This window comes from Oenanthe melanoleuca, chromosome 3, assembly GCF_029582105.1.
Source record: "Oenanthe melanoleuca isolate GR-GAL-2019-014 chromosome 3, OMel1.0, whole genome shotgun sequence".
Taxonomy (NCBI): Eukaryota; Metazoa; Chordata; class Aves; order Passeriformes; family Muscicapidae; genus Oenanthe; species Oenanthe melanoleuca.
Genome location: NC_079336.1, coordinates 101,225,292 through 101,369,162, shown reverse-complemented (window position 1 = coordinate 101,369,162; position 143,871 = coordinate 101,225,292). Strand labels below are relative to the sequence as shown.

General features: G+C 45.2%; 1 protein-coding gene and 1 long non-coding RNA gene across 8 annotated transcripts; one reads left to right on the top strand and one right to left on the bottom strand.

Annotated features, from left to right (window-relative positions):
• Positions 1 to 42,946: 42,946 nt before the first annotated feature.
• Positions 42,947 to 126,281, bottom strand: BMP2 (bone morphogenetic protein 2). Of its 2 annotated transcripts, XM_056488147.1 has the most exons (5): positions 126,193 to 126,281; positions 125,050 to 125,408; positions 122,564 to 122,801; positions 62,551 to 62,664; positions 42,947 to 43,438 (listed from the first exon to the last, which is right to left on the bottom strand). In XM_056488147.1, exons 2-5 carry the CDS (start codon positions 125,399 to 125,401, stop codon positions 43,378 to 43,380), a joined length of 765 nt encoding a protein of 254 aa, XP_056344122.1. In that variant the 5' UTR covers positions 125,402 to 125,408; positions 126,193 to 126,281; the 3' UTR covers positions 42,947 to 43,377. The 2 variants fall into 2 exon arrangements, with proteins under 2 accessions (XP_056344122.1, XP_056344121.1); XM_056488146.1 differs by lacking the exons at positions 42,947 to 43,438; positions 62,551 to 62,664 and having other exon boundaries at positions 120,802 to 122,801.
• LOC130251491 (uncharacterized) lies at positions 62,677 to 92,824 on the top strand. 6 transcript variants are annotated; one of them, XR_008840167.1, is made up of 10 exons: positions 62,677 to 67,214; positions 67,347 to 67,444; positions 68,322 to 68,591; positions 69,019 to 69,124; positions 69,502 to 69,589; positions 71,274 to 71,466; positions 71,813 to 71,880; positions 81,027 to 81,118; positions 83,318 to 83,480; positions 88,495 to 92,824. It is a non-coding gene; the product is annotated as an uncharacterized LOC130251491 (long non-coding RNA). The 6 variants fall into 6 exon arrangements; XR_008840165.1 differs by having other exon boundaries at positions 62,677 to 67,444; positions 81,027 to 81,107; XR_008840162.1 differs by having other exon boundaries at positions 62,677 to 67,444.
• Positions 126,282 to 143,871: the final 17,590 nt, after the last annotated feature.

Here is a 143,871-nt window from a genome sequence, read left to right as displayed (position 1 = left end):
TTTAAGTTATGAGAGCATAAAATAATAATATCTGACACCACTAACCACTATTCTTTTTTGCACTCTTTAAAACTTCAGCTGCGCTTTGCCAAACCAATTGTTTCCAGATTCTGTCAAAAATATTGTCCTTGGGCAGAGAGCTTGGATGGTAAATTTCAATCCAGAATGATTTTTATGGCGAAGTGACAGAAACCTTGAAAAGGGGATTTATAACGAATACAACCTTAACTACTGTGGCATGAACAGTGCTGCAATTCTCATTAGCTGAGCTTTTTTTTCCCTTTTTTCTGAGAATTTCAGAGGGTGGGGCTGGCCATAGGAAGTAGTCGACTTGTGTGTACACTTCTGTCATGGCAGGGAAGGAACTCGGCAGCTTCATGTCCCCTTTCATCCCTGAACATCTGTCAGGGTTCAAAGATTCTGAAGCAATAGGATTTTGAGATGGTTTTTCATGTTGTGGCTGTGAGCATGGGCAGCTGGTGAGACTGTGGTGTGTGAGCCAAGGGGTTTCAGCATCAGGAGTTGACTCTTCTCCTGCTCTTTAATGAGGTTTATTAACTGGGGCACTGTGGAAAGGCTTTGAACCTGAAAAGAAGCCTCAGCAAATAACAAGGAGGGAGAGGGACCAGCAAGTAGAGGATGTGCCAGGTTTGTGTCCTGCTCAGCTTTACTGCTCAAGTCCAGACTTTGGGTTGTGGGAGAAGGTGAGAGAGTCCTCTGGGTATGTTAAACACCAGGTGTGCAGGGTTGGGAAAGGGGAGTGGAGAGCTGGCTGGAGGATTTGTCTGTATGTTTGGACTTCTGTTTCCTATGAGCAGAGAGTTCCAGTCACCAAGCTCTTGCAAAAGTGATGTTAGGTGCACCTTTGTTTTAAAGTATTTCCTCAGCACAGTGCAACATTCAAGGCAAAAAGCAAATAAAAATAAACCCTTTAAAACCAGTTTGTTAATAGAAACAGGGAATTTCTGACTGCATGTAGCCCTGAAGCAGCATTGTGACCCTTCTTTGAAATTTCAATGTAAATATCATCTCAAGTATGCAACTTCTAAACGCTCAGGGTGGGATCTCGATTGTGGTGGTGATGGAAACCACAGGGAAACCAAAAGCCCTAAAATAAGAAGTGATGTCTGTAGCCCACTGGGTCTCCCCAGGATGGTCTCCTGGGGCTGGAAGATGATACATGTGGTGAGTAATGTCATCATCATCCCAGAGTAGAAAACAAACCCAAGTTAAAGGTCTTGGAATTCTTTCATCTCCACTTTCCCAAGCCACAAATGGCGAAATCTCCACATGGCTTGCTCAGATTGCTTTTGAAAGATGAGAACTTCTGTCCTCCATGGGAGAGGCAGAATGTGAATGAAGTTGCTCTGTTAATGAAGAAACCATTAATGATAATTGACCCTGCTAGAAGCTGTTCTTGTGGTGCATTCTCCTGGTGTCTTTGATAGGGAGAGGGAAGATTCTGCTGAGCTACAAGATCTCTCCTGTCTGTCTTTGAAGCTACTGAAATTCACTCAAGAGAAGGAAAGGGGGTTCTTCCAAAATGAATATCCCAGTTGGCAGCTGCATTGGGCATGTGCTTTGCAGCAGAGGGTGTGAAACACTTTCCGTGGTTGCTGGCACAGTGGCTTTTAGGAACCATCTTATTTTCTGAATAGCTTTTTTTGAAAAAGAATGTAATTGATTAAATATGCACACCTATATATACATGTGGATGGATGGATGGATGGATGTGGATTGTGTTTGATTGTGTGAGTTGAGTGTCATCCCCCAGCTCTGGGTACCTAAATTCATTAGAAAAACGCAGGACACCGAGGCTGGGGTGTACTCTGGCAGCCCACTGGAGGTTGTGCATACTCTGCTGCCATCTGGCTAGTGTGGAATCCTTCCTCCCTTGGCAGTCCAACCAGGAAGCATTCCTTGCATCTCTTTTGTAAGTGGCTGGGATATCACTTCATGCAATTATGTGAAAATGCTTGCAAATATCACCTCTCTGCTGTAGTGAAGCATCTCCCATACAGCACTGATGTGCTCAATTCAGGAACTGTGAGTTTTGTTTTGGTTTGGGTTTTTGTTGTTGGTTTTTGGTTTTAGGGTTTTTGGTTTTTTTTTTTCCCAGCTGGAAATAATAATTAAGCAGTTTTCAGCAATTTTCTGTCTTCAGGGCCTGACCTGCCATTTGGTGGGTTTATATGTCTGCTTGGCTCTTCATAAGGGCAGATTAAGAGAAAACACCTGCCAGCCCAAAGGTACATGCACTTTGTCTGGCCTCTTTGGGATCTCCTTTTTCATCTGCTCCATGTTTGTGTAATCCAAAGCAAAGGCTGCACCAAGCCAATGCAGGGCAAGGGGAAGGGAATAAACAGTCATGTTTGTTTTCCATCCTCTTGCTGTCAGATACAAAGGACAACTTCAAAGCAATACATAACAAAGTTGGGTGATACACCAACCATAATTAAAATGCCCCTGCAGGAAGTCATGTCACTGAAACAACAACTGCTTCAGAAAGCAATAACAGTTTTGTGCCAAAGGCAGGTGAAACTACTGTGTCTGGGCTGGAACTCCAAAAAGAAAAAAACATTGCTTCTTGCTTTAATCCATCCCTATCCAGGACAGTTGAATTTAATTCTGAGACTACACTAGTTACAATGGGGCCAAGTTAAAGCTCAGCTTGGCACAGTGCCAATGAGCCATGTCTGAGCAGAGGGGCTTGTTTTGGGGAGCAAAGAGGTTGGAGGTGATCTCTGTGGGAGAGCTGTGCCTGGGCAGAGCTCAGTCTCTCCAGCTCCCTCACACTCTGAGCTTTATGAAATCTTGTGTTACTCACTGCCTGCATCCAGGTCCTGCCCTGATGGAATTAAACCAGGGCATGGCACTCCTGAGTGCTGTACCCAGCTCTGGGCTCTCCAGCAGAGCAAGGACAGGGACCTGCTGGAGCTAAGCCCAAAGGAGGAACAGCAAGTTAATCATGGGATGGAACACCCCTGCTATGAGGGAAGGCTGAGAGAATTGGGATTATTCAGCCTGGAAAAGAGAAGGCTTTGCATAACCTATTTATGGCCTTGCAGTACCTGAGGCAGCCACAAGAGAGATGGAGAGAGACTTTTGACGAAGGCCTGGAGTGAGAGGACAAGATGGGGAACAGCTTCAAACTGGAAGAGAGTATGTTCAGATTAGATATTAGGAATTCTTTATGGTGTACGTGGTGAGGCACTGGCACAGGCTGCCCAGAGAAGCTGTGGATGCCCCATCCCTGGAAGTGCCCAAGGCCAGGCTGGATGGAGCCCTGAGCAGCCTGGGGTAGGGGAAGGTGTCCCTGCCCATGGCTGGGGCTGGAACCAGGTGGTCTCCAAAGTCCAAACCATTCCATGATTCTGTGAGATGCAGGAAGAACTTGGGGTGAGCAGAAGGGGATGGTGTGACCCTGCCACAGAGGAGAAGGATGAGGTGCCCTTATGGTGCTGCTGAGAGTGTGTTACAATTCAGTGACATCCAGGTGGAAATGGTGAGAAGTTGCCCACACTAAGTGCTGTGTTGGTGATGAATTGAGCAGAGGCAAAGGTATCCCCATCTTCACCAACACTGGTCACTTCAGCACTGTGATTTATTTGTGTCTTTATTACAAAAAATCCATAATCCACTAAAGCTGGCAAAAAGACCCTGCTCTGCTCTACATCATGCTTTTGTGCATTCCTCATCACTAGAAGAAATGCTTCTTCTGTAGTTATTGTGTGTGGGTTTTTTAATATTAAGGTTGTTGTGGAGTTTTTTAGTATTAAATATCTGTGGTGCTGCTTTATGGCCTGTGCAGCTGCCATCCTCTGTGATACTATAAATGTCAGAGCTTTCCTCAGTGCTTTCTGCTTTTTCTCCTTTTCTTTTATGGTCAGAGTTGGAAAGGATAAATGCTACTGAATGATTATGAAGTTGACTTTGGAAGACTTTATTTAAAAAGTCAAGTTACACTCCTTTATTTAGAGAGTAGTAATTCTAAAGTGGAAGCAAATTGTTGAATAGATTTACCTGTAGGAAAAGGGGAAAAGCAGCTGTTGCTTACTATTTTATAAAAGTAGCTTAAAACATAGATGGTTATAAAAACCCAAAAACCCCCAAAAACTCTCAGTGCAGGTCACTTTGAAGAGAGAAGTTATTCAGTGCTTGAGCAGTAAGCCCCAACAATGAATTTAAGTTACAGACAAAACCCATGTTTTATCAATCAACTGCTACTTTCAAGTTTGACAACTTTTGTAAGCAGGAAAATGTCAATTACAGAAGATATTTGAACCTGTGGAAATAACCCATGGAAACACAAAATGTCTGTTCACACATCAAAATGATCCAGACTCGAAGGAAGTTAAAAACCAGAATGCACTAAGGAATTATCTGACGGAAAAATGGAAACTTTGTTATGAATTTTCAAGAAATATTGGCTAATTAATTTCTTTGGTGAGTTTATAAGGTTATTTAGGATTGGAGAAAATGAGGTAACTTCTGTATTTTTCCTGATGTGTAACAGCTATGGAAACACTTCGAAATGAGTGTCCCATCATTATGAATTCATTTGGTTGTCCTTTTAATAACAATGATTGTACTCAAGCATTTTATATGGATCTTACAACCCATCTCCTTCAGGTGCTGCTCGGTCACTTCACTGAGCACTTGTCAGCTGGGTCTTATTAAATTCCCATTAAGGAAGGAAGAGCTAAATACCCAGTAAAGAAGCTGAAAGGGGAAAAAATCTAAAAAACACGTAGGCTCAGGCCTGGAAAATTAGTTTGTGCAGAGCAGAAAATGTTCTATTTAAGCAAACAAAACACTGAAATTGACTGTTTTACATCCATTGCCATGATAAAAAAAATTTGTCAGGAGCCTGGTTCTACAAAGAAAAATTAAATCAGTGCTCACTTTCTGCAGCAAGATGTGCTCTTTGATGATGTGTTTTGTGAAATGCATCGGTATAGCTGGAAAAAAAATAGACACAAACTTCCAGGCTTATGAGCTTCTTGGGTCTGAAGTGTGTGATTTAATGTAATGAGCTCTAGAGAACCTCTTAAACCAAATGCCAGCCTTTCCTAGGGCCAAGTAAGACATTCCATGTGTAGGTCTGATAACAAGTAGCAAGTTTGCTTGGACTTGAGTTCAAATGTCCCTTCATGTTGCCTTTAATTTACAAGTTCAGCTGAACAAATTAGGATGATTTTATGTCTGCACAAATGCCTGTATTGAGTTTTGATGCTGTTTTACTGGTCTGATGAAACTAAACAATCTCCCACTAAAACTCCTGGTATATGAATGCTAAATTAGAGCCCAAAATTATATGGTCAGAGGAACGTGTTTCCAGCAGTGAGGAACACAGCTTGCTTCATAGATATGTTAATAAGCAACACTTTTTTTTTTTTTTTTTTCCCATGGAATATTTAACACTTATTAAAGACTAAACATTTTTAGTCTAACCTGGAATACTTTCAGTGTGGGGTTAAAATGGGAAAGTTTTCAGTTAAAACCTTTTGTGCTGTAAACGTTTCCTTTTTGCCTTTTCTGTGAAAGGTTTCATTTAGTTAAACCAGACATTTTCTGTCTAAACCCAGAAATATTTGATAGCCTAATTAGGATTATTCAGTTTATGGAGGCAATAAGCAAGGTGGGCTAAGGAACCTCATGTTGCATGGGGGCCAAGCATCACTGCTCACCCAAATCCAGCATTCTTGCCTTTTAAAATTTTTTAATTTTTTTTTTTTTTTTTGCCTTAAATTCCCCTCCTGCCAAGGGAGCAGTATTACATAGCCAAAATCCTTGGAAAGCCCCAACAGCCCAATGCTGTGTAAGTGAGCATTAAACAATTAAAATACCACGTTGTTAACACCAAATACCATTTCTCAATGAAATTAAGACATTCCTGGAGTCCAACCCTGACTGCCCAAGACATTCTTTCCTGCATGCAGAGCTGGGTGTTGCCTGGGGCATGATCAGTGCCCTTCCAGCAATGTGGGCTTGGGTAGGTGTTCCAGAGGGTAACACAGTGGCACCAGTGCTGTGCCCACTGTTCCTTGGGCTGTGGGAGATGGGGAGCTCCATCCATATCCATGTGGGATATTCCTGCAGCTCCCCATGGAGTCTATTGGAGCAGCAGCCCAGCCCTGTGCTCTGTGCCAGCCTGGCTGGAAGGGGGGCCACAGGGCCACCCTCAGGCTCTGGGTTATGTGGGTGGTAACTCAGGAATTATCCAGGGAGCCTTGGGACAGCACTGCCACTCTGGCACCTCTTATGTTCCCTCTCGAGCCCATGTGCTCTGCTCCAGGGCTGCACCACCTCCCTGGCTGGGGTCCCAGGTGTTCCAGTGGGAAGGGAACACCCAGGGCCACTTGCTGGGACACTCGGTCATATGAGCAGGGCCCTCCTATGGAGCAAACCAAGAGGTGACCTGCTTTCAGGGTTTGCAGAACTAACCCCATCAGTTCTTAAAATATTCCTGGTCCTTCCTGCTGCCCATGGTGGCATTAACCACACCTCACTGTCTCAGACTGGTTCACTTGGAGACTGTATCTCCCCAGGGAAGAGCCTTTTTATGATCCCAAAGCACCAGCTCAAATAGTTGTCTTAAATGAATTCCAAGCAAGTGGCCTGACATCACTGGATAGGATTACTGACACCTGTTTAGTAAACAGCAAAATTACATCACATCTTTTCAGCACCAGGTTGTTAAAAGTGAGCTGGAGAGCAGATGTAACCTCCAGAATGAATGAGAGAATTCATTAGGCTTCAAGGCCTTTAAACTCATCAGGGTTAAACAGTGATTTACCTCACACCATAACTGTTAGCAAATGATTTAGTGACAAGGGATTGACAAGGTACATTTCCCTGGAGGGCACAGTAAATAATTTTTTCATCCCAAAGTGTTTTTGCAGAAATGTTTATGTATTTGAGTATTCAAAGTTAATTAATTTCCAGTAGTTTGACAGAAGGCACTTTTTTTTTTTCCTCAGTGACCAACAAAATCTTGTGTGAATTCATCTTTTTTTACAGTAGTGTTTGGTGAACTTTTCCTGTATGATCTAATCTCACAGTGGAAAACCAAATAAGAAGGTGTTGGTAAGCAGGAGTGAGTTCACCAGCCTGTTCAGCTGGTGTTATAGGTGAAGACAATGCTCTCACATTCTGGAAACAGCTCTTTTCCTTCGACTAGGAAACCACAGTGCTCATTTGGACAAACCTGTGCCATGGGTGTCCTTAGGTAGACCATCAATATGATCTTAGCTGACTTTCAGACTCATTCTTTCTATTGTAAGCAGAAAAAAGATGCCTTCATCTGTTCTGGTTGTCTCATAGTATCTTTCCATTAGCATTTGAAGTTGTTCCTTGCCACCTCTTAGGGTTCTCTGGGTTTTTTTCCACTTGTTTTGGTGGGGATTTGTTCAGGTATGAGTGATAAGGAGAAGCAACTACCAGACAAGAGGCACATTCCTTCATTTATCTTCCTAACAGCTCAAGGCAGTAGGATTTTGGTGTTCTGGGTAGTGCAAGCCAAGAGCCCAGCTCATAAAAAAAAAGAGAAAAAAATAAATTCAAGGTTTTAGGATCAAAACTTAGATTTGCATCAGGCAGCATGTCATGAGAGATGAACATGCTTATGTGGGGTTTTTCCATTACTACCAAGCTGATTCAAAATGAAATATTTTGCTTTAAGGTGTTTTTCCATGATTTTTAGAGTTAACAAAGCAGAAATTTTCATGGAGAAATTTTTGGAGCTTTCCTCACTCCAAAATTTCTCCCAGTGGAGCATTTCCAGCAAGCTCTAGCTATTAATATATGTTAAAGCTAATGGCAGGTTGAAGGGTATTTTAAACAGTCATGTCAAGTTTTCAATGCTTAATTAAACAGCCCTTTACTGTGTGCCCATTAAATTCAAATAATGCCACTCCAGCACTGATCTAAGGCTTTTAAAAGGCAAAGGGTTTGGCATGGAGCTTGATTTGTGGTTTTCAGTGACTTTACATGCCCCTTTCCCTTTCAAAGCTGTTTCAAACTTCAGAATTCAAACTTTTTGGGTTTGCCTTTTCCATTTTTCTACCTGCCCATGCTCCTGGGTAATATGTTAAGTCCCTTAGGACTTAGGAGAAGGACACAAATTCTGCTTCATTTCTGTTACTTATGGCACTGATTGGGGTTTGTTATCTTTTCTGCCAGGGTGTAAGCTATGCTGATTTTTCCTAGGGTGTTGGCATAGCAGCTCTTCCCATTCCTGGTGAAGGATTTCAGCGGTTCATTTCTCTGAGTTACAATAGCAAGGAATTGGAAGACGGTAGGGGCTCAGGAAAGAGTCTCTTGTACATGGTTGGAGTTTTAGCTGTAGCAAAAGCCTTTCTGAAAACAGTTTCTTTAAAACATTGTGTGGATCCCATATCAGAACAGCAGTCTCCCAGGGCAGGTCTCAAGCTGTTGAATGGCTTACAAAAAAACCAAGGAAAGTCTGATCTTGTTGAACCAATTTTAAAGTATCTTGTTCTCTCTAGGACTGGTTGTTGAATTGAATCAATCATTTTCTTGTATTATGTGAATGTCCTACTTTTTTCTGAGTTTTGTGTGCAAGTTCAACACACAAACAGTGATTTTTTTAGTGTCTTCATGGGCAAAGAATGTGTGTTGATTATTTTGTGCACATGCAGTAAGTTACTGATCCTGACATGACCACTCCATCCCATTATCCCGATCTCATTTGAGATCTCCACATTCCTACCTTAGTAATTGTTATCAGGCTCAGCTGCTGCTGTTTCAGCCCACTCTGCCCAGGAGTGGAGGTGTAGGGGTTGTGCTGGAGGACATGGATTTCACAGGAGCTTTAACACTCCTGCAGTATCTGTGCAGCAGGAATTCCCCTCTGTGCAATTCATCACCCACTCATTTCCACGGAAAGCTGAACTTCCAAGGGCCAGCCCCTGAATGTACCAAGATACCAAAATCACTTTGCAGTGACTAAGCTCCTTTGAAAGCAGGATTTAGACTTTTTAAGCCCTGTGAGTGTTTCTGCAGATCACATGTTGGTTCATGAAGTAACGGGTGCTGGTGCTTTCTTTGGCAGCCACGCTGATGGTCGTGTTCAGAAAGCTTCAGCCGGGTGTTTTCCAGGGCTCGCTCACATTTCGGGTCAGCAGTCATGTCTGTCAAGCCTCTCCTATAGCACTTGCAAGCCTGAGATGCTTTGTACAATGTTAATGAGGATGGGAGAGGACTTTGCCTGTCCTGGGAACATAAGAGTTTTCTTGTGTCTGTGTAAGATTGTTCTGCCCACGGGGCAGAAAGGAAAAGGCCTCTGCAAAAATAGTGGTTTGATTTTGCTGCTCTCTCCACACACACCCCAGTGGCAAATGACTTCTCTCCAGGTGAAAGCTGGTGAAAGAAGAAAGCAAATAAGCACCGAGGTAATTTAGAGATGGTGAGGGAGGCATTCCTCCTTCCATGAGGAATTCCTCCCCCTGCCAGCCTGTCCAAATCCCTGCTGAAATACGGTGTATCATGTTTTAATCCCCAAAGGCTTCCTGCACTGTCTTATTTGTGTGGGGTGCATTTTTTCCCCACCCACAAGAAGGAGGCAAGAAAACACAGGCTTTAGCTCTTACAGAGTTTGGGTTTTCCCAAGAGTTTGGAGATTTTGATGGGACAAACTTCCTGCTCAGCTGACAGCTCATCTGCAGTCCAAGCTCTTGGGTGGCAGGAGAAGGAGCTGGCAAGTGAATGCAATTTCCAGCACTGCCCAGAGTGGATGCTCCTGCTCAGCTGCCTTCTGTGGATTATTTAATGCCTTGTTCCCCAAGTGGATAAAGGCACTAGCAGTGTCCACCCAGGCAGGTATTGATAAGTACCTGTCCCATGATAACTGGCCTGGTTTGTTTTCCAAGATACACAAGTCCCAGAGTGAGGACTTTTGAAAGCCTCTGAGGGGTTCAGCAACATGAGCTGATTTTCAACAAGATCTGTGGTCCTCTAAAGAGCACCTGTAAAGATAATCAGAGAGGACAAAGTGAGTGCAAATATTCTTTCCAGTCCTGGACAGCTGTTCCAGTTGGGCATCTGTGCCTTGCTTCATTACAGTTCATGGAATTCCCACTCAAATCCCAAGCCTGTGGTACTGTGAGGCTGATTCCTATGCTGGCCAGCCAAGAATTAGTAACTAATAATGAATAGCCAAAGTGAGCAGTTCACTAACATCCTATAAGGTGTAATAGGTGAAATGGCTGATAAACTTGTGAATAAAATAGGACTTATTTTATTACTTTTTCTAAGATGGGTTAGAAAAGCAAAAATTGAAATGAAACATCTAAAATACTTCACTTTACTCCTCTCTACTCTGCTTGCATTTTTGTCAAATGTTTGAACCATATATAGATTTTAGCTGGTATTTTGAATATTCTCTTAAATAAGTGGGGAGAAATCATGTCTGTTTTAAGCAAGTTGTTTCCTTTAATTGCTTGCTTTTCAAAAGTTTATATTTTGAGAAATAATATGTGAAAAAGGGGAAATTAACCTGATTTTAAAGGAAATATAGTATAGAATTGATATTATGAGTTTAGGAAATTATGTTTAGATATATTTTTGCCTTAAAAATATGAATTTCATTTCTTACTCTTTCATAATAATGTAGTTACAATATGTTTGCAGTTATCTAGGGTGGCAACCTCCAGTTCATATCCATGGAAGTTAGAACCCTATAACTGAATAACTTAATATTAGATTTGCACTTCATAGACATCATTTTGGAAAGCTGGGCCACACCTGCAGTGCAGCCAGGCTGTCACCTCCCAGTGCAGGACTTGGTGGCCCTGGCTTGGGCCATACCCACCATTTTCTGTACCCACACAGGCACAGTCTGGTCCTGGGTGACTTTAATATAACTGGGTCATTGTCATTAGAGGATTTAATGGTGGTTTTCACCTCACATGCAGTTTCCAGTTCAGCTGCAGGCAGCAGTAGCAGGATTGAACAAAGGCCAAGTAGCTCACACAAGCTAATGGATGCTGGACTTGAGATATAGTCATGCCTGTAAATGAGAAAAGAAAGGAAAAAAGCCTAAAGAAACGCCAAGCATAGAATATTTGCTGTTTCTGGAGCAATATGGCAATGGAGCACCACAAATAGCTGAAATATTTACCACAGTGTGTCCATCAGGATTGTGCCTGAGTGTTTGATTCTGGGGCTGTGCTCTGCCCTCCTTTCAGTGATCAGTCCATGAGAGAACCTGCTTTAATACAACAGAGTTTGGTTGTGCTTATTTTTATAAAACAAAAAGCCTGCCATAAACAGGTTTCAATCCTTGCTGGTTCCAGCCACAGTCAAGCATTTGCTCAGCAATTGGCTCTGCTGCCTCTCAGCTCATTTTATCCAGCACTGGTGAGGTTCAGCACTCGCCTGGGTTATACCAGGTCAGCTTTTAATTTCTTTCTTTTTCTTTCTTTCTCTCTTTCCCTCTCTCCGTTTTTTGTTTTTTTTTTAATCAAAAAGATTTTTATTGGTGCTTTGGAAAAATAAACACAACACACCGCTGTGAGTTTTGTAAGTGAACCAATAAAAAATGAAATTCACTGATGGATTCTTTAATAGCAGCGAGTGAGCCCAGGTTCCAAATGGATTTTATATTGTGCCATTATGTATAAACAACATGCAATGTGATAGCCCTGGGCTGGGGGGGCCATGCCGAGGGGGGAGCACCCCAAGGGCAGGATGCCTTCCAGGCCTCTTGTTCCCTGTGCCAGGGGGTTCAGGTGTGCTTTGGGGCTAAATGTGCTGAGGAAGGGGAGCTGCTGGGCCCAGGTGCCCTAAGCCTGCCTCCAGGCTTAGCAGCTGTGCTCAGTCCTGTTTGGAGTCGCCTTCAGCGCTTGCTTTCCAGTCACCTTGCTCAAAAACTTTTATAAAAGCAGTTTTGAACGCTTCCATTTAATGAAGCAGTCCCAGAGAAAACATTCAGAGCAAGATTTTCAATTCCACTTAGGAACCTCTAGGCAGACAAAGGTGCCAGCTTGGACTCCTAGAAGCATCATAGTTTTTTCTATTCTCCGTCATCTCTTTGAGGCCACTCCCAGAGCCCAGGGAGGATGAGGGATAGGCTCAGTCTGACTTCAGGGGGAAAATCCTTGGGACCACTGCAAAGCAACACCAGCATTTTGTACTGGGCCTTGTCTTTGGCCAGAAGGAGCCCACAGGGAGGTGGTGTGCCCAGGGGCCCTCCTGCTTTCCCTGTGCTGGAAAAGGCACTTCTGCCTCCTAGCAGGCACCAGGACATGGAGCACAACAGTAAGTTCCTGAACATGTGTTGTCTGGCTCCAAAACAGAGAGATTTTTGTAGCCTTTAAAAACCAGTGTAAGATCTTGCTCCACAAAGTGCAGTGGAAGCTGCAGAAAGCTCTGGCTGGCTGTTGGCAGGGCTGGTTTATAGGAAAATAACCAGGATAAGTGCAGCTGTGAGTCTGTCTGTCAGTCCTGTGGTCCGAGGCTTGGCAGCATCGCCCTGAAGTGCAGTGTCAGGGCTGGAGTCTGTTCCCTGGCTTGGGTTTTCTCCCCCTCCGTGTCTTGTGCTGAGAGGTGCTGACAGGGAGCTGAGGAGGCCTGGGAAGGACTGCCCATGCTCTCCAGCACACCTGGGGAGCAGGTGGGCAGGGGAGAGAGATGGGCAAAGGGCAGTGTGCTGAGAGTGGCTGTGTCAGGTGGAGGAAAAGGACTCTGAAAGACGAGAGAGGCACACTCTGCCAGCAAGAGCAGAGGGCCCTTGATTCCACAGCCCTGATCTGCCCCAAGTTTTTGCTGTTATCTGCACTGCAGGCTTGGTCTGAAGAAATCCACAGAACAGCTGTGGGTCTGTGAAAATTATTTTCATCTGTTTGGCTTTTAAAAATGAATTTGCATCAATCTTTCCGTGGCTCCCTCCCACCCACACCCTCTTCTCTTGTCTCAGCTGTTCTTTCAGAGAGGTGAAGCAGAGTTGGTTCAGGGAACATCCCCATCCTGCTCTTTTTCTGTCTCCTGTGTCACATTCAGAAAATGCCAAATGCTTTCCTGAGGTTGTTGAGGTGAGAGCTGTGCACAGGCTCTAACAGACTGCAGACTCTCCTTCCTGGTGGGATGTCACAGCTCGTTTTGGTCCTTTCCAGTTTCCTCTCTGCAGAGAGGAAAGCAGGGAATTTGTTGAAGTCTTGCTGATGCTGCAAGCGAGAAGAGGTGGGGGAAGATGGTGCTGCATCTTCCATCTTCCTTGTCAGCAAAGAGATCTAAACAATGCCCAGAGGACTTTGTCAGGTCTGCTCCTCAGGAGTTGTTTTGGGGATCCATTCTGTCCTGTTGGGGTGATGTGTGAGCTCTGCTGTGTTACACTTCTTCCTCTGCAGCACCCTGGGGCTGTCCAGTATCTTTCTAAAGGAGGGTTCCTGTGGCTTTTACTTATTTCACAGCAGTTACTTGTATTTTATTTTTAACAGTGTATTTTTCTTTGTACCCTTAACCCAGTGAGAGTAGAATTCTTCTCCTAGGCTCCTGTTAAAGCTGACTGTGTGTGCGTGTGTGTTTACATGTGTGTTGCACATAAATAATCCCAGCCTGCAGAGGTTCTGTTGGCTTCAGGCAAAGCCATGTTTTTGCTCATGGCATTGTTGAAATTCATCTCCTGTGCACTGTAATTCCTAGGGAGGGAAAAGAAAAATAGTATCAGGTGTTCTTTTTTTTTTTTTTTTTTTTTTTCCCTTGTTAGAAGACTATTTAATCTTTGTTGTAGGGTGAGAAGGTGAAGCACCAGACCTCAAAGTAGGCTGCAATAGGATGCTGGCAAGCTTCCCACGTTATAAACTCTGTCCATAGGCAACACTCGTTTTGTGCCAAGTTTGCTTTGCTAAAAATGACTGGGCCTAAGTTTCAAAAGTGGATATTTGGCAACAACTAGCACTGTATAATTTTTGTCCTAGCAAAGAAAGAATCATATTGTGAATGACAAGGGAAAAAGTGTAGGGGGTAGCTCCTTCTGGGTAAATGAAGGTGACTTCATTTTGGTAGTAGTGACCTCCCTTTTACAGAGTTTTTCTGTGCCCAAATGAGATGTGTGAGGTGACAGCCTGGTATTGCTATCACAGGGCAGTAAGAGTAGCAAGCTCTCTTCTTTATGCCACACTCATCACCCTGCTCTCTAGGATCAGTTGAAGTCCGTGGAATTGTGCCAATTTGCCTTGGCTTATCTGTCTTCCTATCTTGTTTCTCAATTAGAGGAAGTAAATGATCCTTTTGTTTTTGTCTCTCCTTTCTTTGGGAAATGTTAAAGAAGGGTTCAGATTGCAGTTGAGCTGCATCATCACAGGGAACCAGATGGTGAATGGAGGACCTGGAGGCAATTGAGGTGCTCAAAGCTGATGCCTGGCTGGAAGTGAACTGGGCTTCATAAAATCCATATTTCTTGCCTGCCCACTTCACTGCAGGGCTCCAGCTTTGCAGGCCTCCCCTGAGCCAGAGCTCTGGAAGTAGAGGAGTCAGGTTCAACTCCCTTGCTCTCCCCACAACAGCACCTGTCTGTGATGCTCAGTAGGCTCCAAGAATTGTGATCTAATTAACTTTGTGTTATCTCTAGTCTGCCTTTGCAAGTTTTTATTTATTTATTAAAACAAATGAACAAGAGAAATAAGTAAGTAGTAGGTGCTGGCCCTCACCCCACATCACCCTCGGGTTATGCCATCTTCTGAAGCATTCAGTACAAGCCTCTGTCAGGGAACCTTTGCCAGGCTTCCCTGGAGTGATAGGTGAGCTCAGGGAAGAATGGAGAAGCGGGATAAATTAGCTCCAAGTTTCTGTGGTGAGATTGCTCCCAGTATCAGAACCAGGCAGTCTGAAAGGAACTGATGGGCCCTGTCACTGCTCACATTGCTGAGCAAGGCACTTCCAGTTGTGGTTTCTCCTCATTTCTAATCATAAATGACATTCCCAGAGTGCCAGCATATTCTGGTGGATGCTGGGAGCTTTCCCACTGCCTTGAGTGGGAGTTTACTCTCAATGTATGGAAAGGGATATGAAGACTTTCCATGCCTGGAGAAGTGGGTTTTTTTAATTTTAAGGCACCAAAAATCCAGCTCTTTAAAGAGGCATGACCTGGGGGAGGGAAGGCAGTTCAAGTTTTGCTCAAACCTCATCCTGCTGTAGGGTCTCAAGTCTGGCATTCAAAATCATTAGCACTCTTTAAATTTGGCCTAAAAATCCCTATGAAAAGTTACAGCACGTGCTGAGTAACTACTTTTCACAATGTAATAACTTGGCCCTTTCAAAGAGTAGGTTTTAGAAGCACATATTACTGACTAAAGGCTTGCCAAATTTCATTTTTCCTTTCCAAACTCCACATAATGATTCATGGAGACCCATTGATTTTGTTTCTAATAAGGTGCTGTTCTCGGGTACATGAAACTGAGGGGAAACAGAGCGACATTTTGAATAAATATGTTTTGTCTAGGAGCTGAGGCATCCAAAGAAACACAAGAAAAGCATTTTGAGATTAAAAAACCCCATGTGGTGTTATGTTAAAAATGGAATTTTAATGTGAATTTAGCATTTGCTGAAGTTTAGGGCTGATTCCACTGAGGTCCAATGTGCTCTAAACGAAAGTAGATGAACCAACTGTTGCTGACGTGTGTGTGTACACAGGACACTCATCTGACACTAACAGAGGGCTGGGACCTCTGATGGGACTCAGGGAGTTCTCAGCCAGTGAGTTCATTCATGGTTTATTCATTAGTAAGAAGTTATTCATCAATAGAATCACTGCACCTTCTGATAGAGCCCAGGGCCTGCCCACTGGCAATGAGGATGGCAGCAGTGCTGCGTGGTGCCAGCTCCTGGCAGCACTTACCTGGGGGCTGTGTCTTGGAGACATCAGGTGTTGGAGCATTGCATCCAGAGGGATCAGATTTGTCTGCTCACTCCAGGCTGGATTTGGTGCTCAAAAAGAGAGTCCAGAAACACAGCAGGGCCAAAACTCAGGGAAAGGCAAAGTTCAAAAATCCCTTCTGACTTCTGAGTGACCCAGCCGCGGCTGTGGCAGAGAAAAACTCTCCTCTGTCCCAGAGCCTTTTCTGATCCTCTGAAAGTGATTACTTGATGCAACAGCTCAGCTCATTATCTCTTCCTCATTCCTTGCAAGGTTCTGGTAACAAAACCTGACCCGAAGCTGTGCAGCTCCCTCCTCTCACAGTCTGCTAAAAGGCCAAGTCTACCTCTCTAACCATATTTTTTTTGTGAAGTCTGTGACCAGCCAGGCAGTTTACTTCAGGGTATGATCAGATTCCAAGCCACAGTGTGAAAATGTCAAAGGTCCCTGGAAAATATGTAATTACATTTTGGATTTGGAGGAAACAATTAATGAAATGGAATTTCTTGGCCCTTTGCTCAGTCGGATGATATGTAGTGGCTTGCCTGTGAGCAGAAGTCTGAGTACACTTATGGCACAGAAGAGTTTTTATCATTTTAAAACTTAATTATATAGGCTGTAATTAAGCTATATACAAAATGTCTGGTTCTTTGAAGTATATTAATTTTGGGGAAGTTCTCAAGCACCCAGTAGCTGTAGAACAATCATGAAAGAAGACAAGGCTTGAATAATGATGACAGTTGCAAGCCACAAATAATAGGAACAACCTTTCCAAAACAAAGGGTTTCACATTTTCCAAAAGTATGAGCATTATTATTTGTGTGTATTTGCAATTTGTACATGCCTTGGAGGGACTAACCTCAACTATAGTGCTCAAAATAATTGTGGGATGACATAAATGGGCATTTCTCTATTGAGGCAATCGCTTTTCTTGCAGCATGCCAGTTTTTGTTTACTTTTTAAACAAAAAAACCCTGTCTAAATCTGCAATAATCAGGATGTGATATGGGGCATAAATTAATTTGGGTTTTTTTTAAAGGAGGGTTGGTTTTCAGAAGATGTTTCATTCTGGATAGTTGAGGGGCTCAGGAGGGGCTGCCTGGTGCTTGTTTTCTAAACAGTGCCTAGCAAGAGTGATGTTCCTATAAGTGAAACAAGTATCCCTAGTGAATTTAGCATTGGAAACAAAAATGCCTTTTCAGTTGTTTCAGCCTTTACTGTGTGGTCTGTATTTTAATAACAAGTTCCCCCACAAAACTTTCATGCTTAGGTCTATCTGCAGTTGGAGATGAAGGTTTTTATTTCTACATTTAAAGGGCTGCCGTGAGCTTTTAAATAAACACAACTGTCCCTGGGAATTTTAACTATTTCATATTCTCTTGGCTTGTGGCTGTGGCACATCTGGTGGGTCACCACGCCTGGCCCAGAGTCAGGATTTCAGGGTGTCAGTTTTCTCTGTCACCTGCTGCCCTTGGGTGCCCAGCAGCTCTTCCTTTTCCAGACTGGCTGACACCAGAGCTTTGCAGTGCCACAGAGCTGCTCACAGAATAAATTAGATGTGTTTTCCCTGTGCTGCTTCAGGCAAAATCCTCGAGCTTAACTTGGGTGGCAAACAAAGATGGTTTGCAGACTTGTGAATGACTCCCCCTGTGTGAAGAGACTTTCCAAGTATGCCCAGGATCATTCCAGGGATTCAGTTCCTCTCATCGACCCTCATTGTGGAGCCTCCTCTTTTCCTACTTTTCTCCAGAAAGGTTGCCTCAAAATAACTTGTTTTTATTTGACTTCCTCAGAAACTACAGGAAAAGTTTGGTTTAGCTGTGACTTTATAAATAGTTCCCACTGTAAAAGACGTTTAGTCCAATGGGAGTCTCCTTAAAACTGAAGTGAGGTGTGGAGTGGGGAGTCATTCCATTCCTTTCTATCTGTGGAAACCATCACTCTCCTGCTTGCTCACAGCAGCAAGGAAGTTAATGGACTGGCTTTCCCAGCCACATTTCCTAAAGGCAAGTTATAGCCTGGGAAATTGGCTGTCAAGCCAATAAAATCATGTGGTTGCATTTCACCTTTCTGCACTCACCAGGCTTAGAAACAGAGATAAACCCAAAGAAATGGAAAACAGAAATGGTAGGCAAAATCACCAAGACTGAACTTAGACTAGAAGGAGAAGGTGTTAGGAATGCTTATGATATCTTAGGTCATTGCCTTAATCTGCACACTTCCAAAGTGGAGGAATATTCTCAAAGCAGCAACTTTAATGATGTCTCTTCATCCAGAGGTGCCCTTTAGACATAATTCCATGTATTTTAAACCTATGCATGCTACCTTTCATGCAAGGAAGTCTGCAGAACCATGCTGGAGGTTCACTGTACATGGAGTCACATCAGGGCAGCTGTCTGCCTGTGATCCGAGTAGGAATGCACTTTGTTTCTAATTACAATGAGTAATTAATGCCTTCAAATGGGATGAAAAGGAAGGGCTTTTTGCAAAACCCCTGTTTTTTTCTCTCCCTATAACCCATAAATCACTTTTTAAAAAACTGAGGAACAATTCAGAAATTGCCCAGAAGCTGGAGGAGATTAATAATAATGAGTCTGTGTGTATTGCAACAACCCTGTTGTTTTCATGGCAGCAAGCAGGAATTCTCCAAGCTGGGTCTATGTCCACCAGTGGTGTCCTGCTGTGTGTCACTGGGGCTGCAGCAACTAATCCAGTCTTTTAGAGGAGTGCATAAAAATCCAAACCTTTTTAGTTCCCTTCCTAATTGGATTTATATAATTTTAGTTTCAGTGGGGGGAGGTTTTGAAAGGAGCAAATAGAAGCCAAGCACCCTTTTTTAAAAATATTTTTAATTGCCTCCAGTATGTTGTTACTTCCAGAGGTAAAACCCAAGCTTAAAGTCTCGCTGTGCCAGGAATGTTGAAAAGTACAGTTAAAGCAGTTGTGCTGCAGGAGCCTGGACTGTCTGTGGACATAAGGCAGACAAGGCTCTCAGGTACAGGTAATCTTCTTTGTTAGGTACAGCTGGAACAGTTTTGGGCACACAGACCCACACAGAAAAGGTTTGTGTGCCTGAAAATGGGATTATTTCTTCCAGCCATTATAGCTCATCTGATTAAGGTTTGTGGGCAGAGTTACCTTCTTGCTCTGGCAAACAGAAAGAAAGAGCAAATAATGTATTTTTAAAACATTAAGAAATACTTAGCTGGACAATCCATATTCCTGGCTGACAGAATTTGGTTAGGTGTTGTTTGACTATGGAGCCCCATCCAGAAATCACCTCCCTGGTCTTGCTTCCAGATGGGAATTTATCAGCCTGTGGCAGGGAATCCTTGGCCACTGGCTGTTTGTCCTCATCACTAAATATCCCCATCTCCAGCTCAATGTGTCTGGGCTCAACTCCAAATATTGCCTCTCCCCCATCCCACAGCCAAGGATTAGTGCAATGCCATCTTCAGCTGGGGAGGTGAGCCTGTGAAAACTTCCCACAAAATGTGTGCGCTGCTTTTTGGCGGGGAGGAAATAGGTTTCTGAAATCTTACCTGCTTTCTTAATTTTCCCATATGTTTCTTGTGATTTTTATTAAATGGCATAAACTTAACATGGCTTCAAAAACACCTGATCTGAACTTAGAGCTGATCTTGATTAAAAACAGTATCAGTGCTTAGGAAGAAGGAACTATTTCTAATGGGTCTACAGCAGATTAACTCAGGATTTTTGCAGACTTGAAGGACAGGCTGCTGACTCCACCAAGTAGGAGAATTAGAAGTGGTTCTTCTGTGAGATGGCAGCTTGTGTGTGGGACAAAGGGATACTTGGCATATGGAAACCTAGTATTGGATCCATCCCTGGTGATCTCAGAACTGGAAGGGAGCAAGCAGAGAGTACAAGTTCACAGGGACTGTCCAAGTTGGGTGAGGTTTTTTCAAAGTGTGCTGTGGTTGGAAAATGCTGATGTGTCAAATCTGAAGTATCTTACAAGAAAAAGGTCAGTTTCAGTCAATTTTTCATCCAAAGAAAAAGCAAGGTAGCAAAGCTCAAAATTGTCAAACAAAATTTTCTCGCATTTTTTTAGATAAATATTATGGCTTTCCTGTCTAAAGCAATATGATGTATAAAACATTAATTCTCACTGTAATAAAAATATTGGAAAATGGGTGTGTGTTCACATCTGAGGGAAACGTTACAGAAGTGAAACATTTCAATTATTCTGAATTCTCTCTTAAATTTCCACAGTGCACAAAATGCTGTGGTGGGGGTGGAGCTGCCACTCACAGCAGCCAATTGCCCTCCAAATAGGTGAGTGGGATTGAGGCAGAATGGACCTTCAGAGGCAATTCCTCTCTGTTGTACCTGGTGGGAACTGCCTAAATGTGCACAAAACTCACCTTTGGGGGGTTCTTTGCAGTCTCTTTTTCTCCTGTCTAGATCAGCAGTAAAGGGGTGTTTGTGTTCCACTGATAACCTGGTAAATCAACAGCTCTTGATCTAAGCCTAAAAATGTAAAGGTTAAATAAAAGCATTGGAGGGGAAGTGTTTGGATATTTGCTTGCTTTTTAAATGCCAGATTTAGTTAGGACACTTAGTGCTTGTCTTAAGGGAAAATGGTCTGTTAAAGTATCTCAGGAGCATTGTTTTGCTGTCATCATTTACACGAGTTCAATAGCTGCAAGTTGTTTCAATATTACATTTTTTATTTAAATAATAAAGCCATATGGGAGTGGGATGGCATCACGAGGAGATAATTCGGTGCAGGGAACTGTTGCTTTGTTTTGGAATGAGATTAAGCCATAAATAAACACCACTTTGTCTTTAACTTAGAAAATCATTCCCATCCAAACAGCCTCCACAGACATTTTCCACCTGTTAGAGGACATGTAGTATTGGGAGTCTTTCATAACAGTGGAAACTGGCTCAAACTTTCAACGGGTTTGTAAAAAATAAACCAGCCTTGATTTATGAGTTGAACTATGACAGGGAACATGTAAGCAAATAAAAACAATGAACTGAGAAAAAAGCAAATATACTGTTGATTTGGCACCGCGTGAATCATGCAGGCAAATCTGAGAGGAATAGGAGGAATGAGCTTCAGAGTGATGGATTGGGAAAGGGGATCTGATCCCTGGGTAATGAAATGTGAGGGGGTCTTGCCTTATGCTGTTGACCCAGAGGTAGCCTGGAGGAAAGTGATTCCTTCTGACTATACAGTGTTAGTTAAAACAATCCCCTGGGCTCAAATATCAGCTATTAAAATAAATTCAGGAGACAGAGGAAGCGATGTTTATAAGTTGGAAGTTTGAGCTGCTTTTTAAACAATTGTGGATCTACAGATTCTGAACTGGAAACGTGATACGGCGGGAAGAGGGCAAGAGGAAATGACAAGAGGGTAAACTGGGGGTGAGGTGGTGAAGAGCAAAGAATTGGGAGGGAAAGCAGGCTTTTTGGGGCTGCAGGGAACAGGAATTCTCACAGGGCCAAGCAGAGAAACCCCTACACATATTCTTGCTTCACCTCCTCTGTTCAAGGTGACATGGCTGTGTATGAAGATGCCAGAGAGACTCAGACATCCCAAAGACAGCAAGGGTTTATGATACCTCTGGGGGTGTTTGCATTTTCAACCATAATTATGAGAGTTGGTCACTATTTTTCAACAGAACATTTTTCCTCCAGGAATGGTTTGCATTGAAACGGAGGTCTCCCATGGAAAAATTGATGTGGCTTAGTTCTGGGGAGAAAAAAAAAAAGTTGAACTATTTATTTAGTCAGTAATAAGACCAAGGATGTTAATCATCATAACAGAACCCTTTCAATTTAGTTGCAGCAGCAGCATTACCACCAAAAGAAACCTAACAACAAAAGAAATTTTTTAGTTGACCACTGACCAATTTTGGGTTTGGAACAAGAGCATTTTTTATAATAGTGATATTTCCCTTAAGTAATCACTTAAGTTTCTGCATTACTCCAGAGCATTATTGGAAAACTGAAACTCTAATTTGGGTAGCAGCATGACTCAAACATTATGGCAAAGCACTTGAAATGGCTTTGCCTCTGCTTTCTCACATTGCTCTCTGTGATGCTGAAACAGGATGCTTTTCATGCTGTACCTATTTCTTTAGCCTGGAATTTGGTTAAAACAGGATTTCTTTCCTGCTGAATGAATGTTGTACAGAGCTGGTCTGGTTTTGGTTTCTAACAACCATAGTTACTTATAAGTTTGTGACATAAGTTATAAAAATGTAACTAGGAAATGTTATTGGTTGGTCTCTAACAGGTGGATTTGGTTGTTGTTCATAATAACAGAGTGAGCTTCCATGCCACAGCTTTCTGTTCCTTCTCCTCCTGATGCTGGAGGTGTCCCGTGGCTTTTCCAAGTGACCTTTCACCATTTAACTTCTTGCTCATGTCTGATAATGACACACAAGCAAATCCCCATCTGTTCCCATGCACATCCCTACTGGATCTTTTCTTGTACTTAATATTTCCACAGAGCTGCTCCAGTAGGAGAGTGTCGTGCTGAGACTGTTCCTCTGCAATTTATGAGCAGGATTGGTGCCTGGAATTTCCCGAAGTGCCGGGTGAAAGGCAGGCTCAGAGACCCCTTGTATACAATTCTGAAAAAAAAAAAAAAAAATGTGAAAGGCAATGAAATCTGAGCTCAGGCTTTCAGAGACAACTTGACAAGTCAATTGCCCTGTTAGGAGTTGACAACAGTGACCCTGATAGTAGAAATGATCCGTTTCCTCTGGTTTAATTTATCACCAGCAGGACTCTGAGTAGCTGCTCAGTAGCACAATTTTCAGATACTGATATAGCATCAATCCCAAATGGGACATTTTATGAAGGAAGAGTTTACTTACAGTCCTAAAAAAACCCCAAAACTATTAAACCAAAACCAGGGAAAAAAATGTCCCAGGAATGTTCAAGGTGTTTATTGTTAAGAGCTGAACCTGATACATGTGAAGCCTCACATTTAAAAATTCCTTATCCAATGCTGGATGCTGGTCCGTGGTGTTGCTCTCTCTTCAAGGGCATTTCAGTGTTCTCAATTTCATTCTAGAGATGTAAGGACCAGTAGTCTCAGTCATTCAGAACTAAAGGTGAACAAAAAACGTCCTTACAACTTATGTCTGGGGAAGGGCAAGAATAGAAGAATTTGAATTTACTTCAGTAGCATACACAGTCTATTTTTTTTCATTTCAAAAATGCTGACAGGAAAGATGTTTGAAAGAAAGATGAAGCTCTGAATTTTTGTGACAGTATTTTCACCAGTGTCATCAGAAGTACTTTTGCAGTGATGCTGTGTTTCTTAAGATCCCTGGGCTAACCATTGGGAGAGGAAAAAAATACTTGAAATATTTTCATTTTATAACTTTTTTTTTAATATCTGAAATTTGCTAAATTGCAGACACCAATGCAAAATTTTAAATCCAAACTTTGGTCTTGCCTGGTGCATCTCCCACATCTGTCCTGAGCTCAGGCTGGGTTTGGGTACAACTTTCTTCCTGTCATTAATCCAGAAAATATTTCTCGGGTGAGAAACTGAGCCCCAAGGACTTCAGGAGGGCAGAGGTGATTTACTGGGAGCCTCTATCCAGCTGGGGAGTGCAGCTCTCCTGGAGGTGCTCTGGATCCCCCCAGCCCATCTCACTCCTGTGGCTCTAATGGAAGCCTGAGCTCTTTAATAGAGCCATTGAAATTTGATGTTTTGAGTTAGGTGGGTGAATTCCCCCCCGGAGCAGCGCGTCCAGATTTATACAGGAAGTCTGTGGCAGAGGCAAGAATTGAACCCAGCTTTTCTATGACTATCTTTTTATTCCCAAGCTTCCAGTTAAACTGTAATCCATCTTGAACCACTTACTGGAAATAGTTCCCTAAAAATAAATTGAAAGTCTAAGTGATCAGGAAGTTTACCTAAACTTCAGAGGCAGGTTAATATGAGAGTACTTTGGACTGACTCCTTGGAATGGCTCTTCTTGGAGGGGGCAGAGCATTATGGATGCTCTCCACTCCTCCGTGGAATTGCCTCGTTAGTCTGCTCCTGGAGATCATTCCGACCACATCCATCCTTCCAAATTTCATGGAAAAACAGGCATTGGTGAGATTTGGGCAATTGATTAAAAAATGAGCATAGAGGGTTTCGGATGGGAGAGGGACACTGCATAAAGTACTGAAAAGCACCTTATCCCATGATATTGCAAATTTGGATTTAGTTACCCAGGAGCTGTAAGAAGGGACATTCCCAACTCCCTACAGCCAGCAGGAGGGTGATGTTTCTCACCAAGCCCTCGTGACCAGGAGGGAGGCTTGCAGCCTGTCCTGCCCTTCCCCTGGCAGGGCTGAGAGGGAGCCAATTTCCAAGGCAGTGCTTTGTGCCAGTGGCATTCTCCATAAGTGGCTTTGGAGCAGGTTTACTGGGAGAAATCAGCCCACGTCACAAGTCTGACAAACTTGGGAAGTAATTTGGCCTTTTATATCTGAGCTGAATTACTCCTGAGCACAATGTGTGTGCTGCTAACGAAGATGAGACTGTTAAATAAGGTGACAGGACAAAAGTTAGCTGATTTAATTAAGCTGCTACAATTTTGGCAGTTTAGGGTTTTTAAAAAAAATATCTCAGCATGCAACAGTCTTGGAGAAGATGCAGGGAGGAGGGTGGAAGCAGCAGAACAATCTGCTCTGATGTGGGACTGGCATTGCAAACGTGCTGCTTAGGTGGAAATATTATTATAACACTTACTTATTACATATATAGTATACTACATAAATACTTTTGTGCACATGTGTGGGTGCAATATATTAAGATTATTGACTGTGGAAGTATATGAAAGAGTTTAAATTCCAGTAGGGTCGCTAATTTCATTGCATTTTGTGGTTTCTGTCTGAAATACGTTTCAGAATGGGGCAAAGTGGCACTTGTGTTTCATCCAGAGACAGAGCTGTCCTTTTGGAAACAAAGATCCTTAAATCTGCTGCATCCTGTCTGAGTAAAGTAAGGCATTGCCTAGAACTGGTCAGAAAACAACTAAAGGGTTATTTTCACCCTAATGTATGCAAAATCTCCATGGGAATGTTTGCATTAGACAAGTGCCTGCCAGCTTTATGTGGGCACCTAAATCCCTCTGGGGATGTTGGATACCCCTGAGGCTCTTCATTGAGGTGAATTCTCACCAGAGCGTGGTGCAGAGCCTCCTTCTTAAGGATGGGGAGCAAAGTGGTTCTGTTTTCAGGGATGCTACATCTTGGCATGCCAGGGAAATCTCAGGCAGGTGGGTGGTTTTACAGTTTAAACACCACACGATAAACCCCATCCCAACAAAATACAAACTCCACTGAAGGTAGTGTGAAACCTGCCTAAGCTGGAAACCTCTACATCTGGCCCAATAAAAATGCCATTCCCTGTGTTTCCTCTCCAGAGGCAACATCCTTTTTCTCATCCTAGGCTGCCCTTGGAGATCCAGGTACCTGTGTGTCTGTATGCACAGGTATGTGCACAGAAAAGCTTTTTTACAAGGAAAAGCACCCCCAGCACTTCCTAACCCCTGTGCTGAGGGCAGCTCTCCTGTAGGGTTTAAACCTGCCCGTGATAAATGTGCTGTTATTCTGGCTGCAGGTTTTTATTTCTGGGGATATCAATTGGATTCTTATTATGAAAGCAGAAAATTGGAGTTACATCTGGTGGCTGACGCATGTGACAGTATCACTGCGAGGAATTCCAGTTTCCTGAAGCTTTTCAATTAACTTGGAGCACTTTTCCTCAGGTGCTGCGCGCTCGGGTTTTCAGCGTGCGCCTGCTTCCAAGTTGTAAATCAAGGAGTGGGTTATTGTACTTTCCTAGGAGCTCTTGTGCCAGTAAAATGAAACAGCAAATAATAAACCCCAAGGAGATTTATATAGCCCGAGTTGATGAAACAATTACTTTCTCATTCCTAGGCTCGCTCAGAAAGGTGGGTTAAAAATAACTGAAAATTTACAAGAGCCTAAAACTAAATCTGAAAAGTACAACCTCAGCAACTTATTGGGCTCAGCCTAGTGAGCACCAGATTTACTGTTTGCAATTTCTTCAACTTGTTCGGTCATTTTTATTATTTTTATTTTTTTTTAACTGCCCCCTCCCCAGGCCGATGACAAGCCTTGGCAAAAACATCTGTGCAAATAAAGCAGGGGAAAGAGTGGAGGGACCCAGCCAAGAGCTCCCTGTGTCTGCTATGGCAAAAATGTTTGATATAAGCATTGTTTCCCCTACAGCCTCTGGGGTGGCATCTCATGTGGCAGACGAAGATCCTGGCTGGATCTGGGTGCCAGAAGCCTCAGGGGGATCCTCAGAACAGAGCTGAGAAATCTCTACTGTGCCCTTGGAGGTGAGTGAGGAGCCTAAACCTGGGCAGGGTGGTAACATCTCCCCTGGGGTTCCAATCTCTGCACCCAGCACTGTTAATGGCTCCATCACGGTGACTTTTTCCCACTCAATGCCTGTGCAGTGGTGGGAGCAGAGACCAAACCTCTTTTTGCAGAGCTGTCACCAGCTGAGCCTGACCCATGGAGCATTTCTGCTGACAAGGACCCTGTGTGGAGAGTGTGGGTGAGGGTTTAGGAGACAGGAGGCTGCAGCAGTGAGCCCAGCAGATGCTAGGGCACCAGCAATGCACAATCAGCATGTCTGGGAGCAGAGCAGGGCAGAGAGAGACTGGCAGGGAGCTGGGAGCAATGGGAGGACTTAACTGCAGTGCTTCAGAGCACAGGCACTGTTTTTACCCAAACCTGATCCATCAGCTTGATAAGTGCTCTGCTGACAGCATTGGGATTAAGGTGACAGCACTTTCCAGTCAAGACACATGGGGAGGTCCTACATACAGCTGGAGCACTTGGGGTAAGAAAGGAGCAGGTCAGTGGCCATTTCCCTCTATCCCTGGTATGCAAATCCTTGAAATAGTGCAGTGCCCCTGCTTTTTGCTGTGCTGGTGAATATGCTCAGGAGCATCTCCTCTTGCACAGCCGAGATACCATCATGTCCTGGTTGTCCTCTTCCTCTCTTTGAGCTTCCCCAAGCCTCTTCTTTGTGAGTCATTCCTGACTCATGGTCACATCGAGGGCACGCCAGGTCTCCACACACCTGGGGACACAAACACCAGTGACTCTGTGTTTGTCTCTGTTTGACTCTCAGCCTTGGCCAGACCCTTTGGAAGCCACCTCAGTCTCTGTTTCCCCCTGCTTCCCACTGCTTCCCACCATTTCCTGAGGAAATGATGATGTGCCTCAAAGCCCTGCTTCAGGGACCAGCTTGGGGTTTCCAGCCTTTAAGTAACATTTTTGTCTTACTCTTCCTTTTCTCCTGCAATATGAGAGGGTAAATAACGTATTCCAGATTGGAGCAGAGAGTCCTGCCCTTTCAGCTGTACATCACACCATGTCCCACCTGCTGCCTCTACCCAAGCAGGACCACAGTGGCCAGCAGGGACACTGGCACCTCCCTATCAAAGGTACTGATGAAAAAGGCTTTAGCCTATATTTTTCACTACAATTTTTGTAGAGTTCATTCCAAAGGCAACATAGAATGAAGATGTTTGCTTTCCAGAGATATTTTTGTCATAAATCAGGAAGAACACAAGAACATAGAAATGGGCTGTTAGATGGGAGATTTTGTTTTCCTTTCAGTGGAAGTTCTTTCCCTCTACAAATGTTCGGGTTTTTAAAAAAACTTTTTTTTTAACTAAGGAAATCGTCAACACTGCCTTGTTAGATCCTTTTGAGTCTCCCCAGTGAAATCTGGCACTCCCCAGCCATAAGCCATTCCCCAGCCACCATCAGGCTGCATCTATCAGTATCACAAATCCTCTAATTAAAAATGGTGGCTAAAATAATTATACACATTTTAACAGATTTTAACGGGACCAGTTTCCCCTCTGAAGGCTGGCATGTGATTATTATTTTCTACATTATATAAATCTAAGGGTGGGATTTTTCAAAACCACTTGGTTCTGCCCTAAATCTTCTCCTGTTGAAGTCAGTGGGACTGTCTTACCCCTGGACTGTAATCAGAGCAGTTAAGCCAGCACTGAGAGCTTATGAAAACCACATCCTAACTATGCTCCCAGACCTCACCCAGTTTTCTGCTTTCATGGCATGAAATTTGTTTTCATCCTATTAGATGTGCTGGAATGCTGATGTCCAAGGGAAGCTCCCAGGGATTGAGCTGAATATTAATTCTGGCTAGGCTTGGCTTTGTGGGTTACGGCTGAATCGTTTCCGTGAGCGCGGCGGGGCCGCTCCTCGCACAAACAACATCAGCGGGGTCAGGACAAGTCAGAGCTGGGCATACCCTGCTCATCCCAGAGCCTCAGGATTCAGGGAAGGCACAGGAAGCACCTTGGCGTGCAGGCAGACACCTGCCTGGGCCAGGTGACTCCACCAGCCATCCCAGAACCTGTGTCCTCAGTGCTGGAGACAAGTCTGCTGGCAGTGGGTTTGGGGCAATGTGCCTAAAACAGTGCTTCCTGCCACTCTCATGGAAACCCGTGTCCCAAAATCTGCTTTCTTCAGTGAAGGATCTTGGCCATAGGTCCCCAGAGCTCTGTTGGCTCAGGGCAGATCCAGCCTTCTGAGAACAATGATGGGAAACAGCCTCTGCAGGGATTTTTCAAGTAATTGCACTTTCCACACAAAATCATTTGGTTAGATGATATCTGCTCATTCTTCAGAGAGAAGTGCCAGATTGCTGCTCCCCAGGAGCTTGGTCAGTTCTTTCTGTTTTGGTACTTTTTAGTTTTTTCCTTTTTAAAATCTTTTTTGTTGTCATTTATTTGATGTGTTGTTTGCAGTTGCTCTAAAATTTCTGCTTTGCTTCTCAGATTTTTGGTAGAAAGTTGACCTCTATTCTTTTTGAAAATAAGTTGAAAACCAATCCAACCAAAAAAGAACAAAACAGTTCCCTAATTTTACCTCTTAATGTCACAACGTACCACTTTGCCTGTCAGGCATGCTGGAAAAATCCTGTCTCTTGTACTTGAGTTAATTTGGAAGCAACCAGGGAGAGGGAAAGGTGGCTGTGCCAGGTGGTTCACTGGTGTTCAACAGCAGATAGGATGTGATGGATCCCATCCCAGTGACCTCTGCCATCTCGGGACTTTGTTGGGAACCTGGTGGAGTGGAAAACGACTCCACCAGTGAAAATCCATCATAGGGAAAAGCTTCCACCCTGTCTCCATATCCCAGAGATGAAACCAACTGGAAAAAGCTCCAATCCCTTTCCCTGTAGCCAAGAAACCCATTTGGTGTTCCCTGCACATGCTGGACTGAACTCGGCCCACAGCTGATTGCTGCTGTCGATCCAAATCTCCCAAAAGGCTGGTGTATTTTCCTGCTAATAAATGTCCCACAAATGTTTTGAATTTCTGCACTCATTAGGGCTTAGGGAGGCTATTTGTCAGGACCAAAGACGTCTTCCACAATAAACCAGCAGCTGTCTGCAAAGGGTGAGGAGACTTTTGTTGCCATGAGCTGAGTCTGCTGTCAGCAACCAGGCCCCTGACCAGCTCTAGTAAATGTTTTATTGATTTAATATTAAATTAACTGCCTGGGCATAAGGAGTGCATTATTTTTAATGGCATTCTGATATTAGGGACTGCAGTTTGCTAGAATGCACCTGTAAAATTAGTATTCCCCAGTATTCTGCAGGAGCCATAAAACGTAATGCTTGTGGTGCTCCAGAGCTCGATAGGGTTACATGGGAGCCACTTCCACCCTGATGGCTGCACCAGTTCCTGCTGCCACAGGAGGAGGAGGTCAGTCAGCTCAGAAGGCTCATTCCAAATTCATCTCCTCTTTGCTCTCACATGGGGTTAGTGGAGCTGTGAAGGCTGAGTCCTAATCCCAGAGCATCGTATCTGACAGGGCACAGTAACTCATGGTAATGGCAGGGCACCCTCTAGGGAGGCAGTGCAGGAGCAAATCATTTTCCTTCAATTAAATGAAATAAAGGAGAAAAAAATTATGGCTAAAAAGCATCACTTGTTCAGCCCTGAATGTTTGTAATTTACCATTTTAGTGAAAGAAAATGCATTTGGAAACAAACAGAATTTGAAATTGAAATAAAAAAGCACATTCTTAGTGTAAGAACAAAAATAGTTGAATATTAGCTAATTTCAGAATGTCTGTCTTGGTTTTTTTTTGTTGGTTTTTTTTTTTTTTTTTTTCAGAACTGGCTGGTGAATTTAATACAGGAAAAATTTCAGCCCAGACAACAAATAGTTCAAATACAAACTAAAGTTCAGATGAAGTCCTCCATAGTGACCTTTTTATTGTCCTTAAAGTGTGTACCTGGTAAATGCTGCCTTTGGGTTTATTAAGGTTGTAAAAATGCCACGTTTGAGCTGTTTATATTTTTTAACTCCCTCAGAAAATGTTAATTACAGAGTCATATCTTCTTAAATGGCCTTCAGTCAGGGATTCTGAGAAATCCTGGGATTTCTGGGAAGTTCCTTTCACGTGGATTTCACAGTCATGAATCACAACTCCAAAACAATTACGGATCCAGGACACACCGGCAGGCATGACACCATGATCTTAGTATGCCCAAGTTACAAAAACAAAAACCTTAAATTAGAAGTTGACAATGTCAGAAGATGAGGTAGGATACCAAATTTTGTGTATTTTGTTGCTGTCCAGTTATTTTAAAAACTGGAGAGTTGAGGGGTTCCACATGTGGTTGAGTTACCAAGTTAATTCCAAGTGGCAGCTGTGAGTAAAACAGCAATCTGAGTGGACTGGGATCAAAATGGGCACCTAGGAGCATCTGATACAATGCATTTTTCTACTGCTTTCAACAAGATCACTCTCTCTGTACATATTGATTGATGTTCTCTCTTCTGCAATTGCTTTCTTGGACTAATCAGTGAATGAAATCCATGTTTTCGTACCCCTAAGGCAAATGTTGACTAGAAAAGGGTATTTTTTCTCATGAGTTTCCAGGTGACATCTAAGTTTCCTTCAAAAATAGTTGAAAATTTCACTTAAGTTACTTTTTCCATAGAGTTTTTGGCACCAAAATTCAACTGTCTCTTTTCTGTGGGAAAAGAGGCAAGATGGGAGAGAAAATGGCAACATAATTTAGCAGGGATCTATCATTGCAAATATTTTCAGTTCAACAAACATGGTTTCTGTAGGACCAAATAATTTCTCAGGTGACAAAGTCTACCCAGGACCTCTCTCAGGCTCTGAAGCTCATGGGTGCACCAAGGGCATGGAGAAAACCACAGAGAGAGGATCTGGGCAAAGATTTCTGTGGGCTTCAGTAGGTACTAAATCATGACAACCTCCTGCTTTTTATAACATGATGTTGATGTTGTTCTTCCATTCTTTGCCTGCTTTCCCTCTTGGTGTTTGACACTGATTTGCCACCTTTCCTGTGGCGTTCAGAGGTGAACACAAGAGGTGGGGCACTGTTGGGTGATTGCTTTTTGGTTGACAAATACAGATAATTCCTTGCCCAGGCAACTTGAGCTGACAGAATGAAACCATACTTTTTTCAAAGGATGTGGTGGATTTACTTATTCCTGTTTCTGTGTTTGATTTACTACCACATGATTTCATTAAATAAGAACTTAAGATGGGGATTTCTGCCAAGCAACTTCAGGCAAGGCCCATATTCCACAAATCCCTAAATTTGAGGGTGGTGGGTGGGGGAATAATCATATTTTTCTAGCAGATGTCCATTCTGCCTGTGGACTGGAGTTTGGGGTGGTTTGTTATTACTGTTGTTGCTTTAAAAACCTTGTAAAATGATGTTTATTTTTCTTCCATAAGATAATGAACTTGAATTTTTCAGTTCCATGAAGTTGCTGATAACTGTAATGGCTATTCATTCTCTAATTAATAACAGCATTGGAGGGAATAAAGGAAAAATGTTCAAACAGGCAGCATTTCAGGCTTGAACTGGTTTCAAATTCAGACAGGGTTTCTTGGAGCTCTCCCCTGCCCTCCTTCAATCTAAGGCCACACAGCCCATGTTTGTTGGTATTTTTAAGTAGATAAAAGTATGTAAGAAAGTTCCTCCCCATAACTACTGGATAGAAAATCCATATTCTGATAGCTCAACTGTCCAGATCATGTTAAATTTCAGTGGAAGAAAATGAGTAAATGCAAAGAAGAAAATGCAAGGAGGGAAGAAAAAGTGATGTAAGTTGGCCAAGAGCTAAGTTACTCTTGCTGGCCCAGCTCTGGGGTGGAATAAATCACCACCACATGGCTTCGGCGTAGCCACTCCACTCCACCAATGGTCTCAGCTGGACCTGTTGTCAGCTTCCAGCAGAACAGATAACAAAGTTACACCACTGTCAAAGCAATTTTGCTCACTTCTGAATGCTGATCTTTGCCCTCAAAGCTGTTTTTGTCCCAGCCCTTGGCTGTAGGGTGGCTATGGATGCAAACTGAGGTGGCAAAGTGATGCTGTTGTTGAAAGTTGGGCTGGGCAGGAAGGCACACCTGGGCAGGTCTTGTGTCCATTTCTGAGCTGGGTCTCCACTCCTCTGCTCAGAAGGGTTTCTAGGTAGCACCTGGCAAGGCGAGATTCATTATGGTGGTCCTGGTCCACTGCCCACTAAACATCCTCAGCAGACTTCTCTTGTTGCTTTGAACTATTCCAGATGGGGCTCTGGAGATGTTTTGGGAAGCCACTCCTTGGAGCTTGTGCAGCTCCCCTGAGCTCGGGGTCCAGGCCAGTGCACACAGCCCTTCACCAGAGCAGGCTGGTGAGACAACCTCCTATGGTTCAGCCTCAAGGGTTCCTTTTGCTTCATTTCCCTCTTTCTTGGCCATTTTGGGTTTGGCTTTAGGGGACAAAGACCATCAGCCATGTCCCACCCAGCAGCTCATGCCACTGCTGGCCTTTCAAACAACTGAAGCATTCTGGCCAGTGGCACAAAGAATTGTGTTTACATCTTCTCTGAGAGACACCCAGAGTTGAGAGAAAAAAGTGGCCAAGACAGCTTAGTGCTTTTGGCTTATTGTTTGAATATTTAAAGACATTGCATCTGGAAAGTATTCCATTAATTTGTGGCTAGCACCCATATATCAAATTCATGAGCTTCCAAGTAAACAGCTGTCACTGGAGCTGCCACGGAGGGAAATTGGCACTGCTGGCTTGTGGTGAACAGAGAGGGAACACGCTGGTACTGCCTAATCCAAGGAGGAAACATTAACCCAGATGTGTAGAGGACAATGAATGAATTGTTCCTTAGAGCTCCTCAACTTCTCAGCTGTAGTAACATGAGACACAATTAAGGCCTCAGACTATTCTGTTCCCTCACACACATGCACAGCCCTGCACACACCATCGCAGCCAGGATGTTGGGTTTGCATCCTATGTCCATGGACCATAAAGCAGCCTCTGAGCTGTGTCTGAGGGACAGCTGCCATCCATGTCAGAGGCAAATCTATCTCCAGGCTGCTTGGATCATGCAGCTGTTGTTTGATGCTCACACAACTTGGAACACAAGTGTCCATGACTGCCTCAAGGAAAACACCAGGAGCCACCCTGGCTCGGTGTAGCAGGGGTAGCAGTGGGGTGTGTGCCACAAACCTGCAGATACTGTGGGGCTGCTGGCAGTGCCGGGGCCTCAGCTGGAGCTGGGACTTCCCCTAGGAGAAACTCAGAGTGATCAAGAAGTTGTACCTGAAAATGCTGAGGTGAGGGCTCAGCTTTGGGTCTCAGGTGCTGCTGGGGCTGGCAGAGCTGTTTGTGGTGCAGCCCAGGGCCTGGTAGTTCCAGATGCTTGTTTGATCCATCTGTTTTCCAAGAGGTGCTCAAGTAAATGAACCCATTAATGAAGAGGAATTGTGTACGTGGCAGTGGGACAGAGATGAAACAGGATTTGTGTTTTCTTGGTTGGGGCATTACAGAAGTGTTGAAAAAACCCATGGCCATTCCACGGTCTCTGGGGTAGGAGCATTGGGGCACCTGGGGAGACTCCAGCTGAAATGGAGGAAAAGGAGCAAGAAGGATTCCCCATCCCCCTTCCAGAAGGGAGGATCTGAGGCCTAGAGGGACAAGATGAGCCCTCCAAGGAGGTGGGTGCATCAATCCCAGGGGAAACATGGATGACACAGGAAAACCCTTTCCCACTCCTGCCCCAGACCTGTTCTGGCATCTACTCTGGATGCTCTGGCACTTCTCGGGGCTCGAGATTTGCCTTCTGTTTACTACCCAGCCCAAAGTGGGTTTGAACTGGTGACCTAAAGGTGAAAGGCTCTGCATCTTATTAGAATTACTGTGAGCTGCTGAACGAGTCCCCCATGGCAGTTAAGATTTGATTATGGTTTTAGAAAATGTTCAGCTTTTACAATTAGTGTCAAAGCAGTGGTAAGCCCCTCTTTGATTCCTGGGTGTAGGCTCGTGCTTTTCTTAACCTCACACATATGCTGGCATATTTACAGTAAGTGCTCAGGGGTTTGTTTTTTTAATTATTATTTTTTTATTTTTGAATTTAAAATGAAAGTTCCCCAGGGAAATTATGCAATGGGAAATAGCCACTTCAATAAACTCGACTCACACATTTTATTGATTATGGTAAATTTAATTATTCCGTTTAAACCTTGCTTACACACACACAAAAAAAACTTATCCTTTTCTTCCTACGTGTTTTTTCCTGTTTTTGTATCCCTCTTTACAGGTCAAAACTGTGCTTTATGTTATTTTAAACATTTTAGAGAAGAAATACTCAAGGCTAAGTTTCTTCCTTGTAATTATAAATTAAAAATTAGAGAACATACCATAAATCTTACTCAAAACATCTTCAAATAGAACTACTAATTGTGAAACAGCAGTAATTATGGCTTTTAATGTAGTTCTTTTGCCTCCACCTTAGATTACGTGACCGCTTTCGCTAAGGGAGACAATTATCAAGTGCAAAGGATGTTAAAAAACCCCAAAATAACAACAAACACAGAACAAAATCAGTATTTCTCTTACTCAGGACTTCATTAGGTAACACTGTTTTCTTGATGCTCAGATATTATCTAGAGGTTTTAGCCTTGTTTGGAGACCTCTGCAATGAGGTTTTTAGAGGCTACTGCCAAAAGACAGTGAAAGAGCTGCTGATCCCTGGGTCTGAAAATTTATTTCCCTTTTCCTTCTCTTTCAGGGAGCTGCTGCTACTTTTTCCAACCTGCTGAACTATGTTCAATCCAGGTAATCATCTATTTTCTTCTTAAAGTTACGAACATGGGGAAATGCATTTATTCATTATGTTGTGACTGTTCCCGTGACTGGGGAATGTTCCTGTGGATACAGGTCTGTGAGGCTGAGATCAAAGCAGTTCTCCATGGCTAGAAATTAGGGTTTGGGAAGTGGAATTGTCCCTAGAGATAAAGAATCATAAAGTAATTCCCAATCTGTGCTCCCTCTTGAATGAAGGGCCTATTCATAGCCAGCCCATCACAGCAGTGAGACAAATCATGGTTGGTCTTCTTCCCTGACTGCAAAATTGTCTGGGAAGGGGCTGTTTGGGGTTCTGGAATCTGAGCTGGCCAGTTTTGACATGTGAGTAAGGACCTAGTATTTGTTCATGGTTTTGTTCCTTCCAGATATGTCTTTCATCTGAGTTCTTTCATGACACTGTCAGAACAGGGCTTGTCTGAATCCCATGGCCAAATTCTCATCTGGTAATATCTGAAAGGGCCCTGTTTATTTCAAGGGATCTGCACCTCTTACCTCCTGGAAGGAGCCAGTGAGATTGCAGGGATGGTGAAGCTGGAGCAACAGGGTTGGGATGTGGAAGGTTCTAGAGGCTGCAGGTAAGCAGTGGTTCTTTTGCTCTGCTACAGTTTCTCTCCAGGTGGCACATTGTACTGCCACCATTCTAAGCACAGTGGCCAATCTTCTGGATATCCCTTCTTGGCATGTCTGGGGAGACTTTGGTACACCCATTTATGGGTTTCCTGCATTACAGTGTAAGTGATTCCTTAATCCTCTTTGTCCCTCCAAGAAGACAATGTTAACTGGGATGCTCTGTGTTCTGGTTTCAGATTTATTTGCTTTATTCATGAAATATAACTGGAAATAAGTACTTGCATATTTCTAAATGACCTATACTTAAATATAGCCACAATCTGATGTAAACTGGCAAAGCTCCCTTAGTTAAATGGATTCACTCCAGCTTGCACCAGTTGAGGATTAGACCCCGAGATTCAAGCAAGCCCTGTTGTGATGACCATGAAAAGAACTTTGATTAAAGATATGTTTGGAAGCAATCAAACCAGATCATAAGCCTGTCTGGTTTCATTTGTTTTTCTGGCAAGCCATGGAATTCTGAGAATACAACCTTGTTGCAATGTGTATTACACCAAATCCTTCAGCTGATGAGCCCATTGCTGCAGATGTCATTCCCTGTGCCACAACTCCCCAAAACATTTCCATTTCCTTCCCTGTAACTGTCACCACACTTGCTCTGGCCACCGTGGTGAGAGAGCTTAGCCATGTCTGATCCCAGACTCAGCTTTTGGCCTGGAAGAACTCAGAATTATTTTTCTGATGGGCCAGGCTAGGACACGTGTTCCCGCTGGGATCAGCGCTCTGCTCCCCCCTTGCTGCCTCCTTAATGAGAGTGAGAGAGCTTGGACCAACAGCCAGCTCCTCAAATGGCAACAAAAGACTCCTTGTCATTACCCAGGCTGGCTCCAAATGGAGTAGAAAAGGGGATTTTTTTGGCAGAGCTGCAGGTTGCAGTCACAATATGCAGCTCCTCACCTACTGCTGCCAGTGATGCTCTCTGCTAAGTTATAAAAGTCACCTCCTTCCTCCTTGCCTCCCTTTCCACAGCTGTGGCCATGGGCTCTGAGAAAATTGGCACACCAGATGGGTGGCTACTGTGGTGACACAGAGAGAGACATATGAGCAATACTCCAAATGGAATCCCTGACAAGAAGGAATTTTGAAGCCTGACATAAGTTCAAGAATAACCCCAGAAGAAAAATTTTTCTTCTACCTTCCCTCCTGAAAAGTGAGCTGAGGTCAGTTGTCTCCATTCCTGCTTTCCATGGTCTTGTATAAAACAATCTGCATGAAAACTTGAAGATGAAAAAGCCAAAAGCTTCATGCTGTAAATTTTGAAATGGCACAATTGCAGCGCACTTGGCATTTTTATTTTTCTTCTGGATGTTTTCCTTCCAAAGCAAAGTGCAGTCAAAAAAAGCAATCTTTTTGCTAAGTGATTCCCTTTTGGCATATTTCAAAGAGATGTGTATTCCTTATGTTTAGCCTGTTAACCACATACATATATGGTTATTCTGAAGTTTCACCAACCATTTCTATTTACTACTGCTTCAGACAAAGCAGGATCCAAGTGCCTTTTGGAATTCTTGCTATCCCAACATATACAGATTGGAAGGAAGCTTCAGTATTATTTCTTCCTCCTTTTGTTATTATCATTATTATTAGTGGCAATGTTTCCAATGTGATGCTGCACATCTTCAGCTCCCATGGGAGTCCCTGACTCCACAAAGGATACATGGCTGTGATGTACAGGCACTGTGGTCAGTCCTGGCCACCTTCCAGCCTTTCTCCAAATGCAGGAAGAAGAGAGGCATTGCTACAGAGGGACAATTCTGGGGTTAGGGTGCTCCTCATGGACAGGGGATGCTTTGGGAATGTTTTCTGCAGTGCTTTCACCCTGGTTAGTGCTGAAGATGCCCAGACACATTGTGCTGGCCACCTGCTTCACTTCACAGCAGCACTGTTGCATTTCATGGGGAATAAATATTTCCTTTCCTTGTCTTCCAGGAATCCCTTGATTTCATGGGTGTAAAAAAGTCTTCATTTTTTCTTGTCTTTCTTATTCCTTTAGCCTGTTTGATTCACTGATTCATTCCATACACTGGAAGTTGCATTCCATTTTTAAGCTCGATTTGTTTCCCTTTTTCTGTTTCTTTTTGTTGTTGTTGGTTATTTCCAGAAGGAGCAGCCTGGATGCCCAAAGGCACAGGCCTGTGGGTTTCTTCCTTTGCCATCGCTCCCCAGGATTTTGTTAAATGCCCCTAGAATTTATCTGTAACATTCACTGCAGAGCTGCTCCCCAGGAGAAAAGGCTGAGTCCTACATCAGTAGCTGAGCTAAAGCAAAGCTGGTGAGGACAACCCTGCACCCTCAGAGCCCTCACCCAGCCTCTTGGCCACGGGGATGTCATGGCTGATTTTCCTGCTGGCCAGAGCCCCATGTGTGTCACTGCAGAGCCCAGGCGTGCCCAAGACAAGAGCAGCTGGTCATGCCCCATCTCCCCTACTGCTCTTTTCTCCTTCCAGACTTTACTACATTTATCCTCTTAGCACCTCTGTAATTATCTGTCTGTAACAGATGAGAAACAGAAGAACATGCAGGTTTTGCAATTTGAGCTGGGCCACGCAGGAGCTCTTTGGCAGAGGAGGCAGACTCCCAAGGGGTGAGTAATGTCCTTTTGTCAATCTCATTAGACTCCTGGTTGTATCCTCACACACCTAGAGACAAGCCCACATCACTGAGCCTGACCCTTCTGGGACTGATGGCAGCTTTTCACCCCAGTCCCCAGCACAACTCCCAGAGAACTGCACAGCAGTTCCACTCTGATTCACTTCAAAAGCTCAGGTCTTATTTATGTCACCAGTGTAAAAATATCATTTTAGTTTGACAAATACATAGGAAATTCACAACAACTGCAGTTGTTGTTGTTGTGGGCAGTGTCCTGCTGAATAATTTTGCCCTCACAGCTATATTTTAACCAGTGTGACTGGAAAAAGGAATCAGAAATGTGCTTGGTTTCAAATGCATGTGTATGGCCAGCTCAACTGAGCAGTTAAACCCAGAACTTTACCAGGAACCGGATTATGGCTTTAGACCCTGAGTCAGCAGCAGGAGTCAAATAGAGGAGCCAGGGCAGCTTCAGGGAGGCTGAGCTGAGCTGAGACTCTGTAAAACAGGAGTGAGACCAGGTCTGCTGAACATCCTTCCTGCTGAGTGAGTCAGCAGCAGTTTAATTAGGCATAGCTGGGCAGGGAGAGGCAGTTATGACAGAAGAGGCTTCAGCTGATGGGATCATTTTCAGCACAATAATATTAATTAGCAATTGCGATAGGGAGCATGAGGCAGGTGGAGCACTTTCTGTCAAGGTATTTTTGTAAGGAATTAGCCTGTATAAACACCCATTGTAAGTACATTGTCCTTGTCAGGTGTAATAACTGCCTGGGCACATGGCATCCTTGCTCACAATGGAAAGATAATTAAAGATGCAATTCCACACTCCAGTGCTTCTCCCAGCTGCTAATTGTGTCACCGGAGAGATCCAAACAATTATAGCAGGAAAGCACTGGGGGACTGTTAACAGTAATTTCCAAAATGTGGACAATAAATAGATTGAGAAAATGATGTGAATGTTTGAGCCAGCCTTGGAAAAAGCTAGAGGAAAAACTGTATTTCTGACGCAAACATGGAAATTTGAAATGGGACTGAGGTGCCTAAGTATCTTGGAGGAACTTAGACCCTGAGCTTTCTGAAGCCAAATCCCACCCTAGCCTAGAAATAATTTCATATTTCACAGCTTTGACATTTTCCTCAGATGAACGTTGTTCTTAGAAGCTCATACAAGGAGGGCGAATCCTGAAGACATTACTTAAAGGAAATTTCTATTCATGTCGCTGAATATTCACTACTGATAATCCTGGTAATAATTCTCATGAAAAACTGTGTTACATTGCATGTTGTAATTTATGGTGTACAGCAAGTATAATATATTGTATAACTCAATATTACAGGTCTGCATTACATACCTGCAATATTATGCTCTGGTAATTAACCAATTAAAGTGCAGTTATGAGCTCATTAAACCCAAGAAATATGAGATGTCAATCAATTCTGTGTTCATCAAGATAAAATCTTATCAAAGTCAAATGGTTCAGGCCTTCAAACCAAGTGCTCATCTATGTCTTCATTTAACACAACATGATCCAGAAAGTGCCTGCATAGATAGATGTGACTTGCACAGTCCTACTGCACAGGGAACTGCTGCTGGATATTTTACCTCTTTGGTTCCCATGATTCATCCAAGTGGGATATTCTGTTGCAATCACAATGTTTTAAATATTTAACACCATCACATGATTCTTTACAGATCTGATAGAAACAAAGCACAGCTCCCAGTCAGGTACATGAGTTTTGCACATTGCCCCTCAGAGAATGCCAGAATGATTTAGGCTGAGTTCTCCTGCTGTGGTCAGATGCCTTTTCCCAGGTGCTGCAGTTCCTAAACTGGTCCTTGCAGAGTTGGCAGGTCCAGCTCTCCCTCTGGGCTCAGAGGTGATCCTGAATTAGTTCTTTTGAAGTCACCTGGGACTGGTGCCTGCCTGCCTGGAGCACAGCATTATACTCTGGAATAAACATACTTGGGGCAGAAATCTCCTTCCCACTCAAGTTCTCCCATGGCTTTTATGGTGGGGACAAGATTTTGAGCAAAACCTCACTGCCATCCATCCCAGTCATTTGCTGGGAGTGTTTGATGGAGCTGAGTGATGGCAGTTCTGGGCTTTTGCTGTGTGTTGAGAGGAGAAATTTTGTACAGCCATGCTGGTGATCACAGGGGCTGCAGAAGGAAAAATTTAGATCATACAAAGAGGCAGCAAAGGAATGGCAGTGACAGGGGGTTTAATTGAGCTGGGTGCTGAGATTATCAGAGATATTTCAGGCTGTGGAGGGCATGAACTGCCCTCATGTTGTGTTTGTACAGCATCTGAACACTCATCAGGCCTTGGTCTTGACTGTCAGCCCTAAGGGGGGCTCTAACATAGGCAATAATAACATTGATGATGATGATGATGATGATGATGATGATGATGATGATGATGATGCTAAAGAGAGTCTGATAACAGTGATTTTTTTCATATGGTCCAGAAAAGGCCCATGCCTCAGGTTCAGCTCATCCAGAGCAGAGGAGCTGTTTGCTTATACTGATTTCTGGTGGGAAAAGAGTATTCGTGCCCAGAGAGCAAGTCCTCAGAGAGAAAAGAGAGTTGAGGAATGAATTTTCTATTGTGAGTAACAAGATTATAGTCAGAAAAAAGACGAGGGAGAGAGGAAAATGTGAGTGATGTTGTTATTACCAAAATGAAAGAATTTGGATATAATTACAGAACTTAGATAAAACGTGTTTTTAAAGACCTTGAGAGAGGTTATAATGAGAGTTTACTTTGTAGATTAATCACAATTTACAAGACCATAGGCCAGTTCCCAGTGGTGTCCATAGCAAACAGCAGGACATCAGTAATTTTCCAGATATGGCTTCCCCCCTAGTAGGATAACAAACCCAGTGAGAAGAACTGGAGTGGCCCAGCACTGGGAGAGCCTCTGAACTCCTTTTGACTGGAATGCTGTCATGAATAGTTTGGTTGTTGCCTGGTAACACTGGCGTAAATTCTTCTCCAGTGTGACTGAGCCCACAGGAGAGAAGGAGAAACCAGGAGAGGGATCATAGGTTCTAATTTTATGGAAATGTCCTCATAAAACAGAGATGAAGTGTGCATACCATAACATCTGTCCCAGATACCCCGTGAGGATTTGGAGCCACATCATAGTGGGGGAGAAGGGAGAGGTGTTTGGTGCCAAATGGGCACCTTGTGAAATGTGGCAGTGCAGAGATCATGATCTCAGCTGCTGCCCTGAGCTTTCTCTAACTTCAGCAAACACGTGCTTGTTTGGCCCCCTTTGGTCAGATCCTTCCCTCTGCCACCCTTGGGGCATTGCCCCAGTCCCACTGCAGCACAGGCACTTTCCAGGTCAGGGCACACAGCAGTAGGAGGGTTCACAAGGGACTGTGGAGTCACCGGATCTTCTGGTATTGCTTAGAGAGTGTAGTGGTTGAGGGTGCAACCTTTTGGAGGAGTGCTTTTGGAAAAGGTACCCCAGTGAGGGAGGAAAAAGGACATTCCCCAGGGGAGCACGGTGGAATCATTTGTTGTCTTCTGGAGATTTTGCTGGCAGCCTGGCCCCCTTGCTCCAGGCTGCTCTTTACTTCTGTCTTGAGTGCTTTGTGCCCGTTTTGTGACTGACATCAGCTCAGGGAAAGGAGCTGTCACAGCCCAGTGATGAGACAGCAGTTGCTGGTGTCACCCTGATGCAGCTGGCTCACAGCTTGCTCTAGAGGAGCAGGGAACAGTCTGAGATCCACCAGAAGCAGTCGAGTGCCTGCATGGTGCCTTCAAATAGACTCTAGCTCAGGACTAGGCTTTGCTTGCACCTCTGGTTACAGTCAACATATTGTCATTTCCCCAGAAGAAACACAGGGATTGTGGCAGTCATATCTTTCCAAGGGAGCAAGGAGTGGAGTTTCTAATGAGCTGGAGAGGGAAGGAGGGAATTTCAGTCAGGGCCTGTTCCTCTCAGAGCAATGGCACATCAGGAGCTCTGCCTGCCCAGGAGCTGCCGAGCCGGGCGGGGAGCGGCTCCAGCCAGGGCTGTGCCAAGGAGCAACGTGCTGCTCTACATGTTACTGAGCTTTGGGCCAGGGGCTTGGAGGAGAAAAGGAAAAAGCCCTCATGGGAGATGGCCTATTTTTAATGAGCCTAAACCTCTTCCACAAATTAAGTGAAATATTTTAAAAGGAAACAATATTACTTTGGTTTTATTTGTTTCAGCTACTTAGTTACAGCTCCACGTGGACACAATTAATGGAGGAAATAGAGAATTTTATAAGCCCAGGACTCTGAGATAGATATTTTGTGACCATGTGAAATTCTTTGCCCTAATCACCACACATTCCTTGTGAGAAGGTTGTATATTGCTAAAGATTATTAACCTTTATTCCAAAAATGTGTCTAGTCATTGAAAGGCAAAGGTCAAAAATTGTCATAGCATTACTCAGGGACAGTTTGCCCTCCACTTTCCATTGAATTCTATGCTGTCCATCTCTGGCTCAGATCTACCCTAATAAAGTACTCCTTAGCAAGAAAGAGAAATGTCCTTTCCACTGGAGCAAGTTTGATTTCCCAGATCCATTTCAGAGTCCCTGTGACTTCATGTAAATCACTTGAAACTTCAGCACTTTATTTCTCAATGATTTGGGTGGTTCTTTTTTAATAGAATATTATTTCCCCTTTATTTGCTTGTTTGCAGGATGATTTTTTCAAGGCAGTGAATCATCTTATTTTAGTGGTATCTAACACCAACTTCTCTGATCTTTGCTGGTCAGAGAATAGAACCAGATTGAAGTAAAATCCTGGGAGTGAATGTTGATTAGATGAAGAGTTTCATTTTTACCCTGTCCTGCTTTCTTGATGATAGGCAACTACAAAGAAGTCATCCTTAGAATAAAAAAATAATTTTTTCAGTCTTCTGAGACTGCCTGAAATATCAGAGATGGGACCCACAGAATACCAAGACAGAGGAGCGAGTGGGGCAGCAGAGTGTGATTTGTGGGTGGAGAGAGCTGATCATTTGCTGAGGTGATCCAGGTCTGTGGGCCTCAGGAGTCAGCCATCCCCTTCTCCCAGCAGACCTAAACAGCCTCCCTTTCAGCTCTCAGAGCGGTGCTGGGCAGACTGCATTGCAACAGGCTCCTGCAGGAGGAGGTAAACAACACCTCATCAATGCAGTAATCTCTGCAAATGTCCCGACAGCGAACCCAGCAGAGGAGTAAATAAACAAACACCCCCCTTTGCCTTCCCCTCCTCCCCGATGGTAAATTTGGGTTACTGTACACGTCACTGCTCGGGCCATGCAGGGCTGCTGTGAATCCATTAGCAGGGCAAGGGTGAGTGACTTCTGACTTCAGCGACCCTTAAAGTTAATCCAGCATTGTAGGGGCAGAATTAAATGTGATGAGCTCAGAAAGTGTGATAAAACTAGATTTAAGTGCACAGCTGGACAGCAACCTATAAAGGCAGAATTTAAAACCGTAATAAAAACTTTGTAATCTAATTACGATGGCAGAGTTAAAGGTGAGGTATTTGCAGCATGATTCACATGCACCATGGCTAACCTCTGACATCTTGAATATATTATGTGGTTCCTTCACTACAGGAGTAATTTTTGAGTTACTCTCTCACACTACATGGTTGCCTATGTTTTATTCTCATGCACTGTCTCTGGAGGTTGCAGGGCAGGGCAAAAGCCTCTGCTTTCCTGTAGTTCAGGCTCCAGGGGTCTCCAGGCTGCTCCTCCCCGTGCTCTGGGCACCTGGGCAGGGGTTGCAGCAGGTGCACAGCACCTCCAAAATATTGCAGCTCTTGAGAGAATCCGAGGAGAAATCACAGCAAGATTGGCCATGCCTCGAGCTGGTTTTAGCCTAGCTAGATTTAATAGCAGCAGGAGGCAGGATGCAAAGGAAGTTAGAGCTTGGATGCAGGATACAGTCCCAAGCAGTGTCGTTGTCATCCTGTCTTCGTTGCAATTGGCACCCAATTAGCACCACCACAGATAGCAGCCGTGTCTCTGATTTCAGTGTTGGCGTGTCCAAACACCAGAAGGACAGCAAAAACCAACTTGTGAACCCTGCCTGGCTCCTCTGGACTGCTACCAGCGACAGGGCTTGCTTTGCCCATCTGGTTCAGAGGGCTCTCACCAGGATGGGCACTGCCAAGTGAGACAGCAACCTCAGATCCAAGTCTGACATCTGCCAGCAGAGGGGTTCTGCACTGAAGCAGAGGTTTTTTTCCCTGGCTCTCATAAAGCCTCGTCCAGCATCCCAAGAGCACTTCATGTCTGGGGAGGTGTAGTGGTGGGATTTAAATAAGTTTGCTCAAGTTGGTAACAGCTGGGCAGTAACACCTGAAGAGATTTCATTTTCTTCAGCCAGCCTATGTTAGGACAGAAGTTTCAAATTAGAAACCTACCCCATGTGATAGTTGTGATTTTTTTCTGCATCCCAAACACCAGTTCAAAAATTGACTAAAAATGCAAGAAGTCTGTAAAACTCTGCAGTGGGGCTTTTCTTGAGCTAAAATTGCTTGGTGGCATTTCTGAAATCAAGTTTCATTCTTTTTTAATTTAGCTGCAAAGCATTCTTTTAAGTCTGATTGGCACAAGCTATATGCCTATAGCATAATGCTCATGGGAAGGGCTGAGGACAGCCTTGTCTGTAGAATCAGCATCCCAAAATAAACTACATCCTCCCTCAAGGCAGTGTGAACCCAGCTGATCAATCTCCACAAATGTTCTTAAACTGATGAAATATTTCCCATGTTTGTGAAACCAAACTGAAACAGATCTGTTGCTTAGGTCTCCCCAATGAGTAATTCAGTAGTATTTTCCTCAAGGAAATGAGTATTTTTTCAGGATACTGTGTTTCAGAGCATGTCTCTCTTTTTCCCCTCTTATGAAGCTCAGAGGGGAACAGCAGTGCCTCAAAGACATCCTGTGAAGGTTCAGGGTGATGCTCTCCCAAAGGAAGAGGGAGTTGTGAGAGCAATTGGCTGAAATCAGTGATTGATGTCTGCAGTGGGTGGGAAAGAGGTGTGGGGTGCTCTTGGAAAGGGGCTGCTCCAAATTCCAAGTACACTTTACCTTTGTGGTCACAGGCCTGTCTCATTATTGATGTTTAAAAGAGAGAGACCTGCTTTTTGCTTTAGAGAGGAAAAGATGTTATGTGTATTATTGAGTGCCATATATATTTCTGCTATTCCTGAGACAATTTAATCCCAAATTCTCCTTCTCTTCCTAGAGCTGTACAGCAGCTACACCAGGAGAAAACCCTGCACAGGACAGAACAGCTTCTAAAATGTGATCAGAGACTACCAGAAAACACCACAGCAGATGCCCCAAATCACAGGATGGAGCCCACCAGTTACAGGAAGGCAACAGGAGGATCAACAGAGCAACGTCCCAGGTACAAAGAGAGTGAGATCCCACAGAGCCCAGGCCAGCAGCCACACACTTCCTGCTCCAGTGGGCTTAGAACTCCCATCCTGGATGGCAACTCCAACTGCTACATGCTCCAGCTCCCTGTACATGGAGAGAATAAGGGAGCATTTAACACCCTCAGTCTGCAAGACACAGACAGGAGGTGGTAAATACCTTGATAAGGAAACTGGAGTGAAAATACCAGCTTTAGGCAATCCAGATTTTATCAGGGAAGTATGCAGGAATGAGTAACTGCCTGACATGCAGATGTGTTTCTGCACAGTGCCAGCAGCCTGCCAGTCCCCACATCTGGCCTCAGGCAACATGCTCCCGTTCCCAAATCCATGTGATTTCGGGGGTATGCTGAGGAGGTATTTTTGCATGGGGTTCTCACTTAGGCAGTGGCAGTGCCCAAAATGAATCTGCAGCTCCATGCCTGGAAGACTCTCTAGACTTAGCACTGGGGACTTGTTTTTCTACTGTAAGAAGCAGCCTGGCTTGTGAGTGAAGGCTGTTGCTCTGCTTAGCAATGACATGCATGTCACAGCATGGGAATCCATGTGTGCTGCTTGAAAACAAGATCCTGGAATCCAAGGGCTCGGCAAAGCCATAAAAAATTAATCCTGTATATTGCTCAGTGAGTGGATGGTTTCTCGTGGACTGTTACTGTCAGTGTCACTGTGGGACCAAGGGAAGACTTGTGCCCAGTCCCATAATAGTCTCTACACTACGAGTCACAGATTTGATGGGAACAGACGGAAACTGAAGTGCTGTGAACTGGCACAACACGTAAATTCACACTTGAGGAGATATGGGGATGGTGGGAAAAGAGCCCCAGGGAAGTTGTAACAACACCAAGCCTGTCAGAGTTCAAGGAGGGTCTGGATGATGCTTGTAGTTGTATGGTTTAGTTTTAAACGGTCCTGTGAGGAGGTGAGGTGTTGGACTCAATGAGCTTTATAGGCCCTTCCCAACACAGATATTCTGTGTTCTGATACAGCCAGTTTGAATAATTGTTCCTTGGCCTCTTACTGTAGCCCTGGACTTCAATACAAGACAAAGGACCTGAGTGTTGGCTCTCCCTCAGACTCCAGATCTCTAGGGAACCCATTGCCTGGGCTGTCATCAACCAAGGTGGAAATGTTTCTTCAGAGAGCCCATCCCTGCTCTGGCAATGCTCTTCAGGTGTCTTACAGGCTTTTGGACCTTGTTGTTATATTTCAGCACTAATTCTTCATCAGGTTTTCAATAGAAGAGAAGGCACAACTAGCCCATTACTTGGTGGGGAGAGTCAAAAGAGCTTGACAGCTCAAAGGGATGTGCTGGAAACCTGAACAAGGAGAGAGGAGAGCCTTGCTGAAATAATAAGGGCTTGGGGCAGCACTCATCTGTGTGCTGCCTCACCAGGGGCACACTGTGCCACAGCAGGGGATAGGCTGCCAAAGAGGCACAGGCAGTCTCCTCTTTGGGGTGATGCTAATCACAACCATAAGTAGGAAAAATATGGATGCTATTGGAGAAAGAGGCCCAGGAATGGATAAAGAATAAATTGGCTGTGCTGTGTACAGAGAGGGCCAAACAGATGTTGAGGCTGATCCAGAGCCCATTGAGTTAATGGAAAGGCTCCCTTTGGTTTCATTGGACGCTGTCTCAGACCCATTCCAGCTCCACAGGAAGCAGTGGAGACCAAGAGCAATAACTCGCGGTGGCTGCAGTGCTATGAGTTGCAGAGGTGTGGCCGGGGGGGTTCATGCTGAAAACAGATGGGTCTGACAGACCAGTCCCTCTGGGCTGGGCAACCCCTCATGCCCCTCATTCCCCTCACTCCCCCTACCTGGCCACAAGAAGCCTCATGTGGGTTTGGTCCTCTGGCCAACATTTGGGCATAATTCTGAGCAGAACTGGCCTTTCTGCCTTCTGATGCACCCTCCTACTAAAGGAGGCTCCAGTGTAATCTTGTGGTGGCCCAGAATTTAGAAAGCGGTGATTTGAGCCATGCACAGATGAGGAGGAAAGGAGGTGTACTTAGAGCTGTTGACCAGGGAGGAATTTTGTTGTGGACCAGCAAAAAAAAAAAAAAAAAAAAAAAAAAAAAAAAAAAAAAAGTAAAGCAGGTGTTTCTGCAATTGTGAGACATTTGTAAAGCCAATATGTCCAACAAGTCTCCCACTCACATTCTGGTCCACGTGACATGGCAAGGTCTGACACGGAGGGAGGACCGCAAATAGAAAACATCTCTCTGTACTAGTTGGCGTGCACAGGGCCTCCCTTCCCTTCTGCTCTCTGCTTTTCTGTTTATTTAGGTGTGTGTCTTTGTTTCTGTTTTTGCATTTAGCACAAGTGGAGAGGAAGTGGGATTTCGTACGGCTTAGGAGGCTGGAGCTCACCACGCTTTGGAACATGGGCCTTTATTTGTCCTCACCCTGCAGCTGCAAGCGTTCACAGGCCAGACCCTTGCTGGTATGAGCTGCCCCAGGCTCCACCAGAGCTCCCTCTCTGAGCCAGCCCATCTGAGCAGGCTTGTGGTATCCAGAGACGCAGCACAGCTCATGCTCAGGCCAAGCTGCTCTCATGGGTAGGAGTGGGAACTGGAAGCTGAGCAGAATCCTTTTTCTCCAGGTACCAGGAGAAATGGATCAACCATGGCATGTGAAGATGCCTCAATGAACAGCAGATGCTGTTTTGTTCAGGATTGTGAATTTACTGGAAATGTAATTTGGGGGATACTTTAATTTAGTTGAATTTAGGCCAACTTGGAGAAGGGCAAGGAAGAAAGTTTGAAGGGTAAGTTCAGGACTCTTCTCAGGACTCCCTTCCCTTCTGCAGCTGTTTCCTTGCCCACATATGTACACACAATACCAGGCCCAACCATGGCTTGGGCTGAACTGCATTTTAGGAACTTAAGAGATTTAAATCATTGACCAGTCTCCAAAATAGAATCTCTTGCTCTTATTGACAGTAGTGCACTTCGAGCCCTGTTTACAAAGAAGCTGATACTGAGAGAAGCCAGTGAACTTTCTGAGCAAGGTGAGGTCAGTTTAGGGCTGGATGAATTGCCAGGCAGGAAGGTTGTGTGGAAGTTTGGCTATCCCACCATAACAGAGCAGAAGGAGAACGCCCCAGCCCTGTCTTCCAGTCCTCTTTTTAACCAAGCTGGCTTGTTTACATATGGGTGGTAGATGGGTGGAGCCATTACTGCAATTTTTTGGCTCGTATCTGTCCGTTTGGATGTCAGTGTAAACTGATGCAATTAATAATTGTGGCCCGCTATTGGAAATTATTAGTCTGTTCTTTTTCCATAAATATTGGCTGGCTGGCTTCACCTGGCAGAGCCTGGGAATTGTCATGGCAGAGATGAAAGCCCAGAGAATATGGGGATTCATAATTCCATGCGGGCTGTGGTGTTTTCCAGTCTAACAAGACTATTGGATTTAGACATAAGCAGAATGCTGGGTGGGATTCAGGAAGCAATAAAGAAAGTGCAGGTATTTCAAAGCAAGTGCTGTTTTAGTCAGAAAGTGAATTTCTCATTAAAATAAGCCCCAAACTAATAGGGGAACTTTTAAATATTAGGAGAAAGTTGAAAAATATCCAGACTTTCTAATTAAATAGCACTTCCATTCTTACATCTCCAGCATGGCAGCCTTTGCTCTTCCCCACAATCCAGCTCCAGTGGGCAGAACCACATGTAAAATGTGCCCGTGTTTGAACTTCAGGGCTATTTATTCTACAAATGGGCTCCAATCCCAAATAACACTGATGCCAATCAGGTTTTTTCTCCCCAGGACTCAGGCACACAACACACTTTCCACTTTTGGAGCTCATCATTCCGTAACTCCAGAAATTGCAATATAAGCCTTGGCTACTATGCACACTTCAACTTGAAAACACAGCAGTGATCTGGGATTTTAATTCAAGCAAATTTGAGAGTGGATTAGAAATAGGATCCAGATACATCTCTAATAGTGAAAAGAAAAATTAGCAGAATATTGGAGCTGAAATGAACTCTGTTTCTCTTCCAGCTTTTTTCCTCCCTTTTGCTTTGTAAGAGGAATTACATAGACATAAAGCACCATAATTAAATTGTCATTTGTTCCTTGCCTTGGTAGAAGCTCTGCCCAGCTGAGCCCATCTGAGTTTCCATCCTGGGCATTTACCTACAGCACAGGGCTGGGAGTAGGGGGCAGTTTCTTACTTGTTTTAAGAAATTAGGAATCAGAGGCATGCACAGCCTGTCTGGTGGAGTCTTCAGCGAGCGAGCTGCCAGGCTCTGCAGGTTATACATCATTAGCACGCAGAGTGTCCAGGAGAGCCCAAAGCTTGTGCAGGTGTGCTGGCAAAGCTCACACCACTTCCCTCCCTCCTCCCTCTCCGCCACACTTCCAGCAAGCTGATACTTGAAACCCAGTGTGGCAAAATCACAGAGAGCTCCTCTCGAGTTTGTCAGCTCCCAGCAGATGTGACTGCGAGAGGGCGCGTGGAGCCTGGAAGGGACTCACTGGAAAAACAAAACCATCGAGTCAGAAGCTTAGTGTGTTTTTCCATGAGTGTATGAAAAAAAGTGTGAGTGTTTTTTTAAGCACTTTCAGATATTAGAAGTTTAGTGAGCACAGAGACAGCTTCTTTTTTTTTTTTTTTTTTTCTTCTTTTTTCCCCTGCCCTTGAACTTTCGGAATGACTATAGGGAATATATCCCAGGCTGTTCTCAATGATCCATTCACGCTGTGGGTTTCTTTCAGCTTTTCCCAAAAGACAGCTTCACTCGACCTCTGCTCTGGCATTAGCTGCCATTATTTGTGCATCCTACTCAGATAATCAATAAAAGTGGATGGCATCTGAAAATAATTATACACACAGCTCTTTCCCAGCTTCCAAGACGAAGACAGAAGCTGGGAAAGGAGCCTTTGTATATTCAGCACTTGTTAAAAATAATGAAATATAGTGCTGTGTGTTATTGTTCTATGCCGAATCCTGGGCATTCAGCAGCAATTTCTTTTGACGTTGCAGAACACTCTGGCCACATGCACCTGAACATAAAACTCATTAGCTTTTCCCATTCTTCCTGACTTTGCTGGAAAAGTTGTGCTGTCTGCTCTGGCATGCCAAAGGACAAGAATTCCTGTTGGGAGGAAGGATCTTGCTGGGTCACTGCCCTCTTTTTATTACGGGACACCAGCACAGCAGTTTTACAGCCAAATGTCCTGGCCCCAGCCCAGCATGTGGTGACAAGTGGGTGGCCTGTGCAAGGCATGGTGTCTCTCTGTAACAGTGGATGAGCTTTCCCAGCCAAAATACATGTTCAGCTACCGAGCTAAAATGGCTCTGTCTCTACACAGCTCATGGCAAAGTCACCTTGAGGTGTCCATCAGGCCATCGCTGCCTGCTGAAGAACCTGATTCAGGTTCTCCATCACCCGAGAGAGTCCTTCCAGCCAGGAAAGTAGTGAGTCATCTTGTATTAGAAGATATTAATGCCTATTTTAGGAGGTTTGCAGCCTCAGCCTCGCTTCAGGCAGTGGCCAAGATGAACCACTGGCGTGAACATGAACATTCCCACTGCAGCCTCCCTGAACAGCAGCAGCACGGGATGCCAACACGGGGCCTCTGAGCCAAGCAGGTGGTGGGAAAGGAAGAGGCACAGATTTTGTCAGGGCAGGCCGTAACTGCAGGGTAAGGTTGTGTCCTTTTTCTCCTGCAGCCCTGGAGAAGCTTTGTGTAGTACTGTCACAGTGGGGACTAGATCCTGGCCATGGCCCTGCTCAAGTTTAATTGTCTTTCCATACAGTCTGTTCATGGCCTCTATTAAACACAAGAGGAGAGGTGGGGTGGAGCAAGGATCTGTCTCAGTGTGGCTATTCCTATGTGTTTTGTTTAGACCTTTCTCTCCTGATCTGCAGAAGGCTGTACAGTCTGGAAAATCCTGTGATGCCTGCAAGAGCTGACCACTGAGGGCATCCAGAGTCTGGCAGCTGCCTCCCCAGAAGAGCTAAGGACATCAGGCAGCCTGCTGCTCCCAGCAGGCTTCCCAGGGCTGTTTCACAGATCTGGACAGCAGCAATTACAGGGGAGCAATTATTTTTGGCCATTACTCTGGGATCTCTGCTATCTCCTAATCTAGGCAGCAAGCAGAAGTGTTTGCTGATGGGCTGCTCCATTGTCCATCCCCAGCTTTTCTCTGTGGTGGTACATTGTTTGTGGTGCTGTCTAAATCCTCCTGGCAGCCCCAACAATACCTCACACAACCCCAGCGTGTCGGGAGCTTCCAGGCTGAGGAGAAACCGATCCCGCTCAGCCCGGCTCCGTTTGTGGCAAAGTGTTTGTGCAGTGATTAACTCCTGCACGGACACACACAGCCACAAATCTCCAGGTTGTCTCACAGCCTTTTCATTCAATTAAGTCTGTTGACTTAGTCTCATTTCGAGCAGTAACTGGATTTAGATAAGGCAGTGGAAAGCAAAACATCAATTGTGTGATTCCTGGCCCAGCCGGTATGTTGATCCGAAGGGAATGTTTGTGCGGGCGATAACGGAGGCAGTGCAGTGATTAGGACAAAGTCATTTGGTGCAAAGACTTCCACAGAGTAAAAATGTTCTGTGTTAAGTGCAAGCACTGGCCTGAGGAAGCAGAGGGAGCTGCCTGCTTCCACAAATTCCCTCTGCCTCACTTGATGCATCTGCTGTGAGCACACAGGGATGGAGAAGTCCTGGTCAGTGTGAAAGGGGAATCGTGGTGGGCTCAGAACTGGGAGATCCCACTGGGTGAGTGGGCTGCACTGGAGCCCAGCTCCCAGAACCATAACTGCTGCAAGGTTCTACAGGGATGGAACCATGTGGGATCCAGAAACAGACCAAAGTTATTCTGGGATAATTCCTCCCCACAAGCTGTAAGGCATGAATTTTCAGGAAGTTCCCTAAGGGCTTGATTTGCCTGACATCCCTGGGAAGAGGAGATGCAAGTGACACGCCCTCAGCATCCTCTCCTTAGAATACAGGTGGTCCAGGTGGAAAGGTCCTCTATATAGAACAACTGCAGTCTCTCTGTATAAGCATGAGGTAAGAAAGCTCTCCTATTTGCAAGCAAACATTTTTGTGATGCACTCCTGTGTCTGCTACTGCTTTCAGACTGTAATCAGAAAATATGTCAGGGAGACATCCATTGTTATATGTTTGTCAAAAGCACATTTCTATGCATGACTTTTTTGGGCACTTTGTTTTCCAGGTAATGGGAAGCAGAGAGCACTCCTGACATCCTGCAATCTTCAGCAAGGACCACAGAAGGGTGCAGAAAAAGACAGTGAGAAGACATTACTTCCTACATTAGCTGAGGATAAGGTATGCCTTTGGAACATAGCAAATGTATCAGTGACTTTCTTGTTTTCTCATGCTGGAGAGGATTTCTTTCTTTGATTCTCATTTGTGTCCTTCTGTGACATAAAATCCGTGACACAAAGAGATTGTTCTAGCTGGTTGCACTGTGAGAACTCCTGGTGGCCACTGAAAGTGGACAATACATTTTTGGTGGTTCACAAATGATGGGCTGTGTGCAGCCTCACTGAACCTGTTCCTCTGAACAGCACAGCTCACCACTGCAGGAACAGGGGAATGTGTTACCTCAAAGGATTTTTTTTCCTATTCCTCCCACCTGCTCACTTCACTTTTGGGCCATGCAGCACTTCTCATAGAGATGATGCTGGCAGCAATGTAAACGCAGTGGTTTTGGGAGAATTTCTGTGCCATGGGGCAGTGATGCTTCACATCCTTATCCCTGTGTGTTTTAGTACACTCAGACACTCAGTGACTTGGAGCATGGAGTGTTCATGGCTCCCTTGCAGCAGGACGCTGCAGGAATGCTGCAGGGACCCCAGGCACTGTGGACTCTGTGCCCAGCATATGGCTCTGCTCTGGCACAGTGTGCAGCTCCTGGGCTGTGTGTACGCACACACAAACACTTAATTGTTGGCAACTTAACATACATTAAACATCTCTGGTAGCGATGAAAGATGGCATCCTCCCAGAGTTTTGCATGAGCTAATCGGCCCTTTGTGTGAAAGTGTAGGTGGGGACTCTTCTAACAATACAGAGTTGGTTAGCTCATCATCTTGGCTTTAGGGGCATACTGATGTGCCCATCCTGCTTTCAGAGCCGTGAATAATCCAGCTTTGCTGCTGTCCTCTTGTGAAAATAAAAGAGAGAGTGTAGTTTCAGGGCTTGGTGCTCAAGCCTGTTTCTCTGAACAGAGGATGAATAGGGATTCACCTGTTATTCACTGGTATCACTCTTGGCTTCTGTCTTCTTTGGACTGCTCTTAGTATCAGAAATGATACCTATCAACATAATTGCTATTTTTCAGCCATCAGTTGGAATAACACCCTTCAGGATTAGGCAGGCATGATTCACTATCAAAATGAGAGGACCATTCACAGACGTCTGCACTGCTCACGGTTCATTTCAACCTCTGTTAACTGTCTGGATGGTGGAGTAGCAGGTTAAACCAACAAAACAGGCTGGAAGACCCCCATTTTTGGGAGGAGGATAGATCTTACATGTTCTTAAATGTTCATGAATACACTCTAGAAATAACCTCAGGTGAAAAAATGGAAGTGCATAATAAAAATACACATAAGGAATCAGGTCACGGTCCTGTCACTGTGCCAGGGGAGTTGGTAGAGAATAAGCTCCAGTCCAAGTCTACCATGTGATGCTGTGGCCAGAAAGATACTTGGTATTGGAAGGGATATTAAGAGCAACCTCTGTGTGGAGGTCCTCATGGCGCTGGAGAGGCCCAGGCCTCAGATCCACACTCCAGACTTCAAAAAAAGATGTAAACTCCAGAGGAAATCTGGAGGAGGGCAACAGGACTGATAAGAGGTTTCACAAAATATGTTAGGAATTATTTTTAAAATTGGATTTGTTTAGTCTAGAAAGGACTGAGGACAGATGTGAGAGGCTTCACTTGTGAAGACAGTAGCTGAAAGGGGTCTGGTAAAAGAGTGCAGTGGTCATGGATCTATGTGCATGGGGAAGGGCAAGAGGAGGTGAGAGTTTAGGAAAGCTGTTTCCATAAGGAGCAGGAGATGCTGGAAGTGGTGATGCAGAGATCTCCATCTCTGGGAGTGTCCCATGAGTGGCATAGGCACAGGCACAGAATGACGCAGAAGGGTCTCTCCACACCTACATGATTTGTTTAAATCCATTCTGTGGAGTTTGTTGCTTTCTTGGCAGTAGTGGAAGGAATGTTGGATTCCAGTTTGGTTTCTGACATGGAAAACATGCTGATAGGTGGGTATGTTTGCACAGAAAATGTCGATAAGACAGGAAAAATGATATCGTTGTCAGAAACAACAGCCAAAAGTTTTAGAAGTTCTGCTTCAAAGAAGTATATTTAAGGAAAACAGCTCCTGTGTCAAAACATCTTTCATTAAACAAAAGCTTTAGCTGGAAAAATTTGCAATGAGCTCTGCAGATTAGCAGCCCAGCACAATCCCAAGATATCTGAAGTGTAGTTACTGATCCTAGAAATGGGTCCTTTCACCATTTGGGATGCAGCAGAGATAACACAACACCTCTGTTTGCTATGGGAAGGTGAGGAAAGGCATTTTCAGGGCAGCCAGAGAGAAGCTTCATCTGTGAAAAAGGCCATGGAAGAGTAAGGATCGAGAAAGACTGTGCAAGAACTGCCAGATGAGGAGGGCAGTGGTATCTCTGAGAGAGCCAAGGAAAGACTGCTTCAGGGATGAGAAGCAGAAACCCAGTGCTCAGAAACTGCTGGTTCTCACAAAGTCTGCACTTCTGTGTGTTCAGCCCAGGAAACTGCTGAGTGGGATGTGAAGCTGCCATATGTTTTTGCAGATGCTCCAAGTGTGTGTGCTCTCCTTATAGATATATGCTTTATACCAAGTTTTGAAATTGGGTCAAAGCATTCCAGAGCTCCAGGAGGAATCTCCTGAGAATTTGCAGACCTGAGATGCTGTGATAATGGTTCTGGACAGCAATTTTACTTTCCCCTATTGAGGCTTGGGTAGGCAGAGGGGAGTGCAACAGGAGATCCACACCAAAGATCAAGGCAGACACATCTGCCTGGCTGTCAGATTTCACAGCAGCAAATTGGAAGAAAATTAAAAAGTCCAAAATCAGATCTGGTCCTTGCTCTGGGAATGCAGAGGCCTGAAATGCAGAGGCTTCTACATAGATATTTATGCCTGGCATAAAACCACCACAGAAACTTTTGTGTTTCACTGGTTTGCCATCCCTTTAATAGGAATATGTCAAGTGAATATGAAGGGATGAGATCTTTTTGTTAGAATGAGTTGGTGTCATTTCCCTTAAGAGGAGGGTGCAGTGTTCAGCCTCTGCCCACCACAGCTCAGCAGCTGCCCTCCCAAACATGTTAGGTTGCAGACTCACACCTTAAATCAACAGTTCTGCAGGTGTGGAAGACAGGAGACCTTAAATTCTCAAAAGTGGTGGTTTTCCCTCCAAAGCCCCAGGGAGATTTGTATCCTGAGATACCAACCCTCTGTGAGGCATGGAGGATGAACTGCTACCATCATCATTGCTCTTAGCTTTAATTTCTGCACAAATAGCCCCAAACCACTCTGGAGTGGGGGCAATATGAGACAAGCATATTGCCTCTTAATGCAAAGCCAACTGTGTTTACTCCATTGCTCAGTTTCAAATTGCAAGCCCTATCTCACAGGAGCTTGGGATGGCTCTACAGTTTCAGAAACTTCATGGTAAAAGGGGCATTTTTTAAATACAGTGTTTTCCAGAAAGACTATCTTAAAAATATAGTGCAGTTCAAATCCTCTGCTTCCTTTAATGCTATTTTCAGATTGTTTTTTTTTTTTTTTTTCAAATTAGGTTTAGCAACATGCATGAGATGTTAGATTAAAGGGACAAGGCTTGGGTTTTCTGTGTCTGTACAGAAATAGCTGTTCCCTGGGTGGGCCAGGTGAAGCTGAGCAGAGTTATTGTCCCTTGACTTCCCCAGCCTTCTGGGTGGAGGAGGCAGGGATGGGACTGGCTGCCTGCAGGAAAGTCTGGCCAAAAGCACTGGGCCACATCCTTTGTGGAGGTAAATCAACATTGTCTGGGTGGCATTTCTGGAACCATGACTATTTTCATCAGGATCAGGCCTTTTCCATATGGTGAGGAAGTGGTAAAGATCACAAAGGGGGGAAATCTGTCCATGCATGGCAATAATTGTAGGAATCTATGGGGTTTTCCTATGTAGGTGGTGTCATTTTCTCTAAAGAATGGAAGTGTGGTTCTTTCCCTTTAAGGAGATTTGCTGAGCAGCTCATCCCGATAGGACAACAAGTCCAGATGCCCAGAGGAAGAGCAGTGTTGTTGTGAAGACACAGCCCCAAAAGTCAAAATGTCTGGATCTTATTTGCAGCTCTGCCACGAACTTCCTGGATGATTGTGGCCAAGTGAACCAGGTCTGTTGTTCCAGCAGCCCCCATGCCCTCTCTGCACAGGCACAAGCTGTACATTCACTCAGGGCTTTGCACAGAAGTCCAGCAAATCCAAAGCTGCAGAGAACCACGTGCTGCCCTGCAGACCCAGGAGAAGGGGGATGAGTTAGTGAAGCCACTGAATCCCTGGCAGCAGGGATCTGGATCCAGAAACAGGGGAGAGTGTCAGAGCAAAGCCCACCTTGCTCAGTGGCCCATTGCAGACGGTCTCCAAGCAGGAAAACAAAGTCAGGGTGAGCGGAGCTGGACTTCCAGAGCTGGGAGTGGTTCATGTGAACTCAGCAACCCTCAAAGGATTTCTAAACCTGGGAGCATGAGTAGTCTGGGATGAGCTCTGAGGGCACCTTGGGATTTTTAGCTTCCTTGGAGCAGGACTAATTTCTTCAGCTCCACGTCAGACCTGCTGGGTCACCACACAGGGCTTTTGTAGCTGCTGCAAAGAGCAGCCTTCCCATGGCTGTGTCAGCTCTCACAAGGAAGTGATGCTGCCTGCCAGGGAATTGAGGCTAAATGCACTGGTGTTTCCTCATGCTTTGGAAGGGAAGAGAAGTCTGGAGAGAGTTATTGTTGTAGTGTACAGGAACTTTGCCAGTATAATGCCCTGTAATAACAGCTAGTCTTCCTTCAGGTCATTAAGTTACCTATTTTTTAGTACTCCTGCTCATGACAAATAGATCTTGAGTCTAGAGATGCCCTCCTTCTCTTTCCTTTTTCCTGTCTTGCTAAATATATTTGGGATGGGTGTTTTTTGTGGTTTTTTTTTTTTTTTTTTTTTTTTTGTTGTTGTTTTTTTTTTTTTTTTTTTTGTGTGTGTGTGTGTGTGTGTTTTGTTTTTTGTTTTGTTTTGGTGGTGGTGTTGTTGTTGTTTTATGGTGGTGTATCCAAAGATCCCTGTTTAAGTGTCATCTTCCAAATCTCTCCTCCAAGAAGCCGTGACCAGATAACCAACACATTTGTGCTCTGTTTCCACATCTCAGTGGGAGCTAAAGCACAAGGAAATCTTCTGAAGGGCTTATTATGAAACTGGATTTCAAATAAGGAAATGTCTGTCTGCTCTCAGAGACAGTCCCACATCTGCTTTGTCCATGCCCCATAGCCAAGCTGCATCCTGGAAGCCACAGCTGGGGTGGGGGTGGGTTGAGCTTTCAGCCCAGCTTGTGGTGGGGTTTGTGCATCCAGGCTCAGGATGGTGTGAATGTGGCTGCGTAGCTTCCACCTGGAGATGGCTGGAGTCCAGCTGGCTGGGAAGGGGGCTGCACGGACCAGCAGCTGTTTGCCTCAGCCAGCATGGACATGCCCAAATTCTCCTCATGTGCTACTGGAGGGTACTCAGATACTCCAGTGACGAGGGCAGTGTGAGAACCTGTTTAGACCAGAGCATGGGTTTCCGTGGCAGTTTTCTGGCTGATTAATTGGGTGACTTCAGGCAAGTCTCAGCTTGCCATTGCCCTATCCATTAAATGGGAATAGCAACATTTGTCTCCCTTTGTAAAACACTTTGAGGTCTACGATAATCCTCCTCCTTTTCCCACCCATCATTATGGGACCAAGTGGAAACTTACAACACATTGAGTTTCTGTGGTCTGGCCTTTGCCAAGCATCTGGGAATGACTCTTGGGTTTGAGTTTGCAATGTCTGTGACTGCCACCTGACTTGTCATGGCAGCTCCTCCTTGAAACCAGGTCACCACTCACCGAGAGTGCTTGAGATGGGGAGAGGAGCTGAAGTGGGCACAAGGAGGATACACACCCCAGAGCATCCTGTAGCTACACACATCAGCAATCCATCAATAATCCACAGCACTTAGTGAAAGCTCTGCAAATACTTAAGAGTGGAAAACTCCAAACGAGAAGATTCCTCTTGGCCACCACACTGCTCTGTTATGCTGGTGAGCAGTAGGCAGAGCTGGAGAAAGGTCTTCATTGAGCATTTGGAGATGTTCTCATGACAAGATTTTCACCAGTTTGAATTCAAGGACCTTCTGCTGTTGTGCGCTACTGATACTTTAGGACACAGTTACTTCTTTCCTTGATCGTCTTTGGAATCATAGATAAGAATGGGTTGGGTTGGAAGGGACCTTAAAGATCATCTGGTTCCAACACCCCTGCCATGAGCAGGGATGTCACCCACTAGATCAGGCTGTCAGGGCCCCATCCAACCTGGCCTTGTCTAGGGATTTTCTCCTATGTTGAGATGCAAATCCATTCTTAAATCTCATCCCAAGCAGGTACCAACAGGATGTGCTACTGAAGTTATGCTGTTTCTTACAATGACATGAAAGAAAAGCTAGATAATTGCAAGTAAACCTTGAAGAAGGGAGTGAATAGCTAATGCTGATACACAGAGATCTTACCAAAAAATATTGCAAGGCTGGAGGAGCCTTGAAGAGCCAGGAAACCAGCAAAGATCGGTATCAGGTGCAATGAGCTTACAGGTGAGAGACTTGAAGAGAGGCTTGATCACAATCTCCAAGTACTTACAAGAGGAAGGGAAATGAGGCAGCTGTATCCAGACATCTTCTGGCTGAAACTCGGAGCTGAACATTTTTTACTTTTTGTGGTGGTGGGGAACAGGAGCAGTAGCTTCCTGCAGAGTAATGCCCCCAGGCTCCTGTAGTCCCTGAGTGGCTAGAGGCAGGTGTTTGGAAAAATCAGCTGTACATGTAAGAGGAATGAGCTGGAGGTGTGTGGTGGCCTTTGCCATGTACAGGAGCAGATTAGGGGATTCTCCTGAGTCCTGTAGTTCAGGATTCAGTGATCTGGATTTCTTCTGCCACAGCAACATTAAAGCCAACTTCATCTTCTCATCTCATCAAGCACTGAGCCCCACCAGTGAGGGTAAAGCTTTTGAGAGGGAATAGCGCTTCAGGACTCGACTCCAAACACCACCAGTTAGCTGGGCCAGCTTCAGCTGCCTCTTTTCTTGTCTTTTGCCTCCACTGTATCACTACAGGATGACAGCATCAGAATTACCTGGTGCTCTCATCTCTCCCTTAAATCAGAAAGAAAGCCAAACAAACAAGTGACATCCCAAGAGCCTGTGAGTGAGTGCACATGGATGGCTGCAATTTCCAGAGCAGCACTCCAGGTCTGCTCCCTGCACCAGGGCTGTGAGGGACTCAGCACCTGGCTGGGATGGACCAATGGCTCTGTGTTTCTTGAGTCCTATCAGGTATCATCTGTCCATACACAAGCTGTGCTTTACTTATAAAGTAAATTGCATTACATGGGCTATAATGTACAATTTCAAAGCAGACCCACCTTAAAAACATTTTGTTTAATAAAATAACTTAATTAGAAGAGAGCTTCTGGCTGATGTGGTTGAGGCTGTGATAATTTTTCCTTCTCAAATCATTTTCTCTGTTTATAATACTTAATTATAGTGTAATTATGTATCCATCCTCTAGGCAAATTATGCAATCAGAAAATGTGAGTGGTTCATTTGCCACTGCTGTTGGGACCAGTGTTTACATCCGTAGTACAAAATATGAGCATAATTCCTATTATTTATAACATTACATATATGCATATACATAAAAGAAGTTTCACACATGATGAAGAATTGGTGTAAATATTTTATTGGCACTCATTTTTGCATCATCCACTCAATTAGTTTGTGGCCTACTAATAATGGAGGCACCCAAAGCTCAGGTAAGTAAAATCTTTACCTTGAATTTTCTCAAACACAAATACATGGCTGAGGAACATGGAAGTTGCACAGCTGAGCTTTAATTTTGGTAGGAGAGTTATTATTACTTTTAAGAGTTGTTTGTGCTTTTCACTTCCTAATATTCCAGGATTTAGCTGAACAAGAGAGAAAAGAACCCCACAATATGCAGTTGTGGAGTGTGGAGTTGTGTTCACATCATGGGTTCACACTAACCTATTTATAGCCATGTGCTTCATGAACATTCTAACCATGGCAGCCCTGACTAGCAGACTGAGTTGTTTGTTCTTCCCCTTGTTTCCCTTGATGGGAGTTGACAGGTCGTGTTTGAACATACCAAAACCTGAAGCCAAGTGTACAAATCTTGAAAACCCTCCTGAGATGGATGTTTTCTCCTTCTTTGGCCAGCTCTCAGAGTTAATACAAACTGAACTCCTGCTTGGCAATTTCAGCTTCTCTGTCTGTGCTTCTTTTGCAGGATGAAGCCACTCTTACCAGCAGAGCAGGTGAGGAGGTGACACATCTACTGCTGGAGCTCAGACCCTCATGTTTGTTACAGTTGGCAGAGGTGAGACATCCACCTCCCCATCCCACCCAGAGAAGGGAAAAGGTGATTCCTGATCATCCTCACCAGCTCTGCAGCTGCCCCATGGCCTCAAACAGCCTTTCCCTATCCCCACCCTCAAAATGCAACCACTGCCCCATTCCTCCCTCTCCCTGAGAGGAGAACTGTCAGTTGTGGTCTCTGAGGGAAAGGCACTGCCCCAGCCAAGCTGGAATAAAGCTACAGAGTGGAGAATCAAAGGCCAGATCCAGGCAGATACTTTGTGGAAACCTAAGATCCCATGAACATCTGGGGAGATTTTTCAAAGGAGCCAGCGAATGCTCCTGGGTAGGGACTGTTGCTCTATCCTGACCCACTGACCCTCTGGGGAGCTGCACTCACACACACACAGGGGGCCAGCCCAGCCCAAACAGGCTGCAAGTGGCCAGGCCACTCTGCCAGTGCTGCCTGTAGCAGCAGAGGGGACACAGCCCCTGGGATGCCACATGCCAGCTGCACCAAGCCTGAAGCAGGCAGCAGCTGCATGCAGAGCTGAGGGACCACAAGAGCAGGCAGTGACTCAGTCCACTGCAAGGAGGCATCTCCCAGAGCGGGGTGATGGCAGCAGCAGGTATGTAAGATGTTTTTGTTTTTTTCCTGATGTTATCCCATTTTCCCAGGTCCCAGGTTCAGACAGCCGTCTGCCATGCGCTTTGGCCAGACAGCGAGACGCTAACCGTGAGCTGGCATTGCTGCCATGGGCAAAGGGACAGTGCCATGCAGTGTCTGGGCTGGGCCAGCCTCTTCCAACAGAGATCCTGCATGGGCTGGAGTAGGCTGAGACTGGGCAAAGGGTGCTCTGGCTCTGGCCCCCTGCCAGAGGAGGATTTGTCCATTACAGTCTCACTTGCTTTTGGGGTGTGGCCTGAAAGGGAGTGTTGGAATATTTGTAGGGGGCTTTCCACATTTTGTTATGAAACCCTTGGGTTTTCCGTGCCTTGAATTCAGGAGCACATACCTTAGCAAGCAATTTTACAGGTGCTTGGCTCCAAGGTGATGCTTCTCACCTGTTGGTTTGTAAATGCTATGGAATGAGTGGTGCATTTAACTATTTCTGAGCAGTGGGCAAGCTGTGGTGCAGTTTACCTGAGGTCAGGCAGAAGTCTGAAGGAAGGGCTTGGAGCAGTCTCCAGCAGCCAGGCACAAGTGGGGCTCCTCCATCCTTTCTGTCCTTTCCTGGTTTTGTTTCCCCTTGCATTCCTAGGTGAGAAAATGAAAGAGGGGGAAATTAAATGTGAATTATAAACTCCAGCATCTGTGCTTGGGGAATCTGCAACCAAATGCTAGTGGATGAATTTGATCCAGTATTGGCCACTGATTCTTAAAGAGCTTCCTATTCTCAGAGGGAACTGATTCAGATACCAGCCTAGAGCTGAGACCCCACAGCTGAGTGAGGACAAGGGCCACCCTTCCTAACTGAGGTTTGATCAGTTGGATTTTGAGATTTTGGGAAGCCATAAGGGAAGCCTGGCTTCTTTTTATATCTTGGAGCCCCCCTGGAAGCCTCAGCCCCAGAAATGTGTTCCAGCACTGCTTCAGCACATGCTGAGTGTCCAGGGGAGCATTGCACCCATATCTGAGCTGTCGTGAGCTAAAGCCAGCAGAAGAAGCTTTCCATTCACACCTTAGGTTTTCATGTCAACATGCCATAATGACATGAGGCAGCAGATGGATGCAGACCAGGAGGAATATTTGGACATATTAGGCAATGGGGATCGGTCCATTCAGCTCACACATCTCCAGCTGAGAGATCACAAGGCTGCAAAGGACCAAACTGAAAGCTCCTCGTAAATAGAAGCAAACATTTTATTTAAACCACCAGCTCCTATCCCAGTTTGAAAACCCCACACCCTGCCCTTTGAATTGCTAATAGAATGACCCCATTTTCATTGGGTTCAGAGTCTTTCTCAGAGCTGACACCTTTCCCCTCTGGGGAAGGGCTGAACAGCAGACATCCAGCTAAAGTCCCATGTCAACAGATAAAGGTAAAACACACTTTTCAGTCATGGATGTGTTTCCCAAAAGCTCTGGTATCTCTGGTCCTCTCTACTTTGTCTGTGAAACTATTACTTTGCATAATAGAAGAGAGCAATGCTCAACCATCTGGTAGCAGCACCACCATAATTTAGGTTACTTCACTCAATCTCCCATAAGCAACAGGAACAAAGCCTCCTTCTTGTTTTCCTTGATCTCTCAGCCCTGTGCTAGAAAGGCAAAGCCAGAAGGAGCCATGGGGGAGTCAACTGTACCCTGAACTGGGTTTTTGAATTTTAAGGGACGTCTCTGATTCTGAGTGAGATTTCTTCACAACTAGGACATTTCCCAATTCTGTGTGAGCACAGGGATGAAGAACTCAATAACCCCAGCTGGGAGAAGACACTGGGTATCATGCCATGTGCAAATGCCCCTTTCACCTGCAGCAAAACCTGGGGACTGGGATCACATCACGTGGGCACGGTGCCGGGGGAATCAGCACTGAGGTCAATGTCACCAAGCAGCACCACACACACCTCCATCAGGTGAGACCTCCATCACCCCTGAGGGACTCCTCATCCTGGGGACCAAGCCACTTCTTCATCCCCATTGCTGGTTCTCTTAAAAACCTGAATCAGGGAAACTGCTGCTGTTCCTCTATGTTAAGAGGAATGCCCAGACCTGCACTCCTCTTTATCCATTCTTGGTGAGTGTAGTCAGATGGTGAAGGCCTGGATGTTGGAGTTTATGGCTTAAATCAATGGGATTATTCATGAGTTGAGAGATAACCATGTGCTTTTATGCTTGGCTGGAGCGGCGTCTGAAGCTGACAGCTGGGAGTCAAAAGCTCTGAGTCACCGGGTCCCTCCTCTCTCCTTCCTGTGTGACCAGTCTGCCCGTGTCTGCTTCCCTGCCTGCCGCATAAGGAGGATGGCAATCGCTTTTATCTGATGGCTGCTTTCAAACGGCCCTAAAGGCCTCTTCTGGCCTGATGAAAATTCAGTAGAAGCTGGACTAGCATGGAAAGATGGGAGGACATTTAACTAATGAAAGCGCTGGGGCTCAGGAAGGCAATTACATCCTTTCTTCCTCCCCACATTCCCACACAGGCTACTGGTGATTGCTGCAAACTCTTCTAGGGGCACAGAGGAGTGGGAGGCCATGGAAAGGATGAGACAAGGCCATCTGAGCTTGGGGGAGGCTCTGTGGGGTGATGGTTGGATGGCCAGCACAGCAGGTTCCCAGCAGTAGTTACACCATAAAAGAGGCCCCGTTCAATTGAAAATTTGATCCTGAAAGCCTCTGCTTCACCCAGGTACTTTGTACAAAAACATGCACAAAAATTAGAGACAAATGGGCCAAATGCTTGTATTCTATGCCCCAATTTACACTAAGTTCCCAGAAGGTTTTCCATGTTTAGCATGTACCTCTCTAAATAAGAGATGATTTTAAATAGAGACCCCATCCCTTCTCCTGCAGCTCCTGTGCAGTGTTGGTCAGTACTGCTGAGGGGTCTCTCTCCCTATGGCCCTGTGCAGTACTCACTCAGTGCTGAGTTTTAGGAGACACAGGCAGTGTGAGCTGCCCAGGGTTCAAAGGGCTGACTGGATCAAAGGCTGGTGGTGCTTTTTCCTGCTCCAGTTGTCCCCTTGCCACCTTTCCTGGGAGGAGAAGTTGCTCCTGCTGCCCTGTTTCAGTGCACCCCCGTTTTTAAGGGAATCTGCCTTTAAGCTGCCTTTATATGGCTGTAAGATGGGCTGTTCTGCACCCTGTTTGTTAGCAAGTCAAATAGGAGAGTGTGAGAAACCCTGTGCAGCTACAGCTGCTGTGCCCAGGAGAGTATGCAGGCAGAAGAGCTGTAGGTGTCCTCCCAGCTGCCCCAGCATCAGTAAATACAACTGCTCTCACTTTCCATTGATAGACATCAAAATACAATTAAGAATCAAGCTCTTCAAATTGATAGATCTCCTGAATTTGAAGCATTTCTCATTATTTTGCTGATAACACTGCCTAGATTAGATTATATTTTTAAAGAGAAAATTAAAATAAATAGTATTTATGATTTAATCATTTGAATGACTAAGAAGCTACAGCTTTATTTTTACTTCACAGAGGACCAGGAGATGTTTTTAATGATACGTTTTACTCACATAGGACCTTTCATCCAAGAATCTCAAACTGCTTTTTAAATAATTAATTAATCCTTGTACCTCTCCATGAGACAGTTATTATCTCTGATGTTACTGATGGGTAAGTAAAGGCACAAAGACGTCAAGGCACAAGCTGTTTTCCAAATATTAATTAACTAATTCTCTCACCACTCAGTGAGACTGTTACTATCTCAGCCACTACCAGTGGGTAAACTAAGGCACAAATCAGCCAGTAACTCACCCGAGGCATGCAGGTGAGTCAGGAGCAGCACTGAGAATAGCTGTGAGCGGTCTCTGAGCTCATTGTTTCCAGCAAGTCCTACGCAGTATTCCTGACAATGGGCAGCACATTCCCTGGTGAGAAGCACAGCTGAAACCAGCTGCTTTATGAAAATATCTCCTCTGCTCTGTCTTCATCCATTGGAGATCATGTTTGCCCACATCAATCTGCAGTTTCTTTTGAACTTGTTGTGGCTGGTGGAGCCGGAGTAACTATGAGGAGAAATGTTTGGTTTAAAGGCCCTGGGGAGCTTTGAGATGCTCTGGTGGTGGGGCTGTCCAGCAGCACACAGTGTTTCTAGAGCCCATCCCTGTGCCCAGCCTGTGTGGCATCCTGGGGAGAGCACAGCCCCAGGCTCAGCCAGGCACAGGGGGCCACATGCAGGGCTTGGTGCCATCACTCCTCTCTCCTGTGTCCCAGCCTGCAGCCCCAGAGCAAGCAGTGCAGGGCCCCAGGTGTGATAACCTGAGCTGCTGAACCTGTGGATGTGTCCTGCCCCATTTACCCACCTCCTCCTCTGGCACATGGCAGCAGGGAATCTTTAGGGATCTTCATTCTCTCTGCAAGAGAATGTGGAGGAACATGGGGACCCTGTGGGCCAGGGCCCCTCGGCAGCCAAACCCACCTCATCCCTTGCACAGTCCATCAGCTCAGGCTTGGTGTGTGTTTATCCCATGGAGCAAGAGCTTTCTGTCCTCCCCAGGAGGAAGAGGAAAGGCAGGAAGCTGGAGGTACTCTGTCCCTAGGAAGGGTCCAGCTGCAGGATTCTCTGCATAGGCACCTGAAACCTCACCACAAGCACATCCCAGCTGAGCTATTTCAAACATGGGCTTGGCCCCATCAAATGCAGTCTCATTTCCACATGAAAGGGCTGGAGAAGTATGAAGCCAGCTCATCTGTATTGATAAAAATTTGGCATTACTTTCCCCCAGTTATCTAAGCTTTCTGTGTACATTAATCACAGTGCAAAAACCTGGAAGATGAGGTGCATCTCAGCTGTCTTTCTGGGGGTTTTCTATGGGTTGATTTTTTGGGGTTTTGTTGGTTTTTTTTGGTTGGTTGTCCCTTTTTCCCCCTAAGCTTCCTTTGTCCAGTTCCACTCTGCTGGAGTGATTGCTGTCTCCCCCGTGCAGTTTGGGTGCCTCACTCCTCATGCTCCAGCTCTGATGCAAGCCCTCAGATGCCGAGTTTGCCAAAGCTGGCACGAGCACCCCGTGCTCGTCTAGACACAGTCTAACTGTGGCACTAGTGCCAGGCTTCCGCAGGCTGAGCTCAGCGTTCGTCAGAGCTCTGCCCACGGTCAGCACTTTGATCTTTATCCTTGGAAACCACAGCCATTGACAAAGGTAAAATGAGTTTCTGACTTTGAAAGACTTTGATGGCATTCCCCTGTTTTGGTTTGCGTTTTGTTTTTTTTTTTTTTTTCTCCTCTCCTTTGCTCTTCCAGCTGAACTTCATCATAAAGCTTCTGATTACAGCTGCAGCTCCAGGACCAGAGAGAGGTCATGCTGTCTTGCTTTCTGCTGGTTTAAAATCTGAAGGGGAAACCCTGGGACACTTGTGAGACAGTCTGCCAGTGAGTGAAATGTAAACCGTAATGGGAATCGGAGATAGAGGCCCCTCAGGATCTGGTCTTGTGCCTTCTTTAAAAAAACAAACCAAAACAAAATCATCCTGAATAAGGCCAAGTGCCAAGAGCAGGAGAGAATGAGAACTATTTGGTGTTAGATTTCTAGCTGGAAATCTGCAGCCTGCCAAGCACTGCTGTTTGTCTCCATGTAGCACTGGCTGAGCTGAGGCAAGGGCCTTCTATCAGACATTGCACAGAAATGCAGCGCCCTGCCTTGAGGTGCTCCTCATCACATAACCATGGTGAGCAAATCCAGTGCTGCTGCTCCATCTTCTCACTGGGAAGGGTCACACAGGGCACCTGAATTCACTGAAGGAAGGCAGTGATCCCATCAGGGTTGTCAAAGGTGACAAAGATGGCATCTCTGCTGGCAAGCTGTTGGCTCCAAAAGTGGCAGCTGTGCTGTCACACACAGCTGGACAGTGGTGTCTGATGTGCAGCCATTTCTGACATTTTCCCTGCTCTACGTCGCAGGGTTTGGCTCACTCAGGGGAAGTGCTGCACGTCTCTGAGCAGCTCTCTCTGCTAAAGTCAGCAAGTTTTAATTTTCTCTTTGTAAGATTATAAAAGCCAATTGTGAGATGTCTTATCCTTTCGAATTTACTGGAGAAAGCACTTTACATGAGGGACCTTCTGTGAGGTACTTCTACCAACCTGGCTGAATTTCAGTGGAAGCAGAGGAGGGGGGTCCAGCCACTGGGTCTGGCATGAGAGCAGGGATTGAAAGAACTGGAGATTAATACCATGGGCAGTGCAAAAGGGGGAGGCTTTCATTAAGGCAGATGGACAGTGTGTCATTTGCATATCTGTAAAAATCTTCCAGGGACTGGGAGTGAAATCCAGGTTTGCTGATGTCAACGGGATTTTTGCCACAGATGGCCAGGTGGGCCCAGCTCTCTCCCTAAACATCTGCATGGAAAAGTCCAGAGACCTTAAGTGACAGCAGTGACTGGAAGTCCCAACAGGGATGGCCAATCCTGAAGGCAGAACATCCCAGAGCAGGTTTTGGGATGTCCAGCTCCTGATGGGGAGACCCCATTTGTCAAAACAGACTTTGTTAAACAAACAAGTGAAAAACAACTCTGCCTTCAAGGTGAGTGGTCCCCAGCTGGAGCTGGCTGAAAACTTCCCTCTTGTCATGTATAAATATCACATACACACACACATACTTGGCAAGGAAAAACATTATATAGGTGGTATGTCTGTTTGAGATAGAAGGATGTTTACATTCTGTGTATATAAACATAGATATATATTCCTAATATATAAAAAAAAATTATTTTCCTGAACACTTCACCAGTTGATTCACAGATGCCAAATGTTGAGACAATATCTTAAATAGAAATGTTGCCAGTTTCCCATGGAGAGTTTTCTGCAGCCTTGGAGAAGCTCTACTCAACATTTGTTTTGAGATTTGAAAGAATTTGATTAACATTTTGCTGTTGCCCGTTCCTGAGTACTCTGAGTTGAGCTGGAACCAGAGGAGCACTGGATGAGTAAAGTTCTTCTCTTATTTACAGCCTTGTTGAAACAATGAAGTAGCAGGAATCTCCTTGGAGAGCAATGGATCACAGCACTTGTCAAGATGATTTCCAAATCAAAGATGACTTCCAAGGAGCAGCAGGGGTATAATTTTGGAGCCAATCAAGCCAATGGCAAAAATCCCAATTTCTGCACAGTATTTTTAATGGAGCCTCTGAAATTTTGGAGCTTCACATATTATATATTATATTCTATAGATTATATTATGGCTAAAATGTCCTGCCCAAATTCAGCATCTGTGAGCCTTCAGAGGAATGACCCTAAAAAGGAGTGATGAAAAGGGTCAGCCTAGTTTCAAAACAAATACCACGTTTATAATGAGACCAAAGGGAGAATGAAGAATTCAATACTTAATACTGACAGCTGCCACTTGCAAAATATCTCCACCACTAGAAACAAATATCTGGGAGATTTTGGAAAAGTTTGGTCACTCATTTGTTCCTCCTTTGTTTCCATTTCAGTCCCTGGTCCATCTGTCCAATGACAGCACTGACATTGCTAAATGTCACAAAGTGAAGCTGCCGGGGTTGCTCCACGTGCTGCTTCCAGGTGAGATGGCAACAGGAACAGCTATAATTCGTACCAAAATAGAACAAGGCAAAAGAATATTTGCTAATGTTTTTGGATGTAGTTGTCAGGTCCCAGCACAGATATTAGTCAGAGTACCCATAAATATCACTGTCACTGAACTCTGATTTCCAAGTTCTTTGCTCCCAACGCCCAGCTGAGCTCTGGCTGCTGCACTGGGAAAATCATCTGGGATTTGCCCAGTTCTTGGTCCCCACCAGACCATTTCAGGAGGGTATGCAAGAGGCACATGCATGTGGTGCATCTCCTGGTAGGAAAATGCTGCCATAATAAATCCTGCAGGTGACCCCTTGATCTCCATTCCCAATGTCACAGCTTCCAGTGACATCATTTGGAAGGGATCAGCCCCAGGGTGGCAGAGCAGATGTGGAGCCTGGCAAAACACCCAGGGCAAGTATCAGAAGTGCTCACATCAGTGTTCTCTCTTCTCTGCACGTCTCTGCTGAGAACCAGAGTCCTGCTCCTAAAAAATACGACAGTTCTGACACTGTCATTTAAGAAAATTCAGTTTCCCAGAGAAACCTCAGACAAAAGAACCAACCCAAGATATTTATCACTTCACACTATGTTAATGCAAACAAAAACATTGCATGCTGCAATAAATCCATTACAGAGTTTTACCAGAACAAACTGATATTCCCACATGGCCAGTTTCAAGCTGGAAGGGTTTGGGTTGGTTTTTGCTATTAATATTCTATCGTAATGGAGAAGGCATTTTTCAATTGAGTTCAAAACTTTGCCTCCAAAAATGTCCATTTTCATTGAAAGATTTAGAGAACAGGAAAAAACAAAGACCAACAATTCAATGATTGCCCGAGTGAGAGATTTCTTCAGTATTCCCCCTCTCCCATCACCTCAAAAAAGTCAAAAAGTAAAATATTAACTGAAAGAACCAAATCCATCCATGTCATCAACATTTTTCATGGGGGAGAGCCGTAGTCCCTGGCTACCTCCATCATTTACTTTGCAGTAATGATATGTTTATGTGTTAACCCCAAAATTAGCTCGGCCGAGCCAGGAATGCCCACAACGACTCTCTGAGGGACATATTTGTACCTGCAGAGCAGGACTGGGTGCAGTCACACACAGGCAGGGCCAGCCCAGGAGAGTCCCCTGGATTTGCAGAAGCAGAGCTCAGCAAAGCCTGGCTGAATGTCACCATTTAAACCTCAAAGGAGAGCCCAAGTGCCAGCCAGCACAAGGAGATAAGGAGCACCCTGGAGAAGGGCACAAAGGTGGTACTGATGAGCAGTGCTTGGCTTTGCTCCCACAGGGGTCACAGCTGGGTCCTCTATTAAATTTTTCTCAACACAGCAGTATTGAGAATTATACCAAGTTACTCACTAGTATTTGATGGTCCTGGCATCAGCAAAGACAGTCAAAGGCTCTGTTATCTTCTTTTATGAGCTGGAGAATTTGGCTCCGAGGAGGCAAAGGTCCAGCAGAGCATGTGGAGTGTATCACTCCCCACACTCACTCATGTGAGTAAAGTGGTACCTTTGTGTCTCTGAAGGTGCATCCTGGGCTTAGTTACAAGAGCCTCCATCTGGAAATACCAGTGACTGGTAAAAATGTGTCTATTCTGAATTTTTTAAAAATTATTATTGTACTAGAAGGAGAAACGCTATTTCTGTTTCATTAGCAGTATCCTCTAGGAGCTGAAATTCCTGTGTGCACATACAGCATCCAGATTCATCACACTAAATCATCAGTGTGGCAGAGTTGTTCCCAGTCATTGCTCTGTTTATTTTCGATGTCCCATCCTATCAGCTCAAATTGAGTTGGGAAGAGGTAAAGCAACAAGAACAGGCAGTTTTTAAGGTTACATAAAGTAGAAGGTAAGAAAATATAATAAATTTTATTTCATGCCTTCTTGCCAATTGCTAGAAATGTGCAGTCCATATGAATGCATATAACAAGGAGGGAATGTTGGGAAAACCAATAAAGATTTTGTGGTCTTAACTATAATGAATGTAGTTTGATATAGAGTCTGTTTTTCACTGCATGGCAAAATGAATCATAAAATACTGGACCTTGAAACTCCTGCATTTTTTAACAATAGCCTGGGGACAGTTTACAGTGTAATGAATTGTAATTAACCCACCTTCAAAATCTTTTATGAGTATTTTGCCAATTAGCTTCGCATGCTTGCTAATGACTCATGGCCAGCGCATGTCTTTACAGAGCAGGGTTTACAGCACACACCAGCCCAGGAAGGCAGCAAGGGACACAGGATGGGGAGGGAGATGCAGGTAAGACCCAACCAGTCCTAGCAACCTACATATTTCAGCATTCAAAGAGCCTTTGCTGTTCTCCCAGCCCCAGAATAACTGCAATAATGTATAGCGACGTCAAAAGGCTTTGGTTTCCAAAGGATTGCGAGGAATGCAAAGGGCTCAAGTCCTGACATCTGTTGTTACTTAGTACTAACATATATAATGCTGCTAATTGCTGAGCCATCTTTGTTTTCCTTACTTAGCACTAGGGTTAGAATTATTTTATTTTTGTGGTTCATGGCTTCCTGCCACTTGCAACACAAAGTCCACTCTAAAGAAAATAAAACAACGACCATGCTGCCTACTAACAGTGTGTGGAGGGCTGGGGCTGCCTCTTCCCCCTCCTCTGTTTTAGGTTGTGCTTTTGTTGCTTTTTGGGGTTTTCTTTAATTAAGGTTAGAAGAGACAGCAGAGCTGGGACCTAACCAGTGTCACAGCAAAAGGCCACATGGGCCAGTATCCCAGTATCTCCCAGTATCCCAGTATCTCCCAGCGTAGCCAGGAGGTGCTGCAGGCAATGCAGAATCAATCCTTCCCCTGCTGTACCCTCCTTGCTCCAGGCAATCCGCGGTTTATGGACTTCCCGAAGCAGAGGCTGCCTCCAGACCAGTGTTTTAACAGCCACCCATGGATCCATCCTCCTCAAGTGTTTTTGATCCCTTTCTCAAGCCATTTATAACTTTTGGCCTCCGCAACATCCTGTGGCAATGAGTTCCACAATTTAATTATGCTTTGTATGAAAAAGTACTTCCTTCTGTTGGTTTAAACCTTCTTGTGTGACAGCACCACCAGGTCCCTCTAATCCTTAGGAGAGCCAGTGAACTGCCAGTTCCTATTTGCTTTTTTCTGTGTCAGTCATGATCTGACAGACCTTTACTGAACCTCCTGCTTCTGTCACCCCTTTCACCCTGAAGGCTCCTCATCTGCTTATTTTTCCATCTTTGTGGAAGCTGTTGCCCATCTCTCCTCATCCTGAATGCTTTCCTTCCTGTTCTTTCCAGTTCAGCCCAACTCTTCTGGAGTCCCATGGCCAGAAAACACTAGCATGGAGACGCATTTTCACCGAGGAGTGCTGTAATGATGTTTTCTAATTTGTTCCTGCCTCTTTGCCAACTCATTCCTAACCTGATTGTTGTCTCTTCTGATGGACCTTAAATGATATTTGCAGAGGCCTCCCAGCCCTCTTTGCTCAATATTATTTTTAGGGCTCATCTGTGTGGAAGTACAGTGAGGATGAGTATTCTGCACGTGCTCTGCCTTTGTTGATGCTGCCCTGCATCAGCCATTTCACTGCCTGTCCACTCGGGATCACAAACCCTTTCAGCAGTGCTTTGTGGCCAGATTTGCATCATCTGCAAAATTTCTCTTCTCTCTGTTCATCCTTTTTACCAGACTATTTATGAATATGTCTGAACACTATCACATTAGTATTTCAACAACTCAGTTCTAAGTAATGCGTGAAACCTCTCTCACACAAAGACATGTGGCACAGACCAGCCAAGGCCTTGAGGGCACCCACAGTGACCTCCAGTGACTGAATGTTCAGAGATTTATACCCATCCTCCAAGAAGACAGTTTTAACTCCTTATAACTGCAGGAAAGAACTTTCTTTTCTCATCTCCTATCATGAAGTCTTGTTGCAGACAGTTTTTAGGCATTTGTGTTTATTGGCACGACTCTGAACTCCTCAGAGCATGTTATCAATATTGAGTGGGTAAGCAGGAGAAATCAGTGATAAGAAGGCCCATCTGGTGTGTCAAGTATTTCATTCCCCAGGCAGGGATATGTCATTTGTCAGCTTATTATTATTTTTAATAACTTGCAGTCTGTCCCTGTTGGTCGTGCAGACCATGGAACACAGGTTGGTCAGAAAGACTCAGCTACAACAGTGCCTTTTATTGCCAGATCCAGAATCACTTCTGTTTACAGGTGAACTGCACACCTTTGGCACTGAATTCCTGAAGTTCACCAGCCAAACACACAGAATGTGTCCTGAATGCCCTATTGCAGGAGAGCTGAGAGCTGGGCTTGGCTTGGTGTGCCTGGAAAATGCCCACTGCTGCTCTCAGCTGCCCTCTTGTCATGGAATTCTCAGCTACACTGGAAGTGAGTTCACCTGAAACTGCCCTGCTTGCACACTCTGGCTGAAGAAACTTTTCCCCTTGTTGTACTGTGGTACAGATCCAGTTCTGGAGGCTTAGCCCTCATGGCAGTGTGAAACCCCACAGGACATTGCCAGGCCATCTCCTTGTGTCACAAAATGTCACCTCTGCTGTTACCCCACGTCATTCTCACTTCCCCGTCAGTCAGCTGTCCCAGGGTTTGGCAGGAAGGGCCAAACTTGTGATAAACTTCACTTGAGGCTCAACTTGTGCCTCATCCTTGGAAGCTGTGTGTTTGGGAAGCATCCCTGAGCACTGTGACTCAGGTCTGCCCTGGCTCTGTTGTGGTGCCACATGGAGTTATCAGGAGTTTCTGAGCGTTTCCCCTCTGGGTGTTGCTCCGTGCAGCACTTTGCACCTGGAGAACCTGTTTGCTGGACATGCAGATCATCCACTGCAGAACTGTGTCACAAACATGAGCTTGATCCTTGCAGAGAGCCTCAGTGGAAGGGGAGCCGAGATTTACTGCAGGAATTGAATTCTTACTGTGACTCTTCAGAGTTGAGCACTATGTTTGGACCACAGCTTTTTCCAAAGAAAAACTGCAATATCTGCATATTTCCAACCACACTGATCCTGCTGTAGCGAACTCAATTGCAGTCCCAAATCTTCAACCTGATTTACCTCCTCTTAGTTCAGCAGGAGCTTTTTCTGTACTGTGCAGGACTGGACCATCTGTGTACATCCAGGTCATGGAAAAATATTATTTCTGTACTAAATGGGATCAGTGTGTCCCCAGTGTAGAGGGACTGCATTTACAGTCCCAACCACTTGCACACATCTCCACTTTTCCTCACTGGGGCCTAATCCTGAATCAGGGAATGGTGGCATTAAATTCAATAAGGGCAGGATTATTATAGGTGTTATTTTAGCTAATCTAACATGTCACAAAAATGTGTTGAATATTTTTTTAAAGAGCAAAATAAAACATATGGTTCTATAATCAGTGGGAATCACTAGACACCTACACAGGAGAGCTGCAAGCATGGAAATACTCAGATACATATTTGAAGTAACACCACAGGTTTTTTGGGTGGGATTCTTTCCCCTGCTTCACTTCATCTGGATAAATAATTTGGATGTTGACCACTCAGATAGTGTAATCCAAAATCCTGTTGCCCATGTTTCAAACAGAAGAGGAGGAGAGAACATTTCATTCCTGTCTCAGGCGGAGCAGAGCACAGCTGTGGTGTTTCATTGCAGGCAACACCACTGCTCTTACCCAGCAGAGCATTGGTGGGGGTGTGCACTGAAATTATTGCTCTTCTGCCAAAGAGCTGAGGCAGAATGAGTTCTTTTTTACTTTTTTTTTCTCTTCTCATTGACTCCAAAGCATAAAAGCAATCAGTGTTCCTGCAGTGCAAAAGAAACTGCACTTGTGACAGCAACACCCTGCCGTGCTGGCAGCTGTTATTTCTGTGCACAGAAAGGGAGGTCTGACGTGGCTGGGTGGGAGGTGATGGAGGTGCAGGGACTCCCAGACTGTCCAGCTGAATTTTCCCATTTCACCAGCTGCAGGACAGTGGTCTCAGCACTGAAGCCAATCCGGGTGTGCTGGAGGTGGGATAGTGCATCAATTATCACACATCCTATCACAGAATCACTGAGGTTCAAAAAGACCTCTGAGATCATTGAGCCAGCCTTGATCACCACCTTGTCAACCAGACAGTGGCACTGAGTCCACATTCAGTCATTTCTTGAACACCTCTAAGGATGCTGACTCCACCACCTCCCTGGGCAGCCCATGGCAACGTTTACCAACCTTGCCACTGAAGAAGTTCCTCCTGATGTCCGGCCTGAACCTATCAAAACTCTCAGGACAGATCCAATCCCATTGCTGATTAGCATCTCTCTTTTTCATCTTCAGCCTCTAACACTTGGTAGAAATTTGAAGGGCTGAAAGTGTCTGCTGCACCCTTGAGTAAAATGCTGTCCTTTTTACAAGAGACCAATTTATGCATTTGTCTGTAAATTCCACAGTGCCTCTTTGTTTAAATGCTTGCTCCTTATTCAGGATTATTCACTAAAGTCTTTTATTCTTGTTGTCACCCACAGTTTTAAAAAGAACCTTTCTCCATGTTGACAAGCTGTACATGAAGCAGCTCCTCATTCTGGGGCAGCTCAGTGGCTGCCCTTGGATCAGTAACACTGAATGAAGTACAGGTTTCTTGGGAGGGTCTTTGTGGTTGGGCTAAGCATTCATTTCGTGGGCAGAAACATAATTTTTATATATATTTTTTCCCTGATAAACAGATTTTCTGATGTCCTTTCCAAATAGTAGTTGGGAACCTAGCTTTAATTCCAGCCTAAGCCCATCTATGGCATCTATTACCAGTCTGGCACCACTGCACCCCTTAAGGGTGCTTAAGGAGTTCATCTTTCATTCTTCAGTCAGAGACACAGAGCTACATCATACTCTAAGTTATAGCACTACAAAGCGACCCAGGGACTTCTGCCAACTTGGAAACAAGATATGAACTAAAGAGTTTCTATTTTTGCATTAAAATGGAAACAGGTGGGAAGGATGCGTGGAACTTATCAAGCCACATAAATACTTTTTTTCATGTTAAAATTTGAATGGAATGGAAATTACAATCTTCCAGTGTTGCTGCAGAGCAGCAATATTAAGTTTCTCCTTACTCAGCCTTTAGCAGTAAGGAACCAGGTGCAGTGGAGCTGGAGTTCTGGAATTTGCTTCCTAACCCCATCTAACTCTCTCCTAGGTCTGCCCTATTTTGAATTATTGCTCCACCTGGCAGAGGGGATGTTATTGGCTCTGGAGAGAAGATTCAAGTCTTGCAATATTTTTTCAATAAATTGCTAATGAGAATAAGAACAGGAATGAACTGCTGGATGGCAGAAATCAGTGGTTTTCCCTATTCCTACCTAATTTATGGCAGTGGACCTCTGCTCCCACACTGAGTTAGGTGCTTTGGCTCAGCTCAGGTATTTGCTGTGTGTCAGCACCAAGCCAGGGTCTCTGCAGAGACCAGAGCCACACCAGAGCTCTGCCTTTTGAACCAGATCTCTCCCACCCCCTTCTACCTCCACATCAGAACAAAACCTGAGGGAAGTGCCCCAGCTGGGGTGGAGCGTGTTCCTAGGAGGACTTACTAAAATAAAACCTACATCCAAATTAATTATTAAAATTATGACGTAGTATAAATGGGACAGACTTTACCAAAACACTTGGTTATCCATTGCCCAGGAGGTAGGAGCAGCTGAAGCACTGGTTGGACAAATAAGTAACCAAATAGATGGACAGACAATTTAACAGACTTCTGACTGCCTTCACTCACCCTTAATTAACTGTTTCCAGTAAATAGCCCTGGCTCTGGCATTATTTTAGAGCAGGAAGGTATTGATCCAGTACTGCAAATGTAGCCATCAGCCCAGCCACAGACTCAACCTATGTGAAATCCTACTGGAATCAAATGGATTTGTCCAACTGCATCTGTCCAGCTCAGCAAAGAGCCTGTGACCATGACCATGAGCTTTTCCAGTAAAATGTCCTGCATGGCCCTTTCTGTGGCAATATGCAATGCCTGCAGTGCTCTGTGCCACAGGCACTGGGGCAGTCTGCTACTGGCAGTAAGCCCCAAGTCTAAATGAGATTAAAAGGGGATTCAAACACTTCTCCTGTTATCAAACTGCATTTTAAATTCAAACTAAGAACAGCTTTCTGTTATGTTAAGGTTTGGAGAGTTGGCCAGTAATAATTATGTATTTCATCATTTTTTTACCATTTTGTGCTTCCTGGTTGTTTCTTGGTTTGCAATAGAATCTGAAATCCAAAGAGCAAAGTATTTGCAAAAGCTCTATGACTTCAAGGTCTTTGAACTCCCCGACAGCAGGAGGAGATGAAAAGCTCCCAAGACAGGCTGTTCTCCTGAGGCTCTCAGCCCAGTTTCCAGGAACTGGGGCAGGCTGGGTGCTTTCAGGGGGATGGACTGAGGGAGGAAATATTCAGGTGCCATTCAGCTGTGCAGCCAAACCATTTGATGTTTGCCTGTCACTTGTCTAGACACATGTTTTAAAAGGGAATAAAATAAAAGGAAGAAAAATACCCTGTCTGGGAATTCTTACCCAGTGACTTGCACAGCCCAAGAGCTGGGTAATTCTCCTCAACTGAAAAAACATCGGAGGCAGTCAGAGAGCAATTTGGCTCCAGAACAAATATTGTTACTGAGTTCTTTGCACCTGCAATGGCCAGGGAAATGATCATACACCCTCTCCAAGTATTCCTATGCCAGGCTTTGGAAAGCAGCCAGGAAGCATCTCCCACGTGCCACAGCACAGAACTGTGTGTGGCAGGGTTTCAGGTGAGACCCTGCTGGTATAGTCCCATCCCAAAGGGAAGTGTGGGTGTCAGCCTCTCCAAGAGGGGTTACTGGTGGCCTCCTTGAGGGATTCCAGGGACAAGCAATTGGGAAGAAGAAATGAGCTGTGGGTTATGGTTTCTTCTGGTACCACCTCAAGCACATGAGCACAGCATTGGCTGACACCCCTGTGAGCAATAAATTTGAGTTCATCAGCACCACAGCTGCTCAGCTAGCAGGGCCTCAAGACAGATAAAAATAGGGGGTAAATTGTATTTTAAAATACAATTTCTGCCATAAAAGAACTTTTTTCCCCTGAATGAATCCTAGGCAGAAATATATTTGTCTAATAAAGAGATCTTGTGTCTCACTTGGATTTAATTCAGTCCTGAGTCACAAGTACTGGACTTATGCTACACATAGAGGATATTTGACTGCATTTCCCTTAATTTTTAGTAAATTTAGTGAAATTGCTGTGGTTCTGTCTTGTATCGAGAATTTCTTCAAGTTTTTTGCATTTATCAAAAGCACGGAAAAAATTTACAAACTCTGTCTTCCAGTGGAATGGTTTGTTCTCAGTACATAAACTGTTGCACCAGAATTTGCCACCCTGCATTGCACTGTAGAATTCAGCTAATCTTGTACAAACCCCAGTGATTTGCCTTTTAAATATATAATAAATAGATGATGCATTTTTTTATTACATAAAGCACATGTAGTTCAACAGGCTGCTGTTGAGGTGGCTTTGTTCAATCACAGCCCCAAATTCCTGCACAGTAGCAATGAGGATAGGAAATTTTATAGTGTGAGGAGCTCACTGCCTTAGGAGGGTATTTTTTAATTTTGTTTTTAAATTAGACCTACAAATGTGTGCACAGGTTCCTGTGCACGGGTTCCTTGTTTTTAGTCATCTCAACATTGTCTGTATCAGCTGGCAGATTTAAGAACAGGTGGTGACAAAACAATCTGAGCTGAGAAAAAAATGCTGGGTAAAAAGGAGAAAGTATGTGAAGACATGGATCAGATTATTAGGAGAGAAGGAAAAAAGAGACAACACTTTTACAGAGTGAGAATTACAGAGCCTAAATTCAAAAGAATTATGCCAATTTCAGTTAGCTAAGTAGCTGTAAAGACTACCAAATATTCCTTATGATTCTTAAGCACATTAACTGATAATTATTCATGTCTGTCCATGAAAATTAACCCTCACAAGAGCGCAATTTAATCACCACAAATTCAGATTGGCAGAAAAAGCGCTCTGGGCTTTGTATCACTTGACTGAGCTTAGCAAATGAAAACACAGGAGATTTGGCTGATCCTCCACAAAGCTTTTGGGATGTGACACGATCAGAAAGGAGCAGGACAGTCTCGTGATTAGGTTTTGATTGTGAGATAGTGCTGAGCGCTAAACCGGACTCGTGAGCTGTGCTGCTTCCGAGCCTTGCTCTGGGGGAAATGAGACCCTGGGGTGAGCACCATCCCTCTTTGCCTGCTTTGTCCATGTGGACAAGGAGCAGGATGTGCCCTGGCAATGTGTGGATGTGGTTCCTGCAGCAGCACACAGTTAGCTCAGGAATGAACCTGAACAAAACCTGATGTGTTCTGCCCAAACAAGGCAAGGCACCCTGCAAACCCCAGTGTGTCAGAAAGTGTTCTGCTCCTCTCACCACACTGACAGAGCCCATCACCTCACCCACCTGGAACCCCAACCATTCATTCCTGCTGAAGGCATTCCCACAGAGGCACAGGGAATAGCTGGAGCATCCCAAGCTCCCTGAAGGAGCAGCCCCATTAGCAGAGCCTCTGTTAGATCCAGCCCAGGCTTCCCCACAGTACCACATCATAAAAACATCATGCATCTGGCCCAAATTTAAGGCACAGTTAGAGGAATTGATACAAGAAAGAAACCAAGGACTGAATTAGTATCCCACAAGGTTGTTTGGGGTTTTTTTCCAGGTCCCAGATGAAGTGAGGAGCCATATGGAGAGGTCCTGCGTTGGCCTCCGAGCCCTTCCCAAACGCTCTCTAGGTTTTACACCCTTTCAACACCTTCATTACCTGGCCTTTTTTTTGTTGCCAGGAGAGGTTAACAAAATTACCGAGGGATGAAACATTCTTGAAACATTCTTTCTGGCTCATCAAACAGGATTAGCGGATGAATTGCACTGGGTGGTGCACACCTAAAGGACAGGGGCGGTGGGGCACCAAGCTGCTTCTCTTCAAGGAGTCCCTGCACAATGTGGGTTGTGCACACGCGTGCCTCGGTGGCTTTGGAACAGAGGGAGAGGGATAAACCTCCCCAGTGCTGCTGCTGAAGGCTGCCCAAGTGCTGGGGTTGCTCTGTGCTTGACCAGCGCAGCCATGGGCATGGCACACACTGGGAAATGCCCAGCACCTGTCCCCGTGGCTGCAGCAGGGCCAGGTGAGCCAGCAGGGCAGAGCTCCAAGCCTTGGGGTGCTCAGTGCTCCCCGAGCCTTCACCTCCTTGCTGGGCAGCACACAGATGTGACAACCTGCTGGTTATAGCCCCTGGCAGGGAAAGGCCTGCTCTGCCTTTCCCTATGAAGAGCAGCATTTCCAGCTTCCCACCAGGCAAACACTCTTCCCACCAATTTTTTTTTTTTTTCAGTAAACTGCACAGGTTACCAGGAACCTCCACATCTGACTTTGCACAGCACCTTCCGAGTGAACAAGCTGCCCTGCATCACTGACATGTACTGGTGTTCCCAGGGTGTAAGTTTGTTTCCTCCTTTTGTCTTTGTTTTTGATCTGTCACAACCAGTGGGTTACAAAATAAAGCTCTGACCATTATATTTATTTAGGTAGCTCTAGCAGCCCAAACCTGTAATTAAAACTTTTTGTTGCAGTCTTGAGTATCTCCTGAAAATAGAAATTAAAATTATTGGGAAACACAAATGTTTTATAGATTATATATGTCTTCTAGAGGTAGTAGCCAGCTAAGCAGAAGGTAAGGGGGAAAAAGCAGAGATTAAAATCTAGGTCAGAACAAATGTTGGACAAGAGCCCATGCTGTCAAGTCCCAGGCATCCCACAAGAAAAAGAATGAAAGGGAGCAAAAAGGAATTTTTTTTTAAAGCAGGAATAGTGGCCCTTGCAAACATCCCGTGTTATGGAAAAAAAGACGTTTCAGAAATGCTATTGCTCCGTTCTGTCTGCTTCTAGGACAGCCATTACTGGCCATTACAGATGTTTTGTTACTTGTGCCGCTGGCTTGTGCTTGTCTTGCCCTGCCCCTCTGGCTTGCTGCTCCCCAGTCTCTCCTGCTCCAGACACAAAACACCAAGCCCTGTGCCCACAAAAGCAAACCAACCCCCTGCCTTTCCTCCAGAGCAGCCAGACTCGTGTTCCCATGCACGGGTGGGCACCAGCAGCAGGACCTGTTTGCACTCCTTAGCTCCTCTCTCAGTCTTCACTAAGCCATGGGCACGAGAGCTGGTTTTCCCCAGATCCCGGGGATTTGGGTGCTGCAGCTTTCACACCAGTTAGCGCCACCGAGGAGGGGAGGTGAGCCCTGTGGTACTGCAGGAGGCAGGACCCCCAGAGTGCCGGCTCTGGGAAGGTGCTGGAATCAGAGCAAGCCGAGGCACAGCCTCTGCCTGAGCGGGAGCATCCCCAGGTGCCAGGGCTGGCCGCCCCGTCCCGGTGAGGAGACAGCAGCCACTGAGCTCTGAGCTTCATGCTTCGCTGGAATCACGGCCTTAGGCTACTCCTTTTCAAAAGCAGCAGCGTTATTGTAAAAGCTTCACTTTCAGAAGTAACTTAAGCACTTCAACAGTAAGTCTTGCTGGCTCACAGTGCGGTTTACACCCTTAAGTGCCTTCAGTTACCCCTGGAATAGGCTCCAGGCTCCCACCATTTCCCTGCTTCTCTGACTGAGCTACCGGATCTTCAGGACAGTGACTTTCACTCCATGAGACTGGGTTTTAATATCCATGCCTAAAGCAGTGGCTTGTTTGGGTGCCAAGATGTCCAAAATAATGGCTGGTCTTTTTGTTGTGGGGCTGACCCTGCATTCCTCGTGGAGTCAAAGCTCCCCTCACTTCTGAGAGGTGCAAAGAAAAGCAGCCCACCATCTTGTTGCCAAATCATTCTCCATGGGAGATTTGATTTGAAACTCACAAAATACCAGGATTTATGAGAGGAACTGGCCGCAATGTGATCATAAGAACATACCAACGTTGTAGTTCCCCACCCTTTGATCTTGGCACTTTAATGATTAATTAGTGCTAAAGTACTGGAAAAATACCTCACTTGAGGCAGTTTAAAGCTTCTCTTTGTATAGATACAAACTATGACTCACATGAAAGGATAACCCAGAACTGCAAGAGGGAGAGATTAACGCAGAAGCCTCTGGTCACATGCAGATGTTTGCCCAACTGGACAAATGGGAGAATCTGCTCAGTTTTAGGGACTGTTTCCATTGAACTGCCTACATTTTCCATCACTTGCACTGCAAGAAACTCTGTAGACATGTTCAAGGAGGTGTGAGCCTTAAAGAAGCATCACATCTTATGGCGATTTGCAGAAAATATTCCTCACCTGGGATGGTTGGAGAGAAGCCATTTTCCCCTTCCTCTGTCACAACTGCGCATTTAAATACTTCCAACTATGCTCCAAGGTGTAAGTCCCACTACCAGCAGTGCTCAGGACAAAGCATGACATGGGAGGGAAGGCTTTTCTTGCAGAGTTTACATGTACTGCACCAAAAGTTGTCTGCTGAACTTACATATTCAGAGCCCTGCCTCTCCTGCTTCTTCAGCCATCTGTCCCTGTGCATGCAACCACTCAGGGATACAGGACAGGACAAGAGCACTCAACTAATCAGAAGTGGCTGAATGCCCTCTCAGCCAAACCCACTGCAGTGTGGAGACCCCGGAACCAAAGTTGTCTGTAACCTTTCTACTCCCACAGACCTATGGGCCAAGCCCCCAGCACTGGGCTGGGGCAGGGCAGCGCCTCCAGGCTGGATTTCCATCTCTGCCTGCTGGTGGGAGCAGCCACAGCTTCCCACAGAGGGACTTGTGTGAAGGGGCTGTGCATGGCCTGATAAACCATGAGATCCTGCCAAAATAAAGTGAGTAATGCACAGCCCTTTTCTTTACCCTGGCTCCAGCTGAGTGCTACAAACACCTTCTGATTTATGTCAGGTTTGCAGCTCTGCACGTGGAGCCTGCTGCTTGCAGCCTGCAAGTGGAGCTGCCTTTGTTCTGGGACCAGTTTCAGGAAAGGCTTGCTCGGGGTCTCTTTTCTATATGGGAACTTTCAAATGAAGTGTTTGACTTGGACTCACCAGAGCAACAAAGATGGTTTGCTGAAGATGCCATAACACCAGTTTTAGTTTGGATCTCTCACACCTCCATCACTGCCAGGCTCTGGGCCCTCAGAATAAGGCACCATCCATTATGGCCATACGTTTGCCAGTGAACTTAGATTTATTTCTCCATGCATTCAATGTTTCCATCCATAGCATGGGCATGGGATAACCCTAAATTGATTTGCTTTGAGATCATCACATCAGAGGTACCCTTGAAGCACAGATCATTAGTGCTTTATTGGCAGTAAGTAGACTTTAATATTCACTAGCAGAGCTACTGGAAGTGCCCTTGGTGGAACCTGAAAGGCAGAAGCCTTGGCTGGACTTTGTGTTCCTTACAAGAACTGAGGCTGAGCTCAAGCCCAGTGAAGTGCAGCTGAGGTGGAGCACAGCCTGGTCAGGTAACGGAGGGGCAAGGCCAAAGGGATTGTGGCACACCCACATCACATGAAACAAGAAAATTGTTTTCTGGATTTGACATCCAAACCCACTTGGCCTCAGAGGAATTTCACATGATTCCCAAATTGAATCAAAAGCTGAAGTAGGAATACAGAATTCCTAGCCTGTGTAATGACAGCTCTCTGCTCCCAGTGCTTTGATCCTCTCTCAGAAGGGAAATGTTGATATAAATAGCATTAGCTAGGAAACTTCAGCTAGGAGCATTTCTGAGCATCCAATATTAGTTGTCCTGTGAATTTTGGAGGCCACAAGCAGCTCCTCTTCCCTCCAAACAGGGCATTTGCCTGGAAGAGGTGGAAACCCAAGGGCAAGCAACTGATGTCAACCAAGCGTGGTGATTGCTTGGACCTGGATTCCCACATAACCAGGAATGGCAGACACTAGGCTGATGCATGGAAATATGGGGATAAGAAAGGAAGAGTCCATCTGCTTCTGTATGTCTGTCTGTCCCTATCCCTTCTCTTCTTCTCCTCCCTCAATTCCATCTAGAACTAAAGACCTTATCCCTTCAAACAACCTGTCAGAAACTAGACTAGTTCAGGGTAAAATTTCAGCCTGAATGATAAGAAAGTGTCTTTAAAAGGTCTAGGAATAAATATTTGAAGATCCTTATTAAGTACACAACAGCAGCTGCTTTCATCCTAAGCTTGAATGAAAATTGCAGGATGGAAAATAAAATTCACAGATGAATAAGCAGCAGTTGTCCTGCGATGCAAATGAGCCAAAGGAGGGAGCACAGGGAATCATGGAGTTGAGCACAACTTTGTTTGATGGCTTTGGTGTCTCCCTCATCACAGACAGCACAAAGAAGCTAGAGAAGAAAACACCTCCAAGCCTGATTAACAGGCAGCAGAAGATTCCTGTGCAGAGCAGGGTGAGGGACACCAGGAAAGGCAAGTGGCAGCACAGGGAGGTGCAGGGTGTGCTCACCTTGTCCTGGCAGCTCACAGCTTTTGCCATCCTCAGGAGAGGCCATCACCTTGATCCACTTTCATCTTTCCTGGCTCCCAGGAGCTGAAGGGCCAGGAGCTGGCCTTTGGAGCAGGGCTTGGATGGAGCCCAGCACCAGCCCCACTGCTTGCCTCCTGCTCTTCCAAGCCATCCATTCCCATCTCCCTCTGGCAGCTCTTTCATCGAGTGTGATCTAAGCTGTGGGTCTGGAATGAAACTAAGTCTTGGCAGATGCCTCATGCCTCTGGATTTCAAAAAGGGTACTCTGCAGGTCTGGGATTCATACTGGAAACTGCCACTGCTTGTGAGACATGAGTGCTTCGCCCTAAAAATAGTTAGTGGTGAATTCAGAGCTGGAGAAAACAGAGACAACACCTCTGAACTTAGCTCTGAGCACTGTTTACCCCTTAGGATATCCAGTAATGTTTCCTTCCAGGAGTAACTGCTGGGAGATATCCACACATCTGCCTGGCTTGCAAGGATGTCAGGAGAAAAGCTCTCAACAAAGAGCTGTATCTTACATCACACCCTGGATGCAGGGAGCCCCAGGGCTTTGGCATACCTTTGTGAGGAGCACATTCCTAAGTCGAGGGCTCTCTGTTCACAGGAACACCCTATCCTCCAGCACCAACACACTTAATCCACAGCCCCATGGGCAGAACTTCCCACCACCCACAATTCCTGGGTGATGCAGTGAATTCTGTTTAGAGCCAGATACACCGCTGGCAACCAACTAATTACCCACCAGCAAAAGCAGTGGAATGAGAGTCAAAGAGCCGTTTCCCGGTGCCAAGTTCTCCAACTCTTCCTCCATCTCCCTCCCTCTCTCTTCAGAAGAAGAAAACCAAAGAGATGGCATGCTCAGCACACTGAAGTGCTTTGACACTCAGAGTAATCCACTCATTATTTTTCTCTTTAGAACTCAATAAACCGGGATCTGCCAGTATTTCAAGACACAAAATGCAATAGGGAGTCTTTAGCTCCTGAGGTTCCATATTCTGTAGGTGTTCCTGTGCATTTTCCCCCAACAATTTCAATGGAATAGTCCCCTTTTTTTTAAATCTTAGAGAGATTTATCAGAACAATCCAGACTGGTTCTGTAAATTTGAGTACATATGGGTGATGCAGATAGCTTTTCAGCTGGACACAACTTTTGGAAGGAGAAGATTCCATTTTCATGTATTTTTAGTAGCTCATTCCAAAAACGAAAGCCAACCCCTGCCCTATTTTGGACAGGTAGAGGAGAAAAGTGGATGTAATGGACATGTACCAAAACACATGCAGAACCAGGCTCCTTTTGTCTGCAGGAGGCCCTGATGTGTCTGAAAAAAACCAGAAGGAAAGACCCCCAGTCCAAGCAAGAACAAAGGCAGGAAAACCCAAACGCCAGTGAGAAGGGCAAGAGGTGAATTGGAGCCCTGCTGGGCTGTCCTGCTCCGTGCTGAACTCCCCGTGGGCTGATGCTGGCTGGGAGGAGAGTGTTCCCTCGGGCTGGGGCAGCCAGACTGGTTTGGTGACTGCTGCATTTGCTTTTCCCTGGCCCCCGCACTCCAGGTGCTGCCCCTCATAATCCTAATCCATCCCCGTGGTGCAGTGCCCTGTCCTGCCTTCCTGCACTGCAGTGCAAGCAGCTCCTGGGTTTTCCTTATGATCAAGAGGAGGAAGATGATCCCGTGGCTGCAGGGAAGGATTAGAGGTTGGAATCTGTGCCCTATTTCGGGCTATGCTCTTGGGCGAATTCAATTATCCATGCTTTCCGTAGTTCCTTGGAAAGAAACTTTACACTTGGAGATGAGGACATTATCCTGCTTCCTTCCCTCTCTGAATTAAATATCTGTCAATTCTTTGCAAGATGCAAGGGGACCAAAATCCCACACAAACACGCCTGCAGATACTTTTCGATGGATTTTATACCTAGAGGGTCCCATTGAAATGCAAATATTGAGCCCTTCCCAATGCTTCTGTACCAAAGATAACCTAAGCTAAAGGAAGTAGAATAGTCCATATGGAAATAACCATGCCATTTAAAACATTATTAAAACTAGTACCTTTCAGTGCACCTGGAAAGGAATTGTCAATGGTGGAGCACAAAGCCAGAGGGAAGTGCCTCTTGGAGCCAACTTTCTGTGCTTTCTCAGGGTCCTGGGGTTGCTGGACAGACCCAGCAGGGCCATCACCTGCCCTGAGCTGGCAGAGGAGATGGGCACCCTGAGCACCACACGTGAGGGGATCCATCCCAGCTGCCACAGAGGTAAGAGCCAATCCTGCAGGAACTGCTTCATCCTCCCTCCATGAATGCCAGGGCTACTGCTGGATGCGGCAGAGGTGCCCAAATAGGAAAGTCTCAGAAAGAAAAGAATCTGTGCTATCTCCTGCCATCAAAGCTGTGCCACACAACTGGATTTGTGTGTGTTCTCCTAAAGACACAAAGCCCCTACATGCTGATCCTATTTTAGTACATTTAAGAGCCCAGCCAACAAAATTAGTTTTGGTTCAACTTACTCCTGGAAGTGTGTGGGGCACTGACCCCAATATCTCAAAGCAAAGTCACAGCTCTTCTACAAAATCTGTGATCATTTTTCCCAGTGTCCCATTTCAGCAATGGAAAATTGCTGTCTAAAGGTGCAAATGCCATTTTTCATCCCTGTAACAACACAGCTCATTTAATTAAGGACGTAATTTCCCTCAATTGTCTCTTAAGGCATCACACAGGTGTTTCATTTCAGAGTGCATTAGTACATGAGGCTCTAAGCCTAAAAGCTAATTTTTAACTTAACCTAATAATGTCAGTAATAATGACCTGTGATTACTGTCTTCTGAATCAGAACCTATGATACTTAAAATAATTAGCATCAAAGCTTAACTAGTACCTTGCTAAATTCATTATTAGCCCTAAAACCTCAGCAGTGAATTGAACTTTAAAATGAATGTTAGTGAGGGCTTTCTCCCACACATACTGGAGACAGAATTTTAACAAATTTAATTTGGAAATGTAGGTAAGGTTTTGATCATTAATCTTTTCTTGGAGGAAGAAACTATGGTACTAACACAAAGTACAATTTGACTAAAGAACAGTGATCTATTTTATGTGGTCCCTGCTGTGTTTGGAGCACACATTTCCCCCCAGCTAGGGGATTGCTTCAGGAATTACTACCCTATCCCAAACACATGGCCAGTGAAGCCCATTAAGCTCTCATGGGACATCTCTGGGGGCTTCTGAGGGTGACAGAAACCAGCTGGGTTTGGGAAAGCAAGCTTGGGTAAACCTTGACACAGGAGATTCCTCAGTGTCTTTCTACCCCAAAAGAAAATCATATCCTCACACTTTTTGCCTCTCTTTTTGACGGTCTGCCTTTTCTCCGAGGTCAGACAGAGACTCAGCTGTCCTCTGCCTCTGGAAAGAAGTTCCTTGGGAGGTGGCTGTCACTCCTGAAAAGTGAAGGAGTAAGAAGAGAGGTTCAGAGCCCAGGGACTGGCTCCTCTCTAACAGCTGCAAGAGAAACAAAAACCCTTTCCAAAACACAGTCAACAGCAAAGAAGGAAACAGGAGGGCTTTGAAGTGTAGCTCTCCCTCTCAGATCAAGTGGAAGAGGTGGGATGACAGCAAGCTCCTGTGAGCAGCCAGTTCCTATGGCCAGGCGAGTGGGATGACTTGGAGGAGGTCAGGAGCCCTCAGCAGTGTGGCTCTCCCAGGACCCTGCAGCTTGCCCATGACCATCTCGTTTTGTGCCTGTTGCTGACAGGAGCAGCTCCCAGCTGCTGCCCCACCACAAGGAAGGGGTTTGGACAGACAGACCCGACCCAGGCTGGTGCTGCACCATCCAGGGCACCAACCCCAGCTGGGAAGCAGAGACAAACCAGAGGTGAAAGCTGCTGAAGTGGCAGGAATCACTTATCCTGTATGTGTGCACAGAGAGGAACAGCCAGAACAGCAGACCCTGAGCAATAAACAATATTTCAGGCATTACGAACACGCAGGAGAGCTCTGCTGATGAAAGATTTGTAGTTGTTATTAATATCTGTCGAGTCCAAGCTCAGACCTGAAGCTCAGTCTGCACTTGAACCTTCTCCAGGTGCTCAGATTTCCTGATGTAGATCTGCCTGACAAAACAACAACAACAACAACAACAAAGGTCTGAAAACATGCTGTTGATGTGGAGAAGAATTTCCTCCACGCATCCAGGAAAGTTCAGAGAAGAAATCGCTTGCCTGGGATGCATAGCTGTTAATACCTTCTCACAAGCTTTCCCACCCACAGAACGAAAAGCAAAAACCAGTTGGCTTTGGGGTATAAACCAAATTAGAAACAGGGAAGGGAAACCTACCAAGTACCCACAAGGAGTTTGGCTAAAGAACTGTGATGCTTCTGAACATTTGACTTGATATTCTCCCACAGAAAATGAGAGGGAGGCCAAAGCCTAAACATTCAATTGCTTTCTAAAATGCTCCAGTTTGGGAGATTTTGCAGATTTTTTCCTGATGCAATAAAAACAAATAAAAATTCCCAGTACCAATCACGTTAGAAGTCAGATATCCTAAATGTCCTCTTTCTTTTATTTATCCCAGCTGCCACATTATCACAGCCCAACATGAGCAAGTCTGACCAGTGGTGTCTGTGAAAAAGATCCTTAAGAAAACAAAATCTCCTGGTGTAAAAAGCTAAAGGTCCTGCAGATCATTCCCACTTTGTTAGGACACAGCATTGCTGTGGGACGTTCTGGCTGTAAAAAGCTCTCTGAGCTCACTTGTGTTCACAGAAGATCCTAGAGGAGGTTTTATATGAGTATGAACATCTTCGCCAATATTCACCCTGGACAATTAGAATTTTATTTTGTTTCTATTATTACTTACATTAATTACTGTAATGGCAGGGTCCAGAGCTTTCAGCCCAAGCCTGCATAGCCCTGACTGCTCCCAGGTTTCCTTCCCTCCAGAGGTTTCTGCAAAACCTCTTGGTTAAGCAGATCCTGCACCTTCCTCACTACCAGGTGGAGTTTGGAGCAGTTCTCCTGCCCTTTCATGCCAGCCAGCAGTGAGTGTGCAGCTCCCTGCAGGGCTCCAAAACCTCCTGTGAGGGTGGAGCAGGAAGAGGCTTCCCTGCCAGCTGTCACGAGGGATGTGCAGCACCAGGAATGGCAGTGGGGCAGCCATTAACCTGTAAGGGAAGATGGATGCTTGGAGGTGAAAGGGAAGGGAAGGGAGGGAAAGGAAAGGAAGGAATAGAAAGATATGCAGGAAAACTGGGTTAAAGAAAAAAATAGGTGTCATTTAACTATTAGAATGCACTTCTGGCCAGTTTCCTAGGGATGGTATGTGTAGAAGAGGAGTGAATACGCTGTGAAAATAACAGCAGCAGAAGAGCAGGTCTTTAGTACACCTGGAAGGAGGGAGTGCATAGGCATGTTTGTACCCTAAGTGAAAGAAAAATTTGGCTCTGAAGTGTTTGGCATCAGCTCATCTGTATCTCCACAAATGGATTTCCAGTCTTCATGCAGAAATTCTTGCATCCTTCCCATACAAAGCCACGCCTGAGTTACATGCAGGAGTCCTTGACAGTCACATTTCATAACCCCATTCCTTTTCCTGCTAACAAATGAAATGTCATTCATTGCAGCTTCATAGGATTTGATTCAGAATGGAATAAATATAATTCAATGTAAATATAACAGTTTTCAGCACTTAGAGAAACTGCCCTTGGGCACCACTTTGCTTCAGGGCTTTGCATTCTGGGCACCATGAGAAATGGGCTGGGGGCTGAGCACAAGCCACCTTCCACAGGAGTTTGTGTGATGGTGCTAATCTTCATCTTCCAACTCATCTTTGGACAGCAGCGTGGGAGGAACTGAAACGTGGGGCAAAGACTCACATCTGAGTAAACAACATCAACAGCTGAGGTTTTTACACCCTGTCTGGCATTGGCCAGCAATGAAGGATTTCACTGCAGCCACAAACCTGTTGTTCCACCTCTCTCCATAGCCAGACCTGTGCACAAATATACACACAGTTTGGGGGCCGTTCTTGGAGGTCAGTCCTTGCTTTCCCATCACCTGTGTCCTGGGGCACTGCTGCATTGGCCCCAGTGCTTGGTGACCCTCAGCTGCTGTTTCAAGGAGGAAGAGGATGAGGCTGCAGCTCCCTGGGCTCTTCCTCCCTGCCAAGCTTGCCCTGAAGCATTTAGGCTCCAAGGCTTTGGCCCCCGGGGCCCAGACCCTCAGGGGGTGTGAGCTGTTGCACCTTGCTGCAGAGCTGCTGTGCTTGTTCCATGCTGTCCTGCTGGTGCAAACAATCCCTGGAGAATCCTTTCAGGTGTGTTATTAATTCACAGGGAAAACTGTTGGTAGATTTTTGTTGCATAATGCAGCCAACCTCAGGACCAAAACAGAATGGAGGTGTTTAATCAGAGCAGCCCCCTCCAGTTCCCACGTCAGGGAGCAGAGCCAGATCTACATCTGAGCTCTGCTGCTCGCCAGCCGAAGGGACCTGGGGGTTCTCCACGCTGCTTTAAGCATCCATCAAAACAACTGTAAATGAGTTATGTTTCAAGTATGCAAGAACTTGCTTCTCCATGCCAAAAAACGATTAGTGTTCTCAGGCTTCCAGCAATGCAAAGCAGAGTCTGCCATGTCCTGATGAGAGATAGATGCATTTCCTCTTAGACAATTAATATTAGGGGTGGGTTTTATTGCCATTCTTTTTTATGTTGTTAACATCCTGCCCTCTTTCCTGGTTCCTCCCAAAGAGCTACAATGCAATTTGCAAAACTCCCCTTTGTAAGATGTAAACATTTACTAAACATTGTCTTTCCACTTTGTGTTATGACAAAAGAATACAAGTCAAGATGTTAAATATATTTCTGTATTTGCATCTGAAAGCCCCAGGCCTTCCTGAACTTACTTGCAGATAACTTCTATTGTTTCCAGCACGTTGTTACCTTTTTCGTGGATCATCAGCTCCATGAAAATCCAAGGGTGAAGTCTTTGCTGGAGCACTGTCTGGGACCCACCTACCACCCAGTTCCTTACCAATGTATCCATATGACGATCATCCATGTTATTCCACCTGATTGTTTCATCCTGGGACAAACCCAAACAAACTCAAACCTGGGGTATGAGAAGCAGACCTTTTCTCCAGTGCAATCCAGCTGAACCAGAGGCTGAAGCAGTGACTGCAGAGGGCATTCCTAAAGGCAGCAAAGCCTCGGGTGATGGGAGTGATGCTGCTGTCCCTGTGGGGTGGCCTGGCTGTCCCAGCTGTCCCAGGGCTGTGGTGCTGCAGGACAGACCCCGAGTGCAGAGCACAAACCACCAGCACACCAAAAACCCTCCCGAGCGCTCTCTGGAGCCAGGCACACCTGGAAACACTTCAATCACCTCCCTCAGGTCTCCAGGAGACAGAGAAATCCGGGGGCTCCATCGACAGTGCCTTTGGCAGAAGCGATGGAAACAGGACCTTCAGCCCGGTTTGGATGGAGCCCGGGGTGCCCAGAGCCCCTCCTGTGCCCCCAGCAGAGCGTGGCCAGCTCAGCCCTGCAGCAGCTTACCCACCCTGGCCTTGTGCTCTCTGCTTTTGTGTTTGCCTCTCTCTGCTTGCTATAAACACCATCCTGGGTTTCACAGATGGTGAGAGATGGCACCACATTCATTGATGTTGTAACGTTCTCCAGGGGCGCAAAATAAAAGCAGTTTTGCATTCCACATCCCTAAGCAAATGCTTTTCCTTTCCCTTTCTTCCTTGTTATTTGTGTGCACATATATTTTTTCAGGAGTAAAGAGCATAGTTTACCCCATTACACATACACACACACACATACACATTCTTTAAGTGCAATTATTTGAAAAATTTCCTGTTAAAATTCCCACTTAAGTAAACATCATTTAAAGAAGTGCTTAGCATTACCTGGTATTAAAAAAAAAAAAAAAATTAAGAAAATCCAAGATGTGAGAGTGTAAGATGAGATGCCCAGCCTGACTCTAATACAGATGGGACTTCAGGATACAGATTTACAGAACTGATTGAGGCAAAGAAGGAAAGACTGATTTTTTTTCTAGAGCTATAGGAACAGTTTCAGAGCTTAAATATTTTTTTAAATCACACTACAACCACAGGGGCCATCTTCCTGAAATTTTTGCAGGGAGGTGGGGCTGTTTGTTTGTTTTAAAGAGCCCGTTAACCTCATCTGCTACTGCAGACAAAGCCTTAGGCCAATCGTGCAAACACCTCTGGTATTGTTCAGAGCAGTCGCTTTTGCACCTGCCAGGAAATTTGTCAGATCAGAGATGCAGATCCACCTCCTGCAACCTCTGTGCCTTCCTGGAAACTCCCCCAGAATAGCTGACTGGGTAGGTTTAGACTCTTGCTGCGGAGGTTGGTTATGTGATCTCTGTTCCAGCCCTGCCAGCCAGGGCTTACCTCCAGATGAGTATTTCAGCACGTGCTTAACCCTAAGCAATGAGATACTCATGCTTATAGTTAAGTATAGGCTTAAAAATTTTGTTGGAAGCAAATCACAAGCACATTCTTACATACTTCTCTGGGCTGGGCCTAACCAGAGCTCTCCTGTTAAAACACACTGGGTTTTTTTTCCTCCCAACACATATCCCATCACTGTAATTTCCCTCCTCAACTTCCAGCTCCAGCTGCTTCATTCGGGTAAAACCAAGGGGAAATGACATTTTCTCCTGCAGCAGTAGGTCATAATTGACAACAAGCATTAGACTGGGCATGAATTTACAGGAAGGGGTGATATCTTCTATTTAGCACAGCTATCCCAGGCTAACTGCACACGTGGCTCTGTCCAAGACCTGGCTCTTCCTCAAACATCTCCTCTCACACATCTTGCACTCCCACAGCTCTGCAGGACTCCAGGCACACACCGAGGCTTTATGGGGCTGGGGGGAAGCTGCCTCCTCTGTTAAGCATCCAGGAAAACAGAAGGAATGCAGCACTTTGCTCCTGCCTAGCAGAGAGTTAATATCCTTGCACATGAGCCATTTCACCTACAGCAAGAAGTGAAAGCATGCGACTACACCCAGCAAATGATCACAGAGCACCCTGCAGGGAATCTGCTTCCATTTCAAAGGGAGAGATCAAAACCCACAAAGAGGAGAAGGGGGGAAAAAAAAAGGAAAGAAGAAATGAAGATGCTCCCAACCTGTGCATGAGATCAATGTTAGGCCCAGCCTCAGAAGTTTTCAGAGAGGAAGGGAGAGATATGGACAGAAGAATCATAGAGCACCTTCAGTGCCGGATTATTTATGTGCTGGGGGTTTGATCCTACACACCAAAATAAATGGGAGGTTTGCCACCAACTTCAATGGAAGCAGAAACAACTCCTATCACCTTGAGGTTTATTGGCTGTCTGCAGAAAGTTTTAAATTTTATGTAGAAATTAAACAGAGGATAATTTGACAGTTTAATGGTGACGTCGTGGTTTTTACATTAAAAGAGACACAATTTATCCTTGGGGTTTTGCAATTATTTTTTTCCTGCCTGTTGGGTTTTTTTTTTTAAAGAAGAATTCTCATGTTTCAAGGGAAGACTGATAAAAATGGGACATTCCTGTGCATAAGAAAAAAAGAACTTAAAGTTCAGTTGGGCCCTACATGCCTCACTCAAGGCTCAGCAGTTTGAAGCAGTTGGCATTACTGGTAGCAGCAAATTAGCCACCCTGTAAGTGCTCCACTGCTCTGCCAAAAACAAAGACTGTCCTAATTTGAACTATGCCAAATAGGGCATTTGACCATGAAAAATGACTTTAAAGAGATGAAAAAAAAATCAAATCTTGTATTTGGCACCCATCAGTTGGTCCAAAAGGTGAGGAATCTGCTGAGTGACAGACCCAGGCTCAGAACTCCCTGCAGCTCCAGCTCCTCGGGAAGTGCAGACCTAAACTGATGTGGAAAAGCCCAAGTAAATGACTTCCCTACCCCTTGCCCACTTAATCATTGATTATTAAATTAATCCACTCATTGAAGCCAGTTAGTGCCAGTGCAATGAGCTGGCCCAGTAAGATTGAGTTTGGGCTCAGCAGCCTGATGGCAGATCTTTAAAGTTAGGACAAACACACTTCCATCAATATACAGCTAATAAAATGATCCATCTCCAGCTAGTTTGGTTCATTTCTTCATTTCTTTGGTTCATTTCTCTTGGAAATCCAAAGTACTCTGAGTGGCAGCTCCTAATCTCCAAGCAGACTGGGACAGGACCCAGAGTCTGTTTGGATCTGACAGTCCAGCAGCTGCACAGGATGGGGAATGCAGGTGGGAAATGCAAGACCACAGCATCATCTGCCACCTTAAGGAGCCTTTTGCAGCCATCCTGTGGGACCCTTGGAAAAAGGAGCCATCCACTGGTCCTCACCCAGCCCTTGCAGGAAGGAGGCTGTGCCCACAGCTCTCTTCCCTGCATTCCACAGGGACAGATCCCTGTGCCCCCTTCACACAGGGGACAGCTCAGTCCTACAGACAGCAATCACCCACAGGCTCCAGGAATGGGAACAGCCCCTGGAGCACAGGCAGATGGGAGAGGCGATGCAAGTGGGACAGGAGGAAACATTTGGGGTTCACACAGGAATGAAAAACTGGCTCTTCCTTCTCCCTTTAAAAGATTCCACCACCTAGGACTGTATTATTTCTTATGAAAATACAGGAGGATCCTTGTTCTGGGCAACAACAACAACAACAAGTCTTTAAAATCAACCATGAAAAATACAGCATGACCAAAACTATTTGAATTTGTGCCATGTTCTGTAATTAGTTTTGTTGTTTTTGTTTTTTGGGGTTTTTTTGATTTTTTTTTTTTTTTTTGATTGCTGGTTTGGGGGAGGAGGGAAGAGGAAGAACAGCAAAAACATTTCAAATCAACCTAAAAGGATTTTTTTTCCCCTCTCCTGAGATTTTTTCCACTTCAGTCAGCGCACCTGAGAAGATCTCACTCCCACAGCCCTGCCACTTGCAGCTCGCAGCAGCAGCACTGAGGGATTTCTCACACCACATGGCAGGAGCAGAACCTGTCCTGAGGCAGTGGGGCTGCAGCTGCTCTCCATGGGCCGCTTGGACACCGTGTCTGGCCCCCAAATTTCCCTGCCACGAGCCAGGGCAGCCTGGGCAGTGTGCTCTGGCCAGTGGCTGCTCTGAGGGGAACAAGCCTCTGCTGCTGGATGCATAATCTCCAATTTATACAAAGCTTTGAAAGGCATCCAACGGTCTAATTGGGAGGCCCTTAAATTAAAGTGGGGATGGGATTTGGAATCCACTTTAGAGCCTGTGGTTTGGAGGAAAGCATGGGGATCCATTTCATCTGTGTTGATATTGAGGGAGCCCAATATAAATGTTTTCTGGCACTTTTATTCCTCCAGCCCTGGGGTTTACACGAGGGTTGGCTTTTTGTTCAGGTTTTCTTTTTCTTTCTATGTTGTTTTTTTGCACTCTGGAGCCTCTTTCAAGTGTAATTTTGGAAGAGGGGTGTTACTCCAGTGTCTGGGCCACCACCATTTCTCTCAGTCTGGCTGCTGCACCGTGCCTGTCCCCCCACCGGTGGCAGCTGCTCTGCCTGAGTGGGACAGCAGCAAAGTTGGGATCTGGATGTGCTGCAAGGGAGCGGAGGGCAAGGGGAGCTGTGCCCATGGCAGCAGCCTCAGGGCTGCTCTCAGGGATGGCTCTCTCTCCCCAAGCCTCAGCCCTGCATTTCCACAGCTCCCTTCTAGCCCGGGGCTAGGGAGACAGCTCTGGGATAGCTTTATTGGCAGCTCTCAGGAAAGTCTGCTGCCCTAAGCCCCCATGTCAGAGCTGAGGCAAAGGCCAGGGGCAGGAGGAAGGGGTGGGCAGGAGATGAACTTCATTGGCACATCTGCTTTTAATTGGACTCTGGTGGAATATTGAGTCATTTTGCATCACTCCAAACCTGGCCCACTGACAAGGACCCCATGACTGAACATGTCCCACCACCCTTCAGTCCCAGTGCAAACCAGCATTTTTTATTCAGTGGCCAAAGAAATACATATATTCCTATCTCACAGGATCCCAAAGCCTAAGGAGACACGTCTTCGCAACTTGTCTCACTGTGGCAAGTGAACCACGCCCAAAGGTGAGAGACTGCGAGGTGAACACTCCCAATGTGCTTTTTGCTTTCAGGTCTGACAGAAAAGCTACAATGCACTGGAAAGGAGAGCTCCACATGGGCTCTCCACAGCCCCCTCCCCAGCTAACACAGAGAAGCCTGGGCTGATTTACAGCGCTGGAGAGCCGACCTCAGCATCCTGAGAGTGCAGCTGCTAAATGTGGCCACTTCTCCTAATCTTCAAATAAAACATTCATCAAGCAGCCAGGAGCAGAATGATTTGAGGGAGTGGGAGTTTTCCCAACTTTGTGTTTTTGCAGCCAGAACAGAGTATTGTTCCTCCTCACCACTTGAAGTGGTTTGTGCCCTGCAACAACAATGCTGTGCATGTGCAGGAAATTCCCTTCACATCTCAGTGACACAAGGAGGAGGAATGGGGATTGTACAATGCATGCAGAAATATAAACATGAGAAATTACCTCATTTGTGCCAGTGCTTCCAATGACTGTATGGGTTCATGGCCAGAATTTCTCCTGTGGCCTTATTTCTGCTCTCCTCTCCCGTGTGCTGTATGCTCCGATCAAAGACCAGGACAGGATATTAAATGAGATTTGGCGTCATGTCATGTGCTTTCCTCCAACTCCTAAACCTCATCCCCAGCCAAACTCCACAGGCATTCCCATTCTCCCAGAGCTGGGAGGGCAGGTTGCCTTGGCCCTGTCCCCACGGGGAGCAACTGTGCTGGTTGGACATTCTGGTAGAAATTCCCTGGTGGGAACTACACACATGTATGAAAATAAGGGATAAGCTTGAGGCTAAAGTCCTGGCATGAGATGCAGAAAAACTCGCAGCCCTCCCTCGGTGACAGCTGGCTCATCCTGGGAGCACACACATCACCTCCATCCCCCCGCTGCGGCAGGGCAGAGCGTTCCGGGTGTTTCTCACCTCTCCAGAAAAGCCAGCTGGGACACCCATCCCCCTTTCCTGTGAGTGACCCCGGAGCTGTGCCTCACTCAGGATGAGCCGCTGCTGAGCACACCTTGGCCCTGCACCAGCTCCTTCTGGCCGGTGAGTCACAAATCCGTGGGTATCTTCACCAGAGCAGAGGTGGCTGATCTACTCTGCTACTCTTTTGCAAGAACTGTGACATTTCACGAGTGTCTGTGTGTGGGATCAGCTTCAGAAGGAAAACTCCCCATAGAAAGGAAATTAATCAGAATGCTTTGTTTCATTTTAAGGGGGAAAAATGTGGAATCCTTCCACGGGACTTTTTTCCTTATGAAACAAATAAATATCTGGCTCTTTTGACACCTAAGTAGCTGCCACTTTACCCTGCCCTGGGGTCACAATACGCATCAGGGGCTCTGACAGCAGCCTTGGGCAGTCTCAAGGCTCCAGGCCCTGGAGCAGGGCACAGAGCAGGAGCACGGCCCCGCTCAAACGCCTTCCTGGGCTCCTGCCCAGGGGCAGCAAAGTGCAAGCTGCCCCTGCAGATACATCCCATCAGTCTTGGTGCCTGGGAAAAAAGTGCCCACGAGGTTTCCCCAAAACCATGGCCCTGAGGGGACCTGGCTGTTCAGCCGAGGCTGTCGGCTCTGGGGAGCCCCGCTCGGAGCTCCCCGCCCGGGGCTGGCCGTGCCTGTGCGGGGGGCGCGGCCCCACCTTCCTCCAGCTGCCTCCCAGGGAAAGGGGCTGCCTCCTGCTCCTCTGCCAGCCCCCTCCTTCATTAAATTAACACCTCGTTAGAAAATGCAGGCTGCTTTGTTCCTACAAATGGTGCTGGAGGCTGTTTACTTTCCTAATGAATATCCTGTGTAGAATGGAAATCTGTCCCTGGCAGTCCTTAACAAGTGCTTCATTAAGCTGTTTGAAAAAAATGTTCCTTTCTGTTCTCCTTTGAACAGGTTACGCTTTGCTCTTTTGAGCTGGGTTTTGGCTGCCTCCCCACACCTGAGAGGATGGGTGGAGAGGCGGCCATCTGCTCCCAGAGCCAGCAGCTTTTCCAATCCCCAGCAGCAGGAAATGCGCCGAGAGGCGGCGCAGCCTCTGCAGCGGGTGCGAGCATCTCCTGCTCCCAGGAGCAGTCTGGCACCCCGGCAGGGCCGGGCAGGGAGCAGCATCACCTGCGAGCGCAGCCACGGCAGTCACACTCTCACGAGTCCTCTTAAAAACCAGGAGAGTTCAACAGCAAACCAGAAATGTGATGTGGATGCATGGGCCAGGAGACCAAAGTGATGTTAGGCACAGACTCCTTACAAAAGTTTTGAAGGTAAAGCTTAACGGCAGAACCTCGAGTCTAAATGTGATTTTATCTGTGTTAGTGATGACAATTAAAATTGCTTATAATTCTTTATTATAAAGCTCAGGTTGAAAACTGAAAGCTTGGGGATAAAAGTGTATTTGATGAAGCTTGTTTCCCAATCACTGCTGGAAATAGGTACCACACGGGCTCTCTTTCACCCAAAACCTAAGGAAAGGTCACAGGGCAGAAAACACACGGAGCAGCCTCACAGCAGAGATGCCAACACAGTGCAGGTATGACAAAAGCCCAGAAAAAGCACATTTCAGTAGAACTGTGTGTTGTTCCTGTCACTGGTGGGATCTTCACCACCCAGCTTGGCACCAGCCACACAGACCCAACCTTGGATGGCAGGGCCTGCACTCTGCCCTTGGGATGTTTGCTTTGCCCAGCACACAGCTGGGAAACTTGAGAGGAATTGTTTGCTCTGCACTGGACCCTCCACTGGCATTTAACCCAAATGTTCCGATGGAATGGGAAGAGGTTTTAGGTTTTGTGTTTCAGGGTGTTTTAGTGGGTTAAGGAGGTGTTTTCCCTTTCTTCTATTTCTTTTGGTTTTACTACTGCATGGTGAAAGGCTGCCATCCAGGTCACCAGGCAATACCTACAAACCTGAGAGACACACAATACAGGTGAAAATGGCAGTGAAATCAGGGTGCACTTACCAAAATCTGAACCAAAATATACAGCTGACAACAAAAAACCAGCATCTGCAGACTGAGGAAAGCAGCAGCTTCCTAGCAGTCACCCCATTAGGACAAGTTCTCTTGTCACAACTATACTGATAGAGGAGTGGATAATTAACCACCCAATGTCTGCACTGTAGCAGTGATTGTCCAGTGTTATCTGACAGTGGTTTCAGAGATAACACTGCACAATGGCCTGTTTGGAAAAGTGAGTAAAATGGAAAGAAGTAATGGAAAGTTGCATGAAAAAAAAATAATGGCACTATTCAGATGCTAAGCTACTAAATTCAACTGTTCCACATAAATACTCATTGGACTGGGACAGCTGTCCTAACAGAGGATACATAACTGTGATGGAAACACTGTGGCTCCAGTGGCTGCACTTTCCTTTTGCTCCATTTCCTAGTCCATAAGAGAGAAAAAGGAATTCATCTGCCACTGGCCCTTGAAAGCAAGAGGTATTTAGAAACCACAGTGTTGGAAGCAGAGGGAAAACAGCTGAAGCACCTGAAATACCAGACACAGAGCAAGGTGGATCATGTCAAGCACTTCCCTCACCAAAATCTGAATCCAAATTCTGGCCATCCAACCTGGGAGACAAATTGTTCCAAACAGAAGAAAAAGAAAAGTTCTTTGCTAACCACGAGTAAATCATTTAAACCAACATGTATGTCCAGTCTAACAGCCTGCAAGCCTAAGTCTGAGAATCTCAGATGCTTTTCCTGCAGTCAGATGATTCCAGCTGGCACATCCATAGGTCACCTCCAGTGCTCAGACCAAATTAGCATTGCCATTATCTACTAATATGTGAACCAGGATTAAATAGTTATAAACCAAGGTGGGCTACATCCTGCTCTTAGTGACCCAAGAGCCATTAGGGATAACTTCCCCAAAACAAGTGGAGTCACACATCTCTTGTAACTGAGATTAAAATCTCATGTGATACCTCTGAGGGTTTTATTTTTGTTGTGCTCCAGTTCATATGAGCTAATGAGCAGCTTTGCCTCTATCAGGAAATTGGACAAATGTGCAGCCTAACAAAATTGTGCTTGTACCTCTGTCTATTCTACAGTAAAAAAAGTACCCTGTATATTCAAAGGTTGTGTTTCACACACATTGCTCTTACCCTGCAGGGTGAGGACAGGATAGAGGTGAGACTGTCTTCCTTACCACCAGGCCTGCAAAATCATCAACACCATAATATCTATACTAAAAAATATCTTCAAAGGCAGGCAGGAAGCAAAACTTATCAGCCTGTTCCTGGAGATGACATGGTGAAGGACCTCTCACTCCCTATTCCTGCATATCTTCCGAAACAAGATCTTGAATAGGTTTTATTGGACTTCTACACCTCCTCAAGGTCGGGTTAATGAATCATATTTAATGCTGGAGACATTGGCAGAAAGCTTGTCAACCTGCTTCACATTTTATGCACATGTCAAATTTGGGGGAAAATAAATGGAATGTACATGCCAAGAGAGAGGAAAGAGGAATTTGTTCTTCAGCCAAGTGAAAAAACAGTACAAGAAGGGAAAGAAATCAAGCAATAAGTTTGTCAATAAACAATTGATAAAAGAAACCCATTAAAGACTGAACCAAAGTTGGCCTCACTGACAGCAGAGAAATCCAAACATCATCCCTGCATGTTTACATCAGTAGAGAAGAAGAGAGACAGGAACGGCTCCTTGAGCCACCTTTCCTGAACTGAATTCCTACTGACTTCCTGCAGCTGTGGAAAAGGCACAGTGAAAAGTCCCACTTTCCAGCTAAGGGGCAGTCCCAGCATCCCCTAGAGAGAATGACAACAATTTCAGGGGCTCAAGAAACTGGAAAACTGTGTGGTAAGAGAGGAAAAGTGAAAAACTGGAGCTAGGTGATAGCTCCTAGTGGCCCTTCCTACACCATATCTGACACCATCCCCTTTCCTTCTTCCAGCTTCTTAAAAACATTGATCAGATATTCCACCTGTCACAGCCTCCTACATATTTCTGTAGAAAACTGGGACAAATCCCAGCAGGTTTTCCTGCACAGCTGCAGGAGCAGCCCCACTATTGCAGGACAGCTTTCTCAAGGCTCATCCTGTGGGATGAGCTTGTCCCTTGGCTCACACCACTGCAGCTCTTACCCTGCCCAGCACTGCCACCAGCTTTGCAGGATGGCCTTTGGGGCTCCCCCAGGGCCCTGGATTTTACCTGGAGCCAGGAACAGCACGGGGCCAGGCAGTGGAAGACTGTGTTGCCACCCCCAGAAAAGGAGGGTGCTGGCAGGGCAAGGACACCTGCCCAAAAAATCCCAAACATTTCCCTGTCTTCCCCTTACTGTGGAACTTTTTTCAGTCACATCATTCCAAGGAACTCTTATTTTTGCAAGAACTCTGGTGTCATCCCTATTAGATGATAAACATTTATAAGCCAAAGCATAATTCCGAATACTTGGCCCTTGGTTAAACACTAGAAAGTAAAGGTCAAACTGTAAACATCAGTATTTCTGTAAAGATTGCACGCATTCATGTTTTGAATTCTTGTTTTCCTTAAGTAAACCCCAGGCAAGAGATAACAGATGCCTAATTTCAAAGAGCCTGAAACTTCTAATTTGGCACGCAATGGCATGTGCTGTAATGACGTTTACAGAAGTGCTCTCTGAAGCGTTCACACATGAAAAATTAAAGTGGAGAGAGTTTGTTTTATTTAAATCAAACCTATTTTCAGAAACCTTTTATCCAGCCATAAACTGCTGTGCAGCAAAAGATCAACATTTGTGCCTCCAAGTTTTCTTCCTAATAACAAGCCAGTAAGGCAGCGTTCTGCCTCAAAGGACCATTAGGAAAGTATTTTTTTGCTGGGGGGTGTATGGGGATGTTTGCTACTCAGACAGATAAAGACGACTTAATGTTCCTGCAAATCTAAGCACTCACAAGTGAGAAAAAGGCTGAATTACGGTAAATGGAGCCATTTTCCCTCCATGCATGTGCATGACAACAGCATGCTCTGCTTTCCCGGCAGGGTGCTTGTCCCGGGCTCGGCCAGGGAGAGAAAGGGGCTGCTCTGACCCCCCAAAGCCATTTGGTTCTGGTGTGATGAGCCCCAGTGCACCCCGTGTGCTCCCAGGGCTCGGCCAGAGGCAGAGCAGCAGTGCCTTGGTGTGCCATGGCTCTCTGGACAGGCACAGATAGGAATTCATCTTTGCTGTTTCCAGCCTAGAGAAAGGATGGGCTTTCCCCAGTTTCACAGGCTGGAAAGCAAAGAAGGAAAAGGGGAGCTGGAGCATCCATGTCTATGGGGACAGTGCAACCAGGCATGCCAAAGATTTTTCATTTTCAGAGCTCTACAATGGGATTTTCTACACTGCAACTCTCCTGAGCTTCTCCTGCAACTGCCCAGGTTTTCAGGTCAGTACCATGGTCTCCAGCCAGATACCCAGAATATGAAGAACACTTAAATTACTGACCACCCATGAAGAGCTTGGTTTAAGTAACTTGCCTGGACTCACTCTGGCAGAAGCACTGAAAGTGCTAATTCCCTAGTGAACATCTGAACAGCCTTTAATACTTTTTCCTCTTTCCACAAATCCCCACCTCACCCACCATCCATCTTTCCACTCCTGCCAGAAATGGGGTAGAGATCCTTGGACAATGGTGTCTTTTACCACACAGCCCTGATTCATTCCCCAAGCAGGTCTGTAATTGTAGTGGTCTAATTAAAGGCTGTATCATAGCACAGAGAAGGGGAATAGAGCTGGGAAGAGAATTAAAGTTGCAAGATAATTTTGGTATATCCTAAACTTTTTAAAATACAGTTTGCACACATGTGTGATGTTCTTGACTTAAAAAAAAAAAAATCAAAATAAAGCTACAAAAAATCCACTGAACAGCTAGAAGCAAATTCAGCAGGGCTGGGACGCTTGGAATTGCTGAAGAGACTCCACTCGTTGAAGCAAACACAGGACCTGTGTGAAGGACAGCTGTGCAGACAAGTGGAAGCTGAGGAGCTTTGTCTGAGGCCTTTGCAGAAGGGGAAAATGCCAGCTCAGGATTGTGGAAGGAAATATGCCGAACACAAAGTTTTCTATACCACCTCCCCAAAATACATATGCCTGGTGCTTTCGTTTCTCCTCTATTCTGTACGTGTCTATGCACGGAGGGACAGAGCAGCTCTGCAAACACCCACCCCCTCCTGCAGCACACAGGGACATCCTCACCCACACTCGCAGGCGCTGCCGAGATTCCTCCCCTCCTGGAAATCCAGCTGCAATTACAGAGCAATTCCTCTCCCGGCAGTGTCCCCTCCATTCCCCCGGGGACAGACCCATCCTGGCTGGGGCAGCAGCAGGGAGAAGCCCCAGCCGGCTCTGCAAAGACCAAGGTTTCCAGGTTTTCCCCTCAAACATCAGCCGAGCACGTGCAAAGGGAGAGGCTGGAAATGTTCATTAAGTGGCCGAGTTTGGCAGCAAAGCAAAGTGAAAGTCGCTCTGCTGCCAAATCTCAACAGCACGGTGGTGCTAGAGCTGCTCCAATTGGCAGATCTCTCACTGTTTCAAGGCAAGAAAAAGTTCTTTTTTTCCTTCGCCCAAAAGCTGGTGGTGTCAGCCCCACTTCAGCCACATGCCACACACACACACAAGCTCTGCCACTGAAACTCCTACATTGTGAAGAGAAGGGCTTGTCCCGATTTACAGCAAATGCCTGGGAAGTTTTAGATTTCAGATCCACCCATCACAACAGAAAACCCCACCATGGCTGCAATTCCTTCCTATAATATTTACAAGATATTTCTACTATATTTGTCTATATTCCACTAATATAGGTGATTTGGTACCAGACTAGCCATGGGCACGGTTGATTTTTTAATATTATGACTTTTGATCAGCTGTTAGGCAAGAAGGTTTTTTATTCTTACTTTTCCCTCACAAGGCTGAGCATCTCATCATCTGTTTATCTCAAGCTGAGAACTTTCATTTCAGACTCACAAAGTTGCCTACACTGTCTTTGCAGACGTACTACACATAATAGTCAAATAACAAATGTGCTAAGAAAAGCTGCAAGTGAATTAATTGGGAACAGACACAGCAGACAAGAGAACACACCTCTGTGTTTAAGCTGTTAGGAACAAATATCCACCTCATTATATATGATGTACCTCCAAAAGCAAATTAAGTGTCCATATTTGGTTCTTCAAAAGAAAGCCACCACAGAGACTGGGTCTACCAGCAAAATCTGGTTTTACTGGTCTCATGTTGGACAGTCAAGCTGGCTGCAGCTGCCAAAGATGGGACTTCAAAGAACAGAGGGTTTGCTGGAAAAGATTCAACCAAGTCCATTCCAGAAGCTCTTCTCTAACCCTACAGAGCATCAGCTACACAAGAGGGAGGAGAAAAAAATACTAATCCTCCTGTCTATTATGTACACTTTTTGGGCTTTAGAGTGCAGTTATTTTGTGAATAATTATAAAATTAGCGACTATTATACACACTTTTGCTAATTTGGACTAATTGCTTTTCATAGCTATGTTTGAGCTTGGAGCAAAGACTGTCTACAGAAGTCTGTTTTCTCTTTGGGAAACAACTAAAGAACAAAGAAATTGAACCCAATATGATTAAATACTGGCTAAGGAGTATATTGTTTTACCAGACAGAAGCATTAATAAATCATAACATTTCTCTCTCTCTTTTCTATCAAAGGAATTTTTTAGGACTAGACAGAAAACAGCTCTTTCTCGGAAAGCTTTAAGGAAAAAAGGTCATTTGCACCTCAATTGCCATTCAACTATTACAGATATATTCTGAGAGTCACAAAACTTTTGTCTTTGGAGACTACTTAAACAGATCACTAGAGCAGCATAAAATGCAAATGCTCTTGGGAAATGGACAACAAAATCATTCCAGAGGAAAATTAGCACTCATTTCTGCATTCAGTTATCCCAGCACCTTCCTCCTTGCTCAAAACAACTATTCCCACTTCAAGTAAAGGTAAAACAGAAAACAAGAGGCGACAGAGATGAGGCTGACTTTCCAGAAGATCCAAATCATGGCCCAGCCAAAGAAACTGCTCTTGGAGCCATGTCCATCTAAAGACCCAACCTCTGAGACACTCAGGGTTGCTGCTCAGATCTGAAGTGCTGGCAAAGGTTTTAATTTCACTCAGTGATTACGAGTCTGAGGCAGCAGAACGTGCTTGTCCAACCATCTGGGATTCCACAGATCCCTGCTGGCTGCAGAGTCTGGCAGGGAGATGGAAGCAACCAAGCTTTGCAATAAACACATTTTCGAGTTTACAAACCTTCCGTGAGCGCTCGAGGGAAATGTTTGGCTGCTTGCTCAAGCACACACTGCTTCAAGAGGGGCTTGCAGTACAAGCCATGAAAGCTGCCCATCCCTGAGGTCTCCCAGGCTGTGCTGTGACCTTCCAGAGCACAGTTACACATTCACTACGTGAACAATGCTGAGGTGGTTTGGATTTCACCATTTTGGGTTGGAATGAACCAAAAGCCAAAAGCAAACCTGTGCTGGTGCAAGCCAGTCCCAGGCAGACTGAGCACTTGTGCAGCTGAGTTTCCCTCCAGTGCCACTGGAGTTTGGGAGGTTTGCTGTGGTGACCTGTGGCCTTTCTTTCTTCCCACCCGCCTCATTCCTTCTTTCTTTGCTATGTATGTTAATTTGGGGAAAATCATAGCCTAGGGCAACACACCTGACTGCTTCCCACCCCAAAATCATTTACCATTTAATGCACGGTTACATTCATTCTTCTGCCTTTATAGTTCCCTAATGAGCTTGAACTGCAATTAACAAAATGATTGTGTTCACTTTAGTACAATGCACCTGCAAATACCAGGATGGGAAGTCATATTTAAAACACAAAAATAAGCTCAGTACATATTTCAGCAGAAGCCTGATATTCCAGCATGGGCTTGTATTTCAGCAGGTGCCAGTGACTGCCAAATACTTTGCTTTCTAAAATATTTTAAGTGGTCAGAGATGTTCTTGTATTATCTTTGTGTCCATGCTACAATAATTTTGTGAGAAAAAAATATTAAATATTTAATTTTGCTACAGAAATTATTTCCTATCCTGCATTGAATAATTTTTGTTATGAAAGTTCAGGACAAATCTAGCTTTAAGAGATCCTTTTTAACCCATTGCTAGGATTCATTCAAAACTGCTATTTATGAGAAAAAACACCTACCAGTGTTTTACCAGCTATTACTTACATTATTTCATTTATATCAGACAGTTTCAACAAGTATGTGACACCCAGATCTGCATACTTCAGCACATCTGCCTACACATTTTTGATGATTTTGGGGGGAAGAAAGAAAAAAGAAACTGCTTTCTCTTTTCTTGTTAAATAGAGCACAAAGTAAAAATAACATGGTGTACGCAGAAACAAAAACTCACCATATTCACATTGCTTCATCTATTGCTCTTGCTCGGTGTTTGTTCTCTCTGTCACAAAATCAGAAATGCTAATGAGCCTCTGGAGCTCTTCTCTTTCAACCTCCTTCTCACAGAGCCAGGCCAGCTTTTGGGTTAGATCAGGTTGCTCAGAACCTTTACTAGCCGAGTTCAGGAACTCTCCCAAAGTGGAAATTTTACAATTTCTCATGGTTCAAGTGCTGAAACATTAGTGCTGTGAAGAATTTTGTCCTTGTATTCAGTCAGATTTCTCTTTGCTATAATCCATGGCAGCTGCCTCCTCTCCTTCTGCTCTGCACATCTGAGAAGGGTCTGGCTTCATCTTCTCCACAGCCCTTGGGTCGTGGCAGAGTGCTAAATCAATCAGGGCTCCCCCATCTCTCCTCCTGTCACTATCCAGCTGCTGACCCACCACAGCTCCCCGAGATCTCCCCAGCTTGCCTGTACTTCTACTAGAGTCCCAAACAGGATGCAGTGCTCCAGTGGCATCCTAATAAGCAAGAGGGGGATAGTCAGGCCAGGCAATCCAGAAAGTATTGACTTTTATTCCTGCAGGAGCCAAGTTGATGACACATTGGATGTGGGGTCCATCAGGACTCCCATCTCCCCAGGTGAAGAAATGTTGTCCCACCCCTGCATAGGGCATTTCTGTGCCAGGTGTAGGACCTGGCATTCATCTCCCAACTCACTTCTCTGATGGTTCCTCTGGGCAGCTCACCAACCACTCATCCTGTGCTGCTATCCCCTGCAGACTCCCTAAGGATGCTCTGTGCCTCATCAGGGCCAGCCAAAGATGTTCAACAGTCTCAGCTCCTCAGCAGCCTCTGACTGACCCCATGAGCTCATAGCGCCTCATTTACCTATGAGACCTTTAATTCTTTAATGTATACACCACCTCTTCCCTCAAGCTCTGCCACTTTGCATAGAGACCTGAAAGTAGGTCTTGCTCCTGAAAACCAAAACAAAACATTGAACACCTGAGCCTTTTCCCATGATTTTCATCAGCTGCCTCATTCAGCAGAGGGCCCACATCTTCCTTGGTCTCCCTTGTGTTGCACGTAGAAATAATCTGCTTACACTCCAAAAGCTTCATCAGCTCCAGCTCCAAGTGAGCTTCAGCTTTCCTAACTCTGTTCCTACATGCCCAGGCAATACTTGTGTGTTCCTCTTTGGTTGCTTGTCTCTGCTTTCACCTTCATTCACCATGTTCCTTTTTGCATTTGAAATCAGTCAGGAGTTCCCCGTTCAGTCACGCTGGCCTCCTGCTATACCTGCTCAGCATCCTGAACATCAGGATGGACTGTTCTGCTGCTTTGAGGAGGCTGTCCTTGAAGATCAAGCAACTTTTGTGGGTCTCTCTGCCCTCCAGGGCAGACTCCCAGGAGATTCTGCTTACCAGTTTCTTGAAGAAGCCAAAGTCCACATGCTTGAAATTTTGAGTGATTATTATATTATTTGCTTTTCTCACTTCCCTCAGGTTCTTAACCAGCCATTTCATGACACTGCAGCCAAGTATTCCCAAAACAGTTCTTTCTTACCCAGAAACAGCATGTCCAGCTTCCACCAGTCAACTTTGTCCAGCACCAGCACCAAAATGTTGTCCCTTATGTATTCCATACATCTCCCAAATTGCTTATTCCCATTACACTGCCCCTTCCAGCATATGTGGGAAGTTTCGTGTTCTCCTGGAAGGGTTTAGCCTATGGTCAGAAAAACAAACCCACTTCTTGATAACCAGCCTTTTGCATGAGTTAACAGCAGAATATTCCTATTGGGACTTTAATGGCCGAGGTGTCTGCCATCAACACTGTAGGATCACAGCTGGAATCCACACCATGTGAATGCAACAACCATAAGAGCCTTTGAAAAAGGTCCATTTTGACAAATCCACCTGTGGAGGATCCCTGGGGTACTTTAAACAGTGTAGAAATACCAGCAATGCAACACAGAAGTGTTCACTGACAGCCAATTCAGGTGAGCAACACTGGCTCATTTCAGGACCTGGTAAGAAAAGGCACAACATGACCTACCTGAGTGATGAAAGCTCCAAAGCCAGGCAGTCCAGAGGGCAAGACCAGGAATTGAGAAAAGGAAGAAATATTTCTGTACCTTGTGGGCCCAATCCCCAGCATCAGTCAGTTCCAGTGACTTCAATTCTTTAAAAGAACGACAGGATCTGCCAAAGTGCAGATGGGTAACTTTAGGAACCTGATGCTGTATTTTAATGAACCTGGATACTGCCTGCACATTTATAAATCAGGGACAAGGTTTTTTGACCTTTAGCTGAATTACCTCTCATAATCATCAGCCTCAGTGGAAGCAGAGTTAGTATGAGGCAAACCTGGCCTTCAGCATGAGCTGGAGCTTGCAGTTTGCACAGGCCCTGAAAAAGTGATGTAAAGGAGTATCTGATTTGACTGTGACTCACCCACCCTGTCAGACAGCCCTGGGACTGGCCTGCCCTGGCTCCTCAGCAGGAAGGAGCTTAGCACTTGTCCTATCCATACACCAGCTCTTCAGGCATTCACATCTCTGGGTCACCAAGGCAGTTCTGAGCACTCCTGCTCCAGCACCACCATCCTCAGTGGAGCACCTGACAAATGTTCCTGAATTTATCTTCTCAACAGCCACGCAGGATGGATTGCCTCCATGTCAATGATTAGGCAATGACAGCACATTAAGGGCCAGATTTTGTAAAGTGGAATTTGGTCCAAGCTCCAGTGAGTTTCAATAAAGCTTTGCTTTGCCTCTTGAGCTGGTTTGAGCTCACTCAGAGCTCCTGGAGCTCTCAGAGTTCAGGCCATGTGGAAGTGCCAAGTTTCACACTGTTTTGCACATGAAACCATAAATCCCCCTCCAGAACCCCAAGGGCATGAGGGGGGTTGCTGCTCAAAAGGTTCATGAACTTTGATAAAATCAGGCAGATATCAGAGTGTGTAACAATGTACTAAATGAAGTTCTGGCCAAAAGTTTTCATGGGCCAAGAGTACAAAATATGTAATAAGAACATGAAAGTTTTGCTGAATCAGGCCACTAAAAGAAAAGACATTGCCATGTTTAGTTCTTTGTCTTTTTCAGTCAATTCATTGCGTTATTTTCCCCTGGAAAATACAAAGGCAGTTTTCTTTATCTAAGGTAATTTTAACTTTTGGTACATATCTAGACCTGTTTTCCTGTTCTTTTCCTGTTTTGTTTAGCTCTGTTTCTAAACTATGCACCTACCAAACAGGGAGAAATAACCATGTTCTAGGAGGTGAGGCTATCTGAAAATGTTTGGTTGACTAATCCTAAAGCAGTTATTATTCTGCAAAACATTTAGAGATGATATTTGCTTGTACATATATGAAGCAATAATTTGACAGTGTTTCTCAGCAGCTCACTTTCAGTAAAAAAATTAAATCCAAGTAATAGGAAAATCTTTGGAAATAGCAGTTACCACCCCGAATTCTTTACAACTCTTGGTTGTCTTTCAGAGACAATTACAGAATTCTCATCATCTTACTTCAGCAAAGATTCAGCAAAATTTGCCATTCAATGTCCAGAATGCTCAGAATACAGAATTTAGAATTAAACTGAGAAATAGTTGCTCACCTGCCCCACAAGCACATTAAAGAAACTCTGGTTCATGGTTGCTTTGAACTCCAAATTTCAAGGGGAAAATTTTAGAAGATTTGATAGTTAGTTATGATAAATAACAAGTTTTTCCCTTGCCAGCCTAGCAGAGTTCTAACACAAAGTGGGAGAATCAGATTTTCTTGCCCACAGAGCAGTGATAAGGAGCCAATGGACAGAGGAGTGAAAAGGACTCTGATTTGATTCACACCAATGTCACCCATGCAACTGATTCAGGGGAAGCAGCCACCTCTTTTTTCATATTTAAACGTGAAACCTTATTTCAACATCTATTTAACACTAACATGTTGATGAATTTCCTAATGAGCAGGATCAGATGTTCTGAAGCATGTAACACTTCAGGGTTTTGCAAGCAGTTTACAAAGCCCTTTACTCTCTGAGTAACAGTCAGTGAGGAACCCAGGATCCAGGGGCTTTGGAAATATTTCCCTACCCTGGTAGCCATGCTTTAGGAACAGCAGTCCCCTGTTGACTCCCAGACACCCATCACTGAGCTCTGGGAGCAGCACCAATGGTCACTGAGGACAGATTTTCACCTCCTGCCTGCCTAGCACACAAAACTGACATGACTAAAGAGCAGCGAAAAAATGCAAAATCTGAAGGAACCTTTAATCTCTTTGGTTAAAAAGAAAAAAATGCAACCACTTACTAATGGAATGTTAAGATTGTGTATTAAACCCACAAAAGTCAGAAAACGAAGGAATTAAAGACTCCCTTGGCCCTTTTAACCCTTCCCTCTGCCTGTGTGCACTGCAGGCTTTTCATTACAGTCACATAACAGTGGGCAAAGGGACAGAACCATAGGTGACATTAAAGGGGGAGCACAGCTTGTTATGAAGCCCAGAAATGGAAATGTTAATAACTACTCACTGTGCCTTGTAAAAGTTTAATGTTCAGTATTAAAGAATGACAGGATACTAAAGAAACAGCAAGATGTTGTTATGGAGCAAAATGAAATCCTGAAGAAATGAGCTGTTGCTCTCAGTGAATATTTTGGTTAAAGTTTTCCTGCAGTGGGTATTTATTCCCCATGAACAAAAACAATGGTAATACATCACCATAAGGAACTGTCCCCAGTTCCTGCCCACATGGAATGGGCTGTTTGTCCTGCACAAAGCACCCATACCTGGATTTAAACCCTTCAGCAGGCTTGCAAGCTCTGTAGCTGCTGCATTCTGAGCAGCTGCACACTTCCCAATCCCTAATGCACACATCCTCCTCATGAGCAAGGAAATATTATTATCCTGGCTTTACAAATGAGAATCCTAGGCACAGAGAGATTAAAGCTGAGCATTTCAAAGCATCCCAGTTAATTAAAATGACTGGAAAATGGGTGTCCAAATTGTTTAGATACCTTTGAAGTCTCTGAATAATTATATTGCTCAAGGTCACACTGGGAGTTTATGGCTGACCCACAACTTGAACCCAGATTTCCAGCGTCCCACTCCAGCACCTTAATCACAAAGCCATCTTTGCTTTCCAATTTAATACTGGCCAGACCTGGTCCTCATGCAAACTGGTTACCAAGGGATGGAACCTGTCATTATGCCATATAATGGAGCTATCTATCTCTACCCTACAGGATAAACAGCAGTGCATGTAGGCATCTCCAAATTCTTTAAGGGACATATCATTACAAAACACTCAGGTGGCAGGAAGAGCTATTTGAGAATTAGCACACAGGGACAACAAGGGACTTTTCCAAATCCAGCTCCACAGCTGAGTAGCTTGGTGTCTCTCCTGTCCTTGGTCTGGAGGCCCCTCTGCTACATTCCACTTTTTCCTGATGTTGTATTTGATTAACAGCATTTCCTGTTAAGTTTTACCCAAAAAAGCCCTTCCCCACTGGTGTCAGCCTGCCTCTAAATTCCACTGCTTTTCATGACCTGGCCCATTTGACACTAGAGCATCAGTGATGCTGTTTCTTACCATCAGGCTTGCTAGACTACAGCACCAAATTAACCCACAAAGTTACTTAGAGAAGCACAGAGACTTCAGCAAAACAGAATAAAGGTGGAGGAGTCTTGTCCCAAAGGAAAAACTCATAAAGGACCTGTTGGAGAGAGCTCCACACCATAAAGAAGAGTTTCTGTGCAGCACTGCCAGACACTGCACTGAATGACACCACACTCTTGACTCTGGGGCCCTTGGTGAGGGCTGTACTTCACAAACCAGTTCTGACATCCATTAGAAACCTTGATCCCAATTCCTCCTGAGCACACACTCCAATTGCATTTAGAGCTGCAAGTCAGAAATCCACATTTTCCAAATGCTGATTCCTACCATTGGCACAAAGTCCTCTGGCCTTGGTAGGAACAGATGCAGGCACGAAGCAAAACCTCCCAGAGAGGATTTGGTCTCAGCTTCTCCCTAGCCACACCAACACCCTCCAGGATGTGGAATGCAGTGGAAGACAGATCAACATACAACACGTACACACACACACATCCCTAACATGCTGACTTTTTATCATGGAGGTTGCTAATTTCCCATGCTAAGAACAACCTTTGGAGCTGAAATGAATTATGTGTCTCATTCTGAGCGCATCAAAGAGCAGACAGCCTTTTTAAAAGAGTCAATATCACCTCAGCTGTGCTTTTGTTATCTAGCCCAAGGTTAAGGATTTGGCCTTGGGCTAACAATTGGCTCAGAAAACCAGGATCATGTAATGAGAGTTCCAGGAAGACAGAAAAACCAAAGCTTGGTAAAGGCACACTCTTCAAAGTGTCCCAGTACTTGACCTTCTTTTTTCCCCTCCCCTCCCCCCAAGATGCAGGAGGTAAAGAAGAGAGGAATGGAGCCTGAAACTCTGAAGGAAGTACTCCCATTGAAAGGAGCTGCAAAGACCTTCCCAGATTATTCCCAGACACTCAGGCTCATAGAGAAAGGTCTGACAACAAACTTTGCTCACCACTTAGATGGAAAAGCAGGCACTAACCCCCTGAATGGCTCAGGTCTCAAGAAGAGAAAACCTCTTAAAAATGCTAAAACTGTGATTATTTTTTTTGCTATGAAACAAAAATTAAACTGCTTCTATTTGAAAATTAAATGCAATCTTCAGAAAAAAGCTCAGACCTTCCAGCAGGCCCAAGCTGCAGCAGCCATCTGCCAGCAGCATGGTGTGCTGGGTTATAGGGAGCTCTTTGCAAAATACTGGTTGTTTTTCTTTTTTTTTTTAATATGTTTGCATTGGTTGGGGTTTTTTTTCTCAGAACCTGCACACAGGAGAGTCACAGGCCATTTTCTCCACTTTTTGCTGCTCACAAAAGCCAGAAGGCTCCACCCACGCTCCCAACACCATTTTCCCAGGGTTTGGTCCCTCTTTCCAAGGAACTGGCAGTGGGCACGCACCAGTAACCCAGCAGGTGTGCAGGAGCTCTCTCTAAATGACTCTGCCCTCTAGGGTACATTTGGGTTATATTTTCAAAGATTAAAATCTTTTCATCTACAAACCTGGGAGACTTCTTTACCCAACATGTCAAGAAGCAGTTAACCATTAACTATTTCTAAAACAAAAAAATAACACAAAAGGAAAAAAAAAAAAAATCACCAGACCAGGAAATATGAATCAATTAGTCTTTGATCCTCCCCTCAGTAATAACATCTAGAGAACACGGGTTACTGCTAATCCTAAACAACTCAAAATGTTGATGGACTTTAAAAGTACTAGTGGTTAAGCAAAGGAAAATTTCAATTCCATTTCTTTCTGATCTTTGAGTCTCAAGGTGCCATTGTGAGGCCTCTCCCCAGAGAACGTGGGGAAATCTTCTTTTTTCAGAATCTCAGGCTCCATGGTGTTCTCATGAGATTCCAACAAGGGAAGATTTAAAGTAATCCTGCTGTAAGTCTGGACACCAAAAGCAGTAAAATGACAACATATTTGTCATTTAAACAACAGGAATAAAAGAGTAACAATAATACCAGTGTTTTGCAGAACAAAATCACTCACTTTTTCACTCAAAGCTTTTAGCTCCACCTTTCATTTACAGTGCCATCTTTCATCTACAGTGCATTAGGACTTGGTCCAATAGCAACCAACTGTGACATCAAAACAGCTTTCACTCTATCACTATGATGTCAACTAGAAAAATCAGGATTCTTCATGAAAATGGCAGTGAGAGACTGCTTTTAAGTAAAATGTTTTTCATTCAAAGGAAGAGAGAAAATGCAAGCAGGAGAAAAAGTTGTGCTAGAACCACCCTTAATATAGAACAATTTAACACAACAAGCCAGTGATGTGTATAAGAAATAACAAAAGCCACAGTCTCTCTTCCTGACTCCTAAGGAGCCAATAACTCCCTTGGTCTATGAAATCCCATATGAAGTTATCAATAAACCCTGAGAAAAAAATGCAAAATTCAGGTTTACCATGAATTGAATCATTGTTTCTGGCTGTAAAGCAGAGACAGCCACAGGCAGATAGCCCTTCACCCTTCCTCCTCCCATCACCACTGGCCTTGCAATTAAGCTTCAATATGCCTGAATGTATTATTGATGTGGAAACAGCTATTTCCATCACGCCGCAGACATTCTATACTTTTGATGTCTGTGGTTACAGAGTCATTATTCCATACAACACTTTCCCATCACTAGGGTGTGCAGGATGCCATAAAAAGTGGTTTGTGCAAGTTCCAAACTACAGGAGTTATGTCAATCATTACCTTAAACACATTATTTTTTATAAGTGGTCACTCTGCCTCCTGAGGGTTTGCTCTAATAAAAACAACTGGATTGTCTGAGAACCAACTCAGTAGAGCTGTGCTGATTTGCAGATCTGGTTGATATTGCCATCTTTTAATCTGCATATTGTTTCCAGGAAGATGATGATGATAGTAATAATAGTAGTAATAATAAAAAATAATAATAATAATTTGCTTCTGTTTGTAGTGAAACACTGCTAGAGTTGAAGGCTTTGTTTTAATGAGACACACTGAATGAAGCAGTGTCCTGCAGTGCAAGAAGTACATGTCAACCTTGGCATTATGAGCCAAGCTACAGTGCAATACTCATAATTTTCTTGGTGATCTCCCAGAAAAACCTTCTTAATTTAATCTTTAATGGGATTATCAGCCTCATTAAATTGCAAATCTTCCCCAGTCCAGCTGTTGTGGGAACCTGAACTTTCATAATATTATCAATTTGCTGCTCTGCTCTCTCTACCTGAAGTCCCCTTTGAAGTTTTAACACTTTCAGCTTCAAAAGCCTGCAGGGTCCTTCCCTACTTCCCCAATGAAAATCCCTGCCTTTTTTCAAGCTAAACCCATACTAACCTGCTCCCTTCCACTGCAGACCTTGCCCACAGTAGCTCTGGTCTAATTCCTGTGGAGGCAGCCAAGTAGATTTTGCAGAAGGCCCTGCAAGAACAAGCTGTGAAGAGCAAACCCACCTCTCCTGAGCCAAGAGCCAGGCTGCCCACTGCAGATTCCCTGCTCCTGGAGAGGTACAAGAGCTCTCAGCCTCTGCTCTTCTATGGAGGGCAGCACAAGCCCAGGCAGGTATTCCAGCTGAGTGCCTTCACAGCACTATGGAAATACAGATGGAAATGAGCTCTGGCCCTCATGTTTCTGGCAAGTTCCACCCACAGTCCCTGCTGTGCCCAGTGGGTGCATGCCTTCAGACCTGTCCCAAACTAAGGTTCCTGCTGAAGGCTGGGACAAAGTCGTCTCTGCAAAGGACACAAAACCAGGACAAACCCAGTGTACCCAGCTTTTCCAAGTTACTGTTTCACAGGGCTCATGGACAGGAGGTTGCTAAATCCTGGAGGGCACTAACAGGTGATGAGATTCCAAAAAAAAAGGAAACTCCACCTTAGGAAACCATTACTGTTTGTTGCAGGCAAAGCTGTCAGGAGTACAGGTAATGAAGGATTAGTACTGGAGAGACAGGAAAGTAGTAATCTTAAAATACTTCTAGAATTCTTTTTGTGCCTAAGCAAGGCAAAAGCAGTAACCATGTGTGTGCCTACTTTCTCACACACCTGCAAAACCTCTTTGGAGAAGTAAACAAAAAAATTGGAGCACAGCAAAGTACTATTCTGAAGGAGCTGGGATTTTTTTCCTTGTACACAGTAGTCTAACAAAACAAACCACTGTTGCTTGTATCAAACACCCTCCTTACTGCACTAACATGTACAATCCAAGTATCCTTCTGAACCTAGCTTCTTGTTCCTTTCCTTTGTAACTAAAAAACAAAGTGGTCTGTTGCCTGTAGCAATCTTTAAAAATGCATTTAATGCCTTTGGCTTTTTTGTTATTATTTTCAGCAGCTTAAGTCAACTGGGAACAAGATTTGTGGTTCTCCTGTTTTAAGGCCACAACATATCAAGTTCTCATAGCAGCAGTCTGCCCTCCCAAAAGGGGTTGCCTTGATATACAGGAGAAATTAAACATTCCATATCCATAATTAGATAAATAATACTTCAGGCAAGATATGGCACCTTTAAAAGTGCCTTTTCAGGCTTGGATTTTACTTTGCTTGTTACTACAGAAACCATCTAGCAACCAAAATCTAACACAGACTCCACCCAAAACAGAGGAAAACAATATAGACAGAGTAGGTTCTTCCTCCCCACTTTTTTCCCCTCCCTTTGCCCCCTCCTTTTTCTTTTTTTGAAAGGGTGGGTGAATGCTCAGGAGAAGTATCTTACTGTGCAAAGGATAGGAGCATTTTGCATGCAGTTGAAACAGTAAAGCTCTGATTGCAGATGACAGCAATGAAAGCAGGAATGAGTAATGAGCAATAAGAAATGCGCAATGCGGGATGAGGATATAATTTCCACACATCGGCTAAAGAAAGGTTTACACTCTTAAGCAATAAAAACAAACCATTAAGCCAGACGTGCACTGTCAGGAAGTATAAAACAGTTCTTGAAACTCTGCAGCTACTATACAAAAGCTTTTGTTTCATAAACTTTTGTTTCCTGATCTTCATAAAACATTAACATCAAGCAGCCATATGGCAATTAGCTGCCTCCTGAAATCAATAAAAAAACCACCCCAAAAATCAACAACTTAGGAATAACCATACAGTAAAATAGCTCAATAATTATCCTCTTCTAATAGTGTAGTGAAGCGAGTCTGATACAAACACAGTGTGGATGAGCTCGCTCCTCCTCCACAGCTGAGAGCACAACAAATCATGTTCCTCTCTGAGCCTCACAGTGGGGATGTGAGCCTCACCTGCCTGCTGGGGGGAGCAGGGATGCGGCCACCCAAACCCTGGCTGGGCAGGGAAGGGTCCACACCCGGCTGTGGAGAGCCCAGGGCAGCCCAGCAGAGCAGCCCCTGCTCACTGGGATTGGCCAATGCTCTCGGGAGAGCTTACCTCAACTGAAGATCCTCCTCTACATGCTGCTGACCTCAGAAGTCCAACTGAATTTTGCGCAAAAATTATCAAGCCACTCGACAAAGCTGCTACTGAGTCTCAAAAGGACAAGGAGACATGCTGATCACATTTGTGTTTAGAGAGATGCTTATCTGAAATGCACAAAGGGTGACATTATCTATCACAATCTCTGCCTATATAAATTATATAAGTGCCTAGAAGCAAAATGTTTAGGACCTATAGGGTAACAAAGGCAGTTTTGCCTTCAAAATATTTTGCTTTTTCTCCTCTTAAGAGGAAAAAAAGCCCTTTTCTCCTCGTATAATACTAATAAGTACTAAAGAACTAAAGTAAGTACTAGTGTGCTGTGGTAACAGAATACCTTTAGTATTTAGCATTGTTTACAGCCATTACCAGACTTTCAAAAGATGCTGGAAAGTTCAAAGAAAGCCTTTCAGAAAGGCTGTCTGATCATCTAGAAGAATTCAGGAACCCAACTGATCTCTAGGAGAACTTCTTACTACTCATCTGTGAAAGTTTGTTCTGTTTCTTTTACTTTAAGTCCTAGACAAAGCCTTTAGTGCAGCACTCTCACATCTCCAACCTAGAGAGTGAGGTCAAGGTTAAGGATTTAAAGGCACATTACAAAACCAGTTCTGCAGAAATTTATTGACGTGCTGAGCTTGACACCTGCATATTTCCTCCTCAAAATCAGTATGGAACTGATGAATCTGTGGCTAACACTAAGCAGTTACAGAAATGCCTAAAAAGAGTCAAGTTTGCAGTGACACATTGGCCTCCCAGTATACTTTACTAAGGATGCAATTCCTTGTCAAGCACCAGGAGGTTTGCCCGTGCAAGGAATGCAGCACCACGCCACGACCAGCTCCAGCTCATGCATAGGCAAGTGCTGCAGCCAACTTTTTGGCAACAAAATTAGCATCAGTGTGTTCTCATGCCTTACAGAAGTACAGCAGACACCACTCTGTAAAGAGCCTCTCTCAGTCTCGTTACGCATCAGGGAACTGTGAGACTTCAGCATAGCAACACCAGGGCTGAGGGTCTGGTTGGAAGTGCTGCAGGTTCTCGACCAATTTCACAGGGTTGGGATCACAACTTTCATGCTCATCATTAAGTTTTCAGCACTTGTCAGCTTTATCAAGCTTAGGTTTTACAGTACAGTAACACAGCTCTGACTTGACTGCACAAGCACACATCACAAACACCAAATCCTTGCTGAACCTCCACTGCAGCACAGACGACCTTGCCAAAGCAACAACCGCAAACTCATCCAGCACCAGGAAAGCTGGCAAAAAGCAAAAGGTAAACCAAACTCCTGCACATGTGATGCTTCATCCCTAAAAACATCAGCCACCAGAATAGCACCAGTGTTTTGACAAAGCACCTGGGGATTGTCCACTCAGCCAAGCCCCAGGCTGCTATGTAGTATCAGCATGACCAACACCAGCTACCTCTCAAAATTAAGCAGAGCCCAACTGCAGAGTGGTGGATCGTTCTCTGACAGCTGTTAAAAATACTGCTGGTACAAAGAAATGCATCAGTTTTAGCTCACCACAGAACCTTACAGCCCAAGAGATTTTTAAGCTCTTTTCCATTTTAAGAAAAAAATGGAAGCAGCCAGCAGGTAAATAGTTTCTCTCTCCAATTCTCTGTACCCTCTACTTTTTGTGTTGAACAGCAAAGGATTGTTCTACAAGAGGACCTGTAAGACATCATCAGGTTAGCTTTTCTGATCAACCCATCTAGTTAGTATCACTGCTGCAACCAGATGATTCTGGTAAAACAAAGACACTTGGGGAAGGCCAGGAGAAAAAAGAAGGGTTCATCAACAAAACATCAGGAGGCCCAAATCAGAGATTCCCACAGCTGACTGAGAGAGGTCCTTACAAGGCCCATTGCACTCATGGCTTCAGGAAGTGTCACCTCAGTTCACCAGATCCAGAACTGGACCCACAACAGAGCTCCAGGGGATGATCAAGAAGCCCACTGAAGCTCCTTTCCTGCTCTCCTATTTCAGCACAGCTCTCACACAATGCCCCAGGCTCTGCCTGCCACACCAGGTGTGGAACACACAACAGGCACAATCAGTATCAGCTTTAATGCTCTGTTTGCCTACTGCAAATCCCACCTTGCCCCTTACATGAAGGATTAAAAAAAACAGTAAGATGATGCAAGCACAAGTTGTTCTTGTGATGACTGCACAAGTGAACCATTTTTCTTACAGACTGGACTTCTCAGAAAGAAACATCAGAACTCTATGATTTATTATCCGAAATAAATTTAAACATTTGGGAAGGGAAAAAAATGGTTTCCAACACAAAACCCTGGAAATGAAGAGAGGCTAATCTGCCAAACAGCAAAACCATTAGCTGAGGTTAGAGAGGAGGCTGCATATGACAACAGCTTTCTGTATGTAGGGCAAAAATTGCAGATTAATTTCACTGTAACACTCCACAGAAGTGAGCTCTCATCTGAGGTGAGAAAGTATGCAAGGCTTTTCCAACTGTTAAAGACAAGGGCCAGTACAAATTAGGTAAGTATTCCTCTTTAGCATAGATAATCACAAAAAAAGGATGACATTTTAGTTTTTATTTTATATTTGGCCAGGACTTTTAAAGGAAGGACTTTTAAAGGAAACATCAAACATTCACTTTTCTGTAGGTCTAGAAAGGATTCAGTCTTCCCCCACCCCCACCTCCCATAGGATTTCTATTGGCCCTTATATTCATGCTGCAAATTAGTTGGGAATAGCAGTATTTATACTAGATCAGCAACGTCTGGTTCTTATCCAAATGTTCCACCTAAAGAGGATGCCAGTTCTCATGGATTGGACAGCCCACCCTGCAGCATTCCTGAGAATTGTACAATATAATCTTGAAAGTCAGCAGAGTGGATTATCCACTTTTTTCTGGACTTGAACTTGTGACCTTAACAGTAGCACAGCAGAAAGCAAATGTGCTATGCACTTTGCCATAGTAACCTTCCATGTATTCTTTTCAACTTAAATACACACAATTGAAACAGCTACAATTTTGGAAAATTATGTACAAACCCTATATTTTTTTCTTTTTTGATTACATATAAATACAAATTAGCTATTCTTCTAAAAAGTGGTTATAATAGTAAATAAATACAAAATAAGAATCTGACCATTATACTTCATGTGCTGGGGTTAAACCCATATAAAATGTACAACTAAAATACATTTAAAATCTTTAAAGGAATATTTCTCTGATTAAAATATTTGTTTTCCCAACTTTTTCGTAGACATAAATATATTTTCAAAATAGTTGTGTTTTTTTTTCTTTCCATTTCATTACATAAATAAAGTCTTCATTGGGAAATATTAAAGTGTCAGCTATTTTTTTTTTTTTTGCATTTGTCTAATATATTTGCTGTGTCAGCGGCACCCACAACCCTCCACAACCATATCTTGATAGTTCTTTAATACAACTTTTTCATTTTCATCAAGGTAGAGCATGGAAATAGCACTCAGTTCTGTCGGCACACAGCAAGCCTTGGGGATTTTGGAATTCACTGAATTGACCAAAGTCTGAACAATGGCATGGTTTGTTGAGTTTAGATGATCTGCCAGAGGAAAAGGACATTCCCCATGGCAGTAAAAGGCACTATACCCCGGCGGGGCAACAATCCAGTCATTCCACCCCACATCATTGAAGTCCACATACAAGGGATGCCTTTTGCAACTGTATTTGTGGCGTTTACGCTGTTTGTGTTTCGCTTGACGCTTTTCTCTTTTATGGAGCGGGTGTCCCTTGCCATCATGCCCAAACGTCACTAACAATGGCCTGAGCTGAGACCAGCTATCTTCATCCTGATGTAAAGACCTGCTAATCCTAACGTGCCTCTTGGAGGCACTGTTCTCTTTGTCCAAGTGAACCACCTCTACCACAAACCCATGATTAGGTTGTCCATGTGCAATCCACCTCAAAACAGCTGGCGTTACATCAAAACTTTCCCATTTACTTGCATTATGATGCACCAACCTGGTGTCCAAAAGTCTTGTGACAGGGTCCTTAGAGGTGGCTGTGGCTGGCTTTATAATTTCATAAATATTAATACGGTGATGGTAGCTGCTGTTGTTCTCAAAGGCTCCGTGCACCTGTTGCCGAAAAATCTGGAGTTCAGCTGAGGTGATAGACTCCTCATTAGGGATGGAAGTTAAATTAAAGAAGAAACGCCGTGCTGTTTTCCCACTCGTTTCTGGCAGTTCTTCCAAAACTTCTAATTTGGTTAAAAAGGGAAAATAAAAGAGAAAAAAGGATAAAATCAGAAAGTGAGACAATCAATCATACCCCTAAGACTGTCTGCTGATGGCAGCTTTCAAATGACCGCCAAGACCCAAAAGACTTTCAGGCAGAAAATACTGTGATCCTTGTTAGTTTGTTTATGCAAGCATGTATAGCATGAAGTTAAAAATGCTTCATTCATTGTTACACATTCAGATTGGATCCTGGTGGTCTTTGCCTTCCAGGTAGTATCATTAGAAGCAAGAAATATACAGCATTAATTTGGATTTCAATGACATGAATGAAGAACTCAAGCACTAAAGTTATTGGAGAATCATTAAAACTAGTGGAGGACTTTGGGTAACTGTTGCATTTCTGATTTTTTTCTGAGAATACAGCTCTAACATCAATTCCTTAAACTCCATTCTGAAAAACATTACTGTGCAATTTAGGTGACCTACAAATCTTAACATATGGGTTTTTGTGTGTTTAATTAGAGATGGTGAGCTCGGCATCCATAACGGTGCTTTATTGAAGCACACCCCAAAAGGGCCATAAAGAGCAGGAAGATTCAACTGCTGAAATAGGAGTGGATGGAGAACAGATAATGAAACAAAGTCACTTCCAAACAAAAAGTTTATAAAACCACCAAAACCAAACAATCAAGAAATTACTAAACTTCAGGCCATCCCCACCTTTGAGAAACAACTGAATGGAGCTTCAGGAGCAGCACAATATGCCTGGGGTTGCTATATACATTGTTGCTACAGACATTAAGTTAAAAGTATTTCCCAAAAGAAAATTCTCTCATGAGAGAGTTTTTTGACTTTGGTGCTAAATATACTGAAGGGGAAAAACAAAACAAAACAAAACAAATCACTTTCTAAGGGGGAGTCCTAACTGTTGTTAGCTATTCTTACTGCTGTAACCATTCTCCTTTGGATCCTGTACAAATCTCTGCATAAGGTAAGGCTCAGCCTTATGGTCTTTCAGGACCAGATCAGTATTTGCTAGCATGCAAATATTTTTGAATGGTCACTGACAAACTTCTGCACTCAAGAAGTCACTAATGCAGTGAGAATTCAGTGAAAAGATGGGAGTCACATTGATTTTCTTCCAAATTTTAAAAAAACTGTAACACTGGTTTTCTAACAAAGTCAGCTTTTGCTATAATTGTATGACTACTTCAAGCTGCGGATTTTATCATCTGGCTAAACTTTACCAACTTTGCCCTTTCAACTCCTCTCTCATTCAGCCCCTTGCCCACAATCCTTAGGTTTAACATGAATGACCATCGTACTAGTTTTTCCCCATTAACTGCCAGATTTTTATTTCCCATGTAGGGAAAGCTGGATGAGGAGAGATTAGATATCACCATTCACCTCCCTCACCGTAAGGCTTTCCACTAAACAGCACGTCCTCTTCTCAAAGGCCGCCTCCTTTTAGAAACTTAAAAACTAATTAATATCTTTTCTTGACACAGCTTCACTCTAAAAGCAGGGGGAAACTGCGTTTTCATTGCTTTTGCAGCGGGGCCACTGCATGGCAGCACCGGAGAGCCGCAGCCAGGAGCAATTACAACCTGGGGAAACGCTTCCCAAAAAAGCACGTGAGCGACACGCGCCTCAGCGGCTCCGCGGCCCGGCTAACGCCACCGCCGCTGCTTGGGCTACGGGACCGGGAAACGCCCCGAGCGGAGTGAAGGTCTGTCCCTGCTGTCGCTGCCTCGGGGGCTGCGGGCGGGCAGGGGATGCAGAGGCGCTGCTGGAGCCTCGCAGGTGAGAGCCGAGCGCGGCTTTGGGCAGCCTGGGCACTGCGAGCGCTCCTCGACGGCAGCCCCCGAGCGTGTCGCGATCAATTGTTTCATTGATCTCTCACACGGGGATTAGAAAAGGATTAGAAACCTGCTCAGCGGCCCGGCTCAGCCGCGCATCAGGCAGCCTTCCCTGCTTTCTAGCCTCGCAGGAAAGCAGCGATTTGTGGGAACGCTTAACCCGGAGCCGCGCTGGTTTAGCGGGAAAAGTCAATAAACAGGAGCGCCCCGGCAGACGACGAGTGGAGAAAAGGGATTTGGCAGAGCAAGAGCTCCGCAGCAGCGCCCGTCGGGCAGCGCACCCGGCCGGGAGACGCACGGCGCGAACCCCGCGGTACCGGCGGGAGGAATCCGCCCCCCGCTCCTCCTCCGGCCCGGCCCTGCCCTCCCCTCCGATCCCGCAGCCCGCGGAGCCCCCGCCCGGCCGTACCTTCGTGGTGGAAGCTGCGGACGGTGTTGGCGCGGCTGGCCGCCCGCTCCAGCGGGAAGCCCAGCGCCGCCGGCTGCCCCAGCTGCTGCCCCGCGTGCAGGCGGTAGAGGTCCAGCATGTAGGGCGGGATGACGACGTCCTTGCCGGGGCTGGGTCGCCGCTTGAGCCCGAACATGTGGAGCAGGCGCAGCTCGAACTCGCTGAGCAGGTCCTCGGGGCGCTGCGCGGCCGAGGCGGCGCGGCCCGGCTCGCTGAAGCGCCGCCGACCCACCTCGGGCATGAGCCCGGCCGCGCCGCCCAGCAGCGCCTGGCAGAGCAGCAGCGCCAGCAGCGAGCGCGTCACGGCAACCATGATCAACCTGCGCGGAGGAGGAGGAGGCGATGGGAGCCAGTCAGCGCGGACACCGCGCCGGGGGAGTGGGGGGGACGGGCGGGGACGGTCCGCAGGTGGGACCCAGCCCGGCGCCGGGCCATGGCCGCGGAGCCCCCGCCGCGGACCGGCCGGCGGAGCCCCCCGAGGGGCCGCTTCAGGTGCGCGGCGGCACCGAAATCCCCGTGGCAGGAGATCAAAGGGAGCGAGGCGGGACGGGGGAGCGGAGCGGGGCGCTCCGCAACAAAGCGGCGCGGAGGTGAAGGGAGGAGGGGACGCGGCCGGGGGCACCGCCGGGGCCGGGGCGCAGGTGTGCGCCGGGCCGGGCCTCCCGCCGCCGCTCACCGGCAAGGGAAGGGAAGGGAAGGGGCGGCTGCCCAGCAAAGCCAGCTACCCGCCGAGCTCCCGTCCCGACCCCCGGGTTCCCCCCACACATCCCGCTGAGCCGAGCCGCGGGGGCTCCGGGCCGGCTCCGCTTCCCCCGCGGCGGGGCAGCGGCTTCCCTCAGCGAGGGAAAAGTAGAGCTGTTTCCCCTCGGCGGAGTGGAAGAAGGGGAAGGAGGAAAATACATATCCTGCTACGTCCTTAGCCAAACCCACAGGATGACATTCTCCCCCGTGAAACTTTGGGCTGGATTATTATAATAGTAATAATAGTTATGATTAGTGTCCCGTCCCCCCTCTCTCTTCCAGAGCGCTAGCACCTCCGCCGTGGCCCACGGAGTCATCCTGCGGAGAAGGCTTTCAGCGGATCTGCGACCGCCGGAGCTATACCTGTGTGCAGCAGCAGGGGTTGTGTCTGCAGGAGGGTGTTCTGCTCTCGGGGTGTTTTTCCCGCATCACTTGGTGTTACTCCAAACTTCGCTGCTGCTCCTCTACAGCTGCCGAGCAGAAAATAGAAGTTCCCTGAAGTGCAGTCCGCCTCGGAAACATACTTTTAGCAGCTGGTTGAGGAGGCAGAAGGCAAGTCCCAGCCAGGGAAAAAGCGTCTCCCTTTTAAAAGCAGCGATCGTGAAGTTGCTTCTTCTTCTTCCTCCTCCTCGCGTGTGTGTGCCTGCCCGTGAATGGGTCCCTACGTGTCTACGGAGTTAAAAGGCTCCTTTTCAAAAATGTCCTTTGCATCACGCTCATCAAACAGATGGACATTTACCGAGACTCCCGCAGCAACATCAAGATGAAGCTTAACTTGTCTCCGCTCCCTTAAAAAAGAAAGGAAAAAGGAGGGAGGAGAGTAAATAAAAGAGGGGAAGGAAAAAAAAAAAAAAAAAAAAAAAAGAAAAAAAAAAAAAGGGGTGGGGAGCCGCCCGCCGCCGTCCCGCGTGGAGCGGCCGCGCTAGGGCACCGCGCCGGGCTCCCCGCCGGCCCCGCACCGCACCATGGCCGGGGGTGGCCGCCCGCCGCCGCCGCCGGGGCTTTTTGTTGCGCGGCGATGTCACGACCCCGGAGGCTCGGGGGCCCGCGCCAATCACAGCCGCCCTGTGGGAGCGGGCTGCGGCCCCGCACGGCTTTTAAAGGAGACGCCGCCTCCCTCCCTCGTTCCTTCCCTCCCTCCTCCCTCGCCCGCTCCCTCCCTCGCCGCGGCTGCCGCCCGCGCCCGGGTCGCAGTGCCGCCGGGGCGAGGGATGTGGAGGGCGGCTGTCCCGTTAAATGGTGGTACCGGCAGCGGATCCGGTACGGAAAGACCCCCGGCCGGCCCGGTCCCGCTCCAGGCGGCAGTGGCGGAGCGGGACCGGGCCGGGTCGAACAATGACCCATTGTAAAGCCTGAGCGCTCCGCCGCCGCAAATCGGATTAGCGCAGTGCCCCGGACTGCCGGGGTGGTAAGGTGCGAAGGTCACGTAAGGTACCGGGAGAATCCCGGTGCTTTAGAACTACTAAAAAAAATACACATATGTACTTTTTTGTTTTTCTCCCCTCACCAAAGCGTGGAGCCCTCTGCCCGAGCCAGGGGAGAGGGCTGGAAATCTGGGGGTTTCCCCGCTCTCCACTCCGAAAGAGGAGCGCCCGGACTCGGGAGAAGTCTCCTCCCGCAGCGCTGCCGCGGCGCATCCGATGCGGGCTCAGCCCCGTGCGGGCGGCGGAGGGGTTGGGCCGGGTGGTTTTTTTTTTTTAAGATGTGGCTGCCCTCCAGTGGTGGAACGGCGGCGGATCGCCCGGCCCGACCTGGCGGCCCCGCACCTGCCCCGGGGCTGAGCCGCGCTCTCCGCGGGGCCGAGACCCGCCCGTGCCCGGCCGGTGCCCCCGGGCTGCAGCCGCCACAGCCGCGGCATCGCCCGCGGAGCGGGACAGCGGTGGCACGGGTGGAAAAGGCGGGTCCGTGCCCAGCCTGATTTGGCTCCCAATCCATCTCTCGATCCCTTCCTGACACAAAGAGTAACTCGCGAGCAGGGCTGCGTCCTTTGCCCCATCTCTTGTTTGTCTGCCTGGGCTCTGCGGTAGGGCCAGGCCCTTGCATAGGTATGCGATACCTAGCAATTTAGGGTCCTCATCAAAGCCAAAGCCATCGGCACACCGTCATTAGCCGGGGTCCCGGTGCCTTCCCGGCAAGGCAGGTGCTCTGCGCTCCACCTCCTCTTCCCAATATCTCTCAGGGGCTTCATTTGCAAAAGGCACAGCCAGCCTGTGACACCTTGAATTACTGCGGAGGAGGACTTAGAGCAATAACAACTGAGGCAGCTCCATTACCAGCTCCTCCTGTGGGAGCGGCCTTTCCCCTCCACTTTACGACTTTTTAGTGTAGGGAGAACACCGATTTGAGACAGGAATTCAGCACATCTGAGCTGCAATAATTCCTCCTGTGGACCTTCTTCCCTTGGCTTTTCTATCACGATCCAGCAACTCCCATGAAGCATCCCTGCAGGATGAGGAGCTCGCCCAGGGAGGTACATACGAGCAAAACAAACCACCCCAGAACTGCTCCAGCCTAATTAAAGAGCTGCTAAAGCTCCTTCATGCCAACAGCTCCCAACACTCGCTAACCTGATTTTTCTCTCGCCGCCGTGCACACGGTGGGAGAGGGGACACCGAGTAAGGTGAAATCCCTCAAAAGCTGAGTTATTTTTCTGTTGCATTCCAGCACAGATAATGTTTAATTTTATGACTTCCTGCAAGTCTTTAGCATGAACTGAAAGTTCGTGCAGTGTGACTTCAGGGTATGCCAATTATGTAAATCAGCACTAAAATAACAATGGCAACATAGTTTACACATCACTGACATTAAATGAGCACTTCAACTTCTAATTGCCATTCCAGTTCAATCTTAGTGGGTCATGCCAGGAAAAAGTCATTTCTTGCCTCAACACTTACTCCCTGTGCCTGGAGCATAAGCTCTACTGTATGCCCAGCACAGCGTTATCTCCAGGAGCTTTCTAAATTAGGATAATGAGCCTTAGAAAGGGAGAAACGCGTTTGTGGCTGTTCTGAAGGCCTGCATAGGCTCTGGTCTGATTTCAACAGGGTCTTGTAGGTTTGCCCCTCTCTGATTTTAAATATAAATAAGCTCTCAGAGTCTTCTCTTGGTCATAAAACACCTTGCCCTTATACTTTGTCATGTCTCAGTCTATTTTGATCTGGAGCTGCTGGGGCAACAACTCTGCTTTCCCATCCTTTTCCTTTTTTTTTTGAGGCCCTAAAAAACAACACTGAAACACCTATACATGCTCCCTGAGTGCACTGGCACCCACCCACACCAGAACCTCAGCCATGGCCCCCCACCTTCCCCACAGAGAGGTTTCTTACCAAGGCAGATCCAGCTCCATTGAGGCAGTACCCTGGAATACATGGGGGAAAGCCTTTAAAGTACCATCCCTGAAGGTTTGGTTGTGGTCCACGTCTCCTCAGCTCAAAAACTGACTAAATTCTGCCTTGTGTTCAAGCCTCCTCCACTGCCCTCCCAGCACCAGCCCACCTGAGCTCACCAGCTGAGAAACATCTTCATGATTACAGAGAGAATTAGAGACAGGTGTATGTAGGTACAATGAATTGGAGGGCAAACATGCCTGGATGTGCCCACCCAGACTTCCAGCACCACAAATGAGCCCTTGGCCCCTTCCCACTCCTAGAGCTGGGCAGCAGCACTTGACATAAAGAAACAAAAGCTCAACCAGTTCGTTTCCTGCAGATGAAATTCCTCACAAGCTCTGTAAAAATGAGGAGTTGAATGGTACACCAGCTAAATATTCCAGCCCCATCGAGGTGGGCTCCCACAACGTCATTGCATTTTACAGAGTTAGAGTTACTTCAAGAGCAATCCTGCTCTTCAGCCCAAGGTCTGCAGAAAGAGAAACCACCATTTTCACTGAAAAGAGCTGTTTTAGTAAACCTGACTGTGCATAGCTGTTAATCTCCTTTGTGAAATTTCACTTCTTCCCCCAGAACTTTACATAGCTGACTACACTGATTCATTTCTTTCTTCTTTACCACATGCTCTCGTTTTCCATTTTTGGTTTTTTTGTTGGTTTTTTTTTTTTTTTTTTTTTTTTTTTTTTTTTGGTTGTTGTTGTTGTTGTTTTTTTTTTTTTTGTTTTTGTTTTTTTTGTTGGTTTTTTTTTTTTTTTTTTGGCAAGTGTTTAGCCAGTAAATACTCAATTAGTGGCACCTGCTGGTAATGTTGCAGATCCAGGTGTTCCTTGCTAGGACCCAAACACAGCTGATAGATATCAACTTCAGGTGATCTTGGGTTTTCTAAGTAAAAGGGTGGAAAAGTATCCAAAGGACATGTTTTACAACAAGGTGACAGTCCTTTTTCCAGGGTAGACAGGAAAGAAGCAAATCTTCTTTTCCCCGAGATTTTTTCTTACAAATCCTGTACAAAATCACATTTATGCACTGCCACAACATAGTGACTATTTTCTAACTTAGTTACACTGCAACCAGCATTGCTGGTGGCTGTGGACAGAAGATTTCAGTTGGAGGACCAAGATGAGAAAAGCTCCCTGGGGTCTGGGACCACAGCTTGCAATCCTGAACAAAATGGCCTAAATTCTGCTCTAGATAGAGACACAAGCCTGCAGAAACACTTGCATCACTCTGTGCACAGTGATACTCAACATTTCACTACTGGCTCCAGAAGCCCCGTGTGACCAATGTAGAGGATTTTTGAAAATTCCCACTTTAGACCACGGTCCCCTGGATATGAGAAGTATGTGAGACATGAAATATTGATAGTAGTGAGCTTCTTTTTTTATGGATTTTGCACATTTCAGTGAATAAACCTCTTGATAAAACTGTGTGCTAAAGTATGAAATGTATACATGGTACAGCATCAAGTGTGAGCAGGGGAAGGGCTGAAAATGAGTTAAGATGTGTTAGTGATGTTGAGGTTTTGCCTTCGTAATGGGTAGAGATTACCTGAAAGCTTTTCTTTTCCTGAGCTGTGCTTCCTGTTGGCATCTGTGTGAATATGATGTGTGGCAAGTCTTTAAAATATTACTTAATGCTGTTTTCCAAAGACATATTTGCCTTTTGGTGGTTTGTCTTTTAACATCTATCAACTAGCTTTGCTGCACAGCCTGTCTCCTGTTCTGTGAAGGATGGATTCTCACCTGAGAAGATAATTTACAAGAAGGTGATTTGTTTTTGAAGAGAGGAAAGGCAGCTTATTCAAAAATATCTATTTCTTTTTTATTCACATTTGCTGAAATCTGGCAGCTCTTCAAAGTTGTTGCTCTGTTTCACAGTGAGTCTCAATTTCATTCATCAAATCTCAGCTTGCTTTCCATCATAGTGGCAGGGAAATTGGAATTTATCAGGAAATACAATGCAGACCCAGGATTTTCTCAATGTCCACTATGCCTCCACTGCTAGTGAATGATAGCAGTTGCTCCCAGCTCTCTTACATCTGCAAATACAGGCTGCAGCAATCAGTTCATGTGGCTGTGCAGCTTTGAAACTGCAAGACAAATTCCTACAATTTGTAATAAAATTACTGGGGAAAGAGGAAAGGGGGAGGTTAATATAATAACCTTTTTTCAAAAAATGCCTTTTCCTTTGATGCTACAAAATTCTAGATTTCAAAATCCAGCATTTGACCTTGGCTTTTATCATGAAGAGGTGAAAATGCCACAACACCTTGGTACAGCCTGGAGAATGACCAAGCCATCACTGGACAGATTCCAAGGCACTGCCAACACTGATGCACATTTAATTCCATGCAGTAGGAATAGTCACAGACTAGGGCAATTCAGTAGGCCGTAAGCTGATTCAGAAGATCCCAGTTCTCTTCCCAGTAATAGGAATGTCTCCTTTTATTTTCCATGGTGCCTTGGTTTTCCCACCATAGAAATGGGATGATCATGCTGACCCTCACTGTAAGTTCCTTCAAGACCTTCAAGTAAAAGCACTAAGAGTTAGTCACTGCCATTGTTTGGGGCTAAATATTAGGTTAATACCAGTAATAATCTCAAATATCTGGGATCCCAAGGCTTAATCTTGCCTCAAAGACAGTGGCAAAGTTTCTACTTGTTTTGGTGGTACGGGCTTACATGTTTAAGCAATGAAGAGACAGGGATGCCAATTCTTCTGGTCAGAAGATTTGGAACAAAGTGGGATTTTTTAATTATATAAGTCTTGTTAGGAAGACAATGAGGTGAGGGTGTTCTCCCACAAGAAAGGGAAATGGCTGCGTCATAGATGGTCCACTTCAAGAGCTTATAATTGCATCACTGCAGAGATGACGTCAAGCAAAATGGAGGATAAAATAAAGTTACGCATATTGCCTTAAGAAGTACATATTTTAGCAGTGAAACTGGATAATGTTTTGCAATTAAAATAAAATAAAGGCAAGCATGACGTTTTGTTTAAGCAGATTGTCTGTATGAAGGCTTTATTGTAGCTGCAGATTTAGGGCATATGAAAAGGTTTTCTGTGCTCAGTTGCAGGATGAAAAACCTTGCATCATCGGGCATTCTTGTTCTCTAACACTTCTTTGCTTTTGATAATGAATGCTTGCAATTTTATTTTCTGCTGCAAAGTCATGTTTGCTCAGGTCATTATCATTCCAGTTTTTAAATATCCTCTTAAGACCAGGCAGAACTACAGAGAGCAACAGTGAAGATTTGTGCCTGCCCCGTGCATGTGCTCAGCACAAGTGATCAGCTGCCGCACCTGCTTCGCGCTGGCAGCAAATCCATCTGAGAGTTGCCTTCAATCCCATCCCTTGTTCCCAGATTCCAGAGGGGCTCCAATGGGCACAGGTCCCCATTCAAACATCACCATGGAACTTTTATCTGGGAGCCTGTTTGCTACAGATGCTACTGACTGGGAGGGGTCTTAGGAGAATGGCATCCTTTGACTGTTGTCCACTCCAGCGCTCCCTCTGCGGCATTCCAGAGAGCACATTCCAGATTGCAGGGATTAATTAATAGCAGCACACATTCAACTGCTTCAAGGTACTGTTTATCCTCAGAACATCTGGAACTTTTAAGTCATAGAGTCATAGTCAAAGTCATCTCCCTGTGTCCAGCCTCCCATTCCTCTCCAAGGGGAGGAATATCCACTGTCTCTGTTTTACAGGAGGAAAGAAGGGGCAGAGACCAGAGAGAGGCTGTTTTATTGAGAGGTACTCAGGGGACCAAAGACTTGTGCAGGTCACACTCAGATTTTCAACAATGTATAAGCAGGTTAGACACAGTCTTTGGGTTAAAATCCCAAAACTTCAAGTGAGATGTTCAGTACTGAGCTTGTGGAGATATTTTTTAAAAGCCTGATACCAAACCTACTACCCAATAGTTTCCTGACAAATTCCTGCAGTGCCTTGTTCACAGCTCTTACTGCATAAATCCTAGCAGGAATATGATAATCCATTCAACAAGAGAAGAGCTCTGATGTGTTAAGAGTCTATTTATACTGCAGAGAGAGGGTTTTTTACAGCCTTGGTCAGGATAATAAAGGTACCAGTCGGAGTATCCATGTACAGATTTGTTCCCAACCTGGATCAGTCTCCACAGGAGAGGGGCACACTGAATTCCCTCATTTGCTGTGCCATCACCTCCTCCCTTTGCTTTTTTCCAGGCCCCAGTGCAGGTTGGGCATTGTGCAGCCAATCTGCTCAGCACTTTGGGAAAGCCTGGGCCAACCTTTACATTGCTTGATACTTTTAACTGCCTTCCCTCACCACACCCCAGCTTCCTGCTTTTTTCTGATATTTGCAGTGACCTATCTACCCCCACTTCATGTGCTCCTTAATGTAAGCACATCCATCAGCCTGTTCAGGATTAGCCTGGAAAAGCAGTGCCATGAAACATCCATGATGTGCAGTGTTGTCCAGTTACTAATTCCATGATTCCCATCAATTCTGCTTTCTCTGCCTGGACTTAGGCAGCCTTGGTGTTGTGTTACTGTAAGAGATTTGCCCTTCCTTATATTTTCTGTTTCCTCTCCAGTATTCAGGTGTAGAGGCTCAGTAAACATTCACATCCACTTAAGGTGGGTGTACTAAACATTGTATACATTCCTTTAGTCAGCCGTGGAATAAACCCCTTTGAAATAAATCAAAATATTAAACAAACAAACTGGGGAGCTGGGGAAGCATGGAAAAAACTTCATTTATTTTGTACCTTGACTGTCTCCCTTGCTTTCTGCTTCCCTTTGTACATCCCAGACCTCTGCATAAGCCCTGACAGCCAATGGGTTTCAAAAAACCATTCAAGTTCAAAAAAGGAACTGCCCCAAAATTCCTCCTGTCTTTCTTTGCCAGAAAGGGCAGCCAGCACTTGAATCAGGAAAGAAGTAAGATCACCACAAGCCCCAAATTAATACCTTAAATCATTTTAAACAAACTATAAGCTCTGGTTCAGATGCTCACACAGCCTAGGAAGAATCCTGAGGACCTGAAACTCAAGTTTGTGAATAAATCCTTGGAAAAATTAGGGCTGCTCTCTCCCTACCAGTGGAAAATTGAAAATCCAAGTTGTGCAATCGAATGTGACATTCATTTCTGCAGCTGGTGGGAAAATAGTTTCCTTACAAAATAAACTTAATAAAAAGTAGACTGTTTTGTATATCTTTTTTTTCCCTAAGCAACTTCTAAAATGTCAGACATTAATTCTGAGGAGCTGTGATAGATTAAAAAAATATACCACTGAAATAATATGTCAATATTATTTTTTCCTTTCTTCCCTTCATTCATTTACAATATTGGACACATTCTGATAAAACAAGCTAAATTTTCCAGGTCTGAAACTATGAAAAAGCTTTTCTATGAACTCTCCAAAGGAATATCCACTTATATGATAAAACTAAGATTTATTCCTCTTAAGATGAAGTGAAATCACTGTTATCCCAACAGAATGCCATTTGCTCTGTGGCTTTCCCAAAACCTCACGTGGAAAGGAGGCTCCTAAGCTGCCTCATGGACATTATTTAAATTTTTAGGCTTTTAAACTTTTAACATTTTTAAGCAGAGCAGCAGGTTAGCAGACCTATCACCATTGTGTTCAAAGAAATAGTATTTTACAATGCTCTTTAAGAGGGGAGTAACTGCTCCTGGTAACCTCTTCGTTAGTCCTGCTAGTGATAAAAGCATTTCTAACACCACTACTTTGATATAAACAATGAAATAAAACTAGAAAATGATACATAACTACTCCCCAGAATGAAGAGTCTTTAGAGCTTTTCTCTTATTGTAATATTTCCCATCCTAAAAGTGGAAGAAACTGCAGCAACAAATCCCATTTTAAGGAGGAAAAGGAAACCTCAAGTTAACTGTGGGGAAGTGTTCAAGTCCAGGCTGGATGGGGCTTGGATCAGCCTGGTTTAGTGGGAGGTGTCCCTGTCCCTGTCCCTGTCCAAGGCAGGGGTTGGAGCTGGATGATCTTTAAGGTCCATTCCAAGCCAGCTCTGTGACCCTCTGAGGGGAATCTCTGTCTCACTCTTGCTAAGCCAGTGGTGCAGAGTGGACAATTGGAACTTGGCACCTGCAGCTTGGAGGATTTCAGCTACCCTGCTGCACTGAAGGAAGGAAGGATTTCTGAACAGAAATGGAGATTCGGGGGGCAGAGTGCCTCTAGTTTCTTCCCAGGTTACTGAAACTGCAACTGTTCCTTCACTTGTGGGAAAACACTATTTATACCCACCTTAGGGCATTAAACAGAAATGCAGGTGTAGCAATCCCAAGTGATCTGTCCTATCACTGCCCAGTCTCAGAGCCCTGACAGAAGTGCACCTTATTCCCTGCTTCCTTCTCTTCCCACAGCTCCATGTTCCTCGTGAGCCCACTGCATTTTCAGAGAAGCAAAACCCTCTTCTTCCAAAGCCCAGGGCCAAATTCCACTGCAGCAAGCTAGACCCGCAGCTCTGTTTGTATCTCTTCCTCTGAGGCTACATCTCTACTAGTAAATCCAGTGTGCCTGGGAACATTCCTGGGCATGGAGGCCAGCTGGCATGGAAAAGCCTGCTTCACTGCTGGCTTCCTCAGAGGGATGGCTGCATGCAAACTGCTGCTTGGGGATGGTGCCAGGGATGTCAGAACAAACCACGGTGAGAAATCACCTAGAAGAGAACTTCCTGGCCCGGCCCAAAGGCACTGGGGTGTCCTGACAGACCCACAGTCACTGGCTTTGGATGTGTTCCCAGGCACTGCAGTGTGGACCAGGGCAGTGTTCCCAAGGCCGTGCCCACCTGTGCCTGCCCAGAGGATGCAGGACCTGGGTTAAGGCTGTCAGCACATCAGACAGCTGGGAGGGGATTTCACCCAGTGCTGAACACACTTATCTGCACAGGAGCTGCTGATAAGGGAGCCTTTAAAGGCACCCAGAGGGGAAACCACTTGAAAGCAGAGCTGTGGTGACCCAAAGAGCAGCTCTGGGGCAGGCTGGGGTGAGACCCCAGGGGAGAGGGTTCCTGAACACCCAGTGCTCATTCCCACAGAGGGGTTGAGGGGTGTGAGGTGAGAGAACTCCCAAAACCCCAGTGCTCAGCCATTCCAAGAGAGGGGCTGAGAAGTGCTTGCCACAGACTGTGCACAGGTTTGCCAGGATCAGTGGAGCTCTGCACTGGCACACCTATGGCAAGTACCATGACAGAGTTCTGTACTGAGCTTGATCCATGAGCTGCTCCAAACTGGCACTCAGCTTGTGACTGGCATTCTCTGCATCAGGGTGTCACTCATGGCCATAAACCTTGTCTTGGTTGCAGGGAGCAGGGAAAGGGATCTTTCCTTTTTCTTCTTTTTTCCCACACCCTAACTGAGGGCCTCTTCCACTTCTCACACCCAACCATTCTCTGCCTCAGGTCTCTCCAAGTTAGGATGAAACTTCTCCAGACATTTTAGCTAACTCTGACAGTTTTCTCTGGGTTAGGGAGCAATTGTACATGCTGCTCTGCTGGTAGGTGGTAAGTGGTTCCAGGGAGAGGGAGAGGAACAGGGATGGTTGGCAGAAAGTGCTGCTGTCAGGTGAGGATGTGTGACCAATACCTCTTGGGGCAGGTTTTTATCTCAGTTTTGTTTTCTTTTTAAAAAAAGCTCAGTGACAGATGTGAAGACATTTTTATTCAGTTCACCATATGAACATATGGTCCCAAAAGCAATCTGTCCTAGAGACAATTATTCAGTCAAACCTCAATCATGTTTTATTCCTTCACTACTGAGCCATAAATTGGGCAGGAGATATCAGGGTTTCTGCACAATCACTGCAAAGCCACTTCTCCCATCTGTGCTGCAGTTTGATAACCCCTTGTTTGGATTCAGGCTTGGCATTCCCCATGGCTAATTTATTCCAGAGATGAAGGACCCTTCCCTCCTTGCTGCATCTGCCCTCTGCTCAGCACAGGAACTTTCTGAAGCCAACCTGGCTGCCAGGAACAGAGTGCCAAGCAACATAGCAGAGCAAAGCCCAGGCTGCCACGATCTCTCCCAGCAGATGCCTCCTTCCCAGCCCTGCTGCCATAAACAGCTTCAAAGAGCTGGTTTGTCTGTAAAGTAAAACCTTCTTGGAGCACATGCTCGGTGGGGTCCTGATCAAGGTTGGAACTTCTACATTACAAATATAGTCTTTCCTTTATATCTAAATGCAATGTAAATCCATTTAACAAGTAAATCTCATTTAAAGTCTTTAACTTGTAAACCAGGATTTAAAAATCTATAGAAGCCATATTCCTTTCCCTGTCATGGCTGAAGGTACAGTAGCTAATGTTTCAGCTAAGGTTTTGTTCAAAATCAAATGAGATTGACATTAGGCCCACAAAAGGAAATAATGATTGATGATCTGGACTGCACAACTACAATTCTTTTAGTAACAAAAAATATTTTGTAAGTTCATTTATTATTGAGATCAAGAATGAGTTTGGAGCTACATAAAATGGTTCAAATTAGATTCAAGTAATTGATATTTTGAGTGAACATAAGCTTTTCTGGATTTAAAAAGAGCAATAAAAGCTCAAGTAAGCTCATATCTGATATTGAAGCCTTCAAGGCTTTTTTTTTTGTCTTTTTAAATTCTCTTTTTAGTGTGAGAGAGATACACACACAAGAATGAGAGGAGGAGCAACAAGGATATGTGAAAAAAGAGGAGTGATTTTCCCAAGCTGATTTCCTGGGTGACCTGGTCTCCCTGGGAATGGTGCCCATGTGATCTGCACCAACTGGATCAGCAACAGCACGAGAATCCAGAGCTTCCACTGCACCATAAGGTGCAAAGGGAGGAAAAGCCAGCAAAGCAAAAATTTGAGAATCTCACCACAGAGATTCTCAGGAAGACTATGAATGTTTAAGGAGTTATTAGTGAGGAAGAAAAGATGGATTATTTCTGATTTTATTGCCCAAATGTCATAATTAGATATTTAATCTCCCATGCCCACCCAAAGGTCTACAAAAGTTCTCTATAGCCTCTATGAGTGGTTTAATCTCTAGAGTGCAATTTTCTCCTAATGCAATCAGATCATAATTACAGATTCACATTTTTGTATAGGTTCTTTTGGGTCTGAATACGTACTAGTGTGACACAGAACAGTTTTTGCTTTAGCTCAGCTATGGTTTGCAGCTTTTTAGTATTCCCATTTGAAGTCTTGGAGAGGAATAGGCAGTCTAAATCCACTGAACTTGAAAAGCTTAGCTGAAACTGTGAGTACTCAACCCAGCTGAAGACCTACTCCTTCCTAAAAACAGCTGTTACAGTATCTTGGTATTACTGGGACTCATCCCAGATTGAACATGATAAAATACCAGGAACTTTTCCTCAAATACAGTCTCCTATGATCTCCATGTGGGCTCTAGATTCAGACTTTCTCCTGTCTTTGTAAATATTTTTCCTTAACAATGGTTCAAGAACAAAAGGTTTAGCATGCAGGAAATGTCAATATTTGGTTTTGATGAGAAACAAGTGACTCCTTTCTCTTCTTATACAAGATTGTCTTTTATAAGCAGTTCTGCCAAGAAAAGAGAGAAGCACTGGAGTGCCAAGGCAGGTAAACACAGCCACCCAAAGCACTACTCTGGATACTTCTACTTCTTCAAAGAAGTAGAGATACTGATATATAGAGAAACCCTTTTAGGAAATATTTCCCTGAACATGGGAATGACAAATTCAGATTGCTCTGCAGTAAACCCTGGATTAGCTTCAATAACACACAGAGATCTCCTCTGAAACAGGCTGAACAGGACCAATGCACATATTTTGACAGTGTCTGATGACCCCTCTTCTTTTTTTGAGATACAAAAAAACAAACAGGCAAACCATGTCTTTTGCCTTTGTCTGCTTGGAAGTCAGTACCCTAAATAGTGGATGGAGAATCCCTTGATTAGTGGGAAATGTGGCACAGGAAGGTTTAAGTCACACTTTCTCATGAATGAATGTCTTTTTGTTGTCCCTTTTATCCAGGAAAAAAGGAGTCTCTAAATGCAGTTGGCTGTCTGCTCCACCACAGTTCAAGTCAATAGACTGTGCTGGGAGTCTCAAATGTTTTCTTTCCTCATAAATTACCTTCATTAGCTATGTAAATAGAAGCCTAATGAGATACTAATTAGCTGTTAAGATTTCGATCTCAAATAACACAAACAGTTGTGCTGTAACCATCTGTTTGTGTTTGCCAAGGTGCAAGCACGTGCCACCAGCCTGCCAACCCCAGGCTGCTGCTGCCCCGTGCAATGCTCACATCTGACTGACATAGGTGCTGGTTTGGAGAGGAGTGGGCTTGCATCAGTTCCTCCAGCTTTCTCCTCCAAGGTTTTGTGGCTGCTCCTAAAGTTTTTGTGAGGCTGCACCCTCAGATCAGCTCATTTGTCCTTGCTTCTCAGGCCAGGAGTTTTCCTTACTGTCATTTTATTGGGAGAACTGAAGGAGTGCATAGGGAGTTTGTGGACTGCCTAAAGGAGGATTTCACAGAATCACAGCATAATTTGGGTTGGAAGGGACCTCTGAAGGTCATTTAGCCCAGGCCCCCTGCAATGAGCAGGGACATCTTCAACTGGATCAGGTAGCTCAGTCTCATCAGCCTCACCTTGAATGTGTCCAGGGATAGAGCATCTATCACCCCTCTGGGCACCCTGTGCCAAACCCCTCATCATAAAAAAAATCTTTATTATATCTAATCTAAATCTACTGTCCTTTAGTTTAAAAACATTACCTTATCACAAAGGGTCCTACTAAAAAAATCCATCCCATCTCTCTTATAAGCCCACTCTAAATACTGAAATGCTGCAACAGGCTAAACAAGGCCAGCTCTGCTTATGTAGCCCTAAATTTTTCACTGGTAGCAATACAAGCAAAATTAGAGGGCCCAGGAGGAGCTGACATGGATGTCTATCTCACTAAAATGAAGTATCAATAACCTAGCTCACACTCAATGAAAGAGCCAGTCTGAATTATTTACTGTATGTCATACTTCAGGTTTTAATTTCAATATATGGTGAGATGTACAATAAATTATTCAGCAGCATGACAAATTAAAATGCAGTTTCAAACCCCATTGTATTTTCTACTCTTAGGTTAACAGTCCAGTTCACAATGATGGCTTGCTAACCTATTTTTGCAAAGGGTTTTTCAACCAGAGAGGCTCAGAGGCACACAAGTTTTCCATTGCAGCAAATCTTATCCAGCTTGAATCATTTAACAGCCCATCCTCCTTGAGATACATTAATGAAATACAGCTTGGGCAAGAGGGTCAAATGTACCTGCAGCAGGTTGGCCCAGGAGCCAGCAGTTTGTTTGCTCCAGCTTTTCCCAGGGGATTTGCAAGGGTGTCAGGGCTCTTGTCCTCTCACTTATATTATTATTCTGTGTGCCAAATACCTTCTTAGAGATTTTATTTTACTTTCTAACTTTTTCTCTTCTCTCTATGCATGGCCAGTTTTGTAGAAGGTCTGGGGAATAGAGCTGATGTTTTAATCTGTCCAGGCATCTGATTTTTTTGTGTTGGGATGACAGGGAAGAAGGTTTCTTCTGCTCTGAACAATCATAGGTTCAATACAGGGATTGTTGCTTGGTCTTGCAACTCATTTTTAGAGCAGCCTTACAAAGTTCATCATGTCCACTTGTCAAGATATTTTCCATCCTCTTTTTGGCAAACAAAGTAAGGAAACCCTTGTCAATATTCCTCCTTGGGACCTCCTCAGGGATGTCTCTTTAGACTTAAGTCCAGGTGACAGTGGTTCAAGTTTTGTTCTTCAATGGGTAACACCTCTGCAAAATTACAACCTCCTGAGCAATAGAATATGCAATATTCAGTCTTGCAAGAGTGATAAGTCTAAGATCCAATATTTCCTGATTCATCAGAGCTCACAAAGGAAATCTTTATGCTCTCTAAGGGAAGACATTCCAAGTTTCTGTCCATAAAAGAGCCTGTTTTTTAAAAATCATGACATGTTTATGCAGAGTAAAACAATTTTAGGTCAGCTCAGGACATTCTGTCCTCTAAAATCTGTACTGCTGAACTTGTGTCCAGATGATAGGAAGTCTATATGTTGTAAGGAGAACGTTTGATGAAACTGTATTTAAAACAAAATCTTCAAAGCCTTTGACCCATACCCAGGGCTTTATACAATAGTCTGCAAACAAAACCTTGTTTGCTGTTTTGTTTATAACAGGCTCATGGCTCATCTGTTCTGAAATCATGGGCCTACCCAGAGGTTTGATGATGAAAACTGCTCCCAGTCAAAAGGCTCTCCATGGAAACAGTGCCATCAGACAGAATGGTTCAAGGAGCCTTGAAAAGGTTTAATTTGAAATATCCCACATCTGATTGACTTATGCCCTACCAAAGGCAAAGCAAAGGTTTGGAAAGAGCTCTGCCTGAGTTGCTGTAATACCTGGAAGCAGCAGATGATGTGTGTGGCCCTGTGCCCCAGCAGGGAAACAGAGGAATTTCCTGCAGCTCCACAGCATGCTGGCATCAGCAGCGACTTCCCATCACCCAGCCCGTAGTGCAGCCACAAAATCCCCAGGGGCAAGGCTGGTGAAAGGCTGTCCCACTGCTGTGCAGGGATGGAGCAAGCAGCCAAGGGCAGCCAGGGCACCAGGAGTGCACCAGCCTTTCCCTCAGAGGCAGAAAGGCTCTGAAGTGCAGCCTCAGTGGGATTGCTACAGAAGGGAAACTGAGAAACTCCCAAATCCAAGAGCTGCTGCTTTACCTGAAGTTAAAAAGGAAATAAAGTTTCTTTAGGTTTCTGGAGAATCAGAAACCCTGGATTCCTGTCAGCCTTAAGAGAAACCCCTACATACACCCTTATGTCCAGATAATGTATCTGTATGGACAGTTTATCTCTTGAAAACTCTCCAGCTGAAAAAGATTGGCTGAAAGGTGCCGTATCCACTTTAATACCAGTCCCTGAGGTGAGATGAGCAGAAATCTGTTTGTTTCTTCCCTAGCAAAAGTAAGGCTACAATAAAGGGGAGTATGAGGTGGTTGGACTTCCACTTCAGAAATATCCCATCAGGCTGGGATCCAGTTACATACTGAGTCCACAACACGTTGCATTAAGAACAATGGGCAAACCATTCTGTGCAATGGGCCTCAGTGTCTGTACCAGAAATACTCAGTTAAATAGCTACCAGGCATTGCATAACCCAGCTTATACATTTTAGGGTGTGCTGACATGCCATATTGACTGAGCACTTGGTCAGAAAAAAAAACAAACATTATTGATATTACAATAATACTTGTAAATTATAGGCATTGCAATTACATTAAATTAAAAACTGGTGCAGTTCACAATACTCAGATGGGGCTGTATGAAACAGGAACTCTATTGCAATCAAACTGTTTCAGCTTAAATGTTTGGACATTTTGGATATAAAAATTAAAAGCTCAAATTTATATAGATACTTCAGATAGTTCAGCAGACACAAACTTTACTTTTCACAAGAAAATAGTTGCAGCAGCAGATTTTGCCAGTCCACCCTGCAGTACCATGACACAATTTGTAAGGCTTATCTCCCTGTGGCTTCTGGTGTTACTGGAGCACAGCTCAGAATTGGAACCTGGTTCTTTGCTGTCCAGCAATCATTTTTAGAATATGCACCTTTTTTTAAACCAAAATTGGGATTGTCCCACAAAGCAGTGGTGTTGGTTGGAGCACTGTACATGCAAAAAACAAAGGCAGCAGCATCTGCCTGAAGTTACTGCTCAGGGATTAATTAATACCAGGGTTTTTACCCTCATACTGATATTTTCCTCTTGAATGGAATGGGACTTGACCTTGTCACAACAAGATCAGGGCAAGTCTGTGAAAACAATGTTGTGACATCAAAGCCAAAACAAAGGAATGTCATCACATGTGTCAGAGGAGGACATGACAGGGTCCTCTTACAGTAGCAAAACAATGCCACTGCAAATCCTGGGACACCTCCTTGGCTACCAAGGCTCTCTGAAAAGGAAGTGCAATGGGAGAATCTGGAAGGTGAAAATTTCTTTAAAAACCAGGAGATGTGGAAGAGATCCCTAGCTGGAATAAAGAGGCTCTACTGACTCTAATGGGCTTGGACAGATTCACATCTGTAGGAGATCTGGTCCACTGCAACCAAACTGTGGAAAGGATGTAGGAATTAAAACACCACCTCACTGCAGGGCACAGAAATTCATCTCCAGCGTGCTCAGGCACTGCTCCCCATCCCTCACTGTGTAAATAAGGCCACAGCATTTTCTTTTGTGGGTAAGAGCTCTCAGTTGCTGGTGCCCCTCTCCCACGTGAAAACCCCCACTTAGGCCTGGTTACTTTTCCACCTGATGCTCCTCTGGAAGAGCTGCACTGTGAAATCCCTGTTCCCAGCAGCTACCGGGGGGAGTTCCCTGTGCCCCCTCCCCTCCAAGACTTAACAGTACAGCCTTAGAAAGGGGATTTTCCAGTATAAACACAGCTAAGCCAAACTCTTCTCCTGGCCTCTCCGTGCCCCAGCCCATATTTGCCCCACATATAATTACCTGTGGATTTCACCTAGAAGACAGAGGATTTCACTTATAGCCCCAAATAGGCAGGCTCTGACGTAATGGCAGTCTGAGGAATATAGGTCAGGGAGGTGGCCTG

Excerpts from the sequence above, each read along its gene's own strand:
- BMP2 (XM_056488146.1), bottom strand. The coding sequence starts at position 125,401 with ATGGTTGCCGTGACGCGCTCGCTGCTGGCGCTGCTGCTCTGCCAGGCG. Across the intron at positions 122,802-125,049 it reads CCGCAGCTTCCACCACGAAG|AAGTTTTGGAAGAACTGCCA; the intron begins GTACGGCCGGGC and ends TAACCAAATTAG.